The following is a 120,013-nucleotide window of genomic DNA, read 5'->3' as shown; positions in this document are numbered from 1 at the left end:
GAGACAAACACAAACTGAACTTCATGCCAGACACTGGTTTTATTAAAGTAAATGAAATTTAATACCGCGAAACTTCACATTTATTTGTTAACTAAAACACGGTTTAATTAGTGTCTAAACAACCTTAAAGTTTTGCAATGAGTTTTGGAAAAGAAGACAGCAAGATGAACATTATGAACAATATTTATGCTAATAAGATATAATGTACTTTATGTAACTGCCACTGAAGGATGTCAGAGAGGAATACCTCAGGATCTTCCAAACTCCAGGGATGCGTGCCAAAGCTCTGATGAAGATGATGGTATGACAGAGTTCAGACAGCAGTTCTGATAATAAGAATGTCTAATACACGTCTTCCTGCAGACAATGTTCCCTCTCACTTTTCATATGTCTGAGCAAACACACAAACTCCCTGAGCGGTTGATGGACCTGATGGGCCTGGGTCAGGGCTCATGCATTGTTCTTGGGTTTAATGAATATTATAATTTCTATCTGACTATGTGGATTGTTTATTGTTGTTGTTGGTGTGATCTGCTCCTGGTCCCTTGTTTCCCTGTCTCTGTGTTTGGGTGTGTGTGTTGCGGTGTGTGAGTTTTGCTGCCATACCAGGCCTGGAGAGTCTTCAGCCTTTGAGCCAGACACACCTGGTGTAATCAGCCACCTGTTGCCGATCGTCAAGGAAACACTACTCAAGAGAGGATCGGAGAGGCAGCCAGCGCGGGATTGTTAAACTAGGAACATAGTCAGTGCTCCTGCTCACAGTTACTGTGGTCGCTGAACTTCTCCTGTTGGAATGGTTAAAGTGTTTTTGTCGGCCGGTGGATGGGACGGTACTCACTGTGGACTCTCTCGTTTCCAGGTGGATTGTGGAAACGTTCTGACTTGTATTATGAGTATGAGCCAGTGTGTGAAGCTCCTGCTGTGGTCTGGGAGAGAGTCCTGTAACTCTTTATATACTCTATTTTGCAGAAAAAGACATGATTATTTGCATTTCTACTACTCATAAACTAGTGACAGTGTTATACTCCCTGAGTACTGCTGTCTTCCCAATCTGCCTCAAGGCCACCATCATCACTCCTGTGCCAAAGAAGTCCTCTGTGTCCTGCCTTGGTGACTACTGTCCCGTTGCACTCACACCCATCATGATGAAGTGCTTCGAGAGGCTCGTCATGAGGCTCATTAAGACCCTGCTGCCACTCCACTGACTATCGCCCCAACCGGTCAACAGAGGATGCCATTACCACCGACCTACATCTGGCCTCACCCACCTGGACAATAAAGACACATATGTACAAATGCTGTTCATAGATTTCAGTTTAGCGTTCAACACGATCATTTCTCAGCACCTGATTGGAAAACTGAGCCTGCTGGTCCTGCACGCCGCCCTCTGCAACTGGATCCTGGACTTTCTGACGGAGAGACCTCAGACAGTCTGGATCAGTAACAGCATCTCCAACACCACAACACAGAGCACTGGAGCCCTTCAGGGCTATGTGCTCAGCCCACTGCTGTTCACTCTGCTGACTCACGACTGTGCAGCAATGCACAGTTTGAACCACATCATCAAGTCTGCTGATGACATGACTGTGCTGTGTCTCATCAGCAAGAAAGACGAGTCAGCATACAGAGAGGAGGTGCAACAGCTAATGGACTGGTGTAGAGTCAACAACCTGTCTCTGAATGTGGACAGAACAAAAGAGATGATTGTTGACTTCAGGAGAGCACAGAGATATCACTGTCCACTTAACATCGTTGGATCCTCTGTGGAGCTCATTGAGAGCGCCAAATTCCTTGGTGTTCACAGAACACCAAAGCAGAGAACCTGTCCTGGTCCCCCAAAACCAGCTCAATAGCTACGAAAGCCCAATAGCGCCTCTACTTCCTGCAAAAGCTGAGAAAAGCCCATCTCCCATTAACCCCTTCTCACCTCTCATCCCTCTATCACTGACACCCGCTCCATCCACAAAGCCACCATTGTGGAGGACCGCACACAACCTCACACACACTCTTCATCCTGCTGGCTTCTGGCAAAAGGTACCAGAGCATTCAGGCCCTCGATGCCAAACTGTGAAACAGTTCCTTCCCCCAAACTGTCAGACACAGGAACACTCAGGTTCTGGACTGACACAAACACACATACCTTCATTCATGTCACTGGCTCAAAAACGTATCTGCATGAACACACACACACACACACACACACACACACACACACACACACACACACACACACACACACACACACACACACACACACACACACACACATCTCATTACTTCAAGTACTTTTTGCACAACCCGTTGTTGCACTTTTCTGCTGCACTGTTGTGTGTCTCTATCGTTCAATGTTTGAACACTTGCACTTCATGTAGTTCTGTGTGGACTGTCTATTATATGTAGCACCATTGTCTTGGAGGAACGCTGTCTTGTTTCACTGTGTACTGTACCACTGTACATGGCTGAAATGACTACATAGCCACTTGATTTGACTTGACTTAATTTTATCTTCATTAACTAATGTGTTAAACAACTAATTGAGTTCTTCTTCTTCCACCTGCTCCCTTTAGAGGTGACCTCAATCTCACCCCATCCCTTGCATCCTCCTCTGTCCCATCAACTTTCTGCATGTCCTCCTTCATAACATCCATGAATCTTCTCTGTCTTCCTCTTTTATTATTTCCTAGCAGTTCCATATTTAACATATGTCCAAATGATCTGAAATGTACCTCTCGTACTTTTTTTTCAAACCGCTCAACCTGAGCTGTCCCTCAGATGTATTCATTTCTATTCACCTGAGTTGGCTCAGGTGAATAGAAATGACTTTGGTGCTGGGCTGGTGAAAAGTGACTTTTTGGAAAATAACTGTAATGTATTCACAACATTATTTTGCAGTGTCGCTGAGACAGTGCCTGATCTTACGTCTTTGTGTTAGTATTACACAATGCTGTTAGTACTACACACGTAAAGCAGCTGTAAGAGACCAGCACCAGACCACCACCAAACAACTTTTCTTTGTAGGGTAAACTTCTCAGGATGAGGCCAGAAAGTGTAGACAACTAAGTAAAAGTAATTAAACTCAAAAACTCTAAAATTTAAGCTATATAAGCCACTTAAAATACGTATGGACACTGTTTGCACTCACAAATTAACATGATCTAACTCATAACAGAAACACCAGTAATCTGGACAGATAAGGTGGTAGCCCCCTTTTTGGCACATAAGTTCCTCCTTTTTGTCCTCTCTTTCTTTACATCCTCCTAATAATCATTCATACTTATATATATATTGACCTCTATGGCAGAGTGAGAGCCACATAGGCAGTTAGAGTAAACCAGGCCCTTTACCTGTCACCTGCATATGTTTTCTATGTCAGTGAATGATCAAATATTCACATTTCTTGTGCCCCTCTACCCCCCACACAAACACTTTTGAAAATTCTTTAATCACCCCGATCTACGTAAACTTTAAATTAAGAATCAAGTCAGGATAATAATAAAAACTCATGTCAACTGAATTATTATTTTATTGCAGAGAACATGAACTACAGTGCACACACAGCCCATAAGGGGCATTTACAGCTTATGCAACCAGCGCAGCGTCATCCGTCAGATTAACACAGCTCGTTTCACCTGCTGTACCGTAAAACTCCCAATATTTAGAGCTAAAATGTAAAACGTAAAAGCAGAGAAGCATTTATTATTATTTTTTTTTATTTAATGTTTTCAGAATTTCAATGATAATACTGACTGTCCTCTGCTGTGTGTCCTTCACTTGAACAGAAGAGGTCGGGCACGCTGCGGGTTTTATGAAAGAGGTGGAAAAAAACTGAGCTTAGAAAACGGGGAGGAGCGACGGTACCACAGGCATGACAGCGAGGGAGGGAGACCGTCTCCTGTGTCCAAACACCATCTACTTATAGGAGTGATTTAACAGCGAGCTATAAGGGATATTTAGTTTGTTGATCTTGGGATGCTCGTCGCTGTGAGGCTCTGAGAAGGACTCGCCAAAGGGTTTGATAAATATTCCGGCTTAATGGCCAGCTAGCATAACAAAGCTAACTGCTGTTAGCCGCTGGAGCCGGAGAAGTGTAGAGCCGAAGAGGGAAATGGCATGAGTTCCGTCGGATAGCCCTCACAGAAGAAACGACCACTGACAAGAATCAACCTGTTAACAACATTTCTTTACCTTTCTAAATCACAGGTAAGATCCGTTAATTTGATGTGTGTCAAGATAATATAATATCGACTTATAAAGTTAGGCTAGTCTCAGCGAGCGCTGTTTGTGTGGCAGCTAGCAAGCCGTCGTTTCAAATGCTGTTAACCACTATGAGTCAGTACCAAAATCCCCATCTTTTTTTTCTTTAAAAAATATTTGTTTAATATTTTTTAACAGTGTTGAAAATTGAGGACAAAAAAGTCAGTTTTGGATTAGTTAAAACTGTGACGTTACAAATAGTTCCTTTAAGCAGAAGACCAAAACAAGCTAGAACAAAAAACAAAAACGAGTAAACCGTGAGAAGAGGCTGCTTAAAATCAGTGGGAAGCGATCAGTAAAGATGGTTGGGTACTAAACTTAACGGGCATATCGGTCACTGAAGTTTCCTAATTAGCACGTTCTGAAGTCATTGTCTTGTTTGTGTCTTTGAAGTTGCCAACAGATCCTGAAGCATGACGGTAATTATGTACTGCAGTAGCAATCGTCAAGACATGTGGTGTTTAGCAAAGGGATACTGTAGCAGTATGTATCCTGTGTGACCTAGACTGGTTATTATTAGTCTGTCCGCCCTGATCCCTTTATTAAGTAGTGCAGGGACGTTGGCTCACACCCCTCCTTGCAGACATATACCCATCAAAGCATAGCAGGAGTTATAGACATGTAGCAACACGCTGAGCAAAAACACATGAAATCCAAGGACTGATCTGTACTTTTTTTTTTTTTTATATTTAAATTGACTCTCATGCTGTTCTCTCTGTGTTAGTGCTCTAAGTCAGGAGTGTCACACCCAGTTTGTGGGTCTCAAATGGGCCTGACAAATAACACAACAGAACTCCTGGGTCAGATTCAAACTTTAAAAAAACAAACTGCAACTATAAGCCCATGTGAAAGACCTCTTACCCTACTCCTCAGAAAAACAAATGCCAGATATCATTAGTTAGTACTTGTTAAATCCTTTTTTAAAAAAATTTTTTAAGCAATTTTTTTAGACAGTGGGAGAAATCTCAGGTTTTCCTCATGTCACAGCTGTAAGTTACAGTTCAAAGAAGTGGAAATACCCTGGGCTGCATATGCACCACTGCTCTAGTTGTTTACCTTACCTTGCTGTTTTGTATTTAAATGGACAGGATTTTTTTTTTCCTGTATTAAAACTGAACTGGACTAAAATATATTTTTATCCATCTTGGTGATTTTCCTTTGGAACCCCAAAGCTTCTCTGTTGTGTACAAACATTTTTGATGGGTAGGGAAAACCCTGTTAGAGTGCTGTCATGTGCAGCTTTGACCCAAGCTTCTGCAGCTGATGTTAGCATAGTTATACTCCTGTAGTTTGCAGTGATAAGCCATTGCAGCAGCACTGCTTATGTGATAAAGTAGTAAGAAATGCTGCATCCATTGATCAGCGAGGTCCTTGGTCAGGAGAGTTCCCTTCAGATAAGGAAACACACACACACAGCAGCACCTGGCTTCACTCGGCATCACGCCATCAGTCAGCCAAAACACAGCTCATCCTAATTGCACATCAAGCCTCTCGCTGAAGGACCAGATGCAGCTATAATGCTGTAATTTTAGCACTTAGCAAGTGGTTATTCTAAAGAATGACTCAGATACAGCCCCGCTTCTTAGATTTCTTCCCCAAATGTCTGTAATCACTGCTGATTGATTTTGATCTTATGTTCTTCTGTTCAGATCGTTGGCATAATTCCAATCATGGTGCAGAAATACCAGTCACCTGTGCGGGTGTACAAGCATCCCTTTGAGCTGGTGATGGCGGTAAGTGTTTTTATCTTTACTCGCTCTACCACCTGTCCACATGTATTTTGTATGCAATAGATGCAGTTATGCAATGTACACAGGTGGTTGCTTCAAAGGTTTGGAGTTAGTCACTGAATTATGCACCTTGCATGTGAGTAGCTCAGAGATTGAAAATGCATGCAGTCTGTTTTGTGTTACGGTCTTTAAGAAGCCAATGATTAACTGCAACGATAAACTGTAGCGTAGCTAGAAGAGAACATCCTCAATAGCCTGTTTAGAAGGTTTGTAGACCTCTCCGCAAGGTTTTTACAGACGTAGACTTGGTCGTTTCAAAGTAATCCTGTGAAGAGACAGATAAAAGGCACTAAATGATGCCTCCCACTCAGCTTTAGATTTGGTAGATAATTAGGAGGTCAAACCCATGCAAGGAACACTCACACTCATGGGCCATGCAGCCCCCCGAAACAGCTGACTGCCTCATATGGCTTGTCATCTTGTGGTTTAAGATCTGTTCATTTGTTCAGTAAGATGTAGAACCACTGTGCACACTTGTTGGTAGCTGAATGTACAACAAGACTGTGTTTTTATGGCAAACTGAAAGTCCCACCAGTCTTTGTGCCGGTAGTCTGCTTGCAGCATAAAAAATTCACTGCCCTGCTTTGCTTTTAGTGTGTTTTTTGTACACTGTCAGCCACGAGTGCCTGTGTCAAGTGCACAGAATGGATTTACTTGTTCCTCTCTTCTTTTTGCGCTTTTCTAAATGGATGTCTTAGAAGTGTTCCTAGTGCCATTTGTGTTCTCCATCCCTCAAATTTGGACTTGTTCTGTTACCCTTTTTTGGCATTTAGCCTGTCTCACATATTCACTAATCTCTCCTTGCTGGAGAGCTGCAGGGGCAGGAGATGGTTGATGTAAGAGTTTGTTCACAGGAAAACAGAACTGACTAAACCCCTATGGTGTAATGTCTTTTACTGCTGTGGTATAATGACAACTCTGGGTCTGTAACATGAATCAGATTCACTTGTCATAGCAATGGTCTGTCATTTAAGTGAGACCTGTTTTGCTTTTACACGGAGAAAAGAATGAGGCAAACTGCTCTGTAAAAACAAGCCCAATGGATGCTTTGCTCAGCAGTGCTTTGACCTCAGCTGCTGCTTGTCAGTAATGTGGTATCAGTACACGTTTGCAGGCACTCGCTCTGATTATACAACCACCAGTTTTAGACAAACAGCTCTACTGTGCTGATAACGTCAGCAATATGTACTTTTTTCTTAATTATCTATTTAAATTCCTGCATGAAGTTGGTTTGTAGTTTCACCTCCCTTCAGCACTGTGTTGTGCTGCAGGTGCAGTTTTCTTTAAATGGAAATCAGCTTTCGACACGGACAAGAACCAGGATGCAGGAACACTAAATCTCCTTAGCACAGGCTGGACTGAGCAGCAGGCAAAGAGATGGCTATAAATAGATGGCCCGTACCCACACCTGGTTGTACACACGCAGCCAAAGAGGGGAAACGGTAATAATAGTGAAACTGACTTGTATGTAATTTGTAAGCCCCAGATAATCCACCCCGTGTGCTTTTTGAAGATGGGACAAAACTAATGGAGTAACCCCTTGATGTTTTTAAACTAGGCCAGCAACAGACGGCGGACCTCTTTAGCTTTTAATTTTGTATTGTGTGACATTATGACTCATGCACAATACGGTGTTGTTAATTTGAATTATTGCTGGGGTAAAATGGACATTGCAGTCAGTTTGAAGCTGAGTTTGCATTTGGAGTCTCTTCCCCTCCCTGTGACTTTTCTCTGCAGTGAGTGTTTTTGCAGACACTGCAGAGCAGACTTAATGGTGCGTCACAACCCTTGGTGGCTCTTTTTTTTTTTTCTTTCTCAACCCAGTGAAACCTCTCCTCTCACTTCCGCTATAGTAGTAGGTCTGTCACCACAGCAGTACAGTTATGCAGCAATAAGAACATCCTGGGCTTGTGGGAAGCCAACATGAACACCGATGTCTACTTCTGATGCACTGTACCAACACAGACCAGGTTCTTTGTGTGAGGACCGCTTTCATTTTTGGTTTACATCCGTGGTGTCAAACAAAGTGTGGGAGCCAGTCTAACAGATTTTTATTTGCTTGCATACAGTTGTATTTTTTGCAGCGTGGAAAAACTGGGACATATTTAACTTGAGATATGTCAGACTGCTCATCAGGTTTGTAAAGATAAAGAAATGTTAGGGTTATCTGTGTGTACCTAAACATATTTACAGAAAGAGAATCAGTTTAGAGGGCTTTTTATTGGGTATTATGCAATGGATGTAGTGTGTGGCCCACTCAAAATCACATTGGGATTTCTGTGGCACGCAGATTACAATGAGTTTTACACCCATGCTTTACATGGAATTATGCAGGGTATGTCCAAATAACTAACATCTGTTCATTTCCCTGTATTGACCGTGCTATTCGTTCTTATGGTTCCTTTTGCCAGAGGCTTCTGAAAAATTTGCCAGTAATGGCTTATTCTTCTGGTCTGGTAGGGGATTTGACACTTAGCTTTGAGGAATTTGGTGCTTTCTGTCCACTTGAGTCTGTTGTTTGGGTACTGTTAGTGCTTTGAAAACCCTTTTACTGAGCTAAAAACTAAGGCTCCATGTTCTCCTCTGAAAGCCACACGCTGCATTCTTTTTGTCAAGATGAAATACCGCCTCTCTTCTCTTAACCCTGAGAAGCCACTCGGCTCACTGACAGGTGCTATCAGAGAGTTTCCAAGATCTATCTAACACTGCTGTGGCTTCATTGTGCTGTTGCATAAATCAGGCTCGAGTCACAGATGCCCTTTAGCTGTGTTTGTTCTGCAGCATTTACTGCGCCTTCTTCTGAACATGGATTCTCAGTATTCCCAGTGTTGGTGACTTGTGTTGCAGTGTCTCTGTTATTGCACGTATCAGCTCCTGCAGCTCCTTTGGAGCTGGAATGCAATGCAGTTGACCTTAAATGTGCAGTCATGCCCAACTCTGCTTGTTGTTGTTCAAATCTGACTTTAAATCAGTCATTTGAAAGTAACTGTTAAGGGAATATTGTGCATCGTAGAGTGGTGTTATACCTGTTTTGATTTGTTTTGTTGGCGCTGTGAAGCACATTGCAGTGTAATTGCCAAAGATTATCCAAATAAACTTGTCAGAACTACACATGGCAAGTAACAAAAGCTTCAGCTTTATTCTCCTCCCTGATTTTTAAGAAATTGTGAGTCACCGGTGAGAAATGTTCAGTATGCATCCTAATAAAACATAATTAACTTCTTTTTTAGGTAACTCAATCAAAAAACCTCTTGTCCGTTGGAAAGCACAGCTCAGTTGGTGGCTTTGTATCAGCAATTGCCTACTGGGTTTGTTTGAGCTGTCTAAAAGTACACAAACATTGATGTGCATTAGTATTGACCTTGATAACCTTCTTATCTCTCCACAAAGTTGGTCTGTTTTTCTATTACTGAAGTAAGGAAATATATCAGCATTTTTTTTTTTTTTTTTTTTTAATTTCCCTTGACCACAGCAATCCCTTGTTTCTCTGTCCACATCTCAATAACAGGAAATATAGTTGTTGCTGCTGTTATCGCGCCAGTCCAGTCTCAGAGCCTCCAGTTTATCCTCAGGGAGTCACAGTGGAATGTCAAAAACGCAACGCAATACACCCCTTGCTGCTGTTTTATGCCTGCGGGGAGGGTTGTTTCTAGAACACATCCACAGATGAAGAATGACTTCAACAGCCACAGGAGAAATAAAAATTTGGCTGACCCTGGAGTAGTTATTATCCACTAAGTCCGTGCTGTTATAGTTGAGCTTAAAGGACAATAACTATTCCTGAAGTCCCTCAGCTCCCAGATTAATACTCATGCTACAGAGGGAGAGAGGGTATTAAACGAATGAAAGCCCTTCGTTAGCCTGACCTGCTCCATGGAAACACATGTGTCTGTGGCTAATCCACAAAGACAAAGTGCTTTGGTCCTGTTCTCCAATCCCAGCAGAGTTTCTGTGGAGAAAAAACAGGATGTTCCATGTTGGTACAATACCTACTGGAATTACAGGCAGCAACGACGGGGGAAACGTGCTTCTTAGTGACTTAACTCTCCTTATTAGTTAGAGCACCAAAAAGATACAGTGTACTTTAGATAATTAATGTTTTCACGGTGAGCTTCAGAATGAAATTGGATTGTTTTAAAGATGATCAGAATATGAACAAGACATTTTACAATTGTCAAAATGTGGCATAAATGCATTACAGAAAGTTTTGTAAACAGATCATACAAAGGACGAGAGGTAGCAGGGTAAACTAAACTTGCGGGTCTTAAAGGATGCCACAAGAAGAAAGGGGGGAAGAGACTGAAGAGGAAAATGAGGGGCCCGGATGGTGTTAACTACTTACTAAACTGAACTTGACCTACAAATACAGTCACCTAGGGCTACAGCAGCGTGACGGCCGATTCTCTGAATTTCAGTTTTTGTTTTTTTGCTCGTCTCTCTCTGTGGGACGAACACTGTTAGAGTCGAAGGTTGAGGTTGGAGAGTGAAAGCATGTATCGCACACTTACTTCACTGGTACTCACAACACAAAGGTACACCGGAACCTGGTGTTTGTTGTGTGAAGCTGGTACCTAATGCTCCTTAATGAGGCCCTTCGTGTATGCCCGAAAGTGCTGTTTATCTATCTCTTTGGTGTTAGTTATATACGGGTTAGAGCCAGCAGTGTGACACACATGACATTTAAACAGAAACCTACTTATGAAATGAGTACCCCCTCTCACGTGCTGAGCGGTGCGATCTAAGGACCATAGACTGTGATGACCTGGATGACTGAGAACCTTCACACACACGAGTGGTGCGATGTTATTTATTTTTTAATACACACTTGGGGATTTTGCATATAGTGGCTCATAATTAACTCAAGCCTATACATACATTTTGTTTATCAAATGGGCAAAAGCGTCAAGTAAATGCACAGAATTGTTGTGCACCCAAAGAAAAACCAGAGTAGCTCTGTGCAAGTCGAATACTTGCTTCCCTTTGGTGTCCCATATTTTTGCTTTCCTCCTTCTCACCATCTCTCCTTTTACTGTTTTTTTTATTTTATTTTTATTTTTTTATTTTTTTTAGGGCCTTTCTCAAAAACTGGTTCATGAAACCTTTGCCAACAGGGCACATGAGATGAGCTTTCAAATTCGATGTAGGAAATAGTTCAGTCAGTCTCTTCTTCCGTTATGCAAATTGGAAATAAAAACGTTTTATTCAAGGATGTCCACTGATGGTTGCATAACACCACCAAACCCACATGTTTGAGATAACAGTGCTGCAGAGTGTGAACAAAGCAGGCGTTGTTAATGAAATGTTATAGCTTTTAATTCCCTGCAAACAGGTGATTTATCCTTTGAGCATCTTGTGCTTCCTCTCACAGTCTGGATGTAGGTCATTCCTAACACGTTTTTCCAGACTTGCCAACACACTGTTTAGTGAGTGTTTGCTTCCTCGCCAGTGTTTCTAAACTTGGCTCATCCTACTGTCCCCCTTCTCTCTGACTAGCCTGGCTCGTTGCAGGGCAGCTCTGCCAGGGTGGTGTCCTATCCTACCATGCTCTGACCCATTTACGACCAGTTGTGGTTAAAGGATTTTTCACCCCACTTCTTTTTTGCAGAAGCATCCTGATCTTTAGTCTATTGTTTTAATCCCTGTTTGAGCCATAGGATTGACTGTGGCTTCTATCACTTAATGGTCTCACATGTAAAGGAATCTACTTGTATAACAAAAGCCCTTCTTTTATGTCATAGTTGAACAGAGGAATTGGGTCATTTTATTAATTCACCCGTTTTCTTTCTTTCTTTTTTCTCACATGACATATTTCTGTTGAAAACGAGAGCACAGTTAATTCATTCATGCCGGCAATTTAGACAGTATCTCAAGGGAGATGCATCAGAACAGAATTTAGCCTGCACTAGTGAAATGTTTGATTATTGAGGTATTTAAAAATGCTTTATCATTAGCTTTTCTCAGCATTGCGCTTCTGATTCAGTATTTCATCCACTCCTACAGTGTGTAATTCAGTTACTCGACTAGATGATGTTTGCCAGAAACAGTGAAGAGTTATGGCCTGCGTTGGGCAGAGGCTCTTATCGTCCGGTGTGCTGCTTCAAACGACATTAATCGAGGACCATCAGGCACCACCATGTGACCGTGTGAGCCAATGCGAAAACTCTGCCGCTGATTTCATTCACTGATCATCAAGACACTCATTCACCCTCTTTCCTGCTGCAAGGTCGAGATGCTGCCCCTGTAGCTTCCCTCCCCCACCCTGCTCTCCTTTGCCAGATGAACGCGCTCAGTCATACTCTTATACAATGACCCTTTTGCCTGTTTAAAATGCAGTCATCCTGCAGTATGGCAAGAAATTGTGACTCAGATTTGTGTGGCAGAGATGTGACATTAGGAGTATTTGTACAGTATATTATAACATTTTTATTATGTTTGTGTTCACTGCCATATTTCCTCATAATTTTAGGGACTGGGTAAAGCTCCTTCTCACTTGCAAATTACATAATTTTAATGTTTAGTAGTCCCGCCCCCAGTGAAATTACAGACAAATAGCCCAAGAAGTCTTGCTGTGAATGCCTTTTAGCTTTCTTAACACGCACTGCAGTTATTTCAGCCATGTCTAAAATAAATCAGTGATGTTTTTTCAGCATTTACAGAAATTGCCTAATAAAATGTTAATTTGCATCTTTCACCCATGATAGGAGAATGAGCAATGGCAGCAATAAATATAATGTGCCAGCACTTCTTTCTTTTACTGTAAAGTGGGATGTTAATAAAGCTTCAGTTTCCCGTAACCCAGTTTTAATGATTTCTCATAAGCCTTTATGCAGTGCTTTCTACTTCAAATAGTTGGCACAGGTAGAGGCAGATTTCGTCATCTTTTCACTCTTCATTTCAGAGTCAGCTGCTTGTAAATTGGTGTGTGTGTGTGTGTGTGTGTGTGTGTGTGCGCTTGTGTTGGGGGAGGAATGACCTCTAAAAATAATGTGTGCTTCATATTATAATAGGGGTATCTTTGGCTCAGGAGGTAGAGCAGGCCATCCACTAATCAGTAGTTGGTCTGCCAAATATCATTGGGCCAAGATGCTAATCCCAGGATGCTCTCTGATGCATCCATAGGAGTGTTAAAGCACTTAAGCATAGAAAAAGGGCCTCTTTTACAAGTTGTGTTAAGCACTTTGAGTTCTCAGGTAGAGCAGAAAAGTGCTATATAAGAAGCACTCCATTTACCATTTACTTTTAATGCAGGGCCAGTCAATTTTAATAGAATTTTTAATTTAATTTCTCATCAAATAAAAATTGATGTATCAAATTTGGCTAACAGTAATCTTCCTATATCTGTCTACCCGTCCAACAATTTGCAACAATTGCTGCTCCTCCAATTAAATGATGCTCATTGAATTTAATCAGACTTGAACACACTGATCACCTAATGCGTCTTCACCCAAACTGCTTAAGGTCAATGTCTTTAGTTAATTGCAATCTGAAGAAATGGGTGTAGGAAATCATTTCTTTTTTTGGTCAGGGTAACTGTTATTGTTTTTACATAAGTTATAGTCTACTCGTAACGTTCAGTGTAGACCAAACACGGAATACATTGTTGTGAAATGTATTATCATTTCACAAAAAAGTCTTAGTAAGGGGTTTTTATAATTTGACACATAATTGTTTCAGCACTTTTTGTATCTCTGAGTTGACAGTGTTGAATCTTACTTGACAGATTTGTGTCTCAGTAATTCTTACACAAGCAAAATATGCCTATAGCTGAGCTTTTCTTATTTTTTTTACAGTGATGAGTTTTTGATTACAGACAGATGGCCATCTGCTGGTTCCTCTTCCCTCGTGCACGCATTTAACAAGCCATGCATGCACACCCTGGCAATACAGTTTAGCATATTATTTAGGCCGGCAAAAATTTAGGAGCTTTATGTAAGGTCTGTGTACTTGGCAGATTTCCCCTCCTCCCTCCGAGTTGGTAGTTCCAGGCGGTTCTGCCATTACAATGCACACAGTGAGATCACTGCAAGGAGAGAAGTGGGTGGTATGGCATGCACGGACCAAAGGCTCTGCTGTGTTTTCAGTCAACAGCTTGTTCTTGCTCCTGCCCCTCATGAGACTATACCTAGGCTCAGACTTTTAACCTGGCAATAAAATAAGGTAAACAAAATCTTCATCAGCATCGGAGACTGAACTCATGGAGGAGGTTAGGAAACTGCAGGATAAGTTTCCAAGAATGCTTTCACTTACTTGACCTCTTACAAACTATTCAAATGCTCGATCTGTACATATGCATTCAAAGGGTAACGTGAGTCATATTTAAACCAGTCTCACTGAAAGCTCTGTTTCACCAAACTGGTTTGGGCCTTTAAAAAAAAAAAAAAAAAAGTTTTACTAAATAATAATTAAAAAAATAAACTTTTTTGTTTTATTTTTTCTGTGCTTTTCATGCATGTATTTTCCTTAATTTAGGGTTCAAGTATATTGCTTTGTTTATTTAAATGTCTGATTTCCTTGGGCTGTGCTATGGAAATAGCTGATGTCACAGTTTTAAATAAAGCTTTAAAATTTGCTTCTCTTTAGGCTGTCATAGTTTTTGGCTAAATCCGCACTTGTACTTAGCATATTTTAAATCAAACTATGCCAATACTTGAATGTCATTGATATACACTGGACATATCTTCTGTACATCTAAGCTATTACTCACATGCACAGAATTGCTGTCTTGTGATCAAGAAAGAGGCACCTGTTGAGTTATAAGACCCCATCAAGTAGCAAACATGGCTGTTATTGTTTTCGTTAGTCTCAATTTATACCAGTCCAGACTAAAACCTAAATGCCTGTGGTTTTAAAGTAAGAGTCAAAAATGCTTCGACAAACCCTGTTATTGCATACATCAAATTTTGAAAGTGATGCCTTTCAGCAAATTTACATGTTAGATAAAATGGTATAAAATCTCTAAGGTGAAAGTAAAATTTACTCTAAATTCCAATCATAACTAATCATAATCTTCTTTCTCTTTCTTTCTTTCTTTCTTTCTGAGCTTCCTGTACTTTGATGTTTCTAAATAAACTGAAAGATTTAAAAGCAATCACATTGCAGACATGAAAGAGATTCTCACCTTGGTTTTACTACAAAAAAAATTAAGCTTCTGTTAGCTATTATCTCTAATCTGTGCATCCCTAATGCACACTCTGATTTATTGGATGTAAAGTATTTATCAGAGAAAATGATTTTTAAATATATTTTACATTGACATTTTTTTTCCAGCATCCCCTGTGGCTGAGTTTGCAAGAAGAAACCCACAATTTTCAGGCTGCCTCTTTCGTAACTTTCCTCTTTGGTAATGACCCAGTTTTAGCTTAAGCTTTGCTCTCTGAAGTAAAATCAGGATTTCTTTTTTCCCCTGTTTCCATTTTCCATTCTTCCTACTTCATTCTCCGTCACCTAGTCACCTCAAATTATATAAACGCAAGTCAGCAAGGTCTTGTGCGTCAGGGCCATTATTTTCAGGGGCAGGTTTTGGGTTTCATTGAAAACTTGTCTCATGAATGAACATGACGTTATCTGTCATTTGGCAGCACTGGCATTTCGTCAGTGCCCAGTAATAGCCACAACTGGAACACTCATCTGCATCCTTAATGGCTTTCATTCAAATGGTTTTTGGTATCCTCTTTGCAAGGAGCGGCAAACATAACACGACCACCCCAATTTAAATATATATGGATGTGGTGGGCAATGTCAAACAAAAGTAAAAAACACGGTTCTGGGCTAGGATGTGATGTCCACCGCTATATAATGACGTCCATAACGGGTCAAACCCCGGATAGCCTGGGGTGGTGGGAGGGAACCCTTAATGATTTTTGCTACCAAATACAGGCTAACCAACGTCACACCCGTGCCAGCAGCCCTCACACAAAACCAGGTTTTGTTTGTCTTACGTCAAGGGTGGTGTTTGTTATGCAACATGTATCGGGTCTTTAAGAGGAAACCTTTTGAGAGTGGGCCTCATAAGCGTGACTTAAATACACAGAAATGACAGAAGAAAAAACTGTGTTAGTCATTGTAACTGAAGAGGAAAAGAGCCACAGTTTACTGTGTGTACGCTTGAATGGCCCTGTGAATAAAACATTAAAGTGGTTCTTGTGAATTTCCTCTGAGGCAGCGCAGCCAGATTAGCTGCTGTATGTCAGCTTTGCTGTGCTGTGTGTGCTGGTTTGTTTTGACATTGTCTCTAATCTGTCGTAATCAAGTATCTTAATCTTAATAATGCAGCCCCCCACCGTGCCCCACCTCCTCAACGAAAATGTTCCCATTTTCCCAGACAGCTATTAAAAATAGCCGAGTCTGACCCTTGAGCGACTGTCGTCTCTGTTACACAACCATTTTCATAAGCTCCAGAGATGTGACACTACTGCCGAGGAAGCTGGAAGTGTTCTCTGATTAGTGTTAGTCCCCAGAGACCTACAGGCCAAGCATTTTCGACTTAGTCTTTAGCAGATTGACCCTAGTGTCTCTCAGGATTGACAAGGTGCCATTTTTATCTAAGACGCAGAACACCCAAGAAGTGGGATTAAGCCATGTAAAATCTGGCAGCTAAAAGAAAATGGTGTCAACCAAAAACTGGTCGCTAAGCCCTGAAAGCTTGATGAAATCCGATACACTAAAACATTTAACAGGAAATTAGCTCTTGCTTGCTATCATCTGTAATTTACCTTTATTTATTTATTTATTTATTTATTTATTTATTTTAAATTAGAGACTTAAGTAGTTAGAAACATCGTGCCAGAGCTATAAAAAATATATTAGCCAGTTGGTTAATTTATGTCTTTTCATCCAGTTCAGTACTAAGCATTTTCTTATGTTGTGGCTAAGAACGTGACTCTGTCATCAACATGTCCTCTAGTCTGCACCTGGGCTTTCGCTGGCAGATAAAGTGATAGTGCTGATGTTTTTGCGCTAAATGTTCCCAGTCGTGTTTCTTTTCCAATCTTAAGAGCAAAACTAGGTCATTTTCTGCCACCCTTGATACTTATGCGTGGTTTCTGCTAGAAAAGTTGTTAGACTCAGCAGCTTTTATTGTGTGGGGGTTGAGAGATTTAACATGGCACTATCCACCTGCTGCATGTACAGTCTGTGTTGCACAGATTGAACTGCAGATCTGTGTAGGTAGAGATCTCACTGCTGATAAGAGGAGAAAGCGAATCTCTCTCTGGTGTAAATGCATCCGAACGGTCTTAAACGGTCAGAGGCAGTAGTCAGTTTGTGCAGAAAATAAAGGTTTTATGTGCTGCAAAACTTTCAGGCTTGAATTTATTAAATTGTTCCTGACGCTAACAACATACTGTAACAAGATATAACATGATTCTGTTTAGCAGTATTGTTTTAATCTTACATCTCCGATCGACCTAGGTCAGTAAAGGTAAAGATGTGCTAAGTTAGCTATTCATTTTCAGCATATCCGAAACTATGCACACTGGGCATAAAATGGGTCAGATGTCAAAACACCTCTTCAGCGCTTCTGCACAGTCGCTTGTAATTTGATTGTTGAAGATATTTTGGGAATTTTTTTTCCTGATGTTTATGTGCCAAATAGATAAAATTGTTTGAGGAACTGGAGCCAAATAAAAGAAATAAGACAACAACAAAGGCAGATTAGTCAGGTGGTTAACTACTTGACTTTTTTCCTGAATTTGTTTGGATTGGATTTGCAGCTATATTTAAGGGTTTTTTTGTCTTTTCTTTTTTTTTTCTATATCCCACCATTAAAGGCCAGATAATAGCTGGGCTACCTGCCAGAACTACTACTTCTTGCCTGGTATTATATTACACACACGCACTATGTGGTCCTTTGTAGTCTTAAAGTTGATTGTGTACTCCCCAGAACTCTTGGAACTTCCTGAATCTCCCTTCCTGTGCAGGATTAGCTTTATTTTCCAGACCCGTGCCTTAATCAACACTGCTGTTTTTCTCCAAAGGAGAAACTGTTTTGTGTATGCAGGAAGGATGTAAGTAACAGTATATTGTTATATATTTTCTCTCATTCACTCCTGGAAAGAACAAACAAATTCCAGGAACCATTACTCAGGGTTTGGCCACTTGAGGTATGTCTGATTCTCTAAACCGTGGAAGCTGGTGGAGGAGGGTGTCCTTAAACCTGTTCTTTAAAATACCTGGAGTCTGGAAACTTGGAAATATTTTGTTCTGTTATGTTCCAGGAAAGAGTATTGGCAAAGGGCAAATGAATATTTACAGTGGTGGAGTTTGGTTGCCATGTATGTTTGGCTTGATGTGTCATCAGTGCCTGCTTTTTATTTCAGTGACTCAATCGAGGGCGGGAAAATGTTTGTCTTGTTCCGGCTGGTTTGTTTTCTTACAGAAAACTTCTGGGTTTGGATTTCAAGTGCTGCAGGTATCAGCTTTAATAAAACACGCATCATGTTGATGGTTATACATTGTTTTTATACACTCAATTGAAACATCTAGGAAAGCCTCTTATCTTTTACCGGAACACTGGACAAGAGAAGCCCAATCTATTGTCTCAGGGATTACAAGTAGATACACTGAAACTACTTTAACCAAAACTTTAACAATATTTAATATAAGTGTCCACCGCTATAACAGCGTTGCAAAAATATATAGAAAAGCTTTTTCAGTCCCCTTTAATGGAATAACAGAAGCCAAACTATTTGTTAGCTTTCGATTGTAGGTTAATGTAGAGCAGAGTAATCATCAGGATAAATGCCAAATAGCCTGGATGTTTACTTCATGCTGGCACACATGTGCATTTAGCTGTCATTTGAGTCATGCGTGGAGAGCCAATCGTAACATGATACATCATGTGGTGAGTTGGCACATCCGAGATAAGCTGTAGTGTTTGATAACCTCAGGCACTGGTTCTAGAAGAAGATGTTTTGGCCTTTGCCTAAAGTTTTTATTTTCAGTGCTGCATCTCATTGGTCATGGTAAAATCTTTAATTATTTATAGTTGCACCAGTGTCCAAAATATTCAGTGTATTACTGGCTTTCTGTTTAAGTATGTGATTTTTTTCTTTTTTCTTTTTTTGTGTTAGCCACACATTATTGTTGTTGTTATTATTATTATTATTGTTATTGTTATTATTATTATTGTTATTATTGCGATGCATAACTGCGCACAGAAGTGAATTTACTCACACTAGTGGAGTCACTTTCTTCTGTGCAGCAAATGGCTAACAACCAATAGAAAAGAAGCCCTGTTGTTTCATGCTTTTAGCAGTCAAGAACCATCAGCTTGAGCTAAGATGCTATCATGGTGCCAAACAAGCCAAGGAGGTATTTAGAATTTGAGGATTTCTACTGAGAGAAAATTGGCCACCTTGAAGAGTCCTGGAGCCTTTGTTGGACCATGTGAAAGTGTGATATGGAGCTCTATGCTAGGCGAGCTGAAGTGCTTTTACACATGGGCAGTAGAAAAGAGAGTTGCCATAATAGACCACTGGCCTATCTGTTTTTGAAACCTTCACATTTGTTATTGCCATCTTGGTGTTTGAAGCTGGACTTTATGAGCGAACGGTGGATTTGACTGAGACAGAAGTCACCGTGCACTCATTGTCTGATGACTTGTGATTTGCCAATAAGCACACCAGGGTAATCCTTTCTTCTGATTCTAATAATTGTAATTTACAAAACGAACTTCATGATTCATTTCATGACCTGAAATTAACAACTCATCAGTGATGTATTTATTGAAGTCGCAAAGAGAGGGTCTTTCCTTATCAGCCTGTACGGTCTTGGAGCCAAAGTGATTGCTTTTTTATTTTGACTCTTTTTTTTTTTTTAGCTGTGGACGCTGGAACTATTTTTTGCACCGTCTATGCGCTCACATGCAATATCCAGGTGCTGATTTAATTTAGGATGGTGTCTGATTTAAAAACTATTGTATTTTTTTTCACAGATAAATCCAGGCCTGAATGTCCCTCAGTGAGCCTTGAGTTAAGACAAGGTTTGAAAAGCCCCGACTTACCCAGAAGGAAAAAAGAAAAAATGTTTTCAGGAATAACCTAGAATCACGACCCTTCTGTTTCCTGTTTTTAATAGTACAACAGCCTGGCTATTTTGGGAACACAAAGCAGTTAAAAGCTGGTTTGTTTCCGCATGAAGTGAAGGCTCTGAAGAAAACGTATTCCTCTTCGTGGTTTGCTGAATGATCTGAACCATACAGGATCTAAGCCTGTCGTTGGAATGAAACCTAGTGCTGTTTGTGAAGACGTGACATTTGTGGTTGACTTTGTTGACGTATGTTTTTTTTCTTTTCTTTTTTTCTTTTCTTTTTCTTTTTTAAAGGGATGAAATTGACATTTACAGTCAGTGATGTTGTGCTGACGGCAGGACAAAAACCAAACCCCCAGTGTTCCAGAGCATTGGGGCTGAAAAACAGAGCTCAGCATTCATGCAGTCAGTGCACGGTGGGCAGCTCCTCACAGGAATGCCAGGAGCTCCTGAACCCCACTGGCTGCCTCCTCCAACACAAAACTGCTGTTACTCGCCATACTAAACATTCAAAACCTCCTCTTTTGTATTTTTTATATTTTTAAATATAGAAAAGACAAATATTTTAATAGTGAATTTCGAAAGCAAATGGCTCAGTGTTTTAAGAATGTTAAACGTGAGCTTGAATTTAAAGCCTATTTCACACCAATTTGCTGTTCTATGGTTTTCAAAGGACCTCAGGGTTACTGGTTGTCCTTTGCTCCACAAAATAAAGCTCCTTTTGTCAGAGATTCAGCTGACATCCAACTCCACCAACCTCAAAAGTCTTGTGAGCAGCAGTTGATCTTCCAGTTGATCTTGTAAAGTTTGTCCACAGACTTGAATTTCACTCTATGCTTGGATATTTTGAAACCTACGGGCCATGTCTTTATGAAACGGTAAACATGCTGTGGATAGGTTTGCACCACCACATTCCCGACATTGTGTTTTCCCTTTCCCTTTGTTTTTGGTTCTTTCTTTCCTTCTTTGTGTCCTTTTATTGTGTGTGTGTGTGTGTGTGTGTGTGTGTGTGTGTGTGTGTGTGCGCTCTTTGAGTCATAGATAAATGCTCCCATTCATATTTTAGGGAATTCAATTTCAGGATCCAGTTTCAGACAGTACAAAAGAGGAAATATCACGTTAGTAGGATACGTGACAAGGGAGTTTCAGGCTAGTGCAATGTTGTGATAAACTTGGACTGTCTCCAGCACAAGTTATCTGGAAGATCACTGTTTTTATTTTAGACTTGCCTTTCCAGTCGTCTGTTTGGACTTGCTCCTTGCGCAACCACAGTAATCATATCTAAGATGGATGAATGTTGACGATAGAAAAAGAAGTAATGTTCCTGCACTTTGTGCCAGCAGACTCAGTTGTATAACAGCTGGCCGGCCCCTGCAATAGAGCTGAATTTGCCTGTGTTTTGCATTTATGACTAAACGCATTATGGAGCCGGTGTTGTGTTCAAGTACAAAAACTGCTATTGTGTGTTCAACCCTTTGTTGTAAAACAACTGAAAAGCGCTTCATTTGCTTTGATGCCACTGTGGTTCAGCTCAAGTAAGAAGTTTGAAAGTGTACAAAGTTGAAGGAGCTTTATTTAGCCTCTCACCTCTGCTCTACCCGTCCCACCTATTTAAATTCCTCCCTTTTAGAATACATGAAGTGTTTTCTAATGGAGTTCATGTAAACTGGCTGGTGCCATTGTTGCTGAAGTTTTCCTGAGCCTCAGTTGTTTAATTTGAAACAAGCATTAGTGCTGTTCTCTTTCCAAACTGCTGTTTATAAGCCAGTCAAATATCTCTAGTTAAGATAAAAAAAATATTCAACAGATTTTGATATACCATGAGCCCTATAATAGATGTCAGGCACTGTCGACTAACGAACCTTAATCTCTAAACGTGCCGGTGTATGAATATGTCAAATCTGTAGGCAAGAGATAAGCCCTTCGGGTTTTCTATTTAAGTCAGGCTTCTGTTGACTAATCATGTCTAGATGTCAGTTTGGAGAACAACAAAGGAAAAACCCTTCTGAAAATTAACGAGTCAGCAGACTGGAATTATCCTTGGAAATCTAAAAATGTGTTTCCAGCTTAAAAGCTCTGGTGTTAACAGGCTTTGCATTTCCTCTTCTCTTTCTCAGGCTTATGAGCGCCGCTTCCCTACTTGTCACCTCATCCCCATGTTTGTGGCGAGTGACGTTGTGAATGAGGAGACCAGTGAGGATGGTTCCACCCAGAAGATTGAGCGCCGCTGTGCCCTGGATGTGGATGCCCCACGCCTTCTCAAAAGGGTTTGTTGTACTTTAGATTTCCAGCAATTGAGTATCATAAATATAGCTTTAATGCTTTACTAATGACTTTTAATATTGTTTTGAGAACAATACATTTCCGTACTCGCCATGATTGTTTTCTTTTACAGAATGTATTAGTGTTAATTTTTGCAAAGGTAGTTTTATCTTTTATTTTCAGTGTCTGTGTTTCATGCCAGTTGCATTTATAATACAAGTTCTATTGTTTACAGATTGCAGGTGTAGACTATGTCTACTTCATCCAGAAAAACACGCTGAACCGAAAGGAGAGGACTCTGCACATTGAGTCCCACAATGAGACCTTCTCCAACAGGGTTGTCGTCCACGAGACATGCTGCTATTCGGTATGTAGCATACTATGGCCTGTAAATGGCCTGTATTTATATAGCGCTTTACTATGGCCTGCATTGCATTTGTATAGCGCTTTTCTAGTCCCTAAGGACCCCAAAGCGCTTTACACTACATTCAGTCATTCACCCATTCACACACCGGCGATGGCAAGCTACATTGTAGCCACAGCTGCCCTGGGGCACACTGACAGAGGCGAGGCTGCCGGACACTGGCGCCACCGGGCCCTCTGACCACCACCAGTAGGCAAACATGGGGTTAGTATCTTGCCCAAGGATACTAACTGCCTCCTGGCATGCAGCCAGGAGGCAGCCTGGGATCGAACCACCGACCTTCTGATTAGTGGCTGACCTGCTCTGCCACCTGAGCTACAGCCACTAGTCCCTAAGGACCCCAAAGCGCTTTACATATCCAGTCATCCACCCATTCACACACACATTCACACACTGGTGATGGCAAGCTACATTGTAGCCACAGCCACCCTGGGGCGCACTGACAGAGGCGAGGCTGCCGGACACTGGCGCCACCGGGCCCTCTGACCACCACCAGTAGGCAACGGGTGAAGTGTCTTGCCCAAGGACGCAACGACCGAGATTGTCCAAGCCGGGGCTCGAACCGGCAACCTTCCGATTACAAGGCGAACTCCCAACTCTTGAGCCACGATCGCCCAACTCTTGAGCCACGATCGCCCAACTCTTGAGCCACGATCGCCCAACTCTTGAGCCACGATCGCCCCTTACTATCAGCAATAGACATTTCAAGCAAAGAGCAAACTGTTAAAATCCCTCACTAATTTTAATGAAAGTCATTTCTCACTTGTTTCAGTGCAGCTGCTGTTTTTATCTTTAAGTAGAATCCACTCTCCTGGTTTTGCTCTACACCTAGCATGCTAACTTCTGGCATAGAAACTCAACCCTTTCACTGAAACTGCTGGAAAAATGCTCAAGAAAATGTCTTTCATGACCAGTACTGATCCTTACCACAAACACTGAGTTAGTTCAGAAAACAGACGTTTGAGGATTGTACAGGTGATCAATATGGGGCTTCCAGAGTGATCTAAAAATAACTGCAAGGATTCTTTAATCCACGTGTACCAGAACCTTGTGTCCACTTTTTTTGTTGGTCCTGTACAGCCAAGGTACATTGCAACCAATTTACATTACCATTTCCTGGTTTAAAGTAACATATTCATTTTAAGGTGGGAGAAGTGTGTATAAATTATACAAAGCAGGCTGTAACATGAAAGTGTGTATTCCTGGGGCAGGTTTTACAGAGGCAAACTAAAACCCAGATCCTGGCAGTGTGACACGCTCAACCCGTTTGGCTATTTAGGCTGACTTGTGCATACAGACAAATGAGCAAACACTGACATGTTCTGTAACGCTGTTGTTCACCTGCTGAATGGCAAGCTGCCACCAGCACAGCCATGTTGATGTTTGTGCCTCCTTTAATCTCTTCCCTGCATCCATGATTGGACTACCACTGAGCCTGCTTCTGTTTGTCTCGGCCCATCTTTCCTTGTGAATTATTTAGTCGTCTGCATTCTGCTTGGTTACTCACAAAATACTGAAATGAAACCAGCATCTCTTTACTTTCTTTCTGCACTATGCGAAACTGTGACTCCAGATGAGCTTATTTATGAATGCATGTGTGCTGAGTTAATGAGGTCAAGCACATTGAGTTAGCCTCCAACCAACTGGAGTGCTAATTTTAGGTCTAAGGCCAAACAGAGGCTTATACTGTGTACTTTAACATGCTGTGATAACAGTAACCAGGATGGACAGTGCTGTTAGACTGAGCTAATGGACCGGGCTAAAGATGAAATATTTTGGTAGTCAAGGGTGAACACGTTACCATCATTATGGCTTTAGAAGCGTGTGACTCTTTATTTACTGATATTGTAGCTTGTGACAAAAAACATTTTTAAATGTATTTCAACAAAAATGTCATTTTGATTCAAGTGTCATCCTAACAAATCCTTCTAGAACCATCATAGATCTAAGATATATGCAGTGTAGAGTGCTATATACTGGCCAGCCAGTCCTTACTACTGCAGTTTGGCCTGAAAACAACACTTTAAGGATTGTGCATAAAAGTCTAGCGGACAAATATAAAATTATTCAAGTCACTGAATTTGATGAGTTTGTTTATGCTTATGTTTATGTTTTTTTTATGTCCCTGACCCACAGAAACTAATGTTGAGTTTCTCTCCCACTCACTTTAATAACTTCAAAAAGCCATAACTTCAAAAAGAAATAAATTCCAGCTGCCGAGCATGATTGTAGAATGATTTTTGCTATTGCCGAAGATGACCTTCACACAGCACTGAGGGAAATGTGTGTATTTCAAGCTTCATGACTGTTCATGTGTGAAATGCTGGCTAATTTTAACATGGACAGACTGACACACAGACTCCCACTCACAGTGCTCTGTGTGAAAATTGCTTTCTTTGTGCGTCATCATGTAATGAAGCTGGGTGTATGGTTACCATAGTAACATGGTTATGCGGTTCTGTGTTGCTTACAGCTTTAATATAATGTGTGTGTGTGTGTGTGTGTGTGTGTGTGTGTGTGTGTGTGTGTGTGTGTGTGTGTGTGTGTGTCCAGGTCCACCCGGAGAATGAAGACTGGACGTGTTTTGAGCAAACCGCCAGTCTGGACATCAAGTCCTTCTTCGGCTTTGAGAGCACCGTGGAAAAGATTGCTATGAAGCAGTATGCCAGCAGTATCAAAAAGGTGTGTTTGTGTGTGCTTATTGTTTCATCCCGTCATTTATGTGTGAATGTACCGATGCACAGTAACATTAAACAACACAATGACTGCGTTATGAATTATTCAGATCTCACTCTGTCCTACGAGGTTAGATGTTTCTGGAACATGACTCAGTCCATCTCACACTGTAATTGCATAAATAAGCTTGTGTAAACTTTTAGACTGGACAGGGCTCTTTTGTTGTGGACCCAGTGAGTCATCCACCTTCATTAATGAACAATGTAGAATACAGTCCTTTCATTTTTTCCTTCTGTTTTCATTAGCTGATGCTTCAGTTTAAAATGACGCTTTAGTTGGAAAATGCTAAACGCTACATGGCCTTTCTTGGTTGAATAAAAACACATGTAGATCATGTTTTTCGGTATTCTCACACTTGTTTTCCTTCCTTCTAACAGGGAAAAGAAATCATAGAATACTACCTAAAGGAGCTGGATGATGAGGGGCTCACTCATGTGCCCCGCTGGAGTCCCTCCTCTCATTCCCTGCCTCTCTCCAGCCCCACCAGCCTCTCAACGAACCAACCTGAGCTTGGAATCGTGCCTGCCGATTCAGTCCCACTGTCTGCAGATGCCAGGGATGGACCCTCACAGGATGCAAAGCAGGACAGCAACTTGCTTCAGAACGACAGCCTCGCAGAGATTCTGCCGGGGACACCAGAAGGTCTGTACCTAAAGATTCAGAAAATGAATCCTAGAAGCTTATTTTAGAATTGTGTATATAATTATATTCTGCAAAAAATGGCTAATATTGAAATCGTATTGTGTAACTAAATTTGGAGGGACATTTTATTTGGTTTATACCACTGCCGCAACAGTTTGTCATCTGCAAGCATCGTTGGAAAAAAAACAACAACCAGTTAGACAACTTTGGTGAATAATTTAAATAACTGAGGAAAAGTAGTTGCTCAAGAATGGGATGGGTGTGAGAATGGAATTCAGCATCTTGAAAAGTTGTTTACAGTTATGGATGTAATTTCTGAAAAAACATATTTCTTATTGTGAATTGTGACATCCAATTACATATCTGTTGACAGCTAGGGCAAGGCCTTGTTTACAGAATCTAAGATTTTCATTAGAATTTGTGATTTATTGGTGATATTTCAGTAAGTTTATTACACATTAATTTACTATCCAGCAGTCTAACTTTTTGTGTTTTTTATGTTGCAGACAAGCTGGATGCAGACTATATCAAACGTTACCTGGGTGACCTGACACCCCTGCAGGAGAGTTGCCTGATCAGACTGCGCAAGTGGCTTCAGGAGACACACAAGGGAAAGGTACTGCACTGTTTCTCAAAAGGAATAATAACAAAACATGACTGGATACATTATTGATACATTTTGATACATTTGAGTTAGTTATTGCTAAAAGTAATATTTAGCACTACTACTCTATCTTAGCTAGGCTACTGATAATGTTGTATTTTACATTAACTATTCACAAATTAGCTTTATAATGTCTTTAAATAACAGTGATGTGTTTTATGGTGGCAAGTGTAACCATTTCCAACTCTGTTCAGATCCCTAAAGATGAGCACATCCTTCGTTTCTTGCGGGCCAGAGATTTCAACATGGATAAAGCGCGGGAGATCTTGTGCCAGTCTCTGACCTGGAGGAAGCAGCACCAGGTGGACTACTTGCTGGAAACCTGGAGCTCCCCACAGGTTCTTCAGGACTACTACACCGGCGGCTGGCACCACCACGACAAAGGTGGGTTGGTATTTACAGCCGCAACTAAAGATAATTTTATTAGGCATACTGAAATCTTGCATGTGCATCAGTATGGAAACACATGATCTTATGACTTGTGTAGAGCTAAACTTGCACTGTTCCGTAGAGGAGACTCCACTTACACAATCATGCAGTCGTGTTTGCAGTTTTTCAACATAATGTTTTCTTATGTGACTTTACAGTGTAAACAGATCTCAACCATTCTTAGCAACCCGCAGCTCTCAGCCAAGTGTGTAAAATAAAAATGATCTAGCTTGTTGGTGCTACTTGGTTACCCAAATAGTACACACACTCTCACAGTGACAGTCTTCTTTGGAGTAGATTCCTTGGATTCCTTATTTGGGAAAAGAATGAACGTATAAGTCAAACAAAGCTTTTATGTTGCCACACCAGAGCCTATTTAATCTTCTCATTTCCAATTTTCCACAAGTATTAGCCTTGTATCAACAGGGACAAAACATGAAAGCATTCCTCAGTGTACACAATAACTTGTCTTATGTAACAAGAGCAGATGGCCAGCAATGCTGACCTTTCCACTTAGCTTGTAGTCTTTGTGGAATGTAAATCATGTGATATACCATGTAAACATTTATTTAATTTTTAATTTTTCAGACGGCCGTCCTTTGTATATCCTGAGGCTTGGCCAGATGGACACCAAAGGACTGGTGCGCGCTCTCGGGGAGGAGTCTTTGCTCAGACATGTATGTAAAACACACTGTACTGCAGTTAAGGTTTTGTGTTTGTAGTGCAGGTTGATGAGTTTATAGGTCAGACAGGGTTTCTGCCATAATATTTGTTAACTCCTGCTTCTTTGAATTGCACAGGACAATTTGATAACGCACTCATTAATTTACCCCTGTTATCACCCTGATGCTTTGTTCTATTAGTTGCATTTCTACACACAGTTGGTGCAAGAGAGAGAAAAAGTGGGCAATTCAGGCCAGGCAGGCCGCTGGGTTTGTAATACACGGGCGGAAGCGCTGGGTCAGGTCGGTTTTGGATTACAGGTTAGGGAATTAATGTCCGGTGGCATTTCCTGACAGGTAAATTAACACCAGGCTATATACAGAACACAGGCTGTGTAAAGGGTGCTGATTTATAATGTTGCAGTCACTGTGGAGTGGAGTCTGGGAGCCAAGTGTGTCAAATGTACAATTCATGTCACTGCAGGTGCTTTCTATCAATGAGGAGGGTCTGAGACGCTGTGAGGAGAACACAAAGGTGTTTGGTCGGCCAATCAGGTAAACCTTTACAACCTGTCAATATGTTAGATTGTTGAAAAAATCTTGGACCTCTATTATTCACAATATTTGTAAACCAATATATCTCTGCCTCTCAAAGGTGATACTACGTTATATTCCACTGGTCCTTGCTTTAAATCTGCAGACTGTCTTTGAGTTTAGTTCAAGAAAAGAGTAAAACTGAAATGCATCACATATTCAAACAGGGCTTTGACTGGAAGCTCAATTCACAAGTTGTTCCTTGTGGAACAACTCAAGAAAACTGAAGATAAAGACCTGATATAAATACATATGTACTATATACAGAAACAAATTGCTCTTTCTTCTATTACTCATAACACCGTTGTACAATTTCCTGTTTTGTCTGTTTGTTTATTGTGATGTTTTATATAAATATAAAACCTACATTTGTTAAACTGTGCTGTGCTTCATCACAAGTGATACTTTTCTCGCTTGATGTTACATCATACAATAGTTTGATAGTCCTCCATAACAAACAGGAGAGTATCCCTGTGTGACGTTGACTTAAAAGGCTCCATTTCAAAAACTGTTATCTCTGCTCTCTGGTTACTTTTAAACACAGTACCTGGTCTCACATCACAGTATGACAGAGGCTGCGCCTCTTATTCACAATGACCTTAGAAAAACTGGTCTCAATTCTTTTGCTGCTTCAGAAAAGTAATGTACTACTGAAAAATAATTTATTAGAACATTTTAAAAGGTAACATTTACATGTCATCACCCACGATTTTCTTAATTCTGAAAATTATTATTTTTGTACTATTTCTGTGTTGTTAAGATTGTTTTTTTTGTTTTAAATTTTGTTTTTACTTTCATGTATCTAATACCTGTTTAGCAAAAATTGCTATTACTCTTTTTTAATCGGTTGTTGCATATGAAGGAACCATTTCAGCATACTTTATTTCCAGCTTCTGGAGTTTCAGAACTTGCAGGTTTACTTGTTTGTTTGTTTGTTTGTTTTTTGCTGTTTTTATACATTATGCCAGTCTAAATTAATTTAGATGTTTTTGTTGTTTTTTTTGTTTGTTTTTTAAGAAGCCTCCGTAGTGGTTCAGAGTATGAAGACAGAATTCACTGCCTGTGATCTAGACAGTTAATATGAACTAATAACACAGTGTCAGTGTTGACAAAGAAAAATAATCAGCATCAGTGGTAGGTATAGTCCAGTGCTTGTGTAAAACGGCTTTGAATGTGGTCATAGGTGAATATAAATGCAGGTTAAAAGCAGCTTAAAAACATGCAAGCCGTTTTAGATTCGGTTCAGCAGTCAGAACTGGGCACAGGTACACACACAAACACACACACACTATGAGTGAGTCCAGAGCAGAATTTATCTCCCCCAAAATGGAAAGCGCACATGAGGCTCGACTTTCAGGGGACTCATTCAGATGGCAACTGACAGAGTGAGCGGGAGGGAACAGAGATGGTATCTGTCATCTGTCAGCTCTCTGAAGCAGCAGCAAGAGGAGGAGGAGGAGGTGCCTGGGATAAGAGCTGCGCAGGAAGGCATGTGAACTATGAGAGGCTGTCACGTCACAGCACTCTGCCAGGACAGATAGAAGGAAAGGAAGAATGTGCTGCAAGGGTTGGAGGGTTCCAGAATTAGCAAGCACTGCCTTCACCACTTAAGCTTCACTTCAGAGTGACAAGTGCTAAGTGGTCAAAAAGAGGCCGTAGCCCATTTATGGGTTTGTGGCTGTCCTTATACACACACATCCCTAATCCTCTCATGTCCTCTTCTCTAGCTGTTGGACATGTCTAGTAGATCTGGAGGGGCTGAACATGCGTCACCTATGGCGACCAGGAGTCAAGGCGCTGCTGAGGATCATCGAGGTCGTGGAGGCAAATTACCCTGAGACTCTAGGACGGCTGCTTATATTGAGAGCTCCAAGAGTCTTCCCAGTCCTTTGGACACTGGTGAGACCCAGGATAAGACTAACTCAGACCCTGTGGGGTCATCGTGTTACAGCACCGGATTATGCATACAGTGACTTTTCAGTCTGTTTCACACCCTTATTTTGACACATGCAGAAGTTGCCAGTATTCACAAATGTGTAGTATTTGCTAAGCAGTGGCAACAGCAGCATCGTTGGCCCCAAATGGAAATAAGAGCTTTCAAGTCCCGGAAGTTCTGCTGGGTTCTACTTAAGGTGACAGGATCCCAGCAAACAGAGTATGGTTGCATCTGGTAGTGTGGACAAGACAGTTGTGCAGATGGACTGAAATTTGTAGGTTACAGGTTTGGCATGTGAAGGATCGCTTTACTCTGGCAAAAATGAAGAGCCACCTCTAAAATCACCTTCTAGCTGTTTGACCTGTATTTCTTTTTAATTGGTTTTCCATCATATTGTGACAATACATGTCTAGGTTGTGGATTTGAATTGGCAGGAGTCAGTTTTCCCTGTTACACATAGCTTAGGCGGCAGAAGATAGGTTACAGATTAGCCTGTACTTGATGCATGATGATAACGTTCCTGCTTTCTTTACAGTCTTTGGAAAAGAGCCAAGCTTTGTCCTGCAGTGTTGACTTTTAAAATGGTTCTACTTTTTAAATGTAGAGCACTGACTCAATATGTAGAATGAGGGACAAGGGATAAAAATGCTGTGCAGTCACACATAAAATAGGACACCTGGTCACCTAGCTCTGCTGCCTATTGACTGCTCATGCAAAAAGCACGTCACAAAAGACTTCAGTTTGTTTTATAGTGTTTACCTTCCTGACTTAATTAAGTCATGTATTTTAAACATGGGTTTGACTGGTTATTTAAAGGTAGAATTGTTGCATATTATTGCATTATTACATTATTGCTTTAATTAACCAAGAAACTGGTTAAACAACTTCCTTGTTTTAGCATTTATAAGGTTTAGGGTGGGAAAGGAATGTGGATTGTTATCAAACACAAGTTTCATATGCTGCACCAGTATTTCCTCATGTTACTGCAGGCATGTCATGCATTTAATATCTGCCTTCTCCCTCAGGTGAGCCCATTTATTGATGAAAACACCCGCAAGAAGTTCTTGATCTACGCAGGCAATGACTATCAGGGTGCTGGAGGTCTCGTGGACTACATAGACAAGGAAATCATTCCGGATTTCTTGGGAGGAGAGTGCATGGTGAGAGTCACTGTAAGATTTAAACTCAGAGTAAAAATTGATCCTAAAACATGACACCACCCACATCGAGTTTTCCTTTACTGACCCAGTGTACACGTGTGCTTTTTTCTTTGCAGTGTGAGGTACCGGAGGGTGGCCTGGTTCCCAAGTCCATGTACCGCACAGCCGAGGAGGTCGAGAACGAGGACATCCGTCTGTGGACTGAGATGATCTATCAAAGCGCCAGCATCTTCAAAGGAGCTCCGCATGAGGTGAGGCTGAATGCACGGAAAGTAAAAGAAAACGATGGAAGGCCTGTGTAGCTCTGATATGAATAGTAGGTCAGGACAACAGAGAACTGCACAGTGCCTCTGATGGAGGTGTTGTGAAACTTTCTGCCACCTAGTGGTTGTAACTTGTTAAACGCATCTTAGGTAAATTCTGAATTCAGACGACGAACACATGTAGCGTGACTTTGAAATATAATCTGCCTGCAGTGATGTGGCGTAACCTCGTGTTGCATGATTTATACCAAAGGGACACTGTCAAACATAATCACCCAGCTGGAAAGGGCTTTGCTTTTTATCTTAATGGTCTCAGACCGTCACGCAAATGAACCATTTTATTTCACTGCTTTTGGTAACTGAGTTCTCTAGTTTGCTGTTTACCTGAAGTTTGTATATGGAAAGTCATTTATAGCCTTTTGAGACCCAGACTATTCATGCATGTCCTCTGTAGTGGACACACAAACTGTTTTTTGTTTTCTCTGTTCTCAAGAGGATGTAGTATTTTTCTAAGCTTGATGTTTCAAGTTGCTTTTAGACTACAAGCCCTTAGGGGTCCTTGGGGACTAGTAAAGCGCTATATAAATACAGGCCATTTACCATTTTACAAGCCAGTTTCCTCCTAGTAGCAAGTTTGATCTTAATCTCAGCAGTCACCGGGCCTAAAAACTGCATTCATATGTCATATGTTTTAGATACTTCTCTTTCCCCTCTTGAAGTGATACCATTTTCCCACATATTTGAGTACATACATATTTTACATATGTGCACAGAGATTAATGGATGCTAACAGCATCAAAACTAGTGCTTATACCAGGGTGTCCAACTCCAGGCCTCAAGGGCCGGTGTCCTCCAGGTTTTAGATATCACATTGGGTCAACACACCGGAATCAAATGATTAGTTCATTACCAGCCCTCTGTAGAGCTTTAAGATGTTGAGGAGGTAATTTAGCCATTTAAATCAGTTGTGTTGGGTCAAGGACACATCTAAAACCTGCAGGACACCAGCACTTGAGCCCTGGAGTTATTATTATTATTATTATTATTATTATTATTATTATTATTATTATTACCGGTATTATTATTATTATCATTATCATAAGTGTGGTGTCCTGGGGTTGGACACCTCTGGCCTAGATCATCAAAAGTGACAGGTAAAGAGTTATTTTCCCACACGTCTTCACAGCCGTACTTCTTTTTGCAATCAGTCGATTCACTTTTAATGCCAAAAACATCATCTTATACAGCCCATGCACTTTATGTAAACCTGCTTAATATCTTCCACCCCCATCAGATTGTGATCGAGATCATCGATGCCTCCTCGGTTATTACCTGGGATTTCGATGTGTGCAAAGGCGACATTGTTTTCAACATCTACCACTCAAAGCGAGCTCCGCAAGTACCACGCAAAGATACCCTGGGAGCCCACGGCATCACCTCCCCAGGAGGCAACAACGTGCAGCTCATTGACAAGTCCTGGACGCTGGGTCAGGATTACAGCATGGTCGAGTCTCCGCTCACCTGCAAGGAGGGCGAGAGTGTGCAGGTTGGTTTATGATCGTGAACTTTTGATGTCTTCTTGGATCATTGTTACTTCTACAGATCCTCATTTTTGCTTGTTTGTACTTTGAATCCTTCCTCAGGGTTCCCACATAACGAGGTGGCCGGGTTTCTACATCCTCCAGTGGAAGTTCCACAACATGGCGGCCTGCTCGGCCACCAACCTGCCCAGAGTGGATGACGTGCTGGCCACCCTCCAGGTCTCCTCACACAAGTGTAAAGTCATGTACTACACTGAGGTGTTGGGCTCTGAGGACTTCAGGTTAGTGTGTGGGTGAACGATGGAGACATTTATATGCGTCTGTGATGTGTAAATATGTCATGTATTCATATTTTTGCTGTTTTGATAAGGTTTTTATTTTAGACATCATCCATTTATTACTGCTCATTTTCACTCCTGTCTTCTTTCAGTTTTCCCTCTCTACAATCCTCCACATAGTGCCACGTATGACATTTGGTACTTGAATGAATGAAATCTTTAATGTTGCTAAGATGACTGAAATGCCTTTGGAGTATAATGAGTTTTCCAGACCCACAGTTTTGAGATGAGGATACTGTTCCCTTGCTTGAAGACGACTTTAATCAAGCTTTTTCTTTCCAATCCACTCCTGTTCTATCGCTCACAACCCCCTCCTCCTGCTCTGTCTTCTTCCTGTGAAGAACGGCTTGCTGTGATGTGCAGAGTTTGTAAGTGGCTCGGTGTTTGCCCCTTTTTCTTTAGCACTAGCTCATCATCATCGCTGCTTTTGGCTGCTAATCTGAGTGCCCTTCTCCTTCCCTCCCTCCATGGCAGTCTTGCTTCTGATGCTGCAAAGAGATGCTAATTTGCATCTGTTCTTGCTTATGACTTTTGTTAGCGTTGGCTAACAGGATGTTGTTGCTTTCTTCACACTGAGGAAAGAATCCGGTGCAACCTGCTGGCATTAATCACCCTGCTTGCATAACTAAAACTCTCAGGATTACTTGATTTGGTTAACTTCAGCAAACAGCCGCCCAACTGACACGCACATACACACTGTCATTTTCTGACTTGTATTTGCTTTTCTTCACTCATCACATTGCACTACCAGCTCAGTCTCACTTTGCTTTCAGTGCACATGCTGCTTCAGTTTATTTTATCTTCAAAAACAGACTTGGCGTGATCATCTAACTCATACTAGTAGTTTTTAACAAGATGTTTTGATAAAGGTTGATATTTACACTTCTGAGTATGTGAAATGCCTTCTTGAGTGAAGTAAATGTAGAATTTAGGGCAATATTTCTTCCCATGTCTGTAATGTATAATACATGCCATAACAGTAAGTCTCTACCTTTTTATGGCTCCTTATATTGTAGAGTTGGGAGTTAAAGGGTTCCTGTGAACTAAAGTCATCCTCGTTAAAGCTGCTCTTTTTATTCATTTTTAATTCTCTGGTGAGTCCCTCAGACTTATCTAGGTCTGTTTCAATTACTTAGGATGGGTTATTACGGTTAACAGTTAAAAGGAATCAAAAATGAATAACATTTATGCAAGTTGAGGTACCGCGGGTCATAATCATCCATAACCATTTTTATGGAGGATTTAATAACTTCATACAAAATGGATGAGGTTAATAAAAGTGCCATGTGTCATATTTTGTAAATTATTTTAATTTGGCTTCATACAAGCCAACCTTTTGAATGTATTCAGGCACATATTAAACCAAGACATTGGTTTTGTCAATGCACATAGTAATTTTATATTGCATCCATATAAATCCAAAACCAGTCTACCTACTACATGGGAATTAATACCTAAAGTTTCTTTTATTCATTCAAAAGTAATAAAAGAAAAATGGTGCCTCATGCTTTGCCACAGGAAGCCTCATTGAAGTGGCCGGTTTCGCTCATTTCCAGCTGCATATTTTATTTTTAGATTTTGCTAGAGTAGCTTGTAGGATACGGTTTAGTTTTGTTTACCTTATACTGGGCCTTGCTGCTCCTCCCACTTTCAAGCAGCTTTGTTCTGATTGGTGCCTTTTGTAAACAGACAGTTTGAACAGCACGTGGGTGTGGCTTCTGTGCCTGAGATGACTGCTAACATTACAGTGTCTCGAGCTTCCAGGGATTGTTATATGGACCTCTCTTATTGGAAAATGTTGCCATATTTAACATGAACATCCACCCCCAAAACTTTTTTAACACAGATATGACAGGAAATGGTAAAAGAACAATGGATCCCCTATAAGTGGCTCCTGCCTTTAACGAAATGCCCTGACCTTTGGTTTTTTTTGTTTTGTTGTTGTTTTTATTCATTATAAAATTAAAAACAGTGGCTGGTGTAAAACCGTTCCCTGAGTTGTTGCAGCCTGTGGCAGGGCCTGTATGTTGTAGGGTCCAGAGTGATTCTCCCTCCTTTAGGTTTGCTCTGACCGCATGGTTCTGCATCATGAGCACGGGTCATGCACGCATAGTGCGCTCAGTTAGTGCCAAGCAGTCTTAAGGCTGCACAGGTGTCGTGTACACATGAAATTAGCTGAAGTGTGAGTTTTGTGTGCATTCACGTGTTCACCGCATGTTTGTTTCTTCTCTCAGGGGGTCGATGACCAGCTTGGAGTCGAGCCACAGCGGCTTCTCTCAGCTTAGCGCCGCCACCACCAACTCCAACCAATCCCAGTCCAGCTCCATGATCTCCAGGTAGAAACTGGTGTCAGAGGACTTCAATTCCCCAAACCCACGTCCCCCCTCCACTGCCCATACCGTCAACACGGACGCCAACTTTTCCTATCCCCATACCCTTAAACCATCATCTTTGGACTCTGTTCCTATTGCACAGCCAGTCTCTGTGGAACTGATGCATGCTTGCACAAACGGAAGACAAAGAATTAAAAAAAAATTCTGAGGCAAAAAGAAACTAAATGTACAATTTAAAGGGCTGATTTTTGCACAAAGGGTCATATATTTTCCATGCCTGGCATCTCAACTGGGCAGCAGTTTGAATAAGACCATCAGCAGAATGTTTTGTGCACGATGGAGCGGATAAAGGCCAGGAGGTGAGGAGTGGTGCCTTTCAGGCACCAGAAGCTGACAGAAAGCAATATTCTCATCCTACGGAACAGGATGACGACACTGGAGGCGCTGTTACATATATGCATTTACACGTGCACACACATACACAGTACCGAGGCGACGCATACCTCATTCATGTGCGTCTGCTGATAAAGACTGGATGAGCTGTTACATACGAACGCCACTCGGGCACAAACGCACACGAGAACGTTTGACATGGAAAAAAGTTGACAGTGTTTGCCATATTGTTACTGGAGGGTTTATTGTCTCTGGGGAGCTGTATATAGGTCAAATGTGGGTGGGGTGAACATCTAATAGATCTGGGTCAAATAAGATCAGCTGTCTGTATCACAACAGTACAGGTGTCAGTGACTTCGGCAATTGACAGGTAAAATCTTCCTGGCGTGCTCCTGTGGCTGAGTTGAGCTTTCTGACACTCATTGCATTGCTGTACAGGTTGCATCACATCTTTTGAATATTTGACCCAGATCTGACGCTTAGCAAAGTAAATCCACTAGAAGCAATAACACAAGTTTGACTTTCTACTGTGTGAAATATTTCTATTTAACGTGAAAATGTATGAGGAGAATAATTTACGGTGGCCCCAAGGTGCAAAACGCAGTAACAAAAGTAAAAATGCTACATTTCAGAAAACAGGATGACAAACCTTATACCAGTAACATTTCTGAAAACGGGACATTTGATGCATTTTTTTTTTTTTTTGAATTGGCAGAACCAAAGTACCTGATGTTACAGTGATGTCATTTCCTGTTTCAGTAATACTTTCAGAGGTTTGACATGAATTTAAAGTTTGAAAGGATGGAATAAAAAAGTTGATAAAGGACATTCAGAAATGAGTATTATGAGAGTCAAAGACTTCAACTATCAAAGCGATGTAGGCCCAGTGCTGAATAACCAAAGATAAAAAGGCAGCACTCACAATACTTCAGGCGTAAGTTGACAGATCCCACATTTTCTGAGTCATTCCTGTCATGTGACTAAACTTGACTCATGTTTGACATGATTGGTAAAGGTGACTTATTCCTGAGGTCTTGTGCGAGTGCTACCTTTTTGTCTTTGGTTATACAACACAGAGGCCGTACTTTGCTTAAGAAATGTTTGCGCTCTGGCTACAGTCCTAACCAGCATGCACACGCTGCCCTGTTATCTCGGTGTGTTTTCAGGGTTTGCAAGGACATTTTAAAGTCGCGTCAAAAAGTACATCATGATTGTCCTTTGACTTTGGTTCGGGTATTTCAAAAACAATGTCTTTACCTCGTCTTGTGCAGTGAAATGTTGTCTTTTTCTTTTTAAGTCTGCTTTGCACCGCTGGGCCAACGTCATCACTGGTGCAGATTGCAGATGAACTTTTTCTTGCGTACAGGCGCACAGACGGGCAAACTCGAGTCGGTAAACGGCTGAATTCTGTGGCACCACCGTTTCTCGTCTACAGACTTTTTGTCAGGAGTGAAACAAAAATAATTTGCCAGATTTTCTCCTCGACACGTGCTCTGTCCTCGTAGTAAGGGATGCACTGACTGTGAAATACTAGGCCGTAATCCAGCACTGATACTGACATTTTTTTTTTTTTTTTTTTTTTAGTCTTTATATTGTTTTTTTTGTTCCAGGTGAAAGAAAAAGAAAAAAAACTTTATTTAAAAAAAAATGCATGTGTTTTAGCTCTTCATGGAACAGTTTTTGAACATTTAGCCAGCGCAAAAGTCAGTAACGCCATCTTATCAGCTGATACTTGGCTGATTCATCGGTGCATCCCTACCTCATGCTTTGAAAATATATGTATAAAAATAATCTTAACGTGGAACGGCTGCAGTTCGTTTGCTTTCTGTCGAGCGTCTGCACATTTGAGGAACTCAAGTTAAATGAAGCAGTCAAGGAAATGCCTTGTCACTGATTGGCGAATGTGCTACTGATTGGTTAGCAAGCGCCAGCCAATGAAATGCCTGAATTTGGATGGTTGTGGTGAATTGGGCGGAACTGCCATCATTACGTTTCCAGAGTGATGTAGATTTCAGTGTGCTTTAGGGGTGAATGTTTCTTTTCGTGATTTATCATTTGACGGCGCGCCAGTAGACCACATTGATACTGTACAAGTGCTAGTGTTGGTTTGTTTGTGTTTTGGAGACACTTGATGGGTGAAGTCACGTGGTGATTGGGTTTACGGATCTCTTATTTAAGATTTAAGATATAGCCATTTTAAGAGCCATGTGTCAATAAATAATACCATTTTAGCCTTTGTAAGCATCACTTAGTCACCACTGTAACAGACAAGCGATCGTGAGTCAAATGAACATTTCATTTTCTTTTTTAAACGTGTTCTATTTGGTTGATGAGCATTGATGACTTCGCACAGATCAGACTCCCCGTCGAGGGCAGAAATGTTCAACTTTGCCAAGAGTCATTGGGTGCTGTTGCCATGGTTACACAGTGCAGCTGACAACAACGGCAAAAAAATAAAAGCGGGGGGTTTTTCCTCATAGATATATACACACACACAGATGCCACACTGGTTGTTGCTCCTCACTGTAATGACTCCACGCAGCACCACGTTGCTCGGGGGGAGCACACATCTGCACACGATCACGGATTGTTGTACCTCGCTGAATTTTCCACAGATTTTCGAGCAGTGTTTATGATACATGTGCTCAAACGGTTAATAATGCTTAAAATAACGTTACAGTCCGGCAGCTGCTTCTTTGTGACACTCTGCTGTAAAAAGCAACAGGATTACTCCATCACTTTAACGTGTCTACTGTCCCGTCAAAGTCTGACTTGAAAAGAGAGCTGCAGATGAGCCAGTGTTGGTCTTTCTCTCACTCCTGCAGTCTGTCTTTATTCTGTGGGACTCTTTAAACAAAACAAGTCCCACCTAAAGCAGCTCTGTAGGTTTCTGTAGCTACAGTTCAGGTATAGGTCACATGGGTTTCTAGAGTCTTTCTAGAGCATGTTGGAGCTCTCGGACCGAATATCAGATCAAATATTTAATGATAAATAAAATACGAATCTCCTTTTCTTTAGCTGGTATATGACAGTGTTAGCTTGGGACTACTTTTTAGTATACCAAATTAAAGACATTCGTAACGGTAAAACAAGTTCTCGTCTGTGGAAAGTTTTAGCATTTCTTTCAGTGAAACATCAAAAAGAAGCACAAAAATTCGCTCGTGTTTTCCCTCCTATGGAAAAAAGGGAAAAAAAAAAAAAAAAGGACCTTGCCTGTTTTTGATACACAAAACTGCTTTTTTTTTTTTTTTTTTTTTTTAATAGTTACTGGTTAACTTGTGGTATCTACATGTCATTAACTGCAATAACATGAATTGTTTTACTGAGTGGCCCTCTTCGTGATGAGGGCTACGGGTGTGTGATGGGGTAAAGGGGTGAATGTTAATTACAGTGGGGGGAGGAAGATGCCTGTAAAATGTGTTTCTCCACTCTTCTCTCGGCACACTTGACTTCACCTGGTTATTCCTTCAGGCGATTTGATCTTCATCTCTTCACAGGTTTGACTGATGAGGCAACAGTTCAAACCTGACTACTGCTTTATATTCCTTTTACTACTCTCACACTTTCACACTCCAGTTTTGTGTGTAGATCTTAGAAAGCAGAGTGGACCTTTTTCTTTTTTTTAAATTGAAGCTGTAGGCATAAATAAGTGTGCTCAGATGGGATGGGTTTTCATTTCCATTTCAGTTAATTCTCTTGAACACAAGAAGTTTAACCTGCTTCTCTGACTTTAGCTGTTGGAGGGTGAGCGCCTCTCACCAACATCTCACTGAAAAATGAGGGCTATAACTGTCTGTCGTGACTGTTCATCACATTCGTCAGTCTCTCTGCTCCGTGTTCATCTTTGCATATCTTCTCTTTACCTTTGTGTGAGATATTGTGTAAAAAAGGATGTTTGGATTAATGAGAAAATGGTGGCTTTACATTTTTCAGCATTAAACTTGAATTATAAGAAACTGCAGACTCCTGTCACGCTTTTTTACGTTCTGTATCAAAATGTTTTCATTGCCTAGAACTAAAAATTGCTTTCCCATTCCTTGCAATCATCTGTTAGTGACATGGTTAATCTGTGAATTTACAAATACGGGCCTCATGCTGCATCTCCAGCTCCACTAATGATCAAAGGTTCTCTGCACTGAGTGACCTGCATTTCATCACTGACAGTTCATCATCTCAGATTCTGTAAAATGGAAAATTAACGTCATCACGTGGTGCTTGTTTCCTTTAATGTAAAAATAATGTTAGAAAAAACAGAAACGGATACATAAGATTTTAACAAGATGAAGGAATAGAAAGTGTAGCACACAAAAATGTCCTGGAGAAGGAAGACCAGATGTGCTGTAAGTGTGAGCATCACCTCAGCACATTGGATTGCAGACCAACTGCATCTAGTGGACATCTAGCATTACAATTGCTTTTAAAGAAAACAAAACTAAATGGAGACGCGTCAAGGTTTTCATGTGTGTTCGCATATTTGTCCTCAGCTTGCTCTTAGCCCATGACTACACATACATCATACCAACACCACTGTCACATTTGCTAATAATGGCACGATAGCAGGTGACGAGTTCAACCTCTGACTGTGTGATGTTGTCACAATAATCTGGACTTAAACCCAGTAAAAAGCAGAGAAGCAATGTAGCCTTTAGAAAACTGAAGCATACTGAGCACTTTGCTTCAGGCGTACAGGTGGAGGAAGTGGAGAGCTTTAAGTTCCTTGGTGTGCACATCCTGGTCAATCTCACCCACACCACACATATCTCCCATCGGGTGGGGAAAGGCTTTACATCCTTAGGAAGTTAAAGATCATCTCTCATCACCTGCTGACCAGCTTCTCTCAGTCAACAACAGCGGGCCTCGTCATCTAGTGCTGCATGGTGTGGTTCATCACAAACAGAAAAGACCTGCATGGGTGGTTCCAGACGTGTGACACTATCGCTCGGTGAGATTTACACAGGATGAGTGCCAAAAAAAAAAGAGCCACCTGTAAGTTTAATGGATTCATCATCTACATCACCTGAAGCGATGCCACAGTCCTCTGGAAATAGAGCTCAATCAGAAGCAGAACTCACAGATTACAAATTACAAAACAGCTTCTTCAAACAGGCAGTCAAATACATCCCCCCTCTTCTTCTCCTATTCTACCGCAATAAGCCCCTACCCCGAGAACTACAAGTGCATTAACCCCTGTCCCTCTCATTCTTCATTTTTTGCACTGTATATTATAATCATCATCCACTATTATTTTGCATATATTACCTCACTGTTTGTATCTTTATATTTTCATATTAATGCTCTTGTCTGTTTTGATGTTGCCGCGAAAACTAGTTGTTTTAAACATTAACAATAAGGATTTATTTATTAATTTCCAAATGTGCTGCTTTTATGTGCACATTACAGATTTATTGTTGTACAAGTGTTCATCCTGCAAATCTTTCAATTTCAATTCTGTTTAGCCCCTTAAAAAATAATTGTTATTATTTCTTATATTATAGAAAATATCAGATTGCCTCAAATGTTCAATGATAGAATAAAGGTTCATTAAAATAACTATGTTTGTCAAAAAAAAATAAGCAGTTGTAAACATTAGAATGACACCATCACCTTTTCAGATCTGGCAGGAGCTCCTTTGTGTTACTTACCTGGTGATGTGATGTGAGGATTGTTCTCTTCAAAAACAGATCTTTGGTGCTCTTATTTTGAGGTTTTCCCCCAAACTGACTGTAGAGGGCAGCATGTCCCATCCCAGGATACAGCCTGGCGGTCTTTCAGCAGAAGAAGAAGAAACTATTTTTGCCCGGGTTGCTAAAACATCACTTTTATGTTATAGACGTCGATCAAACCAGCGCTAAATGATTTGTTTTTTGCTAACCTAACGAGTGTGAGATACCTGAAGGAGACGGTGGTCGCTTCCTTGTAAGTAAGAACGTGTTGCTGAACATTAATATTCAGAGATCGTGTGTCAACATTAGCCATCGTGCTAGCATTAGCGGCTCCGGTGTGATGCGTTTGTGCTCCTGTCAGATCCGCAGGATGAAGGTGAAAATCAAACAGTGGAACGGGGTTGCCTCCTGGCTCTGGGTGGCCAACGATGACAACTGTGGGATCTGCAGGATGGCCTTTAACGGCTGCTGTCCTGACTGTGAGTATCAGAGCTCATAACATAGCACTAAGTAACGAGTGGCTGCATTAAAGATGCAAACATAACAAAACAAGATTGTTCTTTGGTGGGTTTGCTTCTAATACATATAACGCTTTATGTATTATCCGACCGACAATATGCCAAATTTATCCTGGCCCTCCTGTTTATACAAACTAAGTAGTGAGAACGGTGGCAGAGACGGGCAAAAAAATCACCACTCTACAAAAAAACGCTTCTACAAGCTGTGGAACAATTTTAGAAAAATGTTCTTCAAGATAAAATTGCAATGCCTCAGAATATCGCATCGTCTACAGCACATAATATCTGTGTGAAGGGGTTATGGGCAAAAATCAATATTGGATACCTGTGATCATTGGGCTGTACTGCATTTAAAAACAGACCCGATTCTGTCATGGAAATCACTGCAAGGGCTCAATAACATTTCCAGAAATCACTGTCAGTGAAGACAGTTTTACCACAAATATCCACAAATCCAGGTTTGTGTCATCCAAAGAGCAAACTGTATGTGAACATGATCAACGATGATGATGATCATCATCAACATCTCCTCCGGGCTCATTCAAAATGAACTGAGGGGAAGTAGAAAACCTGTTCATAGGTCAGATGAATTGAAATTGTCTTTTGGAAAACATGGTCACCACATCCTCTGGACTAAAGAGGAGAGGAACCTTCCTAGTTGTTAACAGCACAGATGCTGTTGACACGGTAGCATGGAGGAAAAGGTGTCGCTTAGAGGCGACTGAAAGAAATTGATTTTGGATATCTGTGGGTGAAATTAGCTTCTTGTGTTGTCTGGGCTCAGCCTTACGGACAGGATGAGCACTTTAGTCAGGAGACGCTCAAAGCAGAACCTCAGCTGCTCTAGATCGAAAGGAGACAGTTGAGGTTGTTCTGGTGGTGTTTCAGGCATGTCCAACTGGGAGGGGGCCCCGAGTTACGATGAAGAGCTTGACTGTATCACTGATAAGTGGTGGTGGAAAATGGATTGATGGCCGCTCCAGTGACCCATCTTGGAGATCAACTCCAGCTGCAGTATCTTGTGGTATTGCCCGTAGGTTCTTTAGGTTGATATTGAAGACCGCCACAACAGCAGCTAGGCCTGTGAGCCACTCACTGGAGAAAAGGCAACACGGGAAAGGTCACAGGTAGCTGATTAACAGCAACTGAACTTTCAAAATAAGAGCAAATGCCTAAATTGATCGGGGATGGCACTGCTCACACAAATGGATGAAATGAGTTCTTAAATATACTTAAGTGGTCTGTGTGGGGAAACACTTGTATCCTCTTTTAGTATTACAAGAGGATATCTGCTAATCAGCAACTGAATGCAAAATCCTGCCCAGTCTCTCTAATGTGTGTTTTTGTTTGTTTGTTTGTTTGTTTGTTTGTTTGTTTGTTTTGCAGGCAAAGTGCCTGGGGATGACTGCCCGCTGGTCTGGGGTCAGTGCTCCCACTGTTTCCACATGCACTGCATCCTGAAGTGGCTGAACTCACAGCAGGTCCAGCAGCAGTGCCCCATGTGCCGGCAGGAGTGGAAGTTCAAGGAGTGAACCTGTGGAGGCGTCACTGCCACAGAGACGAAAGGCTCGCTCGCAGACTTTTATGTAGACTGTAAATAAATCTGTGTTGGTACTTCTACTAATGCAGAACACACGCTGAATATGTTTTACTGTAGTGGATTTGTGATTAAATTAAATAAGAAAAAAAATGCGTTGTATTGAGTCTGTCTTGGAGGTCTGGCTGATTATTTCCTTGGATCGTGACGTTTATGACTTTGATTTCATGGCAGCTCCACACTGATGTATTATTTCTTGTTTGTTTGTTTGTGTAGCTTTTCATATTTCAGAACCTGTCTGGATAAAAATGGACAAAAAATTTACAAGGTTATCAAAACAATGCTACTTAAATATCTTCTATTCAATTTATCCCTTAACTCTTGAATGTCTCCACAAACTAACATAAATTGTTTAAGTAAGGTCTTAAATAACTTAAATAACTTCAGTGCTCTTTAACAATTATTTTCTAATTCTGCACATCTAATGGAGCCATATAGACCATTCTTCCAGAACATATCCTCTTATTTACTGACACACTGGGGTTGGAGACATGTTTCCTGTAGATGAGCTTAGATCTGGGGACAATGAAGGCCGTAGCAGATGATTCACATGATTTTCATCCTCATCAAACTATACAGTGACCTCTGCTGTGCTGCGGTGGGAGATGACTCCCATCCGGATCCAGTTGTTTTATCAAGAACAAAGGTCCAACATGATCACTGTGTAATGATTTGTACTGACTGTTCCTTCCAGTGCTTTTTATTTCACCCCTCATTTAAGAGCCCATATATTTTTTCATCAATGATTAATAAAATGTTTGTACTGAAAAATTACAGTCAGTCATTCTAGATTTGCTCCATATTCTCACCTGGCTAAAGTAATTTAGTTTTATATTTTAGCTTTTGTCCTGTTTTTTTTTTTTTTAAGTTTAGTTTCACGTAGTAACTAGAGAAATTTTTCAAATACCACATTTTGTGGAGGACGTGAACATGTCATGTAGTCATCATTTTTAGTTTCAGCTGGTTTTAGTTTCTATTTTAATTGCAGTTAACTGTAATAACCTCAGTCCATGACCATCCTGCATGGCGTCTGAGGTGGTAAAAGGCAAAATCACTTTTAACTTCAGGGATATTAATCTGTTCAGTTAGGAAACGGAAGCTATTGCGAGTCCAACTGCAAACCTGCTGTCTCAAGTATGTGGAGAAGGTACCGGAAGACAGCCGAACAGGGAACCTCTGAACTGCCACATGAGCCATATTTCGGACATCCTGCTGCATGCGGTGTGAGCAGAAACCTGATGTAGTTAACAGTTTAAACCACTAGGTGGCAGCATTTACCGGGATAGTCCCAGTGACCCCGCCCTCAAAGTCGCGTCAGCAGTACGGAAGTAAACAGCCTGCTCCCTGCTGCTGTCAGTTGGTGTTTTCTTTTCTTAAAAACAGTAATTTCACAGCTGGTCGTGTCTTCATTAGCAGGCTGACAGATGTCCGCTTCTCCCGCAGAAGATCTGCTCCAGCAGTGGGAAAGGTCAGAGTGCTGTTCTGTCTCAGCTACTCACAGCACACCTTAAATACGACCCAGTTTTTATTCTGCAGTTAAGTCCATTAGACTCGTTTTGCTCCAAACGTTGCTGATTCTTTATCTTCAAAGTTTTCCAAAGTGTCCCATCCAGAAGAAGTCAGCTTCAGTGGATGGTGAAATACCAAAACAGCACCAGTGCCGTAGAGTGTAATCATATTAGGCTTTATAATCGTTTAACGCAAGGATACAGTTATAACGACCTCATCCATATTTTGGGATCCTAAAATGATAAAAATTCAGCTTCAAGAGTGATGATATCTTAAAATACCAGAGGTCTCTATTCTTTAAAAATATATATTTTCAGTATTTTCATTACCATTATTTAATTTCATCATGATTGTATTTATTTCCTGTTTATATTCTTCTTTTCTCTCTGTGTCTCTGTATCTTTAAGAACTCAGTGTTTGTTCATCCTACATTAGAGCAGCAGTAATTGTTTGACAGTAAATGGTTTTCTCACCTGTCTTACTAAAGTTTGTAAAAATGTCGTTTGTCAGTAAAAAGCAGCGACTGTGCTGACAGATGCTGCTGTGCAGGGGATGCAATTTCTGTCAGGGCCAACTACTTTGGCACGACACAGGCAGCTCTTGGAGCTGAGCCACCTCCACACCTCATCAGCCTTTCATTGATTTACTTGTTTGTAAAGACAAGACCAATGATATCATCATGTTAGTCTGTATCATGTCCTGATGTCTCTGATTAATGTGAGCGTATGGAGCTCCTGCTGTCCTGCAGAGAGACACAATTACAACATTTACAGATATTTACATTTCAACAGTACAATACAATCAGCTGACTGATTCTTCTTTTAGACATTATTAAAAATTCACGATGTGAATGTCACTGGTTTTGAAAGCTCTCGAGATAAGCCCTTGTTTTGAATAATTAAATTAGTTGCAGTTCTACAAACCACAGCAGGAGGCGAACCACCTGGGTTCATCAAGCCACTGTGAGAGTTTCAGATTTGTTGCTGTTAACAGCCCTTTTGTCTGCTATAGACTTTACATGCCGGCCTCATATTTTTTCATGAAGTAATTGCCAGCGAGTGTGTTTATATTTGTTTGTGTTTATGTTTATATATTTGTTTCCCGATGCAGTGAGCAGGCACGTCTGAGGCAGCAGGTGCTGGAGGACGACACAGAGGACTGGCAGAGGAGCCCAGACTTTTCAGGTCTGGAGCGAGTTGGTGGGGTGGACCTCTCCTTCATCAAAGGGGATGACGTCAATGCCTGTGCCCAGCTTGTGGTACTCAGCTACCCAGATCTGCAGGTGAGCTACAGAGATAAAATAACCCTGTAATGCCAAATATATCATATTTCATAAAACATTAGTGTTATTTTATAACCCTAACCCCCTTTATATGTTTTTGTTTGTTTAAGATAAATAAAAGATTACAGATTAAAACTCATATATGTAAATTAAAATTTAATTTCCATTTTTCAACTTGTGAGAAAGTTCAATAAACACTTGAGTTAAAAACATCGAAGCTTTTCTGACCTCTAGTGGTGACAGGTGGGAACAGCAGCAGTGCTTCGTGGAGAAGGCTGAGGATCAGAAATTGAATTCCACAGGCTGCATTTTTTTCACCAGTGACACCTTTAATGAAAAGGAAACACATGACGATACAAAATGCTATCCTTAAAAAAATGCTTGGCCTTTGAAGGCTTTGTAATACGTGCAGCTGGAATATTGCGCAAGGCCAGCTGTTAACCTTTAAAGTAGTCGCATTTACTTTGTTTGGGCACTGAATACAAAGTCCTTATGGGCGTTTTTCTCCTCTTGCTTCCTCGCCTTGAAGTCACAGCTTTTTTTATGACTCCTGAAAGCTGGCGGCATGAGGAAGAAATTATTCTTGCTCTCGCCGGGGCTGTCGGTATGTTCTAGGGAGCCGCTGAAGTGATTTTAAATGTTTTACCCTCACCTTTTGATAACTTCTCCTGTGAGCTTCTGCCTGTGGGGCTTATGAACAGTCATATGCCAACAACGTTATTTTAGGCATATTAGAATGCAAACCCCGAGGAGCGCATATTTGTTTTCCTCAGAGCTGCTGCTTTCTTCTGTTGGCTTTCTTTTTTCCAAGACAAAATTTTTTTTTTTCTTGGCCTTCAGAAAAACATTTTGATAAATATATACGTTTATGTCAAGTAATTACAATGTTAAATATAATTAAACTTCATGCATAGATATAGCTTCTGATCCAGTTGTATAGAAGAAGACAATAACCTTTCGTTTCATTTATAACCTGAATAAAATCTTTCCTGATGAGTTCATGCACTCAGCCGCTCCTTTTAATTTTTCTTTAATGCAGCGTGATCTCTGATTTTGTAAATTATGATCTGATTTAAAGTAAAATAGAATTGTAAACACACAGAAAAGCTGTATGTAGCCTGTGTCCCTATTTTTAAAATATACACATAAATTGAAAACAGTAGTCTGGCAGTGAAAGTGTTAATATGCAACAGAGCTCCTCAAAGTGACCTTCCCAGTCCGGCTTTTCATTTCATTTACTTTCCCAGCAGCCTTTCACCAGCACTGCTCCTCGTTATTTATCTGTGCATTAACACGGCCTGCTGGCAATTTCCAATTATAATTAATGACATATGTCACCATACATTGTTGATACATGGACCCAGTGAGGCTAATGAAATGTGTTCAGAAATGTTGTTCAATAATGTGATTATGTTCCCTGCTTGTTTTCAATTTACTTCAACATTGCCACCTGAGGCTATTTGGGGCTCAAAAGAATGCTAGTTCCACGTTCCACAGTGTGCTCACTGCTGCTGCAAGTCACACAGAAAAAAAGCAAAAGTTGTATAATTTTATTGTTTCTCACTGAATAAATATGCCTGTGAGGAGATGAAGGTCACGGCAGTCGACAATGTGACAATGACATATCCTGAAAGGTGTTCGGCATTTCTAAAGCCAGATGACAAGGCAGGTATTCAGAAACGTTTCTGCTGTGAGCCTCTGCGAGCTCGACTCGGCGGACAGCTTTTGTGTGTTTTATTTGTAGCTCATGCCCGATAACAGCCTCGATAACACGTGATGCTGTTAGATGTTACATCATTCGAGATGTGAGCACATCTCTTCGCTGTGAGCAGAACAGGATTTTATATGCTGGTCAGAAAGTTGCGACAGCTTGTGCACCTGTAATCTGCATAAGGTCTCAGAGGGTCTCCTGGACCCTGCTGGTACCTCACAGGATACTCGGAAGGAGATCATGGCAGACATGTTTACCTGCGGCGATGCTGCTTAAAATAGACAGGACAGCGAGGGAGGTACATACATGGATCCTGCCAACATGGGAAAGGCTGTTTACAGTATATATTGTGCTGATTTTACAACCCGCTGTGGTTCTAATCAAAATGTAGTCTGCATGGCAATACTAAGACTGTTAATTAGGCAATATTGATAGTGTTTTACATAAACAAAGGGGCTCTTTTCTGCTCCAGATTTGTATTCATGGACACATAAGTATCTTTGTATTATTCAGTTCAAAATAACCCTCATTTATCTTGTGCCGGTGCAGCTCTTGAGTTCAGTCTCCTATTAAAAACTAGTTTAGATCCTCTTCCTGTAAGCTAACTTTCATGGAGCATGGAGAAACAATGTTGTTGCTCTTGCTTGGCTCGTATGTGTTGAGCCTTATAGTTGTGTATTCTTCTGAGACCTCTCCATGTTCATGATTGGTGATCCCCGTTTATTTTGAACGGGATTTAGAAAATATGGGCTGACTCATTACAAGTTCATGTGGCCTCTTGTGGTTGTCAGACAATGAGTAGATATCCTGCTGTTCAACTCGCTCTGCACTACAGGCTTCCCGAGGATGAGATTAAAAATTAGATGTACACCAAAATTTTATGAGTTTATACAGTTAAACTGTAACTGTGTCCACTTAATTGACCAGGTCACTTAAATGAAATAAATTGTCAGATGTTCAGAATATACTCACAGCCTTTAATCAACAGGGAGCAGATGTTTCATTTTGTGCCAGATGGGCGATGTTGGTGATTATCTTGTACAGCTTCTCTGTGCCTTTGGACTCACCCTTACATATACACTAGGGTGGACGCATTTGTCCAAAGCACCCTGACAGTGTCCCTGACTGACTCATTTATGTACAGTCATGCAATAATGTAGGTTTTCACAGGACTCTGTGCAGTGCTGTGAAAAGCTGAGTACAGACTTACTGCTTCCTTAGAACATAAAAGGCTGAGAAGCGCCAGTGCTGCTAATCAAATGCAGCACCTCTGTTAAAGCAGAAGTTTGGGCGGTTTGCTGGTCTGTAGGATTCAGGTGTGTGTTAACACAATGCCATAAACATCCCAGGTGTGGATGTCACAGCAAATTCACCCCAAGGTCAGACCATGCAATCGTCAGTGAAACTGCAAAAGCCCAAGAGCTCCATCTCAGATTCTCAAGGCCTCAATTAGCATGCAAACGTTATGTTAAAAAAAATGAACAAAGATTTTTTTTTTCAAATGGTTGCCAAGAGAAATCGTCTGCTCTCCAAAAGTCCTCAAAGTTGCATCTGAACAAACCACAAGAGTTGCAGAACCAAAGTAGAGATGTTTGATTATAATGCACAGCACCACATCTGGAAAAAAAACAACATATCAGCACAAACACCCCATAACAACTGTAAGCACGGGGATGGAGGGGCGATGATTGTGCTTGGGCTTGTTGTGCAGCCACAGGACCTGGGCACTCCGCAGTCACTGAGTCTACCATGAACTTCTCTGTATACTTGTGGTCATCTGACTGACTGAAATATGGATATCCTGCAGAATTATCCAACGTGGCTTAAAGGTTAATAACAGTAACACACTCGTTATGTCAGCAGAAGTGGCACCTGGCAGATACTGGCCTGTGTCAGCCCACCTGTCAATCAAAGCAGCCATGCCCCTAACAAAATTTAAAAAAAGATGGGTTATTAAAAAAACAAAAAAAGGTTTTATGATGAATGAAGGTGATGAAGATGTTAGTGTGGGTGTCTGTGGAGACTTTGGAGATTGCTGCTTGCAATGGAGAAATGAAATATTGTGATAATCCGACGGTGTAGTAAAATTCAGTCATAAGAAATGAAGCAGTCTCTGCTCCCTCCTGCCAGGTGCTGTATGAAGACAGTCAGATGGTGACCCTGACGGCCCCCTACATAGCCGGCTTTCTGGCATTCAGAGAAACTCCTTTCCTCCTGGAGGCTCTGCAGAGGCTGAAGAAGAACCAGCCCACACTCCTTCCTCAGGTCTGGACGTGCTAGAACTTGAATAATGACCTCTTAGTGCAGGGGTGGGCAACTCCAGGCCTCGAGGGCCGGTGTCCTGCAGGTTTTAGATGTGTCCTTGAGCCAACACAGATGATTCAATGGCTGAATGACCTCCTCAGCATGTCCTTAAGTTCTCCAGAGGCCTGGTAACGAACTAATCATGTGATTAAGGTGTGTTGACCCAGGGGGATATCTAAAACCTGCTGGACACCGGCCCTCGAGGCCTGGAGTTGCCCACCCCTGTTTTAGTGACTACTGAAATGGGTTCTGTTCGTTTCTGTCAGATTAACTTCTCAAAGCTACACAGACAAAGGAAAATATATATATCTTTTTGCATTTTTATTTGACCAGGAAGTAAAACAAACTCTTTTTCCATTATTTTGTTGATGCTGATGGTTCATATTCACAATAGAGTGAAAAGAAAACATTTTAGTTTGTGCTTGTTAACCTTAGTTTGCAGTTTTGGCATAATTCCTACAGATAAAGTTAGAAACCTGAGGATTTTGGGCAAACTAAGTAATTAAAATTTCTTCAGTAAGATCTGAGTGTTATTATTGTGATAACTATTATTATTATATTTATGGTAGTAGTACTAGAAGAAGTGATATAATTCCCATCTCCAGGGCACAGTGAGCTGGAAATGTTTTAATAACCGATAAATCCTCCAAAGTGGAAAAAGTTACTTATGAATCCAACAAGACCGACAACCTGCTAACGTTACTGGATTTGGACAAGTGCTTTAAAACCTCGCATCACGTTCATGCACATTAAGTGAAGCTCCTCTGTTTGTCCTCTCGGTTTTTTGTTTTTCTAAAGCGACGCCTCTTGTTCATCTTCACCCACTCGCTTCTGTTTGTCGCAGCCCACACGCCTCCCACTCTGTCCCTCTGTCGTCCTCGTGCACGCAGGTGTGCAGAAACACACACATTCACACTTAGAAATTCATGCACGCACACACACACACACACACACACACACACACACACACACACACACACACACACACACAAGCTCAGATTTACTTCCAGTGACATTTAGCTCTGGACAGATGCAGTCACTGCTCCCTTTATCTGCAACCTTTCAAGTGAGTGTTCCTGGTGACTTATGATTCAAGCAGAAATATGTCTGCGGAGTCACCTTTGGCTTTAAAAATTCATCGGTGTGTTGGAGCTGGAAGCGTTCCAATATCAGTTTGAGGAGCTCTTACTAACTTCGGCTTTTGAAGATCTTCTGCCATCCCAGGGTTATAGACACAATAGATAACAACAAAAATCTTTCACTCTGGACATTTTAGTTGATCATATCATTCATAGCACAGGTAGAAGCAAAAGATTAATAATACCTCTGTTGATGAAGTAGCTCTGTTTATTATTTCACCTGTGCTTTTAATCCTCAGACACGTGGAAAAGTCTGCTGTGGAAAAAGCGAGTAATATCGAGCTTCCTGCAGTCGAACTCATTTCAGGTGTGTTCTCTCTGCAGGTGGTGTTTGTGGATGGGAATGGTCTCTTTCATTACAGAGGTGAGGCGACTGACCGAACAAAGATTTTAGATTTTCTGTTTTTACTTTAAAGATAACATAATGTAATAAACTTTTAATAACACTGATAAAAAATATTAACAGTTCACTGTAAAAAATCGAACAAACAACAAAAATCTAAAAACACACATTTAATGAATAATGTGTTTGTTAGTTTCTCTGTACCTGTACAATCATCGCCCAGTTTTCCCTCAAGGTCATCTTCTTGTCCATCTGGACCTATGCGATTAACGCTGGATTCAGAGGCGCCACCAAAGGGGGGCCAGGAGGGGCACTGGACACCCCTTAAAATTTGCTGGCCGCCCCCCTGTCGCCTCTGTGACCTCTGTGTTGGTAATAATTTTAAAAAACGTGAACACAAGAGTGAGGAAGAATCTTTAAAGGGATGGATGGATTTTAAAATCTTATTTGGTTTTCATATGTACATATTTTGAGTGATATCAAATCTAATAGCAGGAAATAAACTAGGTATATAATTCAGTTTTTTCTCTCTTTTTTTGCCATATTTTTCAAGTAACCTATATTTGACAACAGCAATAAAATTGAAAACCCTGTTTTTGGTGTGCCACCCCCACATGGCCACCCCTATGAAAATATTTTGGAGCGTCCCTGGTTGGTTATATCAACACCTTCAGCTTGAACTTAATTTTGTGACATAAGAGACAGCTGTAGGGATTCAGATCTGTCGAGGGTGGAGGGAAGTGACCAGCGGTTGTATGTCTGTGTGGCCAAAGAAGTGACACACATAACCTATGTCCAATGATTGTTTTCCATGAGCCGGCTCGGGATGTTAGAGTACACTCATCTCTGTGAAAGGAAAATGGAAAAAATGACGTGCATGCCGATGCTGCTGTTCGGTCTCTGGGTCGTACGTAGCATGACACTCGTCAGCAGCGCATCTTCAAAAAAAGAGACAGCTAAAAATTTCAGTCTGATTTTCACTGATCATTAATTCACAGATTTGCATTCAGCTCCACTCGAGCTTGTTAAAAATACTGAATTCAAGGTGAGTCTAGCGAGGTTTGAGGACAAGCTGTATAAACTTTGGCTTTCACTAAAGGGACTGTTGGGTGTAACACCTGATAAAATCAACCCTGAGTGAATCACCGTGAAGCCCTCTGTTGTAACGTTTCTTTGCATCACACAGTTCGCTGAAGCACGTTTACTCCCCGCTGTTTAATTTTGGATGTGACTTGATTGTCGCTGTTTGGATCGTTGCAGAGTTTGGCTTGGCGTGTCACCTGGGAGTGCTGTCAGGGCTGCCCTGTGTGGGCGTGGCCAAAAACTTGCTGCAGGTGCAAGGAGTCAACAAGAGTGAGGAGCATCAGTCACAAGTGAGAAAACATCATCTCTTTTTTAAATTTAAGATCTTTTTTGTTTTAAACGTAGATTCTGTAGGTTTGATGAGTCAATGTGTGCACTTTGTTATGCTCAGGTCTCCAGTCATACAGCATTGTTGTATCCATTGTGGTTTTCAGTGTTATAAAAAGGCCATTTCAAAATGACGAGTCTAAGACTTGAACGTCTGTTTCTCCCACCGAGCTGCAGAGCCTCGTCACTCTGCGGTTTGGCCTTCAGAGCTCTTTGATGTAAAAAAGATGAAGAAAACCTGCTTCATATTTAATGTTTCTTTTAGTTGTGTACACATGTTTCTCTTGTAAAAGAGCTCCCAGTGTTGACAGGAGTCACTGGATGAATTATTTAAGTTTTCAAAGTGTAATCGCTTTCTCTGCTCGCTGCATCTAAAGAGAAAAGCAAAGAAATGTCAGAGAGGGACGAAGCAAAGGACAGAGTTGTTTTTCAGTGTGACTTTGTGTGCATCTAAACTCACAACTTCTAATTCTACGTGTGTGTGTGAGAGTGCGCTTTGTTTGCGTGTATTACTGTTCTCACTGTGACTTTTATTGCGAGCCAAGGCCTTGCTGTGTCGCTAACGCTAATGTGACTTTTTGAATACAAATCAAGCTGGGACAAATGTGCACTGGTCAAAGTATACCTGTGGGACAGCAAAACCTGGTTTTCATTAATATGCAAATGCTCCCTTTGTTCCAGTCTGCAGCTCAGCGACCTGCTGAGGAAAAAAAACAAAACACTTTAAAGTTAAATCTACCCGATGAAACGAGCAGGTGCGTCAGTTATCATTTCACTTCAGGCCAAACTGAACGGAAGAGGGACAGACCAGTGAAGCCACAGGAAAATATTAAAAAACTGTTCCCTCTTTTTAATGTAATAAGGATGAAAAGCAACATCAAGTCAAACCTAATGCAACTAATGAGTAGGAATGAACCAAAAACTACATGTGGCATAGACTAAGGAACTGCAACAAAACCAGCGCAAACTGAGTAAAACAACTTATACAGTCAGAGGTTTTTACAGGAATCTGTGTAAGTACACCTTCACTCCATCCATAGAAATTATAGGAAGTTATTGGTACTGAATCATGGAGTTTATTTCGTTTTTCAGAGAACTGCACAGTCCTGTGAAAACTGTGAAAGCTATTTCCTTTTTTCTCTCTCTCTTTTTTTTTTTTTTTTTTAACTTTTATTTAACTTTTTTTCCCCAACAAATATAAGACTGGTTCACATCCAAAATAATAACACTACACAGCACTAGAATATTACAACATTATGTCCATAACTGTTGTCCTCTAGGATCCAGTTTATAGGTTACTCCCAGTGCTTCCAGTGGTCTCTTCCATTTGTAAACAAAAATTCGGGAGCTCCCATCAATATAATGTCCCAGCCTGATCAGAGTCATAACTTCAATGATGAGCGACTTCCATAGAGAAATGGAGGGAGGCTCAGCCCCCACCCATCTCAACATAATGCTTTTCCTGGCCAACATTAACAGTGACTGAATTACATGCTCATGTTGTACCAGTGAGACAGGAATATATCCCAATATACACATTAATGGGTTTTCTGTCACCTGATGACCAATGGCTGTACTAATATTGGCGCAGACCTCTTTCCAAAATGACTGAATAATAGCACATTCCCACAAGCAGTGGAATCTAGTGCCCACTCAGCTATTTCCTTTTTGAGGCGGGAGGAGCAGAAGGCGGTCCGACCAAGCAAAAACTGATACATCAAAAAGATCAATAAAAATGCTTTGTCTGAATCTTACATGAACTACACACATTCACATGCTCATGCAGCTCCAGGAGATTATTTAAGACTTCATCTTCCTCGGAAACTTCCAGATTCCTCACAGAAAAAGCTCGAACCCTGTGGCCTTCTTGTCTGAGTTGACAGTGAATTAGCTGAGCTTAAGTGTGGTCACTTCTGAAAAGCCATTATGCAAATTCTAAATAGAATCTAAAGGTCTGCAGTTATGAGCATTTTAATGCTGAGTGGTCCTCCAAAGTTTTGGAGAGGAGCGGACAGACATCTGATCCACTTCTCAGTTAGCATCAGATACATAGTGTGATTACAACCCCGGCAATCTTCATGTAGTCGTGTAAGATGCTAATTCAATTCTCTGCAATGTATCCATCTCATGAATTAGTGTTAGTGGCTTTGGCGTCAGAAAAATTACGCCCGTCTTTTCCCCCTGGGGGGAATCTGATCTTTGTTTACACCTATCATGGTCACCCCCGACGATCCAGTCACACTTATCTACTGAAACAATATGTGTCCAAATACATGTGGCTCATTTACTTTCAGGATCAGGTAGCACAGGCATTACACGGCCATGCTGCATGTTTGGCTCAAGCTATTAGCTTTGGATCAGCGTGAAATTTTAGAAGTCCCTTCCTGCCCATATTGATGTAATTGTCACTCTCTGGGGCTCTTTCTAATTTGTCTACAGGCACGCACACGATTGCGGCGCTTCAAGGGAACACCAGCTTTGGCGCTTGAGCGCTTGGTGGGAAATTAGCTGTGAAGTAATCTGTGAAACACAAGCTATATCAGGCTTCCTACCAAATTTCAGAAAATTAGCTCTTTTGAAACAAGATTAGCCATTACTGGAGCTACGAGCACACCGCCACGTACCACTGACGAGCGATACGCTGCCATACTCGATTAGATCAGATGTCAGAGTTTCTTTCAACATTTCCAGCAAACAGAGTTTCTGAAAGCCAATATGCAGTCTGAGAAGTGTCTCTCAAGGTTACAGAAGTTTCTCTTAGTTGCGGCAATTAAATGTGCAAACCTTGAAAGTAAAGGTGTGTATGTGCGTCTTTATCAGATGGAGCCTCCTTGGAAAGGTGAAAATGAAACACTGTATAGCACAGGGATTGTGTTAATGTACGAATGCACATAATATGTTGCAGGATGAGCCTGTGCTCAGAGAAACTATAATGTACATAAATTTTAAAGATGCACTGTAAAACAAATATATTTTTGCATGGAGGTTTGAGTTTCATTAAGAAACAGTAGACATCTATTCAATTCAATTCAATTTTATTTATATAGCACCAAATCACAACAACAGTTGCCTCAAGGCGCTTTACATTGTAAGGTAGACCCTACAACAATACATACAGAGAAAAACCCAACAATCATATGAACCCCTATGAGCAAGCACTTTGGTGACAGTGGGAAGGAAAAACTCCCTTTTAACAGGAAGAAACCTCCAGCAGAACCAGGCTCAGGGAGGGGCGGGGCCATCTGCTGTGATTGGTTGGTGTGAGAGAAGGAAGACAGGATAAAGACATGCTGTGGAAGAGAGACAGAGGTTAATAACAAGTGATTCTATGCAGAGAGGTCTGTTAACACATAGTGAGTGACTGAAGAAGAAATACCCAATGCATCATCTGAGATGAGAATATTAAAGTCACTCCAATTTTATCTGTTTATTTTGGGCTTGATAGCAATTAGTGGTCTTTGTGTCACCCAAAGTTTGTCAGGTACAAAATGTAAAAGGTCACACCTGTATTACACCTGTATGTAGGTCAAAACATTTTCACCATTTTTTTACTTAAATGTAACTTGTTCAGGGATATTTTTTCTGAGTTTGGTTGCCTTTAATAGAGATTCATAAAATTATATGAATTCTGCTTTAATAACTTATTTAAAAGTTTCATCAATCTTCTGATTTATCACTCGGGGGAAAAAAAACAAAACTATTTTGTAAGAGTGATTTAAATCAGTTTAAAAATTCAAAGAAAAGAGCCTGTAAACGAATGTCAGCCTCCAAGACTGAAAACAGAAACAGGGAAGTGCCAAAAACTGCAGTTCATCAAATGACCGCTTGAGGCTGAATACAAAAGTTAGACTTCAGTCTTAAAATCATATGATAAAGTTAGGAATGGCCAACATGACATCAGCGATTAGTTAGTAAAGTCCCAGCCAATGTGAAAACTTGTGGATGAGACCAAATATTGATGGCTGTTAATCACAAGGTATACCTTCCTAAAGCTCAACTTGCTTTATCATCCTTTTTGAGTCCTATGACGACCTTAATTTACATCAAAGACATCTTAAACTCATCAGTAAAGTGTTTATTGATGTGAGCAGGAGGGGAATTTCACAGTTTTATACAGCCAGACTTTAAACCGGAGGAGTCACCCTCTGCTGCCCTGAAAACAGTGGCTTCACTCAGACCAGAAAGCTACACCTGCCTACAGTACGTGGTTAACATGCCAACTTTATATTTGAAGCTTTATTGCACATAGAGTTGTGTTTTTTCTGTAACTCACCTATTTAAATTGTATTTTAGGTATAAAAATAGCATTTTGCTTCACCTCATCTAATTTCAATCCCAGTCGTGTTTGTGCACTTATCTGCTTAATATGGCTTGATTTGTACTAACACACCGTCTAACCTCCAGTTGTGGAGAGTGAAATTCCAGTGTTATGAGCAGTGCTGCACTTATAGATTCACTTTGCTAATAAAGCGAACGAGTAAGCATTGGCTGATTTTTAGACCTCCAGCCTCTTGTCAAAAGTGTGTCACCGAAGAAAACAACGGGCAGAATGCCAGATGCGAGGCTTTAAGACATTAGTCCACATACAATGTGTGACTATGATTAAGTTCATCTTTTATATACAGTAATAGTCAGTAAAGCAAAGTAACAAAGGCCTTGAAAACAGACAGCTGTTTGTTCATCTTTAGCAGTGAATAAGAACAACGGATAACTTGTTAAGATGGAGAATCATTAGGTTGTATTGACTGCCTTCTGTCATCATTAAAGCACATGCCGTGAACATGAAAGCCCTTCTCTCTCTGCTCGCTGTTTTTTTATTTGAAGCTGAACATGATGTCCCTGTGCTGGAAGTGATGCAGTGGGCCTTTGTGTGAGCCGAGCTTTAGACAAAAGAGACAGGATGAGAGAGGGTAGAAAATGTTTCTTTCCCTCCTTTTTGTCCTCAGTACACTTTTGGAAAATTTTATCTCTGTTGAAGTTTTGTGTTGCTCAGAGTCCCTCAGGTCTTCGTCGGCTCTCCTCTCTTTCTTCCTCTCTCCCTTAACCTCCAGTTTATCGGTCCTCCTCTCATACTCTATCCCCTTTCTCGCTTTCATCTCCTTCTCCCTGTTTGTCTCTCTTTGTCTCTTCTCTCACTGATAGCCTGGCTGTAACTCAAACTAGTGTGTTATTGATGACTTACCCCGTGTTTCTGACTTCTGGTGCCCTGGCTTCAGTCCTATTCCTGTCTTTCACAGACACACACACACACACACACACACACACACACACACACACACACACACACACACACACACACACTATTGGCCTCATCCCAGCCGGGATTGGATGCCCCGTGCGGCCCCTCCTGTCTCCCTGCTGGCTGCTTGCTGTAATCAGTCATAGTAGAGCAGACACTCCATCCATCATGGAGGCTAAACTCCCTTCATCGCTCTGGCCCATAACCCAGAGCACACCTGTCAACAGCAGCCCGCATCACTGCATCTGACTTTGCACCGTCTCTTTGACTGTGAGAACAAAACTTTAGCTCTAACAGAAATCAAGAGAGAGGTCATTTAAAATCTTTCTTTGAGTCCAGCATCCTTCAATCAAAAATGGAGGCATCTGGTCTGGGCTCTCATGAGACGTCAAAGATGAGCCAGTTAGTACATCAATAATTTTCTAGTCTTTTATTAGAGTTAGTTCTTTTTCTTTAGGTTTAAAACTAGCTTAGTTGGAAAAAATATGTACATTTAAAGGTTTTTCAGACTCAAGGACTGTTTCTATGTCTGGCTGTTTCATTATATCTCAGTGACACTTCAAGTCTAACGCCTGAATGATCACATCAAATGTTTGCTTTTGCTGTCTAATGTGTCTGAAATATTAAGTCCAAACTTTATAACATAGATTAGGTTAGGACAAATGTTCTCATCACAAGTATTTTAGCCACTGTTGAATCGTGATTATATAACACCATTACTCAGAGAATTTGGAAAATAATATTTGAGTCACCAAACTTAAAAAACAAAAGACAAAAACTTGTCTTTTTAACAGAACGTTTGCTTGAAAAGAATTGTTTGGTAAAGTAAACATGGCACAGGGTGGCAGTGATATGAAGATCAATGCAGGCAATGGAAACAGCTGGGTTAGGAGAGACAGGTGAAGGCAATCAGGAAAGGATGGGAAGGAAGTGAAACTATAAACAAGGCACAGGACACAAATAACTACCAAAATAAAACAGTAAGGAAGTAACTCAGTAACTGAACAGGGGAGCAAAGAGACATGAATCAGCTTAAAAGAGGGAAACACATAGAAGAAAAAACATAACCTCTATAAATGCAAACAGTAACTTAAACTAAAATATAACCCGGAATAAAGAAAACCAAAACTTAGACAGCAAACAAACTGAGAACAAAGAAACTATATTCCATCAAAGTGGCAGGAGGGCGACAGAAGGAAATGAAAGTTGGAGCGGTGACAGAAAAGAATGAGCAGATTGCAGCACAATAACCATTTTATCTTGATTATCTTATTTCAATAATTGATGGCAGACAACATTGCAGTTGAAATCTAAATTCGATCTGTTGCACGGTCCTGCTTCAGGTTGTATTTAACAGCTTGCACAGATGGCATATCCAAGTGATTCTGACAGAAGACCGTCTCCTAGCAATTGGTGGTGAGTGACATATTGGTAACTAGCTGAGTCAAAATCTCTCTCTTTGAATCTCATGCATAATAATTATATTTTTGCACGATCACATGCTTTCGTTTCACAAAACTCAAACACAACTTGAAATATGGTCTTAGGCCTCTAGTTTACTCAAACTCAGTCTGCAGACTACTGTAGATATGTGGCGGTTAATTGAAAATAAGGAATATTAAAAAAATGTCATGAATTTGAATTTGTTGAGACGAAACACAGTTTTAGAAAAAAGATTTTGACATTTTTCCAAAAAGAGAAAAAGTCCAAATAAAGTCTTTGCCTTCATTTTTAAATGAATTCATTGATAATTTTATTCATTTACTTGTGAAAAATGAGATAACAAAGATAATATAAACATTTTTTTTTTCAAAATACAGTTTATTTAATTGTTCTACTTGGGGCAGGGATAGCTCAGTAGGTAGCGTGGGGGCCCCATGATCGGAAGGTCGGGGGTTCGAATCCACTGAACGGCTACACTGAGGTATACCTGAGCAAGGTACCGTCCCTACACACTGCTTCCCGGGCGCCCAATGGCTGCCCACTGCTTCACTAAGTAAATGGGTTAAATGCAGAGAGGAATTTCCCACGGGGATCAATAAAGTAAATAGTACATTGTTATTACATTATCATTAATCTGTATTAGGAGTTTTATTATTGTACCCTTTTATGCCAGATTAAAATTTAAAACAATATTTTTTGTGCAGTGCTTTTTTCTGGGAACAAGACTGTCTGGATTTTCTTTTTCAAAGTCATAACCCACCGTCCTTTCAGTGGAATAAAGATGTGGTCCTGTTTTAGCATTTTGAAGCTCTAGTTGGACAGCAAAGTGGGGCCACGCAGAGGTTAGAGACAAAGTGACGCGAGTGTGAAGGCTCTGCAGGAGGTTAATACTTTGTTTCAGCTTGCTGCTATTTGTTTTGGCATCTGTACATCTGTTTTGACTTTGATTTTTGTTTCTTTGCCTCCACAGATAGCTGCTCTGCAAAGAGGAGGAGACAGCTTCCCACTCATAGGCGCCTCAGGCAAAGTGCTCGGAAAGGTGCGGCAAAGGACAGATGCACAGAAAATAGAAACAAATACCTCTGACAAAGGTGTTGTGTTATTGCTGCTGACTTCAAAGAAAACCCTCGCTGCTGAAAGTCAAACGCAACAAATTCTTTATGATGATCACAACTGGAGAGCGAGATGAATGCTGAAAAGTTACAGCAGACTTCTGTCTTTGAATTCAGGCACTGCGAAGCTCTGACAAGAGCTCGAAGCCAGTGTACGTGTCTGTGGGCCACAAGATCAGCCTGGACACAGCTGTCCGCCTCACACACGCATGCTGCCGATACCGGGTCCCTGAGCCAATCAGACAGGTGGGCCTATGTGCACACACACACACACACACGCACTGTAAAAGTGCATTGAGCCATCATGAGTGTTCAGCAGAGCAGCTGCAGGAACGCTAGAAGCCTTTTTTGTGAACAGTAGAAACAAAAGTTGAACTTCTCATCTTAGAAGCAGAACACTGTTTCAGGGAGCGAGCAGTGCTCACCACTTGTGTAACAGTGTCCTGCTGTGAAGCGAGGAGGTGTGAGCATCACGCTATGCAGTGCTTTATTGGCAGCAGGGCCTGGGAGACATGTAAAAATGGAGAGAAGAAGAATATATGCAGCCAAATTAGGGATGTTCCAATTTTGGCTGTATTTTTATATGAATTCCAGCCCCGGCGCAGAAAACTGTGCAGACAGTTTCAAACGATAAGATGATGCCGGCTGTCAGACACAAGTGCAACAAAGCTATAGTGTGACACTGAAGATATTTTTAACTGCAAGGCAGACAGGATCTTCGCAAAGTTGGAAAGTATATGGTTCATACTTTGCTATTATATTTGAGATGCACAGAAATGAATGGATGATGAACAGAGTGAACTTTTTTAATTAGGCCAATGATATTTTGCTTACTTTAGACGCTCCCTATGACCAACAACAAGTAAAAGCTCTTTTATTCGACTAAGAGCCATGTAACCATGCTTTGGTTACTTAAAAAAACCTAAAATCAGCTGTCATAATGACAGCTCTGTAGTGCCACCAGTTCACCACATTGACACAGAGTGCATTGTGCTTACAAAGTAAGCCTTCATAGATTAAAATATGCACTCAATTATCTTTTTAATTTAAATTTTAAATATTTATTTATTTAAATATTTTAACTGAGAGAGAACATTTTCATTTTAATTATTATTGTAATTTTTGATATGTTAAAATACTTTTTTTTCCAAATACTTTTCATACTTGATATCAAAATTAATAAAATAAAATAAAAAGGCACAAATATTACAGTTGTTTTGAGCATAACTGGTATGTTATCTGTTGCTATTTAAGTTACATTTTGTTTGTTTGTATTTTAAAGAGTTTCCTCCTGGTTTGTGAATATTGAGTCTTTCGCTAATTATAGATGCAAAATGATACATTTGTATAAAAGTGTGCTCCCCTCACCACTAGTCAATTTCCTTCCTCCTTTACTTTGCAAAGGTGAGACGCTGTTTTTGTTCTTCCATCACTCCTTAAAGTGAAACATAAATACAGTTTAAGCCAGAGTGCATTTTATCACACTGTCATGAGGCAACCGAACCTTTGATTAAATGTTTACGGAGGCTGGAGGTGTGTCCACAATCAACATTTTTTTTTAACCTGATTTCAACTGTTTTTTCTTTTCTGATAGACATTACTGATTTCCCATGAGCCCTCTGCACTGATTGGTTTTGGTTTTGAAAATGCCACCGATAAAAAATATTTATGCGTGAGGCTCAATGTGCTGTTGATTCCTTTTGTTTAACTGCAGCCCGCAAAAATTTAAGACAACCCAATAAAGTGAGCTGAATTGTCGCCCAGTGGTGGCGATTAAGTTCACTATGAACTTTTTAGTGTCCCTTTTCTCTTGTTGCTCAGCTATATCGTACTCTGCCTCCTGCCCAGTGCATGCTGGCACTGGTAACGGGGTAAGTTGGGATAGAAAGTTAAGTGCTTTTTTAAATGTCTTAAAAGTTTTACTCACAACATAAAATAGCAAAAACAACCACTAAATGTTTTCCTGAGGAAGAGGAGGAACATCACCTCATCTTTTTCTTTCTGCCACTAGGCTGTGCTGTGCTTCTGCAGTGCACCATATGATTACTGCAAGCCACCTGACTGCACTGTAAACACACACACACACACTCACACTCAAAATCAGTTTTATCAGTTTTTTCACCAGAGGAGCTGCAGTAGCAGCGGCTAACTCACCTCCTCCTGTGTGTGTTTATTTCAAGTGTTTTAGCTGGTGGGGAGAGGGGCATCCGGCAGCAACAGGGACTGACTGTGGACATCAGAGAGAAGCAGGAACAATCTTACCTTCCTCTGTCCAGTCACCAGTGCCTCCCTCTTCATCCTCCTTTCTTTGCCCAACTGCTCTGCTTTCAGTCTCTGACATCCACATTCCCTTCTGTGTCTCCCAGCATTGCCCTCGTGTTCTCTCCCGGCTTCTGCCACAGGTACTTTCTCCTTCATAGATCCAGCTGCGATGTTACGTCTCGCTGGCAGGCAAATTTTCATCCTTCAGGCTTTTGAAATCACAGTCACATCTCATGAAAAAAGCAAAATCAAAAAGAGATCAACCTGACAGGAAGACTGAATAACTGAATACGTTTGACAGTAGAAAATGAAAACAGGTTTTTGTGTGCAAATGTTCATCGTGGACAAACTAGAAAGATGCAAATATATATAACTACCCACACTTAAACAGATTCTGTGTCAGTCCCACACTTGCACATACTTGGTAGGACTCCACATCCAAAGGTTGCTTGGCTGACCATCTAGTCAGCCTCTTGTTCTGCGTCGGCTCCACCTCAGCTCCAGTGAGGGTGTTTTTGCTTCCTTGTCTCTTTACCTTTGCTGATGTTGAGCAGTGGGTTATTCTCTGTGTACCATGCTGTAAGATTATTGATTTCCTCTAGATATAAATCCTCTCTTCCTCTCATCAGTGTTTATAATCTCACCAGAACGGTTGCGCTCTCTGCAGAGCTCACAATAGAGTTCTCTCTGGGTCTCTGAATGCAATCGTGGGAGAACAGTGTGAACAGGATGAGGCTGAACACTCAAACCTGGAGGTTTGTGGTGTGACGCTCCTGTCTGAGGAAGTCCAACATCTAGTGTCAGATTGTGGCGCTAAAGGCCAAAGTGCTGAGTTGAAATCAACAAACAACATACAGATATTTGTGCCTTGATTTTCAAGGCGAAGTGGGAGGAAGTGGAGATCTGATCCTTTGATGGTTCAGCCTGACTGAAATGTTATCTTTAATGTACTGGGCCAGACATTTAAACCATTATCTTCTGCTCATCTCATCTCGTCGGGTTGCTGTAACAGCAGTTTAAACAGCGTATTCCAGATGTCCTTCTCCCCAGCATGGGTTTGCAGTAACTCTTAGGGGGTCCCAACAATATAATCTCTCCAGTGGGTTCCAGATCTTCTTCTGGGTCTTCAAAGTGCCCAACAAAACCTCCAAATGGAAGTGCGCTGGAGGCATCCTGATCAGATACTGAACCGTCTCACTTGGCTCCTTTTAACACAAAAGAAGTAACAGCTGAGCTCTCTGTGGATGTTTGAGCTCCTCATCTGTAAGGCTGAGCCCTGCCATCCTACAGACAAAACTCATTTCACTTGATTGTATTCAAAATATATTACACATTACTTGTTACTTTTCTTAAAAGTTGTGCATTACGTTGCTTAAAAATTTACCTGAGAAAGTAAATTGTTACACTAATTATTGCATTATTTTGATGTTACTCCATAACATGACCTGAAACACACCATCACATAGTTACTAGGTAACAATATAACCATTATGCTACATACTGCTCACCGACACAAACCAGTGTCGTATTGAGGGCACACATACGACTTTTCTTTAGTGTTTACATGTGTACTATGTCTCTACCTGTTAAAGTTCAGGCTCTGGCTGCTGGGCTGGGGTCAGCATGCACTCAGGTTTAACATCATTCCCAAGTCATAAACTGCTCCACCATTTTCCTCCCCCTACCAGGCAGAAAAAGACGTGTTTTTTTTGTCCTATCCTCCCATCGTGCAGATAACTAATAAACTCTTGTTATACAAGTAATAATAATTGTAACTATAGTGTGATTACAGATTTTTATATTTGCATTTAGATTATTACGTCACTAAGAATGGTGATTGCACTAACGTGTTACTTTGGAGCATGTGACACACAAATGTTTGTGACATTAACTGGTCATACCCAGATGTCATGACCATGTGAGATGGTTGGAGTGAAAAACTGCTTGTTGGATGTTACGAATAATTCAAGAAATCCCTCTCTGTCCACCTGTCTTTTCTTCTTGTAGCTTAGCAACAGTTCATTCGATGCACTGTGTGTTGCTGGGAACTGCTGTGCTGAGTTTGATGTTATTTAGATAAGAACTTCTCATAATTTGGCTAAAAGTTGTCCTCTATAACCTGTTTTTCTCTTTAGAGTGACACGTGCTGTCTCCACTCAGTATGTAAAGGGAAGGACAAACATAAACACACAGGCCTCAGGGGATATTCACTAACACGAGTCCAAGTTTTCCAAGTCTCTCGCACCTTAACGCTTAAAAAGACTGAAGGGTGTAAAATATTAATGAGCGCCTGCCAAAAAGTTCTAGCATTTAGAAAACTGCATCACTCACTGGCCCTTTCTCAGAAAGATAGGTTGACACGTTTGCCTTTCATTGTATTTATTTTTTTGTCTTTGCTGTCACCAATGATTTCAGTCACTTGTGTTGTTTGGACGAGCAGTTCCTGAATAAGCTGCAACCTACAACGAGTTATACATACAAACAGATTTTAAATGTCATAAATGTAGCTGTCCTGTTTTCAAAACACAGAGTTTATGATAGCCTGGGGTGACACGTGTGACACTCTTCCTGAACAGGTGCTGCATAACTGTTAAAAATGTCAGTATAAGATCAACCAGGGCATTATTGTGAAAGAAATGGAGAGAGAAATGAGAAACCTAATTACTGATTTCAGTCTGATCCATGAAAACTACAAATGTGAGATAATTCATGATTTCAGAGGATAAGAGGATGTGCTTCTTGGCTTCAGGACAAAGGGCTGGTCCTACATATTTCTTTTATTTTGTGTCCCCAGTTTAGCAACTCTATCTTCACTTTTAGACCTCACAGTTTTTTCCCTCCAGTGATTACAAAGAACCACATTAGAGTATTCAAATTGTTTTTTTGTTGCAATGGAAAAAGTAATGTGTTGATTGTTCTATACAAATAACCAGTTATTTAATTGCTTACAAATTAGTAATCAGAGAGCACAGCCTTTATGTTAAAGTCATGCTAGGAAAAACAGCAATTAGATGTCAGTCTGCTATCAGTTTTCAATTAAATAGGGACAAGTTAGCAGTTACATCAAATTTGTTTGTGACAAACAGTAATAAAGTGCAAACTTCTTGTCTGTTACAAATCAGTTGCTGTCTACGTGCACAGAAATTCATATTAGCCACTTAAATTCAGACTCTAGTTACAGCTTCATTAACTTGAAGCAAAAATTTAGAAATACGTTCACAAATAGTGATATAGTTGCTGCACAATGGTGATTTATCTGCAAAAAATGTCTTATTTAATGAATCATCTTATTTAATTAACTTTTTTTTAAAAATATCAGAATACAACCTGTTGACAACAACATGGCAAGTTGTGCTCATCAGTGCATATATGTGTAAAAAAAACATATATTAAAAAAACACATCTATAGTTACATGTGGAACGTAACCCTCAACTGGGATTTCCGATTTCCATTTGCAGAGGCCCACCAACCCTGTGAACGTAATAAAAGTGTAAATCTGTTAAGGCACTGTTGTGTATTTGTAATTCATAAAGCCACATACAGGCGCTGATCAGTCTATCCACGAACATGTTGCAGAAAAAAGCCATTATTAAGATTGTCACCACATAGCAACAGTTTTTTCTAATATTGTTAACCTGAATCTAACTAGTTTCTTTACTTTAATTAAATTATTGCTGGCATGTCTGGCAATTAATGGTTTGAATAGTTGCTCTGCATATTTTGTTTAATCACTGATATATTATTTTGTGCTATTCAATATTATAAATATTGCAGATTTTGTGCTGTTTAATCATTAATGATCCATAGATGTTGATATAATTTATCATGCTCCCATTAAAAATGTAATTCATCCATGCTCCTCTCATTTGAATTGTATTTTTCATAATCATGTCTTAGCTGAAATTGTGCCTACGAACATCGAAATTTTGTTGCATGTGTACCTTCTAAAAATAACTCTATTACTATTATTCCAGTTTGAAATAATGTGATTCAGTCTGTTTTTTTCTGTTTTCTCTGAGTTAGACGATCAACTGATTTTTATTTTCGCATTGAATCATTTAATTCAGAACTCAAGTTATGTCCACCTCCCCAAAATAAAAAAGTTTTGCACTTCTGAATATGAAGTCATGCAGTGTGGAGGTTTAGGACCTGAATGCAAGAGTTGAGGTAGAATTTTGAAGAACAAACCATTTATTTTGGCTGATTAGAATCCAAAGCCTTTAATAAGGGAAACAGGGAAACGAGCACCTGGGGGAACGGTACGACTGCACAACGAGCAAATGAAAGATAAGGCTACTTATGCGAGAACTACTGAGGGCTGACAAGGAAAATGGATACAGCTGGGGAGCAAGAAACATGTGATGACAAACAAAACACTGAGACAGGAGAAAGTCAAATTAAACAGAGTTAAACAGAAGAAACTCATTATTAATATAAAACAGGAAGTGTTCAATATCAACACAGAAATGAGAACTTAACAGAGGGAGAATACCGACAACTGAAATACTAAACTAATACCAGGAAAACAGAGAGAACTAAACATAAACATATTGTAAAATAAAAATTCAGGTGATAGAGTAAGATATACAGAGGACACACAGGAAGGCTTATAAATAAAAGGAAAGAAGAACCAAACGTTAACATGAGTAATATCAAACTGAAAGACTGATAAACTCCATCATGACAAAAATGGTCCTTTTATTTTTAAAAACGTTAAACTGAACTGTTCTTTTTAGCATACTGTCACAGGCTGGGTCTCCGACCCAGCACTTTGAGTTTTCTTTGTATTGTTCTTATTTTTTGAGATGTTGTTAGTTTTGTGTTATTTCCTATTTGCCTTTAGTTTAGGCAGTTATTGCTCCTGGGTTTTCTGTTTGTGTTCTTGCATTATTCATCACGTATTTGGTATGTTAGGTTTGTATTGTCATGTCTAGTTTTAGTGTTTCCTGTTTTATTCTGACAGTGTCATGTGTTCTTTGGTCATTGTATTTAGTTTCACTCCTCCTGGTCCTGTCATTAGATTCATGTCAGTCAGCTGTTTCCTCATGTGTCGCCACTTCCCCTGATCACCTCATGTCTGTATTTAAGCCTTTTGTTTTCTTCATGCCATTGTCAGTTCGTCTGTTTATCTCACCAGGGTCACAGTTTTAGTCATGGTCTTAGCCTGTTTACCTCACCTCAGTCATAGTTCTAGTTTTCGTTTGTTATGTATTATTAGTCTTAGTCATGGTCTTTGTTTATTATTTTTCCACCACAGTCATAGTTTAGGTTTTGGTCTCAGTACCATTTAGTATTTTGTTTCTTAGTGTTTTTGCCTGTTTGTTTTTGGTCTCTTGGTTCATTTCCCTGCCGTCATCGCATTAAAGGTTCACCTTTCTGTTAATCATTACAATTCCTCGTCATCATCTGCTTTTGGGTCCTGTTTCCACACACATCGGCGCACCCCGCCGTGACACATACAATGATGGAAAGAGGCAGCAAATGTTCTTATTTATGAAACTAAAGGAAAGCCGATTTTAATATCTGTGGGGCTTTTTCCCATTTCGTTGGTTATTCCAGTTATAAGTCTGTAAAATGACCTTGGATTTTTTTATGTCTTCAAACTAAACACAAGCGCATCTGAATCCTGTGTTCTATAATTCTTGTGTTCTTCTCTGTTCTTCTCTCCCGCGCCTGATAAAATCCTCTCACCTTGCATCACGACTGAAATAAACCCCGCCTTCAGCAGCTTTAGAGATTCACAAAGAAAAAAGTTGAAAGGGAAAGATGACATCATGGTTGGATTCTGCAGTGAAGGCTCATGTGTGAATGCACTGCAGCAGAATGTTAGCGTGGAAAGACTTAAACACACACACAGAGCTAATTCACGCCTCAGCTCAGTTGTGCTCCCTCTCTCCATTAAATTCTCACACTCCTTTGGTATCCCACGCTTCAACATGTGATGGAGGTAAAAGACCAGCAGACACCTGCCTCAGCTTATCCCCTGCGGTCACCATGACATCAAGAGCAGAGCAAGCAGAGGGCAGATAAAGGAGGCTAACACATCAGAGGGATGTTGCAGATCAAAAACCACAAATCTAATCTAATGTAAAAGCTTTTCTGGGTTTCGTTCATTGTCTCGTAGAGAACTTCACTGTAGCTCGTGGATCTCTAGAGAGATGCAGCTCACTCTAATTCGCAGAGATTGCAGTGTTAAGATGTATAGCTTCATATAGAGCGGGGGAAATAATTATTTTATCTCCGGCTCAATTTGATTTCTGCTCACTTACAAAGACATGAACAGTCTCTAATTTTTATGGTAGTTTCATTTTAGTCAAGAGACAGAATATCAAAAATCATATATCATCTATCATATCAGAAATACCAAAAATCCAGGAAAAATCCAGTACGTAAAAGTCATCAATTAACTTGCATGACAGTGAAGTAAGTATTTGATCGTGAAGCAAAACATGACCTAGTACTTGGTGGAGAAACCCTCAGCAAGCACAGGGGTAAGACGTTTCTTGTAGTTGGTCACCAGGTTTTCACGCATCTAAGGAGGGTTTTGGTCTTAGGTTTCTTGGCTGACGCTTGGCAACTCGAAGCTTCAGCTTCCTTCACATGTTTTCTGTAGGATTGAGGTCTGGAGACTGGCTAAGCCACTCCATGTACTTCTTTGTGTTCGGGCAAGACCCTACAGCACGTGTGTGGCACAACATCGGTCTAAGATCCGAATTCTGATTGCAAAAGCTGCCAGACAAGACAGGCCGAGTTTTACTGTAACACAATGAGGGCGAACGTTCAACAGGAACCTCAGCTGTGGCATTTGCATCACGTTTTGGCACAAAACAATATTTTTTTACCAACCAAAACAATCTCAATGGTAACTGTTAGGTATTTTGATACCACGGTTAGCATTTACAGGAAAACTGTTACTCAATAAGGCCAATCTACTAGTTGTTTTTCTCTTTCTCTCTGACCCAAGAATTAAGGTGTAAGACTCACAGGCTGGTACCCCAAGGTCGAAAACACCACAGAGACGAGACCACTTCCTTACTCCCATCCTCCCTTCCTTATCTCTTAGAAAAAGGCTCGTTAAAGGCCAGGTGGTTTGTTTCAGAATTCACTAATGAAAGAACTCTGTATTCTGTGTATTTTGCTGGGATGATCATAAATTGTAGCTGAACTGATAAACTACACACAGGATACTTCTTTGCTCACAAGGCAGGAAGACGTTTCCTTATTTGGTCTGTACTGGTTTGAACTGAGAACTTGCTGACACACGAACCTTTTTTTTCTCTATATAAGCTGTTATGTACTAAATAAACCTTTGAGTCGATTGGGAAGGCAACCTAAAGCAGTCTCTGTTTTCTTGTTCTCCCAAGCTGCTCCCGAGCTCGTACTAACACGCTGAACGGCATACCTGAGTGTTACTTTAAATAATTAGGAATCTTAGAAGGAAAGGACAAAACTCTGCTTATCGCTCACGCCACGGAGGAAACCCGGGACGGCAATTTCCTTCAGTAACTTTGTGCACTTTCCAAACATATCAAAGTGTTTTTCTATTTACACGTATTCACACTCCAGTGAACACACCGGGAGCAACTCTGGGTTCAGTATCTCGCCCAAGGATACTTTTGTATGCAGACCGGAGCACGGATGATACCACCAACCTTCCGATTAGTAGATGACCTGCTCTACCCCTGAGCCACAGCCACCTCTACCCACCAAGTGATTTAGTTCCTGTTTCTCTAATTAGTTGCAGGTTTGTTTGCTTCTTTTATATAATTAAAGCTGAATATGTTTCAGTTTTGGACTGCTGTTTTAAGAAAGCTAGACCAAAAATACCATAATGTAGAGCTCGGGTGCTATAGTGAAGCTTTTTTCTTATTTTTTGACATGTTATGGATGAAATGATGAATGGAGACAATAACTGGGAGGTGCAATAATGGATTGCATTTATTAAATGATGAATGAGAAACATTAATTACCACCGACCTAATGATTTCTGAAACTGTGAGTTTTGGCAGACTCCATTTCATGAATATTCTTGTCTAAGGTGATCTTTTGTGCTTTTTCACTCTTTTTAGTGTCATATATTATGTTTTAAGAAAACATACCTTTTCAGGCTCTTTTATCTTTCATCTTTTATGATGCTTCATTCACCAGTTGAGCTTGATAAATAATTACCACTTCTAATATTTTCTTTTGACTTGTATTCACGTCATGCTACCCAGAGAGAATATAACTGTAAGGACATTTCTCTGTGAACCAGCAATTGTGTTTGCATCCAAAATAATATAAGTAGCTTTAGTATTTAGCTTCACTAAGTATGTTCCAGTTAAAAGCAAACTGAAAAATCATATAAAAATCTATTAGGAAATCCATTAATAAAAAATACAACCACAGGAGCAGCTTTTTCTTAATGCATCTGTGCTCACACTGCTGATGTCTTTGCTCAGACGTGCTGTATGCAGACACTAAACATACATGCACACACACATCCCTTGCACATACGCACAACAAGTCGATCTCCTCCTCCTTCCATCCTTTTCATCAGCAGTCAGTTAAAAGCGCTAATGGACAACAGTGAAACCTAATGCTGCTAATGCTCCATGACAAACATATTTATATCCTGTCAGACGGCTTCACTCGGATGTAACTGGCCTCTCTGATGCTTCCTTCTTATTTTGGTACAACTATTACTACTTTTTGTACTACTATTAGTAATACAGACTAGTGGTATTACAACTATAAAATGTGTTAATCACAAGCTGTTAGCCAATGAGCAAACTTTGCCTTATTCTGAAATTGTAAATGAACATTGTGATGTTTGAAATCTTAATCTTATCACGTGTTCAAGTATTCACTGAGAGAATAGATCAAGTACTGTAAGATATCAAGCTGTCATCACTTCAGCTGGTGGTGATGGTGGTGCTTTGCCTCTATTGCATCTAATTTGGTGGAGCTGCATTGAATTTTTCAAACACATCACTGAAGCAATGGTATATGTTGTTTTCTTGAAAAAGTGATTGTTGGACTACTTCAAATCCCACTGTGGCGAGACTTCCAACATTATCCAAGGTTATCCAGCCCCGTATCTTTCATTTTGGCCGTATGGTTGTGTAGCCATAACTGACAGATTCGGAGGATGATTTTTAGGCAGAAATTTTGAAAAAAAGGAAAACAAAGCCTACTTGAGGGATTGAAATCCATTATTATGCAGACTTTCCTCCTCCACACACTAATGGGAAGACATCCACTGGTAACAGGATTCTGTGGATTTGGCTGAGATGTACAGTAACAGCGAGTTTCCAGACCTCTCCTTTCCAGGATGCTTTACAAAACACACGTAGCTAATTATGTTCCTGCTCCTCCTACAGATGTTACATCTGACTTGCTGTGTGCTTCTGTAAAACTTAGTTAACACAAATAACATTCTTAAAAGGCATCATAAAGTTTGTATTATTTCTTTTTCTTTTTCTCATACAATATAATTTTATTTACACTACATCTGAACAGCCTTCCTGCAGAGTCAGCAATGCTAATAACATCTTCCCTGGCAGTCCTATACTCCTCTTTGGATGTAAGATGCACGCATTTCCCATGCTAAGAGGCGCTATATGTGACTCCACGCTCCAGTTTCCCTTTTGGGTTCTGATATATCCCCCCGCGTCGGCCAGGGAGACAGAAATGTTTGACAGCTGTGCTCCCAGATTGCAAAAACAGATGGAATTTCAATGTGAGTGATTGGCAATGGGGAGCCTGCATGCATAGAATAAAAGAGATGGAGGAAGAGAAGGAGGAGGTATGCATGTGTTTGAGAGATATTGCTGATGCATGGTTTGTGTGCAGTTATTGAAACCCAGAAAGATTTTGTGTAAGAAGTACAGAGATATAGCTTTATATTTTGTTTTTTAAGACCTTCAGTCTACAGATGCATGAATTTATTCTAGACCCTCTGCCGACTGCAACAAAATATGTTTATGGCATGTGTGTTTTGTGCTTTTGACGAGTGCCCACTTTCTCAGCTTTCTCGCTTCTTGCTCTTCTTGACTTTGTTCGTCTTTGCTGTACTTGTTTTTTTTCTTCTCCCGCCACCACCTCTCATCCATCCATCTACCTCCACCCCCCGCCACCCGCAGCTCTGTCTCCACTCTCTGAATAATTCAGGCCTGCAGAGCTAGTGTATTTTTGGTTGTTGTCACCTCAACAGTAACACAAATACACCCATACGCGTGCATGCACGTACACACATGACTATGCCAGCACACCCGTGCATGTCGGTCCTCACAAACGATGCAGACAGAAAAGAACCAGACTCTGTGAGACCGCTGAGACTCGCTAACTAAGAAGAGTCGTACTTACAGGGACTTCACATCATCACCGTGCTCCACCCTGTCTGTGCCCTGCTGTCCCAGCGCTGAATAATAATATGTCTCACTTTTCTCTGTCTTCGAAAGTTACACAAAGTTGGAGTGTTGAGTAATTTGTGGGGAAAGGAAAAACTCTGAAACTTTCAGTGCCTGCTTTTGCTCACATGGATTTCCCTTTACTTCTACTTGTTTTCGTGCATGTGCTGACTTTTGGGTTTTAGGCAGTTTCTGGAATAAATTTAGAAGTCATTACAAGCCAGGCTTTGGTTTTATAAATGTAATCATTATTTGTCTTCATTAGTTCCATTGAGATCAAGAATCTATCATTAAGCTAAGTGTAAAATCTGCTGAATAAAGCAACACATTTACATATTATTTAAAGGCCAGTTTTGAATTTGTAGGCAACACTAAAATATTTGAGTACATAAAATGCTCGAGGCTTCACTGCATCCTGTGGATGTCAGGAATCATCGAGGGACTTTTTGGCACATCCTGAAGGGGCAGCATAGACCTCACATGATAATGCTGTAATAGTGAAAGTATTCATGGAGTCCAGTATCCAAAATGTTTTCCAAGAACTTCATGGAAAAATACACAGAAAAACGTGTCCGGGGGGGGGTACAAAACCAATCTCTTTGGATGCTGCTAGGTCTTGTTGTTAGGGGCGTGGCTGCTTTGATTGACAGGTGTGCTGCACAGGCTACCTCAGCCGATCGCTGTTTGCGATGCCTCACCTTCCCTAAATCACATCACTAAACTTGACCTTTTGGAACATTTTATATCGAATTATCTAACAAACAAAACTGCTTGTTTGGCGTTTGGTGGTGCTCCAGTTTAGTAAATGAAATTCTAGTATTTTATTAGTTTGTTACTTACAACTAATTAGCAGATAGTCAAAGGAGCTTGCAAAGAAAAGCGTCTGGACTTCTTTAAGTTACTTGAAGACGTTTCACCTCTCATCCGAGAAGAAGCTTCTCGCTTTTCTTTGCAAGCTCCTTTGACTACGATGACCTGGATGACTGAGAACCTTCACAGACTAATTAGCAGATACACGCCTCTGCATTTCACTTACAAAGTGTATTTATGCAAGTAATGATGCTTTTTCACTGCACATTAAATATGGGCACTTCTGGCTCTAAACACCACCCAAAAAAACAGACAAACAAACGAAAACACGACAGTGACCAACAATGATAAAAAGATACTTTCCCCACAACAGATTGATCCACATGCTTAATTTGGCACAGATTTTGGGGATGCCCTTCCTGACACAACCTCCCATTTATCCTGCAACTGGGTTTCTGTCTCTTCCTGGTTTTGATCTTACGCATATGAGGCAAATGTGTTAACCAGTACAAAAATGATAAGGACAAGTCGTCAAAATGCAGAATCCAGAAGGCAGTGGGTGGCGCTGTGGTCCAGTGATAGCTAAGCCCATCTTTTACATACAGTCTGTAATTGACATGACACACACTATGACCGCTGCTTTACCTTTACACATGTTGTGGTATTGTTTAGTGTTTAGGTGCTTTAAATGTATGTGATCGAATGATTCTAGAAGTTGCAAATGTTTAACAAAAATGCAGACAAATGCGATTCAACGTGAAACCCATGCTCCTGGTTAGAGAGTATGTTTTCTACGACACAGCGTGTCTCTGCACGATCATCTGTAGGGCTGTCGTGCACGGTAAAGCTTAATTTATGTGCAAACATTAAACTATTCTCATGCAGGGTTTCTGGTAGATAGCAGATATAATACTTTTTTAGTTCCTCCGTTCATTATCTCCATTTAGCTCAATTAGGGGATCAACACAGTTTTTCAAGCATACAATTCACAATAGTTTATTTTGGACTAAGATGGTAAACCAGCTGTTTGGCAGTCTGACAGAGACTCAAATGATTAATCTTTCTTTCTTTGAAAATTGAACATATTTCAGTTTGCTTTGCCAAATGGGTTAAATGGGTTGTGTATTTTTTGTTTAGACATTTTATGGCTCAATTAAAAAAAAATAACACAACCTGACAGATTAATCGAAGTAAATAACTTCATAGTCCAAGCATGAATCTCCTCATTTGTTCTGCTTTAAAAACCAGATTCTCTGTGGAGCAGCATCTCATTGACTTGATAATGATAGCATCACAGCACGATGTCTTTAGTGGAATTTGAAGAGAAAAGAGACATGCCTGTGAGGAGAAACTCAGAGAACGAGAAGGCTACACAGCCGTAAAACAGTCACGTCGAACAGCTGACAGGATAAAACATGGGTGAAGATTGACAGCAGAGCTCCACCGGTGCCAGCTGTAGCAGTCGGACTGTGCAACTTTTCTGAATGTGCTGAGAGGATGTGACTGTTTAAAATTGGAGCTCCCCTTCGGGCCCTAAGGCTGTCTAAATGTTAATATATGGCTGTCTGACATTCTGGTGCTGCAGTCACTGGACTGTGGACCTTCATAGACAGAAACTGGAGGAGAGTTGGAAAGAAGCATAAGAGGAAGCCCTGGGGTGGACATGAGAGAGGCGTGGGGGAGAAAGGTTGAGGTTTGGAGGAAAAAGTTTGAGTAGAGTGATACAAAGGATTTGGCTTGATGAGAGGTGAATTCCAGGTAGAGGGAGGATGAATTGGTAAAGGAAGGATGGATTTCAAGGGAAGACAGAGCAGAGCATGCAGGCATAGCTGCAGGGCTTAAGGGCCTTTGGGGCAGTTGGAGGATAAAGACCTGCCGTGGGCCACTGGACCAGAGCCTTTGCTCTTCTTGTGTGAGTGTTTGTATATGTGTGGCCTGAATGTATCGAAAGCCCCTGTAGAGAGCCAACGGTGCACATCTGTTCACCTCTTGAGCTCCCACCTTGGCAGAGCTGTGGCCAGAGCGAACCAGTTTTAAACTGATTCTTCTCTGCATTTTTACTGCCGTTTTCTGTTGATCAAACAGGTGCAGTGTGATAATCATACGTAGAGCAGGAAATGCTTGGTTTATAAAAGTTAGGGATGCTCCTTGAAACTCATTTGCTTGCTGATTGCATGAGAGAGAAAAAATCAGAGGGCTCAATGCTGTAAAAGTAAGAAGACTGTGAGAAAACTTTCCGAAGTAAATTTAATTACTTTTCTCAAGTAATGCCATCAGGGTGTTACCCATTCTTCAGCGTAGTATATGTGTGGCAGTTCATAAGAACTGCAAAGAAGGTGATCGGCCGTCCACTCCCCTCCCTGGACTCCATTGACAGTTATAGATGTCTCTCCAAATCCAGGGCGATTTTAAAAGACCACCTCCATCCTAACCTCCACCTATTCAACATCCTGCCCTCTGGAAAAAGGTTCAGATCCAACCAACAGACTAAAAACAGCTTCTACCTTTGGGCTGTCAGAACTCTCAGTGCACCAGAACACTGACAAACCTGCGGCCTTCCCCTTTGAACTTATGGTAACCTGAGTGTGTGTATGTCAGCGTGGGTGGATGTGGGTGTGTACGCGTGAGCAGACCCCCATACAGTTATTCTGTGCAATATCTTGGCAAATGTGCAATAATCCCATTTTTCTTTGGTAACTTATACTTTTTTATTGTAACTTATACATCGTATAAAGTGTATATATATATATATTGTGTATTGCATATTTGTGGTTTTGCTACCTAATTTAGTTGTGCAGGCAACTGTACAATGACAATAAATTAAGTTCTAAGTTCTTATGAAAAAGGATTAAAGCGCTTCCTCATTGGCTTCACTGTTCACAGCTGGAAGCCGCCTACATCCATGCTAATAAACCATCTGTGAGCTGTTAACATGAGCTACACTCCGTGTCTGTTCACATATAAAGGGTTATCTTTATCTAACACTTGAGAAAAAGAATGTCTTTTGTGGGAGTGTCCTACAGGAACCTAGCAGGTGAAACTGGAGCCCAGTAGTGCAGCAGTAGTGGATCAGTAGTGTTACCGGTTCATCAATGTGATCAGCTCCTTCTTTTCCAACCACAGTCTGAACACACAGCTCCGTCAGAGTGGCTGGACGACTTTGTGAGAACTTTCAACGATCGTCTTTCAACGAGCACCATAAAAGGGCAACAGATCCACAGTTCAGTTTGGAAAAGTGACGTCACCACATTCAGATTAGATGAGCGTGCCGATGGCTAAAATGCCTTTAAGTGTAGCCTTAGGCAGCATGAGAAGTATTCAGCAGAGTGATAGAGGTGATTCAGTTATTCGTTTTCCAGTCTTAAGAAAATCCCAGCTTTACGGTAAGCATGTTGCACTGGGAGAAACATAATGATTTACATTTTGTCAAGTGTATTTCTTTTATTTTTTATTTCGTTTGTCTCACACTGCAGCTTCACTTTTGATTTAAAAGTGCTCGTCTCCCTCAACACACCCACACTCCACCGCTTTCCCGCAAGTATTTCACATCAGTGTGGCGTAATGAACTGAAACAGCCTCACTGAATCAAAGCGTTGATCAAACGCTGGTGAGTGTAACTTCTGTTTGATGTGTTGGAAAGAAGTCACAAATTAACCAAAAACTATCAAACTGAGGTTTTTGTTTTGTTTTTTTATCTTTTCTTTCTTTCTTTATTTTTTATACTTTTTGCTGTTATGTCAGGTAACACTGCTATTCTTCCAGTGTGGGATTGATTTATTTGTATATCCACAAAACACACAAATTTAAAAAAGGTATGTTCAAGTCACTTTTTAGACAGAAATTTATGCAAGTGCAAAACAAATAAACCAATAATCTGATGAATATACCAAGATGCTTGAAAAAACGTGAATGTTAAACCTTACCTCATAAACTCATTTTCACCTATTTTGTTTTGGTATCGTCTCACATTGAGACTGTGGCTGTTCTGAAATAACATGTTTTCCTGCAGAGTATTAGAGAAAAATGTGTCAAGGACATGTGTGTGTACATTTAAGTGTTATAAAAACATTAAACTAACAGTGACTGAACACCCCCACCCCCAACCCCCCGACCCACAGCAAGGTCAAATCAATTTTCTTTCTGTAGCACCAGTTCCCCTTAGCAGTCATCTCAAGGTATTCTATAATGTCAGCAGCAAAGACTCTATTAAAGAGAAAACCCCAATGATCTCCTGATCCCATCTGAGCAAGCACTTGTTCATGAAAGCGAGGAAGAACCCCCGTTTAAAAGGAAGAGACCTCTGGCAGAACCAGGCGCAGGGAGAGGAAAGAGAAGACAGAAAAGAGGGGCAAAGAAAGGCCATGAACAAAAAACAGAAAGTACAGGAGAGTAGACACAAGTAAATGACAGAAAATAGAAGCGTTAACCAAGCCTGGTTTTCCAAGTAGGGAGTGTTTGTATCCTAAACCCAAACTCTGAGCTGATTCCAAAAGAAAGAAAGGAAGGAAGCATAGGCAAACCTGCACTTTGAAGGACATTGAAGAAAAGCTTTTGTGGTGTCAGATAATAGATCATGTCTCATTTACATATTTAAATATAAGATATCAGATTGTCCCGAAGTAACAAACTGGGGAAGTTTTTGGCCCCTTGATCATATTGCACGTGTTGTCTCTTCTGTTAGTTTAGTCAGAGCTGCTATTTAAGAATTGGAGATTTTAATTCACCCAAAACTAAATTTCTGAAATCTAATGATGTTTGAGAATGCTGCCTCAGAAACGTATGTGCAAACAGTTGCTGTATCATTTAGCTTGTTTGCCAGATTTGGTAGCAAACAGAAGAGATTTGTACAAAGTCAGCATCAAGGCACTTAATTTTAACTTCAAACTTCTGAGGAATGACTTCGGGGTGTAAGGGCGTTCCTGCTCACCTCGGATCGCAGCTCCGCTGCTGAACACAGTTTGGGACATTGTGTTAAATGTGGAATCTCATTTTTTCTCACTTCATCCTCATCTTCCCCCTCCTCCTCCGCAGGCCGACTGTCGCTCCAGAGAATACCTTCGCATACACTTCCCATCTGCAGATACGTGATTCAGAGAATGAGGTAAGCGTAAAAATCTTACACGTGTGGGTCTCACACTTTGTTGTACACGCTCACACATACACACTCCAAAGTATGTGTAGTGACTTCATCGCTAAAGTAATTTACAGTCTTAAAAAAAGCTTTAAAGCCAGTGACTCAAAGGAAATTCCCCAAATCCAAAAGTAAAGCCCAGATTGTTGGTACAAAGCCTCATCATTCTCATCTAATTTGCTGCCGGAATTAAGCAAATCTATTATGTAGATGAATAAACAGAAGATAGAGTTGTCTTCAGAAAACTGAAATTGTCTCAGAGTCAGTTTTCTTACTGCTTATTAGTTCAAGCATTGAAGGGAGAGCGGCAGGAAAGAACCCGTAAAACTGTTCCAAACATTTATGGACTGCACGGCACAAATGCCGATGTCTGTAAGAAAATATTTGAGCTTTATCCTTCATCCTCAGGGAGGTCAGAGGTCATCTACAGTATTTGTGAAGCAGCAGTCCTACAGCTTGTCTTCTGTGACAGGAAATAACTCCATCCTGCCACAGAAGAGTGGACAAGTTTATGTTGAAGAGCCTTTGACGGGTTCTCTGCATTTTCAGGGGGGTGTGGACAGGCCAGAGGTGAACCAAAGACACTTCAGGTGAAGCAGAGACACACAGGCAGTCAGAGAGAGGCAAGGATGAGGAGAGAAAAAGCCTTTGATCCTCTGATTCTCATCTGAAATAACAGGCAGCGCTGCCGAATCTTACCCTACCTTCCTCATTACGGATCAAAGCTGCAGACAGTTAGCACACTCAGATGCTTCGAAAACGCAATCATCTTTCATTTTCCCGAGTATTTTTAATCGTGCACAGAATCAAACCTTTAGGTCTGGAGTGCAGATGCTCGAGCGAGCTCACACTCACGCGCTTGAGGATGTGTGCACCTTCACGTCCCTTGATACCCTACTTGGAAACATAATGGGATGTCCGTGTTCATCCGCTCAGAAGCTTCCTGACTTTGTGAATCCTCTGAGCGCGCTCCACACTTTGATCACCCTCTCTACAAAGAGACTGAGACAGCGAGAGAGGCTTTGTGCTGAGCAGGCAGGGCTACAGCGGGTTCCTCCAGGCCTTAACCCAGCTTTACCCTCTCACTCTCTCACTCACTGCAGGCACATTTGATCAGATGCACTGTACCTTAGTGGTTTGAGCTGAAGTACACACTTTAGGCAGGTAAACGCTTCATTTAAAGAATAGCAAGACTATGATTTGTATGCATGCTGAACATTTTGTAGGAAATTGCTACTTTGAAATGTTTTTCTATCAGAAAAAAGGGATGTTGCATAGGAGCAGGTGAGAACCACCTTCCTAACACCACACACAGACACAATAGTTGCTGTGCTCTTTATTTGTTGCACAGTGCTCGGATTGGGCGTTGTGCCTCGATACTGAATTTTCAGCTGCCGTCAACTCTCCTCCTCACTGTAGCTCCTCCACCTGGTCCCAACGTGCTACTGCATGAATAGAGGAGGCTGATTGGACGTTATGTAACAGGTGTTCCACGCAGCATCCCCTAGCAGTGCACCCTGAACCACCCGCCCCCTCTGTCCTCCCACAGCTGAGCCACAAACCACACCCCACTACCACAACACTTAAGTGGATCCACTATGCTTTCCTTATTGTCTGTCTGAGCATCAGACTGATTTCAGTGCTCGATTTCTGAAAACTTTTTTACTCCAGGATCTGCAGGTTTCCATCGCTTTTGTTTTTTTAGGGGCAGCCAATTGAAAGAGTGCTCGTTTAAGGTTTAAAGCTAAAAATACACATTTTTCAAGAGCATAATAGGTTCTTTTTGATGCCAGTTTTTAATTAACTAAATAATTTGTACTGTTTGTTCATCCATCCATTCATTTTCTTCTGTTTTGTTTTTGTTTTGTTTCTCTTCTCTTTCCGTTTGTGGTGGATCAGACGTAATGTGATCAAAACATAAGCCTAAAATATTTCATCATCCAATTTTGTTTTTTATCGTTATCATTTTTTATTTTTGCGTGACTCCAATGATTTATGAGCTCTTTTCCAAGTGTGTTTGAAGCTTTAGACTTGTGAGGTATTTCTGTTCAATATCATTTAAAGGAGCTCTCTAATTTTGACCCGTTTTGGACACTTGCTACTCCGGCAGTGCTAGTCTATCTGATTTAAAATATCTAACCTTGTGAAGACTCTGTCCCTGGGTGGCAGAGGAAGAGAAATAGTCTCTGTGTCTGTCGGAAAGAGGAGAGACACATGAAAGATGGAGCAGCAGGAGAGGAGACGGGGAGATCCAATAAAGGAGGGAAACAACAGGAGCTGCAGAAGGAGAGAGACAGAGCAAGAGTGTGGAAAAACAAATCAATGGCTGTGTAAGACAGAAAAGGAAAGGAGTCAAGGCAAGACGATAAAAGCTTATCAGTAATGTGAGTGATAGCGAGATATGCTGGATGTGCTTACCTGTTGTGATTTACTCTGCATGACAGTTTGCTTCTGCCTCGGCTTCAGTTTGTCTTTCTGCTGTTTTGCCGTCTGAGTTCTGCATTTAAACACAGCACAAAGTAAATGACAGTCATCATAACAGTATCCATTATGTTTACAGTAGGGTTTTATGTAACCCTTCATCTATGGGCTGAGGGGGCTCAGTGGTCTACTTGGTGCTGTGTATTTTACATGGGAATTACTGTAAAAATCCAAGTCTGGATTTAGTCTATTCCAGCTGCCATAGGGCGAGAGGCAGAGTGTACCTTGGACAGGTTACCAGTCTGTCACAGGGCTAATACAGAGTGACAGACAGCCATTAACACTCACATTCATGCCTATGACCAATTCAGAATCACCAGATAACCTAACCCCATGCATGTCTTTGGACCACCCAGAGAATTGGGTCAGACTATAACTAATGAAGTTTCTGGTGAGCATTTATTTTTTGTGCTCCATAATAATGTTGTCGATTAAAACGAGACAGAGAGAAAACTAGTTTAGTAAGTAAAGTTTAAAGGGAGCAGGGAAAGCATAGCTTGTTTCAGAAAAATTATAAACTATGTGGATTCCCCAAGTCCCCAAGTATAAGATTAATATAGATTAGTTTGATCTTTTGATTAATTCAAGAACCAGGAGGAGCACAGGGTGACACACAGGTGGGCTACATCTTATGCAGAAGGTGCATTCTGAAAAAGGAGACTCCACGGTGGTGTCAAGGGAAGACTGTAGCTAGGCAACATTTAATGACAGTCTGTAGGATGGATTCGGAAATCAAGAAGAGGAAGCAAGTGAAGGCAGACGTTAAGGATTAAATGGTGGAAGCTGAAGACGGAAGAATGTTGTGCAAGAGTCCAGGAAGGACTTGAGACAAGCTCTGAGTGGTAGGAAGGAGTTGCCAGATGACTGTGAAAGTACAGCTGATGCGGTGAAAGAAACTGCCATGAATGTGTTTGTTGTATCCTCTGGATAGAGGGAGAAGCATGTGAGGCTGGACACTAAGGAAGGAGAAAAGGACTTTTGGCTAGGAAGAAAGATTGAGCTGGAAAGTATGTGCATCTCCATACGAGAGAAGATGACAGAGGGAAGAAGCTGATGAGCCACAGGCTGAACAGGTTGAGTGCTAGTATTAGTGAGTTACAGTATGTCCAGGTTCTGTTGTTTCATCTTCTGATAGCCCCGTTGTAGCATTGTCACAAACTTTCAATAAGCCATCTGCAAACTATTCAGTTTGAGTTAGTGAGATCAGTTCAATCTACACCCTGCTGTTAGACAAATTTTACTGCCCTTTACAAAAACATTTCTAAAATGTCAAGGATAATGTTGGAGAACTAGTCGGGCCAAGGTTGGGCCGATGAGCTCTGTTGGGAGCAGCCGCACTCATTAAAAACTTATAGCAGTACAAGGACACAGCTTGTTGCTGGTAGTATTCAGCATGAGTATTAACTGGAGGACGGAGCTACAGAGGCATTTGGTGTTTCTATTCTTCCACCTCAGAAACACAGGTACCACCGCCCATCACCGGCTGTCATTCTGACATCTTTTAAACACAATCACTCAGTCTCAGCTCACTTTGGACTGATTAACTGGCCCGTCATGAGCGAAGATGTGTGTTTGTGCCCAGACTGCGTTATATTGGAGTTAAGCTAACATCTTTTTTTGAGTCTGGCACGTGTTAGGAGAGATTTTTTATGCTTCTTCACACAAATATATCTTTGTAGAAATGTACTCATTTTTAATGTGCCGTACTTAAAAAAGATACGTTACGTGAACTTAATACTTTAGCAAAGTAAATTAGCTCTCATTTCTCTTCAGCAAATTAAAGTCAGAAAATATTAGTGTAAATGGCCTAAATGTTTTTCTTAGAAAGCTAAGAATACCTGTGCAACATTTTAAAGAGCATATGTAAATGAGTTAAGTGGATTTGTATGGCTGGTGCAAAACGTAAAGCGCCATTGCTCAGATGCATCTTAACACCTTATGGCGCTGTAACCACCCAGATTTGTTTCACTGGACACTCCCCATCGCCTGACTCTAAACCATGTGCTTACATGACCAGCCCATCCTTGATGGTGCCGCGGTGGCAGATGTATATGTTCATGCAACTGGTCGTTTTTCACATTTTTCTGCTCTTTGCAGATTCTGTAAGTTTTACTGGAACTTTAACTGCTTCACATCGTCATGTCCTATCACAGCAGACCGTGGGGTGGCTGAAGTTGTGTCAGAAACCTCTCCTCTGTTTCTAGTCTCAATTAAGGTGGCCTGTTAATAACTAAATCTTGCTAAACACTACTGTTGGCTACACAAGCCCTAGAAAATGCAACGAAAATTATGAAATGAAACAATATGCAGAGTAAACTGCTCTGTATGTGGGCAAAAACTACAGTTAACTCACTATAAGTACATAAACTCCACATTTACCAATAGGTTAAAGGGACTGAAAAACAGTAGCACAGGTAGAGGAGTTTCCTAATGTTAGCTAACTTCAGTTACTTTGAACTGTAGCATCAAAAACCTCGAGTCCATTGAATCAAACAGGGATTTTTTTACTTTTGAAACATGTCATTTGTGACAGAGAGATTATTTTAGATCAAAAGTCTTGCTTTAAGTTCAAATTTAGTATCATTGTTAGATTTCAGGTCGACACAATATCCCAAAGTTTGCTTCATCATTGCGTGCAGAGGGCGCTGCGGCTCAGTGTGTCCTGCAGGACTGTAGCCTCCGGCTGTGTGTGTCAGGCGCTCGGCCCAGACTGACCCAGACTGTAGAACAAACACTTCTTACGCCAACTCTGCTTCTGAGGGACAGTAAATAAAACATGTTCAGGTGAATGAGGGGCACAAAGCTGTAATGATAGTTTTTTCCTCTTACTCTCTGTGTCCATCTGTTCCTCATTTTCATTCTCTTTGCTGCACGCACACCATCAATTTACAATTTAAGTTAATGTGAAGGAGTACAGTTAGAGATGATTGTTAGTGAGTAAGCCGATATCATTTGTGAGCCACTGATTTACACGAGCAGAGGGTTAAACAAGTTTTCAGCAAACCAAAAGGCTAAACATACAAATTGGAAAGAGAAAACGGAGACGTAAACACAGTTTTTTCCCGTGCAATAAAATTTATTGACATTTCAGCTGTGCTCATTTTCTACCTCGAACTAAAGTGATATAGATAGTCTAGCTGAACAGTTGGCTTTTTAACAGCCAGTCTGATTGTGTGCTCACTTCTGTTGGGTGAGATTTCATTGCTTTATTCTTGATGCTTTCTCAGACGTGTCACTTTGATGAGTACATGACACACAAATAACAACCTAAGTTGTCAAAAACCAGTGTCATCTGTTAAAGCTGCAGTAGGGTTGGGTTACAGCCTCCTCTGTGTGATTCTGCCCCAAGCAGCAAAAAACACTGATTAATGCTGCCTTAAACCTGCATTTTAAAGCGTGCAGTGTGTTCTCGAGGCTTGTTTTGTAGGCGTTCACAATAACTGCAAATCCAAACATTTGGCCATCAGATTTTTCATATTTCTTCTGTTCATAATCAAATGGAATCGTGTTTTTAAGTGTCCAATGAGCTGCCCAGCGTGTATTTACAATCTCTCTTTATCTCTAACATCCCCAAATCCAAATATGCTTTGTCACATCCTGTCGGCGCGGCGTGCAGAGTAGTGTCACCGCATTATTACTGTTTGTTGGGCTGTTTCTTTCACCGTTTCTGTTTTGCACTTTTTCTTTGTCTCTGTGTTTTGTGTGTGCATGCAACAGAAAACAGAAAATGCTCCCTGTTGAATTTAATGTTGAAATTGAAGCTGGAATTATGATGAAGCCATTTTTGTCTGAATCCCCCGAGGACTCCCTTCTATACTTCTCCTGTTTCCTTTTCTTATTAGGCTTCATTTCACAGTCCCCACTCACTTGTTCAAGTTTCACTGGCTCAGCTTCATCAAAATTTATTTGTGCTTTGTATATATTTAGCTCCCTCTAATCCGCTCTGTGACTCCTCCTTTATCTGGCAGTCAGATGCAATCACTGGCACATTCTACTCTGTGTTGAGATATTAGCAGATGGAGTCATTAGTAATTTTGAACTAGTGAAGGGCAACCTTCAGCCAAGATTTTTTTAATAACATGACTCTCTGGCATTTTTTTGGTATCCATGTTTTCTTTCTCTTTTCTTCTCTACTTGTTATTGCTTGACTCTGGGTTGCCTTGATGTGTGTTTCCCTTCCTGCACCCTTCCCAGTGGAGAGAGTTGCACAGCTAGCCTGAGGCTGACATAGTACAGTAACAGTGAAGAGTGTGTATACTATGAGTGTGCATTTCTGTGTTTATGCATTGATGGGGTGATAAGTAAGAAGACAAATTGCAAAAGGGTCGGGCAGTGCAAGGATGGCCAGGGGTTTGCGTGATCAGATTTAGGAGGTTGTGAGCAGAGATGATGGGGAAGGAGATGAATAACGAGATGATTTGAAACCTAAAAGCTGGGAGGAGGCGAGAGGAAGAGTTGGCATCATTGGACTATAAAAGAGTTTCTCTCCTTGTGTATTTCCCATTTCTATCGGCATTCTGTCATCAGTTTCCACGTCAGCAGAGATACAAATTGCATAGAAAACAGAAGAGAGGAGAAAGTAAAAAGGACACGTTGCACTTAAAGACTGACTCCCTGGGATAAGAAGAGGAGGAGGAGGAAAGAGGAGAGGAGTAAGATGTCGAGGGAGTTTCTAAAGGAGAAAAGCCGATGCTTTATGTGGAATTCTGCAGATAGAGAAACGACCCTCCCCTCTCTGTCTTTTTCTTCTTCTTTTTATTTATCCTCCCTCCCGTCTGTCTGATGCATCGGAGGAGAAACTGCATTAATTCCACCATGGTCGCACACAGTAAACCCTCGGCATCGCATTTTGTGCCGCCTTGCCTACCTCTGGCAGGATGCCGCTCAAGTACTGATAAATTGCCACCACCCACCTCATTTTTCACCGCAGCCGTCTCATCGTCAAACACACTGACACAAAACCCCTGTATGCTCCTCAGCAATAACAAGAACAATCGCTGAACCCCAGGAATCAGAGACGAGGAGATAGAGGGGAAGGACAAATGGAGAGGTGGATAAGTAGGTGTGTTCTAGGAAGGGGGCAGAGAAATGAAAACACAGCTGCAAACATTAATTTAGTTTTAGTTTAACATGCTTTGGGCATCATTTTCACATTTGTCAGCAAACATAACATAACTTTGTGTTTGGAGTTTTGATTTTTACATTGAATATATAGGATATACTGGATTCCTGTTTTGACATCTTTACCGTAAGCTTTAGTTTCATTGTAATATTTGAATATGTTTTTACTCTTCTTCGTTTAGAGTTCTTGTTCTCTATTTAGCTTCAGTTCCTTTTCTGAGTTTATCTCTTGTGTTTTTAGTTCCCTCAGCTTTTCCCTGTTTGTTTCTCCTTTTGTCTCATCTCTGTAACAATGCCTTAGTCCCCCCTGTGTTTTTTAAGTGTTCATTTTTATGTCTATGTTGGTAGCCTTTAAGTCATTTCCTCTGTGTTCCCCCATGAATGAATTCATTTCTGATTATTATTAATCTTTGATTTTTGAGGGGCTCCTTGTTTCAGTATGGTGATTGCTCATTTTCTGCTTTACTTTGATACGTTTCCTCTTGTTTGCTGCTTTGGGTTTTGCTTCCTCCTTGTCTGATGGTCTTCACCTGTGTCAATTGCCTGCACGTGCACCTCGTTCCACAGCTGTGTCTAATCCCCAATCAGCCCTCAGTTAGCATATAGTCCAGTCCTCCGTACTCTGTGAAGGTGTGCAAGTTCTGTGGATTTTCTTCATGCGCGATCAACTGCTTGTTTTTTTTCCCCCCTGCCCCTTATTTTTCTTTTGCCTCCTGCATTTGAGTCCATCTCTGAAGTCTAACTAATCATTTGCGATAGCATATGAAAAACAACTTCAAGACACTGACCAAGATAAATCTTTCCTCAGTCCTCTAAACTGGCCTTAATTTCCCCCACAGTTGCCAGTTCTGATTTTATGTCTTTCCGTTGCTTATTTCAGGAAAGAATGGTGACATATATTTATTTATTTTTTGCTTAGCTCTTTTCTGACTCTGGGGACAAATGTGAAATATTGTTAGTTTAAAGACCATACTGATTTTTACACATCTATGTACAAAGATAAGTCAGAAAATATACAGAGACTGACATTTAATAGCAGAATAGAGAACAGTGATGTATGGGATCCACCGCCAGTAATAAAATATATATAAAAAAGCACAATGGTAGGTTGTGTCTGACCTCTTGAGGTTGTGGTCAGGTGCATTTTTAAGGAGCTGATCATTATGATCCAATAAAGGTGAAAAAGTTGCAGAAATCAAGCATTTAAAAAAAGGGGGTGTTATTATTAAAAAGACATGTAAGTTTCAGGGTGTGCAAAATTTTCAATGAGAGTTTTAAATGATGATCAAATCCTGATGTATAATCATGTTTCCATACTTACATGTTGTTCAGCATAACAACGCAGGACAGTATCATTTGTATGCATTACATCACCGTTGCTGTGGGTAAACATGGTCGCCATGTTATGGCAGAATTTCTTTGTGTAGTTTTAAGTAAGTTAAAGGTAAAATACAGTTTTATATACACACACATGGTCATGTGAATAGCTCTACTGTCCCCACATGACACAATGTTTCACCTACAGGAGGATTTCATTGACGTCGAGGTTTCAAACGGTGGCACAAGAGGATTAAGGTCTTTTTTTTCAGCTGCTGATGAGTTTTGAATTTAAGCTGTGTCACTGCACGACACGACAAATATTTGTTGCCTGCTTCCGTATCCCAACAGTGCCATCAATTCCAGCCACATCACGGTAAAAAAAATTCCCCCAGGCAGTCGTGTTGGAAGGTTTGAGTCACACCGCAGATTCCTGCCGCATACTGCTCTGTTCGCAGGACACCGGTTCGGCAGGAGAAAGGTCTTTGGGTGACTCAAAGATGTGGAAAGACACATAGACAAGTTAATCCATTTCTCTCTGCTGCCATCATGCTTTGACCTTTTCTGCTGGTGAATAATGTCAGTGAGAGGGAGTCATGCCTGATATCGAGGTTCATGCACTGATGAACCGCTCCAACAAATCACTGGGTGGAAAGATCTTGTTTGTCTGTTTCTGAGTAAAATGTGGGGGTACATCACACCCCCTCTGTGTCTCCATATGCAGGAAGAACTATGACTTGGAGAAATTAGAGGATTATTGGGGAACAAGACTTGTATGAAACTACTGCTGTGCTTTTACTAAACTTGTGGTTAGTTTTGTGGGACAAATAACTAGAGACAGTTTTACTAAATGGATAAATTAATTCCCATTAGTTCTGGTATAACATTTGTTAACAGTGATGTTAAAATAATGTTTTTGATTTGCATGAGGTGCGATAAAGTTTTACAATTCGACTCGCAACTTGCAAGATCAAGTGCATCTCTGCACCACTTCCAGCTCAACCTCCATTTTCGATGTGTCGGTCGTGTGAGCTGAAACTAGTCATCTGTCAACTGGAATTTCATTTTGGTAAAGAGGATATAGTTACGAGAAGACGAACCTTCAGGGAGGCAGGAAGCCACACTTTAGGTTGTTTGCACTGAAAGTTCTCCCTCAGATGTGTGATGATGTTACAGGAGAGGAGAGTGCTGACAGTCTCACCCTGAGGGATGAAGCCGAGGTGCGCAGCCCCATCAGTCTTTAATAAAACAGAAAAAACCAAAAAGCTTCCTGGCAACATTGCTGATCTGTTGCACTGTGTGTGGACACTTTCACAAAACCGGACAGTTACATTCTGCAGTTATCTGTTATGTGCTTTATTATAAGTCCATGTCGAAATTGTAGTATCTGGTCACATGTTATATATAGACTGGAAATAGAAGCTCAAAGGTGCACAATAAGATAACCTTGAAGTGGATTTGATCTAAATTTGGGTTGAATTTTGCCACGTTTTGACTGATTTGCTGCTTCACTGTACAGTAAATCATGAGTTAAATTTAATACCAGGTTAGAAATTTAATGTTATTTCTCTCAAAGATGAATTCCAACAATTTTAACACAGTACGATCAGTTTACCTTTGGGCTCTATAGTCTGAAACTATGAGAAATGACTCATCTTTCTTCAGGTATAAAATGTCTGAGGAACATTTCTAAATGCACTGAGACAAATAATCCAAAGGGTAATTTTTTTAAGTTTTCTTGGAAAATTCCTCCTTACTCTGTGGATATACAAATACTACTGAATCATTAGAGTAAACTTTGTAAGTTGGAGAACTGTAGAATATTTTAGTTCCTGAAGACATATGAGTCAAAGTGATAAATCACTGTGCCTTTAGTCTGAACAATCTAGCCATGATTAACTGCTTGGTTCTTATTGTGCAGTAAATTATTCTCCCTTTCATGCGGATATGCTGTTCCTATCTTCAATGCCGTGTTAGAGGCTAATGATGAGGAGCTTCAATTGAATTTTCACAGCATCTAAATGTAAAAGATGAATGTTCAGAGAGGGTGTTTGACACGGCCTTTAATGACACTTTTCTTTATATTTCTGAAAGGCTAAACCCAAAAAGAAACCCTATCTGGGCTTTGTTCTGTTTCGTATTCATTCTCCCAGAAATGAAAAACAGTGTCTCTTTGACCTCGCACCGTGTCTCCACCTTTATCTGCAGCCTCCTGCTCTGTTGTGGCAACCTGACATGTGAGTGATTGATAGACGGTGGGGCTGACACCGCCTGGTGCTTGACTTATAACGACAAGTGCTCTGCTGCAGCATCGGACAAATTGCCTTGTTTACATCCAATAGAAGCCTTGGCGCCAACACAGCCATCCACACCAGCATCACACCTGTGTGTTTTTACCCCAAGCAGGTGTCTTCACCATCAAACTTCTCACATGGCCTCCCTGTAAACTATAAAATCAATTGGGCCTTTTTTTCCCTGAGGCTTCTAAAGACAAATCAATTGAGGACGATCCATTGTAATAAGGACGTATCAGCCTTGGACGAGGCAGACGAGATACTGGGGGTTATTTGATTTTCCTGCGAGGGGGAGAGAGGCTCAGCTGACAGGGCCAAGGCTTTTGTTTTCATTGAGTGGCTATTATGTGAAGTCCACCCCGCTTAGTGGCTCCATCGTTACTGGCAGCAGACCGCTGCGCTCCCACTTGTAAGGTGCTTTAGTCAGCAGTGATGGTCGGCTTCGTCAAGAGTGGGATTAATTCTCTCAGAAGCCTTTCCCACCGACGTGGACGTTTTGGGCATTAATGAGATTCCCACCTTAGCTTTGTTGCATAACATTGAACTGTTGTGTTAAGATAAGATAAGATAAGATAAGATAACCTTTATTAGTCCCACACGTGGGAAATTTGTTTTGTCACAGCAGGAAGTGGACAGTGCAAAAGTTATGAGGCAAAAAGACCATCTAAACTATTGAGTTGTGTGTTCACTAGGGTGCCTGCTGGTCCATGATGAGGACGTTAAAGTCCAGCCATTTATGTTCAAGTGTTCAGTGCTTTCGTTCAGAGAGCAGTAGCTTTATTAAACCTTCCAACCAATGTTGGGGCAAAAATGAGCTGAGCCACCATTTAACCCATCGTTTCCTGAGTATGACAACATTTTAGCGTAAACTTTGAGGCTTGTTTGTTGTTTTTCAAGCTTTAAATAGCTCTGGATGATTTAAACAGATTTAAGTCATAAAACCTTTGTTTTAATTTAGCTTTTAATGAGTGCACCAGTTTTTTATTTCGCTTTATTAGTTTCTTTTGGACTAATAAAAATTTTAATAATACCTTTTTGGCTCTTTTCTATTTTTTAATGAAGTGTTTAGTTCTTCTATTTTGTGTTTCTCTTGTAATTCTTGGATTTTTATTTAGTTTATTAACTTTCGTTATATGAACTGTGCTGTATAAATAAATTGATTGAAAAGTAATTTCGTGTTGTGGTTCATAAAGAACTCCGAAGTCACTCGGGGCTTTTAGCAGCTGTGGAGCTGTTGTTGATACAGGATTGCTGAGGCACTTAGTTGCCTGTGAAAATCTTTGCACTTAATTTTCTTTTGTTTAACAAACTAAAGACTGGTTTGAAAATCTATACCGTGCTAGCATGTCACACACACTGATACCTCCTCATCAAACATCTGCCAGAGGTGTTTTTTTAAAGTTTGCTTTTGTGTTGGATGACCCTTTGAATTCTATTTATGTAGTGCCGCCAGTTCACAAGAAGCACTTATATTTGAAGGCCCAACAGTTTTAGAGAGAAACACCAAATCAGTAAGATTTGGCAACAGTAGGAGGGAAAAACCTCTTTTTGTAACAGGAAGAGATCTTCAACCAAACTAGATTCAGGGCCAACATCCAGATCCATTCCAACTTTTTATTAATCCTCTAAGCACAGCTGAAAACTACCACTGACTAAGTAAAAGATAAATTAACTGGATTCAGAGCATTAGGAGATTCTCCAAGAGAGGAGACGGGACATCCACGCCTCTGTGTTGTTGTTTTGTTTTTTTAATTACTGACTCTCCCACTTTACAGCTCTTTGCAGTTTTGCATAAGTTTGCATAAGTACCCAGTGTGTGTCATATCAGATCGGATGCACACATCATATTACATCAGATGCATTGACACTAAACTTTTTGTTGGTAAGTCATCATTATGATGAGGTGCTGCAGTGGTAGGACTTCAGGCCGGTGTTTCTGTCCCCTTTCACTCTTTCTGTCATATTTACCCACATACACGCACACTTGACTTTAAACTCTTCTATAACATATGCACACACTTATGCCCATGTACACTCATTATAACCTCTGAGGAAATATAGTTTGAAGCCTCTGAAATAATCACGTTCTGATCTGCAGCATCAGCCTCTCATATTGACATCCCACGGTGCCATTATCCCCTCTCGCCCACGTGTGGCTCTTCACTCACATTTCCCACATTTCCCCTGAGGTTCCCACTGCAGGTATGTGTTTGAGCTCATGAGTATGGGCTTTCCTATTTATTTATCTTGCAATATGCCGTCATGCTTACACTTCACCGTGGGAAAAAGCTTCAGCTTATATGCACACACACACACGCACTAACCCCACTTGCTCAGTCACACACACATTAGTCACTATAAAGAACCCACAGGCTCTTTCACTGCAGCCCACTGTAATGCTCCGTCTCACAGGCCATTCATAAGCCAGAATGTGCTTGTTGGTGCAGAGTAGATCAACATGAGTAGCGGCGGCTTGTATTGCCTGCAAGTTTCCTAAAGAGATCCTGTTCCATGCATCACGCCCACTGCAGCTGATTTGCATCAGAGTAATATGGTGTTTTACTCCAGGCAAGAGGCAAGGGTGTGATTTGTTGACGAGATGAGCAGTGAATCAGCTATGTTGGTATTTGATTTCAAAGTCAAATGTCACACACATGCATGCAAGCGTCATCTACTCTACGTTCATGAATTTATGAAAGACAGCTTGTCACAGTCAAGTCAAATTTATCTGAATAGCATTATTTAGACACAGGGTAATGCAGAGGGCTAGAAAGAGGAATGCAAAGAGACAGTTACAATGTATAAACAATATATCTGTGCATGTTGTTAAGTAAAGCATGCACAGGCAGTGATGACAGAAATGTAACAACAACAATATACAATATACCGTGTGTAACCACAGAAAAACACCCATTAGAAATTAATATAAGGTTAAGAGGAGGTTGCAGACATGGTTTATTGATAAGTCTAATAAAGATTTAGTTTTAGCTGATCTCAGGGAGCTTGTTCCACAGGTGAGGACCATCAAATCTAGAGGCTGCTTCACTTTCTTTTGTTCTAATTCTGGCAACACACAGAGGGTCTGTTCCTGCTGACCTGAGAGTTCAGGATGTTTCGTAAGGCAAAAGAAGATTTGAAATGTAGCTCGGCCCTTTTAGTGATTTGTAAACTAAAATGCCTACTAGTTTACCATTTGTAAACTAGTAGAAATATTTTTAAATCTATCCTTTGGGACACAGAAAAGCTTGAGAATAGGAGTAATGTGCTTGATCGTTTTAGCGTTTGTTAAACTACAGAAAATGTAGCTATGTGGCAGTAGGGCTGATTGTTATAGGTGCACTGTATGCATGTTATGTTATGTCAGTTCTCTTCACTGACAGGATGTAACAGATGGATACTTCATCTTTTCTCCCCCTTCTTATCTTGGATTCAGTGTCAAGGCTCAGCAGCTAAAACCTGACGTTTAATGTCACACCTGCACCTCTGCCCATCCTGTCTCTTTATCTTTCTACTGTACATTTCTTTTTTCTTTCTAACTTTTTCCTCTTCTGCCTTTCAATCTTATTTTTTTCTTTCTCCCTCCTTTTTTCTCCACATCCAATTTTGTCCACCGTTCAGATGACTTTTTTCCCTATTATCTTTGCCTTCCTCTTCTTCATTTCTCCAGCTTCAGTCGTCTCTATAACTCTGCCTCCTGTCCATCACCTTCTCACTCTGGTACACAGCTGTCAGGAAAGGCAGTGAATCATATCACACTGTGCACTGGCCCAATCAGAATTCAGTATGAAGGAGCATCTCTTCAAAGCGATTGTCAGCTATTGGCAAGCAGCTGCTGTAGAGCAGAAACCATAGAGACAGATGGACAGCAAATGGAAGGACTGTAACTGAACTTCTTGCTGTTCACTGATTCTCTTTGACTGATTAGTCAAGAAGCTGCACATGTGGTAGGGACAGTTCAGCCAAATGAGTCAGGCTAGGTATGGAGATGTAGTGTAAGTTATTGAATCCTGAGCAGAATTTAAACACACTGTCAGCTTTTATTAGCCGTCACAATAGTGCTCTGTTCCTGTTCGCTCTTCCACTGGCTGAAAAGGAGAGAATATTCCTTTTTTTGTAAATAATTTCTTTTTGGAAAGGAGCCAGTGGGCTTCAGCAGGCAAGCTGTTGATGTTAACACTGCCAAAATCAGTCTGTGGTCTCTGCTGCTAACAATGCCTTTACATGTTGCTAATAGCAGTAGACCAACATAACACCTATTGTACTATTACTAATACTACTGTTGAGCTGATTTCAGGATAATCTCATTAGGATCCATTGTTTTCAAAGGAGTGCCGACAGTGTTTCATTATCGACTGCAAATGCTAGATAAACAAAAACCGAGCGAGAGCACAGAGAAAGAAAAAGCACCAGAGAATAATTTGTAACAAAATCACTTTTGTGTTACTAAATTCAAAGCATGAAAAACATTAGTTACAAAAAGTACGATGGTGACATTAACTACTTTTTTCACATGGTTGTGACTGACATGAGGCACATTTGATAAAGAAATGCCACAATTTAAACAGTCCAAAAAGATTCAGTGTTTCAGTTTGGGCATCAAGTTAAATGTGTTCTGCACAGGCTGTGTTTCTCTCACACTCTGAGCTCCGTCTTTGCTGCTTTTCACTGGCACATTTCTGTGGATCCTTGTGCATTGCCTCCACCACTGCATCAGTATTCCAGCTTTAAACCATTGGCTGAAATTCGAATTGCATCATCTGCATGCTCATTTATATTTATATCTTACTGCCTTGGCCAGTGCATCCTTATTTATCCCGTAGGCGCAGCCTCCTTTTTATCGCCCCACGTGAAAACGTCTTCATTAAAAACTTATTTCTGTATAGCATAATCCAATTAATGATAACCGTAAACTTATATATGAGAAGTTTAATCTGCAACATTATGTTTTATGCACAGCTGATGCATTTGCAGTGTGCAAAGTCTGCTCCTCTAAGTTTCTGTCATAAATATTTGGTAAAAATGTCAGCTCCTAATGTGCTGTTGATGTCATTTTGAATCATGAAGGCATGAGTTCTTACAAACTCAGCCTCTGATCTTGACTTGTGGCCTGTCACCACACCGCAGATGTCAGCCATAAATTTTGGTGCTTCTACATTTTTTCTTCCCCCCTCCATAAGTCGGTCAGCGTTGTGCGTAGGTAGCAAGCATCTCCTGGGGACCGGCTCAGTGCCAGGTGTCCCATTCTCTGTCACACTGCCATGTCCTTATCAGTCAGGTTACTGCTAACGTCACAGTGTTGAGCTGAGGCCTGAAAGTGCATCATCTCACATACTCCAAGTTCTATATTATCACGGGATACCTGTCAATCATCCTCTCCTCTCTTTCATCTGGATACTTCATGGGTGTGACCAGTAAATACTTTTTTAATTGACTTCTTCTTAACGGAAACTAGTTCAGACTAGTGAGAGTAAGACTATTCCAATGATTTTATAAATATGAGATAAAAAAATGAAAACTCTTGCACTCTTTTCAGCAGCCAGAAAAGAGTGCAATGCTGGAGAAGAGGTGCTGCCCCAAGACGAGGAATTTATCAGGATGTTGTTCATGATTGGGGGAGAGTACACTTTACCAAATCTCTGTAATAAAGAGACAGCTGACACTCCAAAGGGTTCAAGTTCTAAGCTTTGGAGGCAGAGAGAAGAGCTCAGAGAAGAGCTGCTCCTCCACATTGACAGGAGTCAGCTGAGGGGGTCTAGGCTTCCGGGACAGACCCAGGACATGCTGGGGAGATTATGGGCTAGGTGTATTGGCTTAAAAAAAGTACTGTAATTATTTACAAAGAGAAAAATGTGACAGGATCGCATGTAAAATGTAGGAACTCTGGGATTTTGTTTCTCAAGATGCAAAATATAGTGAAGAGAGAATTTAAATCAAGCGCACAACCTGAGTTACAAACATTTGTGAGGTGTGAGGGAGGTGGGGGATGCCAGATCGGGGGGCTCCCTTCCAGCTCTCCTCTCTGCTCTCTCCTATCTTGTCCCTTTTGTCTTACTTCTCTCTATCACCTTTTCTATCCCTTTGAAGAAGTGAGGCTCCATAAATGTTAAAGAGGTAAGTATTACTTCTCAGTTGCAGTGAAAATTAACTGTAGAAACTAAACAGAAGAAAGAAAAAGAGAAATAACAATTTAACATAAACCAGTGACACTCCGGGGCCTGATCAACCCTGGCAGGGCCTCCTTAGATGAGGGTGTCTAGTGATAATGGCCAAAACACCCGATGAATCCAAGGCCCACTACTGACGATGTGTCCCAAATTTTAATATGATAATGTAGATCAGATCTCTAATCCCTAAACCTAACCACGAAAGAAAAAATTGGCAGATTAGGTTGGGTAAAAGACTGAAAGTTGAGGTACACAATGATGTGTCCCCCTGGTAAAGTTCTTGGCTGGAAGCAGTGCTTAATCAATGGAAAAAACACAAACTTTGTCCAAAAACCTCTCATGTTTAACTGTTTTCCACTTTTTCTTTGGTCATTTTAGCCTTTTTGGCCAGGGTGAAGGGAGTATCTGCCATCAAACAAGAAGACAGCCGCATGTAGCTATGATGATGTTTGCTAGTTCACCTTACATGCATTAATTTAATAACGTGGTTAGCCTACTCAATGTAAATTACACACGAACAACATTAAGCTCCTCACGCAGAGAAGAACGGCTGCTGCTGCCATCATCACCCGTCATCATTTCTGCTACACTGGCAGGGCTAGGGGCCAGGACTCTATTCTTCGGGTTCTTGGGGGATGTTGCTAACTCCCGGTCCGATAACAGGCAACCCACCTGCAGTAGATGTGCTCGGTGTGAGGTCTCGCAGCAAGCTATCAAATACGATGCATTTCTCGGCTTTTAACAAAATGCTATACGTCGCCAGGTGTTTCATCAGATTCGAGGGGTTACCTCCTTTGCACAGCATCACCTTAAAGCACTTGTTGCAGGCTGCTGAGTTTGCATCTTTTGCTGTGAAGTACAGCCAGACTTTTGACCGCTTCGCTTTGGACATTTTTAATCTGCTCTAAAGAACGTACGTACCTGGGCCCGCCTACTACACTTGCAAAGGTAAAATGATTGGCTAGAATCCAAAGTGTACGACATCTCAGGGGAAAAAAAGCACCGAAATAAAGCACCGAAATGTGCGCTGCTTTTCGGTCTGGTTACTACCGTTTATGTCAGAACCGGTGCCATCATGGCACCGGATACCGGTACCCCTCCCTAGTCAGGGATTGTAACATCTAGTCCTTTTACTGAATCAGAATGTGATACGCATGTCTTATTTTTTGCACTTGATATTGAAATGAACTGACTGCACCTGTGTTTGTAAAGAATACAACTGTAAATCACCTGTAAAACTAATCACACCTGTCAGCACTATTTTGGAGATTACCCACAATCCCCAGATCTGGCCCTATGACTCTTGGCTGGCTTGGGAACCACTGAGCCTAAGAATGTGAGGCTGACTATAGATACAAGAGGTCTGAGCAGTTAAAGGTGAAAACCGATGAAGCTGTAAAAAATCTTGACTTTTCTTAAAGTGAAAGAACCTAAAGTAAAAGGCTGAACCTTGATGTTTTTATTTTTAAAGGTTTTAAATGAATATATGTCTCCACACATGAATCATGTATCTGCACATAAACTCTTTTACAGTGCACATTGATCTCATTCAAACTTCAGATGAAAATCGACCTTGCTGCACTTCGATTGCACAATCTCAGCTTTCATAGTGACGGATTCATAGGCAGCAGTGCTTAATACCTACACACACTTTCTGTAATTCACTTTCCTGAGAGACTTGCCCATCAGTGACACGTGAATGTGGTCATACTGCCACTCCCCCAAAAAAACAAAACAAAACATAGGATAGTGTAGGGAAAGAGCTCAAGGTAGGCGCTGTCTTGCGGTAAATGACAGCTTTTGTAGTTATTTATTGCACTTTTGTGAAGCTGTTTGAATTTTAATTGAATGTGAGCATGAGATTTACATATTCTTGTGATGTTTTCTAAATGTGTAAACACTGAAATGGCACAAAGACGGAGCGATCAACAAACTGAACAGCTCCACATTCATATATGTCCTCTGGACTGGGATATTAATATGTATACTTACATAATGTGCTTAAATGAATAAAGATACATGAGATAAAATAGTCAAGAATCATATCCAAGGTCATGTATACTGCTTAAGGGACACCTCAGGATTCATTAAAACAACACAGATACAAAACTTTAGTTCTGTCATAAATTACTCATAAAAGTGAAAATACATTTTCACCATACAGAAAGCATATTTTGGTATGGTACAGTCATGGATAAGTTTTGGGACAGTAACACTTTTTTGGGTAATCTTGTCTTGGATGGATTGAATCAAAACAATCAGAATGTAAATGAGGTGCAGACTGAGCTTTAATTTAAGACCTTTAACAACAACACTGCACAACTGTGTAGGAATTACTGCCATTATTATGCAAAGCAAGAAAGTTCCAGTATAACACACGTGCAGTCTGCAGTAAATTGCATGCTATGAATCTTAGTAAATCACTTCGTATGATTCATTTGAATGCTCTCTTCCCCTAAACCTGTGTACACATTTCAGGCACAAAACTGTGTCCATGTAATGCATCCAGCACTTAACACACTCATGTTGTTCATGGTTTGTAAAGTCATTATGGTACAGATGTAACTGGGCCATAAATTACATATTGTTATAATTACACAAAATGGGTTCTAGACCCCAAACCGTTCCTTTTATACCTGACTTTTCGGACTGCCAAGCCTGTAGTTATGTTCATTATCAGTTAGAGCCCCTCCTCATCCTTTTCCTCTTCTTCTGTGGTGCACCCCTATAAGTTCCAGAGTACCCCTTTGGCCTCTCCCCATATCTACCATTCCCCTGTGGGAGAGGTTGGTGTCATTTCTTTTCCAACACTGTATAACACACATATACTGTATATTTAGCCACCCTGATGTTTCTGATTGTGTGTTTTTAGTGCAGTTATTGTCATCAGTATGCCTGTCTTTGCTAGATGCTATAAATGTGTAGTACTTGTGCGCCACATATGTGTTCTAGGCACCGTCAATGCTAGTATGAATGGATAATTCTTGCTAGCTTGGAAGTTGTTGGGTTGAGCTAACCCTCTTCCTGACTTGGTTGTAGAAGCTGGAGCGAGTTAATTACTTGGAGGTCTTTCTTTCTTTTTGCCTTTCATCGTCAGACACAACACAGAAACACACTGGTTACGCAGACAAAACAAATAGGAAATAAATTCCTCAGTTAAAAAAGCAGTTTAGTTATTTATTGTCTGTCGCTGGACTTTTGTGAAGTATTTGTGGTATCAAACTGCTCAGTTCTGTTTTTCCTAGCAGAATGTTTACGTGGAAAGGTCAGTGAAAGGTTTAACAAGAAAAGGCCAAACAAAGTAAAAACTGTCAGAATAGATGCAAAGCAAAACACTGGAAGTGGGGCTTTTTTTATGTCATGATGGTGGGTCAACATCGCTCATTTTTATTGCCTTTAGAGCCCTTTGTGAACTCAACCACCCAAACACTCCAGATACCCACACAGGTGACGTGGGTTAAGTGTCTGATGCCATTATGCATTAGTGATTAGGGCTCAAGGTGAAGATCTTATGTGTGAGTCTAGCTTCTCTCTCTGATGTACAGCAAGCAAATGTCTGGTTCGCTAATTTAACGTTATGATTGTCCCATGCAGCTGAAAATAATCATAGTAAAATACGACAAGAGGAAAAAAGCAGTAATTCAACTCTCAGTGTAGCAACAATACAAATTGACTATTTCATTAATGTATGAGACATATGGGAGCACATGCATCAATAATTTTGGTTTCTTGGTACTTTTGTAAAGTAATAGTTTGAAAGTGTGCTCGTGGTATGAAATAAATAATAAATAGGAAACTACAGCCAGCAGCTCATTAAAGAAATACTTATTTTATATTTTTGTTTCATTAATCAAAAAATACACAGAATATTAAGAAATGCATGAAGTAACCATATCCACCAAGAAGTTTATACTTTGCGTACTGTACGCAGATTTTATAGAAGTACTGTTAATGTTAGTAATTGAGCCTTAGAGGTACCACTCTGTTTGTAGCTTCTCCCCAATCACAGCTGGGACGGCATCAGCCTCTTTGGATGGATATTTCTGTGGCATGTCCACAGGAAGGAAGGATGTCTGTGTTGTTGATACGAGAAAACACATTATGACAGCAAAACATAGCATAATCTAAGATAATTATTGCTCCTATATCAACTGAAAGTACAATATGTATATCAGCCGTAAAAGGTGACCTAAAGCTGTTTGGAAAATTAGAGGTCTTTACACAAAACAGTGACCTCATATGCATCAGTGAAAACAGCTCAGCACCTCCACAGGCTGTATCTGTAAGGCCCTTGGCCTCTGTCTGCACCCCACATGCAAAGACCATAAAGGGCAGCCTTCGCATGGTACATCAGAGCCCCCTTCTGTCTCTCTCTCTCTCTCTCTCTCTCTCTCTCTCTCTCGCTCTCTCTCTCTCACACACACACACAAACACTGTGACCCCATCCACCACGATTCATCTCCCTGGCACGGTGAAGTGTAAAGGAGATTATTACCGGTGAAGGGCTGAAGATCTACTGCTCTCCTGCCTGCCTTGCAGAGGAAATGGGAAAATATTGCTAATGTTTACAGCTGTGTGGTTGTGTGTGTGTGTGGGTGGAGGAAATCTTGTGTACGCTAGTAATGCCTAAAGCCTGACCAGCATGGCAAAGAAGCTCGGAGGCTTGTTTACCATCTACAAATGTGCTGACTTCAGAGAGTTTTATGTGCAAATGTTTCTACACACGCGGATGCATTTTCAGAACTGTGTGCGTGTGCGTGTGTGTGTGAGACCATGGGTTATCAAATGTAAATGTATTGTTGTACATTAAAAAACACCCAGAGACCAGCTGTTGTTGACTGCTGTACAGTATGTTTCATAAGCAGTGCTTCTCTTCTTCCTCCTCTTTCTTTTTTAATCTATATGGCATTTTCATCTTGGTGTGCAGTGAAAGGGAAGCTGACTAATGTTCCACAATAAATCAATGCCCATTTGTTCATGTTATGTAAATTAAAGGTCAGTGTCATTACTTCCTTATGAACACATATAAAAGATGTAACCACCATCATCCTGTTTGTTTCTGGACTCCACAGTTTGAAGTCTCAATGTCAGCATTTGGCTCCTGTTATGTTGAGTTTTTGGTGCTAGAAGTGACCGTACTTGGATGAAAGGGTGAGGTACTAAGTCATCAGCTAACCCGAGTAAACATAATTAGCAAGCTGCATCTATAAACTATATGGGTGCAATGCACAGACACACATATCTGCTAATCACTGTTACTTGGTTACCAATTAAGTAGCAGACTAATTACTCAGTAAAGCTGAAGAAACAAACTTCTTGGACAGTTGGTGTCTCACAATATGCCATAATGTTTAATAGATATTTACAGATTCTCAAAGGCATCAACAATACAAACATGAGTTTTTAGTTCCAGTTGAGTTTCTCAAATTAGTAAAAAGGAGACAAACAGCAACTGGCTGCAGCTCCTTGTGTCAGGACACCTGTGTGTCCATGCAGCCATACCTCTATCTCCAGTATCCAGATGGATGTTATATAAATATTCACCCACCATAAAGCTGTTAAGAAGGAAGAATTATGCATAGAGACCAAAATCATTTTTGTACTATGCAGCAAACATGTTTATTTTTTACTGTAAGATTGGACCTGTGGAGTTTGGCTTGCTTTTGGAGCCAGCCTCAAGTGGATATCACGCAACTACATTCAGTTCAAAAATCTCTATGACTTAATAATGTCTTATACTTGTTCTTTAACGTTTACTTAATGTTGCTGTTATTTGCAGTTTTTGCATGCACGTTGTACAAAGAAGGATGTGCAGAGGCCCGATTCCTTTTTTTAACCTCTTTCTGACAGTCAGATCAATACTGTGCAGTTTGAAATTGTTTTCAACTACAGAAATAAATATTACACCCCCCTCATAATCAGCAAATAACAAAGGAGTATGATTTATCAGATTTGTGACAGGTACTCACAATGCGTTACATGTCAGCTGAAATAGCTGCTCTGTGAGGCAGGCAAAGCATGTGCATCTTATTTAATAGCAAAGCTAGCATACTGGTGTTTAGCAGGTATAACTATCACAAAATGTCACAGCCTTTAGATATGCATTATCTGGCAAAGATACCGTGCCACCGTGGTTAGCACTGTTGCCGCACAGCAAGAAGGTCCTGAGTTCAATTCCACCATCAGGCCGGGGTCTTTCTGTGTGGAGTTTGCATGTTCTCCCCGTGTTTGCGTGGGTTCCCTCCGGGTACTCCGGCTTCCTCCCACCGTCCAAAGACATGCAGCTTGTGGGGATAGGTTAATTGGATAATCCAAATTGCCACTAGGTGTGAATGTGCGAGTGAATGTGAGTGCGAATGGTTGTCTGTCCCTGTGTGTTGGCCCTGCGACAGATTGGCGACCTGTCCAGGGTGTACCCCGCCTCTCGCCCTAAGACAGCTGGGATAGGCTTCAGCACCCCCCGCGACCCTGAAAAGGATAAGCGGAAGCGAATGGATGGATGGATGGATGGATATCTGGCAAAGCTGATAGCAATGTCAACTTGCAACTTTGTAGAATGGGTTTTAACTGTTGTTACTTAGGTTATGAAATAGGCATGCAGTTTGTGTTTAAATATGCTGACTGGAAAAAATGTTCTATAAAAACAAAAGTAGACATGTTTAAAGTGAAAGAAAACCAGCCACAGACTTGTGCAGCAGGGTTTTCTAATGGCAACAGAGACATTTTGGCTCCGTTGCCATTAGTTTTCACTGGCACGCACTAAGAGATCCTGTCTCATTTCCTCTGATCTGCTCTCATTCTCTGTCCACTCTTGTGTGTCTGACATACAATTAGACTGTGGTTGAGCAGTGAAACCAGATCTGACTCAGGCGGATCACTAAACACACGGGTCAGACAGGTTAGCAGAGATGGCACCTGGCTGCTAATGTCAAAGGTCAACCTTTTTATCTCTTTCCTTCCTTCTGTAAGATCAAAAAACCACTTAGTGAAAGATAGCTCTAAAGTTCAGCTGAAACACTCCTGTACAGGTTTAACACTGCCCTTTGATATTGAATCAACTAGGAGTTTTTACTCCAAGTATATAAAAAAAAATATTGAAAAAGAGAACAAAATGAATAAATAGGTTGGTTTTAATTGAAGATAACTTCAACATCAGCAACACTGTATACTATACTTTAAATCCTAAAAGCCATAAACAGTCAAATAAGATGTTACAAACTGACACATGGTCTTGTGCAAGTTTCAGATTAGCTGTTTTTTTTTTTTTTTTGAAGAATTTTCATAAAATCTTTTAACCTGATTTGCTTGAAGCAGAGGTGTCAAACTCATTTCACATGGTTCTGTAGTTCAGTCCAGTTTTTTTGTTGTTGTTTTGTTTTAAACTGTAAAGCAGAAGTTATGGAGGTTTTATTAGAGACATGCTTTTTGTAATTTGGCATGATTTGTGAACCTTGAAATTTCTTCAGTACTGAATAGCAGAAATTAGGCTTTCTTGCCAGAGGTCCTTTTTTGGCAGGTTCAGTGAATTTTGGTCAGAGCTAGACGAAACCTGTGGTTTTAGAAACTGCTTTCAGCACCTGAGGGCATGTCTGTGCCGTCAGGTGAACGGGTGGGTCCGTGCTTTGTGTTTACATCTTTTTGAGGAATCTGTCTTTAATCGTTTGCTTCTTTAGCTGTTTGGTGGTTGTTGAAATCGTTTTGTGAGCTTTCAGCTGAGATCCTGACGTCTCTATGGATACCACACATGTCTATATTTAAATAACAGATCAGGCGCTACATCACGTTAAACCAGATGTTCTCCCTCTCGCCCCCGGTAGCGGGGGCATTGGGGTTCAACAGGTTAATTGTTTATTGCTTAATTACTTTGTGTAGTATGAATGGCCATAACTGAGGTTTTTATCAGAACGAAAAGCTGTAAAACTTGTGAAAGTACAGTTAAAAGTCCAAAATTTCTGCTTGCGCTTGTTTGTGGTGAGCTACATGCACACATTTCTGCATCTCTGCCATTCAAAGACACTTTTATTTAGTTTATAGGAAATAATATTCAATGCTGAGCTGTAACTTTAATCTTTTTCAAGGAAGGAATTTTTAAAATTTAGTTTTGTTTTCATAAAATGGACTTAATAGTAAGAGGGAAAACACACATGAGATTTAAGGCCTACATTAGTATGAACGTTTTTGTCCTCCACAATGGAAAATGGCTGAAAATAGAAACAGGTATTACTTTATCCAGCTCCTAATTTTATAAATGCTTTCCTCCGCTTTGCAGTCTCCACTATCATTAAAATGCAGCCGGATGCTGCTCATTTAACATTTGTGCTCCTTTTGTCGCTTCTTTCCGACATGCTTGCATTTAAATCCAGCTGCCCCGTCTCTCTGTGTACCTGGCCTATACAACTACACTTGCTGTCTTGGAACATCTTCCTTCTTTCACATAATCATCCCAGTCTGCCTTTGCATGTGATTGGCTGCATGGTGTGCCCATCAAAATAAAGTCCCACCACTGCCTGCATGGATTCTCAGCAGGGCTGAAGATTCAGCTCCCACATACTGACAGGCCATTAATAACTGACATATGAAATTATCCCAGCTGGATGTGGCCCACAAGCCGTACGTTTGACACCCTTGGCTTAAAGCTTTAGGATGCTGAAGGATATGAGTGCCTTGAGACCTTAGAGGCTGAAAGTGGGTCTGATATGTTGTTTAGAGCCATTAAGGGTCTTGGACACTGGGAGAGCTTTAATTGATTTGAATACAGAAAACTGAAACAAGCAGAGAGCAGATTTCTGTGGTCAATAAATGCTTTTTAGTTCAAAAAGAGAGAAATGGAGTAAAGAACTTTGTGTAAAATGCACTGTAAATCACATTAGGGCTAAGAAGCTTCTGATATTTCTTTATTATCAAATTAGAAATGTCATTATGAAAGTGCAGCTTACCATCTATAACAAGCCCTGCACAGTCTCTAAAGAGAGTCTATGGAATTTTATCATTAGGGACACGGAAATGAACAATTTTATGTCATCAGCAAATATATATAACTTTGTGTAGCCAAGGGTTATGAGATATAAATACATTGTAGATGGGTTGATTATTATACTGACTTGTTATCTGAACCTTGTTATCTCTGAATATAATAACAGTTAGTTTTTTGTTTAAACAATGCTCAGAGTGTCGACTGACAATGATTCTGGTAACTGGTAACAGCAAATGTCGAGCCTGAAAGTCTCATTTTAAAAAAAGAAATTGGGTTTTTTTGTATATATTTATTTGTTAGGTTGAACAAAAGTGGTCCCAATCCAGATCCCTGTGGGATCCCACTTAAAATGACACTGCATTATTAGAATAACAGTGACCATGTTTGATCATTAAATTGAGTCAAACCAGTATTTGAAAGAACTTTTTCCTGCTTGTCATTGGCACTTGTGATTGATTTCAACTCTTCCTGAAAAATCAGGCCTAGCAGCTTTGTTTACTCAGAGTTTCTATATTATTTCAAAAGTTACCTGTAGCTACAATATCAATAATTTGGGACTCAGTAGATTTCCTCTTCCTTCATCCTTCAAAGAACCTCAGGGTTTCCCTTTTGAAAAATGGTACAATATTGGTTGACACAGCTCATGGGGTGTCTGACAGCACAGCAAGGAGGACTTAAGCAAAGAAACCCAAGGCTATTGGCTGAACCTGAACACAGCCAGACACCTGCATGCAGACAGCACAGGAGTAAAATAAAAGTACTACCTTCATGTTTTCTGTTTGTAAATGCATCAAGTCTGGGTGTATTTAAAACAATTAAAGTGGCCCCTACTCATAATTAGTGGTGCATCGCTACAGTATCCTCTCATGTGTTATCATGTCTTACATCTATTTAGAAAAGATCCATAACAGCCTATTAGAGTAATGCTCTCCAACACTAATTATCTGAGCCATCAGCCATCAAAGTTCTACTTTGTCAGTTCCAACACTCATTAAGTGTCTTTAATTAACAATCACCTTTTAATAGACAACACATGCAATGTCAAAATGTGTTGCTGCAAGCATGTGTTTAAAAAAGATTGAGGCCACACTCAACAGCGAGGATCTTTTTACTTTAATTAGTGTCTATAATAGGAAAGGCCTGATGGGACAGTAGAGAAATACAAGACGAAATGGGAATAGGTCACCTTGCTCTTTTCAACTATTCTATGTCAGTCTGACATTGTCTGTTTTTATTTTTACATTTTTATAGGTAAAAGCCACACGTGAAAAGCAAAACAAAACATGTTGTTCCTCAAACTGTGAGAGACAGAGCCAGTGCTTTGAGGCATGTGAAAAATCCAGGTGAATTCAAATTAATCTTCTGATTTATGAAGGGAAATTAAACTAAGTTAAGATGGAGTTGCAGATGTTATCAAGCTGTTCATTTTTTAAAAAAATCAGCTTGGATTGTTTTTTTATTGTTAATCATTCATACAGATTTTGGGGTTGTGGAGCTTAATGGAGATGTGATAAACAGTTTGAAAAACAGACAGAAAAAATAACAATAAGAAAGCAGAAAATGATGCCTTTTCCTGTGATACAGATCAGTCACGCTGTCCTGAAAGTGCAAATGGAAACTGCAAACAGTAATCCATCTCATTACTTATTAATAAGCTTTTGAAAGCAATTAAACTCTTTGTCAAAGCCCATCAAATCTTTGTCTCAAATCTTGTGCTGTTTTCTACAATATTGAAAACAAACTTTACTGAGCTGTCAGTGTTTAGGTTAGGAAGCTGAAGTTATATTTGTCTGTGTCAGGCTTCCTGGGTCGTTCACACAGTGTTTTCAGTTTTGGACCTTTTGCCATTGTTTAGTGACCCCATACCTGCTTCCTGTTTTATTGTGTTAGTCTCTTGTCAGTGTGCATTATGTTTAATTTTACTTCCTCTGTCCCATTGATTAGATTCAGTTGTTTGCAGTCCTCTTCATTATCAAGTTATTTAAGCACTCAGTTTCTCTCAGTTCCTTGTCTCGTTATCGTCAACTCCTCTCCTGTTTCCCGTCATTCAGTCATTTATGTTTAGCCTCTCAGTTTAGTCAATAAAGTCGGGCACTTTTTCAGCAGTCCTGCATTTGGGTCCTCTCCTTCCATTCAGCACACACCAGTACGTGACAGACTAACAGTGGCCTGTCAGCATAGGTAATCACTACTGTTAAATTGGATGACTTTCTACTAGATACTGTTTCACTGCTCGAAAGGTGTTCAAGCACAGTGGCCATAATGCACCAAACCCGTCATCTCCAGAGCACTTAAGGTTAGCTGTGGTGTAAAGATGTAAAATAATTATAGAACAAGCAATTTTATAATCAAAGTGTTTTTATTGAGTTTTCGTAGAACAAGCAATTTTATATTCTCATAACTATTTGTGTTAACCTCTTTAAAATATCATTGACGCAATTTCCTCAAGCCAAACCAGCCGTGTCATACGGCTGCGTCTCCCTGACTCTAGTCTGCTACGGTTTCTGTCCTGTTAGGAGGAAGTTTCTCCTTCCCACTGTCACTAGGTGCTTGCTCATAATTATTGTAGATCTTTACCCTACAATATAAAGTGCCATGAGATGACTGTTGTTGTAATTTGGTGCTATTCAGTTCAATTTTATGTACACAGCGCCAAATCACAGCGCAGTTGAGTTATGCCAGGAAGTCAAGTATTCTGATATGAGGCTTTGTTTTTCAGAGGAGCCACAGTATCCAGAGTCGTATGCAGCGAAGATGTAAAAGTAGAAGTTCTCAGGAAGCAAGAAGCAAGGCATTAGTGAGGAAATAAAGATGACTGATGGCACAGAGAGACTGATTTTTTATTCATACCAAAATCTTATTAATTTCCCCCAAATTATATGATCATGATGTTTAATTCCTTGTATGGACCTGCAACTGTGTGTCTGTGTTTGGGGGGGAGTGAGTCCTGAATATGCTGCTGTGTATAAAAGGAGTAAGAGTAATCGATTATATGTCAGGCACCTTGAAAATACAACACAAAAGTCAGCTTTTATTGACTCGTCCAGAATAAAACATTGTAAATGGAGGGATTTGCTATATGATGATATGAAAGGTACTAGCAGAAATGATTTTACTGGCTGAAAAAAATTGGGGTTATGCTTTTTTTTTTTTGAATAAAAAATCTATATACTTATAATTTGAAACATAACAAAATGGACTGTACAATTTTGGAGTTTTGGCTTGAAACTGTTACCCAGTTTTGCTCGTCTACAGGGCTTTGTGATGGTCACAAGATGGAAAACTATGAATATATTCATTAACACAGTTATTCAGTCAGCCAATTAGAGAAGCTCACCTGCAGCTCATTACATGCAAAACTATCCCAGAGGGATCCACAGGTACCTAAAACTCATAATACAGAAATGGGTATGTCTAATATCTGGCAGCTTGTATTTGTTGCCCATCTGCCTTCCGTGTGGTATCTCTTGATAGGTACACTATCTTTGTTACTGACAGAAATTATGGACAAGTTGCACTACACTGGAAATATCATTTAATCCTGCCATTGAAAGTAGGATTGCATGGAAAAAGTGCCAGTAATAAAGTAAATTAAAGGCTTCTGCTAGAAAAGGTGGTAACCCTGTCCACTTAGCAGCTCAGAGGGAGTGAGGATGGAGCAGTTTAATGTCGATGTGTTTAATGTGTGACCACATCACAATTAACATTCATATACAGTAAAAATGATCTAAGCCACCCTAGTCCATAATCAGTAGGCATAAGTAGATGGATATCCTCTAAACAGGTTAAGTTGTAAAACATTTGATTACTAAAGCAGGCTAAAAATGGCTCAGCTGTGACAGACCAGTTTTCAGTGAACTGGAATATTTTTGTCTATAAAGCTACAATTTAAAATAAGAGAGAAAAAGAATCTCTTCTATTTGATGTTGTGCTATTCTCCCAGGACAGACTCAAGGGTGCTATGTTAATTTAACAGAGCTCCACCTACAGAGGTAATTTTCCAGGAAGCAATATGACCACCAACAGAACTAATAATACCTCTACATAATTACCAGCCATGATATAATGTGTCCATGTCTAATAGCTAATATATCCGGTAGTATATTAACACCACTTCCAGTGGGGGCCGTCACTCACTGATGCAGACACAGCGTGGGCTCATCTTCTTTCCTCCAACTGAGACCCTGGTTCAGCCTCGTGTAATGACCAGATTGCCATTACCACTCCATTACGATGCCCTTTTATTACCCATTCAGCACCTTGACCAGCACGGTAGTCACCTGTAACGCGATGACAGTTCTCCATCTCCTTCTCCATCTGGCTCTCGCTTTTGTCTCTGTGTTGCTCTCCTTCCAGTTAACTTGCTGATGCTGATTGACTCTGTAATGCACTGGAAATATCCTGGGTGGCCATTGGGAGCAAATTGCTTTGTGTAGTGTTGCTATAGGGCCCAAACTAACTGGACTCGAGTTGCAAGCTAGGCCTCTGCAGTGAGGGGGAAAAATAATGACACAGGCTGCTAATGGGCCTCGTTGTTAGGTTCCAGTTTTTGCTGCTGCAGCACAGAGCTGTGGTAGGATGCTATAATGTGAGCAGTAATATATGATGAATCCCCCTGGCGGAAAACTGCCCTTTAAGTAAAATCACTTCTCCACCATCAGGATACTTTCCCGGGAAGTGAATGGGGTCCGTATTGATCAGAGGAACATTACTTTGGTTGAAAATTCTTGTTGTGACATAGCTAAGTTATGGTTAGTATGGTTTCTATACGGGTTTAGTTTGAAGTTGTTCTGTTATTTTCTTCCCATGCCTTCTGTATTACTCTCTCTGTCATAAGGTTTACTGATGCCTTTCATGAGAGCCTTTGTCTTCTTGTGGTTGCTTCCTGTTTTACTTTAAGGCAGGGGTCCCTAACTCCAGGCCTCGAGGGCCGGTATCCTGCAGTTTTTAGATGTGTCTGTGATTCAGCTGATTCAAATGGCTAAATTACCTCCTCAACATGTCTTGCAGTTCTTCAGAGACCTGGTAACTAATCATTTGATCCAGGTGTGTTGACCCAGGGTGAGATCTAAAACCTGCAGGACACCGGCCCTCGAGGCCTGGAGTTGGGGACCCCTGCTTTAAGGGTTTTCTCACTTGTTTTGGTTTTACTTCCTAATTTTGTTCCTCTCTGTTTGCTCCACAATCATTTATTTTAGCTTTTAACATTGTGTGTGTGTGTGTGTGTGTGTGCGTGCGTGCGTGCGTGCGTGCGTGCGTGCGTGTGTGTGTGTGTGTAGACTTGACTTTCACTTTGTCAGATCATCTGTTTTCCCTCCCATGAGTCTCTTCTACCTCATCTCTTAATTGCCCCTTGGGGATAAATAAAGTCTGTCTGATTCTGATTCTGGAAATAGAGTCCAGTTCCTTGTACGTGTTGTCACAAACCTGGGTCTGTTGACCCAGCATTTTGAGTTTTAGTTTATTTTGATGTTTAATTTCTTTTCTAAGGTTTTCTGAGTTCATTTCTACCAGGACTAGGTCTTCAACCCCTGTGTTAAGTCTCCCTTGCCCTTCATGTGTTTCATGTCTGCGTGTCTTGTGTTGTCAAGTTCTTGTTGTCATGTCTGCGTCTCATTATGTTTCCTGTTTTATTTTGGAGAGGTCTTGTGTTCCTATGTTCAATGTGTTTAATTTTACTCTCCCCCTGTGATGTTGTTATGTTCATTCATGTGTTTCCACTTCTCCTGCTCACCTCATGTGTGCATTTAGTCTGTCAAACATTAAAGGTTTTTTCACGTTTTAATCTTAGTTCACCCAGTTTAGGTTATTGTTTAGTTTCATCTTTGCCTTTTGTTTTGTACATTTTTTGTCAGCCTTAATAAATGGCTTGTTTTTGTCACGCTCAAGTTTTGTTTTGTCTCTTTGCGTGTTGCTCATGGGTCTGCCTCCTCACTCCACACAGTCAGCTTTGCAGCCAGACTGTGACATGTGTACACAGATTTGGTCAGTAAAGCTGATTCTGGTTCTGATACCAGTTTACCAGTTTGTGTTTTTCACTTTTCTTTCCATTGTTTGTTGGACTTTAGTTTATCAGCTTTTCAATAACATTCACTTTTACTTCAGTTTCAGATGTTTTTGTCTTTGTTGGTCCACCTTCAGTCCAAATCTTGACTAAATGTAAAAAAAAAAAGAAAAAAAGAAAACCCAAATCACTCCAAATGTATCTGCAATTATAAGTTTATTGTAAGACAATGGTGGCAAAATATTATTGAGGAGCAGATTCACTCTAGAAATTAAAAACAATCATCCATCTCCATGTTTCCTGTCTTCCTGTTTACGTGCCTGTCTAATAAAGGTAAAATAGAGAAGCTTTTAAAAAAGTGATGACCGTTGTGGATGATTCATAAATCAAACTGTTCACACAGCTGGGCGTCTCAGTATGAGCACTCTACAACTTAATTAAAAACAACCATGTGATACATTTACTCAACAGTTGACTTTTTCTGAAGACACCAGAGCGCTTCTGTTTGCATATGTTAATATCATTATATTATCATCATCTACTAGCTTACAGTCCAGGGATGCACCAATTAAGAATTTCAGGGCTGATACTGTTTACAGTTTGTTTCAATGATGTTAACTCGTTTCTTTCTTTTGTTCTCCACACTTGGTGCCAAAGAAGAACCTTTCATTATGAATAATTAAATAACATTCACTACATTGCCAAAAGTATTCAGTCACACATCCAAATCACTGACTCGTGAAAAAAATTATGAAAGTGAATTGCAGATGCGAGAACCACAAACTAACACCAGCCACTGTAATATGTTCAAAAAGGTGAATCTCAACCGTCAATGTTAGGTTGATAAATCGATTAATGCCGATATATATAAAATCTACACATAATAAAGTGCTAATATTTTCTGCATGTCACATTTTACTACTAATATTTATAAAGCCGGAGCTGTAGGAGAAACCAACATGTGACCAAAATCTCTACTCCTCTGCAGCGCAAAAGAGCAATGTTATGCAGTCTTCCAGCATAATGAATACCTCTCACATCCCACTTAGTATGAGTGCTTTTAAGTTTGAGGTTAATTTTCAGTTAAACTTCTAGGAGTGATTCTGAAATGCTTAATAGGCAAAAGCTCAAGTGTTTTTTTTAGCAGTCTGAGGTGACACTGAATGCTAAATGACTTTCATTTTAATGTGACCATCAGTTACGCTGACTTAAACGGCTTTTAAGATTGTTCTTTTTTGGTCTTTAATACTGTTGACTCAGTGAAATGGAGTTTGTATTACGTGTCATTGGTTAAATGGTTTGCTCTTTGTCTTTCTTTCTCTTGTGCCAGGTTGCAAATGATGCAGAGAAGGATGTCAGAGATAAAAGCCAGCAAGTACAGAAGACACCTTAGAAGTCCATCAGTGTGAGTGTGTGTGTGTGTGGTAATTTTTAAAAGCAAAGCTGTTTTACTCTCTGCCAAAAAGACACTGTCAGATTTAGGGATGGGTATTGATAAGATTTTAACGATTCCGATTCCATTTTCGATTCTGTTTAACGATTCGATTCCTTATCGATTCTCTTATCGATTCTTTTTTTTTTTTTTTAAAGGAGAACACTAAGGTCAATTAGCTCAGAACTTTGTTTTATATCTTCTCTTTGAACAAGATAGAAATTTAGGAGTAACATGGCCTTACAAACCCAACAGTGAGATCTTAAGAGAGCCACAGCCTACGGCTCTTCAATGGGGTGTCACAGGGTCCCCAGGAAAAAAAATGTATATGTAAAATAATAAAATAAATATTCTCCTGTAGCAATAACAAAGTTTAACATAAATTATTCTGTAGCAATTACACAAGAATATCCAGTAATGTCCTGCCTACAATTAAACACATTCACTTACCAAAGTGAAATCGGGGGCATGTGCTGTGGCAAATGGGTGGAAGCCTTTGACCACAAACTTAGACACTGCTCGGTGACATTCGTCTATCCTGGCCTGAAAGGAGATGCTACCGGTAGACTGCAGCGACAACTGCCAGCATCTGAGCCAGCCAGACTCTGTCTCTCTCATCATGGTTATCTAAATGCAACGCACAGTAATAGCAGGTTTTGTAATAAGGTAAATCGCGCTAACATAATATGCAATGCTAATTGATTAGTTACCTGCAGTATTAACGGGAGAGGACGTGGAAACGCTACCGCTGCTGCTGGGTTGAGCTTCGCTAGTCCGGAGCGGATCAAAAACACGACATTCGTTGAAAGCAATCGCGTGTTTTTTGAGCAAATGCTTTTGCATGTTCATAGTGTTTCCTCCCTTTGATGAAATCTCTACTTTGAGCGTTTGTGCCGCTCAGGCGCCGTGTTTCCTACTGGGTAAAAGACGCTACTCAACGTGATGACGTCATTCGGGGCGACTGGAATCGATAAGGGAATCGTTTTTAAAAGTGGCAAACAATTCCAAGGAATTGAAACAGTGGGAACCGGTTCTCAACAAGAACCGGTTTTCGATACCCATCCCTAGTCAGATTAACTGTATCTTTTTATGTACTTGCCCCATATTTTAATTGGATATGGGTCAGCGTGGCTCTTTTTATGCACTGTTCTCATTACATTTTTGGGTCACTCCGTTTTTTACTCTGGGAACCTTGTAAATAAATCATAAATGTCCTTGATCTGCCGCAGAGTGCTTGTCAGCTGTTAATATGTGTATAATATTCATGTTGAATTATGTGGTGAGCTACAACGGCTGCATGTGGTAACCGCACACAAACATCACTTTGGCCATATCCTGTACGTGTTGTCGCTGAGTGTCTCTCTTTAAATGAGTTGGACTTGGCAACCTGCACCGCTGTGCCAGCCTGGTCCCAGCGAGGCAAGCGGAAAAGGGCAGGGGGGGGAAGGGGGCTGACTCTGCAGGGATGTGGCCAGGAATAGAAGTGGTCAGATGGGGCAGTATTGATCAGCAGGAGGGGTCGGAGGATCAGCTGATGAAAACCGCAGACTGGACAGAGTGAAGTATGTATCTTATAACACTGGACAAATACTATACTGTAGATACACAGTGAACAGACTGCGATATCATATCCTTGATGACTGATTGCAAACTAATAATGTTTGCTCTCATTGATATTGCTTAAAAATTGCTGCAGTGATTGCTGATGAGATCAGGGATCTCAGGGAATTCGAAAGCCTCATCTATAAAAAAAATACATTGAAATTGCATTCTGGTCGTGAACAGAGAAACTAGGAGGTCTGAAAGGTGTTTTGCTACTAAGAGGTTTCTGTACATGTAAACACCCAACCTGCTGCTTATCCAGGTTTGAGTTTCAGCCATCTCTTCCAAATTAACCGGGGCTTTCCCAAACCAACTGAGAGACACAATCTCTCCAGCAAGTCCTGGGTCTGCTCTAGGGCCACGTTGTACTAGGACATGCCTAAAACACTCTGCCTCCGGAGCCTCTGGTGTCTCACAGGCTAACCAACCCTTTATATGACTCATTATTCAACTCAAAGTCCCTAATGAATACAACTGAAGCTGTGCTGGAGGAAGCAATTGAACATCTTGTGAACTGGAGTGTCTGACAGAAGTTCCCAGCACACCCTAACTAAATGCTTGGGTACAGGGGATCTAGTTGATAGCTCAGCTGCTCAACCAGCAATTAAACCCATCAGGTAGATGTCTGCTTAGGAAGTAGATTAATATTCTGTTAAACATCTATAGAAATTTCAACCAAAGTTCAGCCTGAACTTTACAAAAATGATGGTTTGAGGCACCTGAGCATTACCTTTCACACATAAATTCCTACTTGTGCCTCTCACCTGGTCATATTTTAATGTGGGACTACAGCCTTCCATAAATTGTGTGAAGGTAAGGCTTTAGCGGTATAAATGCTACTGGATGTTTTCTTCTTTTGGATTCTGTCTTCAGTAAACTGTTGGTACTGGATCATTCAGCTTCACTGGTCAGGGAGGAGCTGACACTCAGAGAGACAATCTGACAGTTTCTTCTGCAGTTCTTTGTTTGCTTCACAGTTTTCCCATCTGCAATCACTCCATCTTCTCCTCCGTCTCCCCTCTCGGTCGCTGTGTTTCAGAGGCACTGAGCAGGCGGGCATCTTTGCTTTTTCGTTATTTAGCGCCCGAGGAATCTGACAGAGGACAGTGATCCTGCAGTCCTGTTCTGACAGCTCTGCTATTGTTCTCTCTGCAGCATTTCTGTCTTCTCCATTTTCCCTGTTGTTTTTAAAGAAACAAGTTGTTTGACTGAACATAAACTATGACCTTTTTGGCTTGTTTTTATTTTAATCTTTGTATAGTTCTCATATTGGCCTCTTCTCCAGAGTTACATATCTTGCTGCATATGAGTTTCTGACTCCACTTAGTTTTTAAGTTCAGTCTTAACCATTATTTGATATCCCGTACGTCACCAACATGATGTCACACACTGCTTTTTAACTACAGATTTTGCTTGCCTTCATGCAGGAAGCCTTAAAGACATAAAGCACTTGGGTGACCTTTAATTTCCTGCTTTTAAATTAAGATTAAACTAAAGTTATTGAACTTGGCCCTAAAAATCTTAGAAATGTGGTATCTAGCTAGATGCTTACTCTGAATGGCATTACTCTGGATTCGAGTAACGCTGGGAGGAATCTGTATTTTTGGTTCCTGGGGTATTTTAAAGTAGAATGTTACGCCACAATCGGCCTAGTCTGCTGGGAGCTTCCTGTTGAAAGGGAGTTTTTCCTTTCCACTGTTGCCAAGGGGGTGTCTGATCGTTGGGGTGTTCTCTGGTTTTCTTATTGTAGGACATTTACCTTACAACATAAAGCACCTTGATGCAACTGTTGTTTTCATTTAGTGCTGCATAAATAAAATTGTATGGCATTTTTTGAAGCAACATTTTATCAAATGTCAAAGAAAAAATAGACTTTATTCATATGGTTCTATGGTTACAATGTACATATATGCAGTGGCTTGCAAAAGTATTCGGCCCCCTTGAACTTTTCCACATTTTGTCACATTACAGCCACAAACATGAATCAATTTTATTGGAATTCCACGTGAAAGACCAACACAAAGTGGTGTACACGTGAGAAGTGGAACGAAAATCACACATGATTCCAAACATTTTTTACAAATAAATAACTGCAAAGTGGGGTGTGCATAATTATTCAGGCCCCTGAGTCAATACTTTGTAGAACCACCTTTTGCTGCAATTACAGCTGCCAGTCTTTTAGGGTCTGTCTCTACCAGCTTTGCACATCTACAGACTGAAATCTTTGCCCATTCTTCTTTGCAAAACAGCTCCAGCTCAGTCAGATTAGATGGACAGCGTTTGTGAACAGCAGTTTTCAGATCTTGCCACAGATTCTCGATTGGATTTAGACACCAGACAGGTCAGAGATAAAGTTATTGAGAAATTTAAAGCAGGCTTAGACTACAAAAAGATTTCCCAAGCCTTGAACATCCCACAGAGCACTGTTCAAGCGATCATTCAGAAATGGAAGGAGTATGGCACAACTGTAAACCTACTAAGACAAGGCCGTCCACCTAAACTCACAGGCCGAACAACGAGAGCGCTGATCAGAAATGCAGCCAAGAGGCCCATGGTGACTCTGGACGAGCTGCAGAGATCTACAGCTCAGGTGGGGGAATCTGTCCATAGGACAACTATTAGTCGTGCACTGCACAAAGTTGGCCTTTATGGAAGAGTGGCAAGAAGAAAGCCATTGTTAACAGAAAACCATAAGAAGTCCTGTTTGCAGTTTGCCACAAGCCATGTGGGGACACAGCAAACATGTGGAAGAAGGTGCTCTGGTCAGATGAGACCAAAATGGAACTTTTTGGCCAAAATGCAAAACGCTGCACATCACTCTGAACACACCATCCCCACTGTCAAATATGGTGGTGGCAGCATCATGCTCTGGGGGTGCTTCTCTTCAGCAGGGACAGGAAGCTGGTCAGAGTTGATGGGAAGATGGATGGAGCCAAATACAGGGCAATCTTGGGTCTAAATCCAATCGAGAATCTGTGGCAAGATCTGAAAACTGCTGTTCACAAACGCTGTCCATCTAATCTGACTGAGCTGGAGCTGTTTTGCAAAGAAGAATGGGCAAAGATTTCAGTCTCTAGATTTGCAAAGCTGGTAGAGACAGACCCTGAAAGACTGGCAGCTGTAATTGCAGCAAAAGGTGGTTCTACAAAGTATTGACTCAGGGGGCTGAATAATTACACAGACCCCACTTTGCAGTTATTTATTTGTAAAAAATGTTTGGAATCATGTGTGATTTTCCTTCCACTTCTCACGTGTACACCACTTTGTATTGGTCTTTCACGTGGAATTCCAATAAAATTGATTCATGTTTGTGGCTGTAATGTGACAAAATGTGGGAAAGTTCACGGGGGCCGAATACTTTTGCAAGCCACTGTACATACCTGACATACATACCTGCTATTCAGTGCTAAACAGACTAATAAAGTACAAACTTTTCACAAAAAGCACAAAACTGGATGTACTACACAGACAGCCATATTATTATTTATATAATTAAATTGAAAATGTTCTGAAAAGCAGCTCAAACACAGCAGAGAGGAGCAGAGGAGCAGACAATGAACACTAAAATGTGTTGGCACACTTCTCAGTTAAACTAAATCAACCCTTCCTGAAGCCTTATGTGTCCAAATTATATGCCTAGCATTAGCAAGTAAATCTGTTTCTCTGATATATTGTGTTAACCAATAATTTTTCTTTGACTGACCATCTTGGCCATCATGAGTGAAGATTTAAGAGGTCACCTGCATTTTTGCTAAAACACACCTACATTATTAAACATACTTTGATGTTTAGGTATTTTTCATTAAAAGCATTTTTTTTAGAAATACATAGTCATCAGGACAGACACACTACAACCAGGATTTTACAGAACATGATGCATTACTGTGTGTTTAACATGGGAATCTACGGGATTTGACCCTCTTTTTTGCACCCAGCCTCAAGTGGCCATTAGAGGAACTGGAGGTTTTAGCACATCCACACTGGTTTAATTTTTCAACCACTGAGGTCAGGAGAAAATACAGACGATAAAGCAATGGACAGTAATCATCAGTGGAGAGAGGAGTTCCTCTCTTTTTCAAGCCTACACAGAAAAAGGAGGAACTGTCTTTAAAAGCCTGGAACAAGAATAAAAGGAAGTGCTAAAGAGTCAAACTGTTGAAGGCACGACCAGGATAAATGAGTGCAGGCTTTGCTGCAGCATTTCAGCAGAACTGCAGCAAAGCCAAACAAAAATGAGATGGAGGTGAAGGCTGTGGTTTTCTGAAAGAGAAAAGTTCAGCTCTCCTTTGTGTGGAGTCATCAGAGATAGA

The 120,013-nt window shown here is 40.6% G+C and overlaps 3 protein-coding genes across 11 annotated transcripts; all 3 read left to right on the top strand.

Moving 5' to 3' along the window:
- The first annotated feature begins 3,851 nt into the window (after positions 1 to 3,851).
- LOC308396108 (SEC14-like protein 1) lies at positions 3,852 to 40,410 on the top strand. Of its 2 annotated transcripts, XM_080881197.1 has the most exons (17): positions 3,852 to 4,200; positions 5,904 to 5,987; positions 22,190 to 22,339; positions 22,570 to 22,701; positions 25,312 to 25,440; positions 25,872 to 26,136; positions 26,643 to 26,752; positions 26,995 to 27,184; positions 27,818 to 27,906; positions 28,376 to 28,446; positions 30,213 to 30,384; positions 31,447 to 31,581; positions 31,698 to 31,832; positions 33,139 to 33,390; positions 33,488 to 33,666; positions 34,065 to 34,091; positions 35,958 to 40,410. In XM_080881197.1, the coding sequence occupies exons 2-17, from the start codon at positions 5,925 to 5,927 to the stop codon at positions 36,061 to 36,063; spliced, it is 2,205 nt and encodes a 734-aa protein (XP_080737323.1). In that variant the 5' UTR covers positions 3,852 to 4,200; positions 5,904 to 5,924; the 3' UTR covers positions 36,064 to 40,410. The 2 variants fall into 2 exon arrangements, with proteins under 2 accessions (XP_080737323.1, XP_080737324.1); XM_080881198.1 differs by lacking the exon at positions 34,065 to 34,091.
- A 1,783-nt stretch (positions 40,411 to 42,193) lies between these two features.
- anapc11 (APC11 anaphase promoting complex subunit 11 homolog (yeast)) lies at positions 42,194 to 44,322 on the top strand. The gene is made up of 3 exons (XM_080880983.1): positions 42,194 to 42,365; positions 42,474 to 42,591; positions 44,017 to 44,322. The coding sequence occupies exons 2-3, from the start codon at positions 42,483 to 42,485 to the stop codon at positions 44,160 to 44,162; spliced, it is 255 nt and encodes an 84-aa protein (XP_080737109.1). The 5' UTR covers positions 42,194 to 42,365; positions 42,474 to 42,482; the 3' UTR covers positions 44,163 to 44,322.
- A 1,233-nt stretch (positions 44,323 to 45,555) lies between these two features.
- LOC308394748 (endonuclease V-like) lies at positions 45,556 to 114,093 on the top strand. Of its 8 annotated transcripts, none has more exons than XM_080879221.1 (9): positions 45,556 to 45,695; positions 46,847 to 47,018; positions 50,860 to 50,994; positions 52,497 to 52,536; positions 53,776 to 53,888; positions 61,578 to 61,646; positions 61,837 to 61,965; positions 80,215 to 80,284; positions 114,000 to 114,093. In XM_080879221.1, the coding sequence occupies exons 1-8, from the start codon at positions 45,652 to 45,654 to the stop codon at positions 80,269 to 80,271; spliced, it is 759 nt and encodes a 252-aa protein (XP_080735347.1). In that variant the 5' UTR covers positions 45,556 to 45,651; the 3' UTR covers positions 80,272 to 80,284; positions 114,000 to 114,093. The 8 variants fall into 8 exon arrangements, 5 of the variants coding, with proteins under 5 accessions (XP_080735347.1, XP_080735344.1, XP_080735345.1 ...); XM_080879218.1 differs by lacking the exons at positions 80,215 to 80,284; positions 114,000 to 114,093 and adding exons at positions 63,731 to 63,787; positions 63,900 to 69,513; XR_013971282.1 differs by lacking the exon at positions 114,000 to 114,093 and having other exon boundaries at positions 61,578 to 61,698; positions 80,215 to 80,277.
- The last annotated feature ends 5,920 nt before the right edge of the window (positions 114,094 to 120,013 follow it).

This window comes from Rhamphochromis sp. 'chilingali' (genome assembly GCF_963969265.1).
Source record: "Rhamphochromis sp. 'chilingali' genome assembly, chromosome: 4".
Classification (NCBI taxonomy): domain Eukaryota; kingdom Metazoa; phylum Chordata; class Actinopteri; order Cichliformes; family Cichlidae; genus Rhamphochromis; species Rhamphochromis sp. 'chilingali'.
The sequence above is the reverse complement of the archived record's forward strand: the minus strand, read 5'-3'. Positions and strand labels throughout refer to the sequence as shown.

Excerpts from the sequence above, each read along its gene's own strand:
- LOC308396108 (XM_080881197.1), top strand. The coding sequence starts at position 5,925 with ATGGTGCAGAAATACCAGTCACCTGTGCGGGTGTACAAGCATCCCTTT. Across the intron at positions 5,988-22,189 it reads CCTTTGAGCTGGTGATGGCG|GCTTATGAGCGCCGCTTCCC; the intron begins GTAAGTGTTTTT and ends TCTCTTTCTCAG. Across the intron at positions 30,385-31,446 it reads TCCCAGTCCTTTGGACACTG|GTGAGCCCATTTATTGATGA; the intron begins GTGAGACCCAGG and ends CTTCTCCCTCAG.
- anapc11 (XM_080880983.1), top strand. The coding sequence starts at position 42,483 with ATGAAGGTGAAAATCAAACAGTGGAACGGGGTTGCCTCCTGGCTCTGG. Across the intron at positions 42,592-44,016 it reads TAACGGCTGCTGTCCTGACT|GCAAAGTGCCTGGGGATGAC; the intron begins GTGAGTATCAGA and ends TTTGTTTTGCAG.
- LOC308394748 (XM_080879218.1), top strand. The coding sequence starts at position 45,652 with ATGTCCGCTTCTCCCGCAGAAGATCTGCTCCAGCAGTGGGAAAG. Across the intron at positions 47,019-50,859 it reads TCAGCTACCCAGATCTGCAG|GTGCTGTATGAAGACAGTCA; the intron begins GTGAGCTACAGA and ends CCCTCCTGCCAG. Across the intron at positions 53,889-61,577 it reads GTGAGGAGCATCAGTCACAA|ATAGCTGCTCTGCAAAGAGG; the intron begins GTGAGAAAACAT and ends TTGCCTCCACAG.